This window comes from Musca autumnalis, unplaced genomic scaffold (genome assembly GCF_047663935.1).
Source record: "Musca autumnalis isolate F117 unplaced genomic scaffold, ASM4766393v1 scaffold_4, whole genome shotgun sequence".
In the NCBI taxonomy this organism is placed as follows: Eukaryota; Metazoa; Arthropoda; class Insecta; order Diptera; family Muscidae; genus Musca; species Musca autumnalis.
The window spans coordinates 249,077,727-249,221,905 of NW_027411977.1; the positions used below are offsets into that span (position 1 = coordinate 249,077,727).

Genomic DNA, 144,179 nt, shown 5'->3' on the forward strand with positions numbered 1-144,179 from the left:
TCGTGTACATTGTCCCTTAACTAGTCAGTTTTCAAGGCCGTTTTAAAACATTAATCTACAAATGCGTAAAAAATATGTTAAAATTAAATTATATTTTTAATACCTATTTTGTGCATCAAGTGAATATTTTTTCACGTTTTATTTGATATAAATTTTGCAAATTTATGCAATATATTTACTACAGATAATTTTTATGTGAAATATAATTTATAGTTTATTTTTATGACATGATCAAGAGGAGAATATAAACCACAGATATCGCCATTATCATTCGTCAATGATATGCAGATATTGCGGATTGAAAAGAACAATATAACATATTATTCCCAGAATCAATACTATTTAGTTCTTAACCATAGAAAACAATCCTTGCTCAACAATTCAAAACACGATCATTTTAATATGACAGTCTGATATAGAAATTAAATGTTTTTATCGTTAACATTGAAATAACAACAATTAACAGCATTAAAAATGAAAAAAATAACAAAACAACGCATTCGTTGAGCTATCAAAAAGTGTCAATTATGAAACGTGTCTGTCCGCCAAACATTTTTTTTCTCGAAAAAAATGTTCTATCGATTGGACAATAATAATGATACAAACAACCATGGATGAACATGGAATATGATGGGGTACTCGGTATTTTTTTCTATTCTATGAAATAGAAGCCATTCAATTTTACTAAAGGCCATTTCGGTCTTCCAGACTCATTCATACGCACTTGGGCACGTTTGAATTCATATTTTGAACGGTTTGGAGCTCAACGTCATTAATATGTACAGCTTGATGACAAATAGCCAATGTGGGTGGGGGCGGATAGTTAGCTGGACAACAACAAATAAACCAAAATAATTCTGTAAAAAGCACAAAGTCATATTCATAGTTACTTGAACTCAAAATCTAAATTAAAATATAGAATTTTTAGTTATGCCAAAACGAAAGCCTAAACCAAGAACGTAATTATTTTAATAATATATAAGAAGCTTCTAGGCCTAATGAAGTCATTATTACCAAATAAGTTGTTACAGAGCAAAGACTAAAGCACCAAGGAGAAACAAACAGAAGCCATGGTGTCCAATAATTATCTAAGAATTTTAATGGCAATTGCCTTAGTAATTTCTGGCGAAGCTTTGAGTTTAAGGAAATCGTCGAGAGTTGGCAGCAATAGGAAGTTGTTGAGATTGGAAAAGGCACCCTACCCAGCAGCTGGTTTCAAACCGGACATACCCTTTGAACTACCCACTGAAGTTGAAACAACCACCCAAGTTAATTTAGTTGAAACAACAACACTGTCCTTTGTTGAAGTTGATGTAACAACTGAACAAGAGTCGTCGTTCTTGCCCTCAACCTATTTGCCTCCACAACAGCCACAAGATGTGTATGGTCCTCCCGAACAGCCACAAGATGTCTATGGTCCTCCCGAACAGCCACAAGATGTCTATGGACCTCCCCAACAGCCACAAGATGTCTATGGACCACCTAAAGAGGACAACCCAAACCCTGCAACTGAATCGAACATAGCAAATAGCTCTCCCGAAGTTGAACAGCTGGATGAACAAGAACTTGAAACATTGCCTCAACCCGAACCAAGGACAAGAAGTGGTCGTTTATCCTTTGGTCGCAAATTGAAAAAGCCCATAAAATAACTAAAAGCATACAATTTGTTAGGGATTATAGTTAGATCTTTGTTGAATTTTTGTTAATAAAAAATATACAATGTGAATGGACACACATACAAACACACTCACACAACCACATGAATGTGCAAATATTTGGATGTACATATTTGAATTATTCTATGGCTAAACAAAACAATTTGGTTTTTATGGTTAACAAAATATTTATTACACTTAAGCTTCATTCCAGCAACGCCTCTTCCACCAATGAAAACAGCAACAAAAACAATAACAATTTCGAAAAATCTAACAACAGCAACAATAACAAGTTCCAATGCACCCATATAGCCGCATACAGATGTACATATGGATGTATGGAGACCATATTTTGTTTTGGTTTTGGTCAACACTTGATTCCATCTGCGAATCTATGGGAGAAATATGTTCCGCACATAACTGCATTTATGTGTATAAACATATATACACATGTGTATGTATGTATGTACTTAGATGATACACATACATACAATTCGTATATTCATTGGTAGACATATAGAAAATAGAGGATACAATGCACCAGCAGCTTTTTTCCAAACATACACACAAACGTTCACAGCTACGGAGGAGTACATGGAGCCTAGAGAAAATTACGTTTGTCGTTACACAAATAGAGATGCTAACATCTACGAAAACCTCAGATAATGTATGGAATTTTCAAAAATAGAGCGAGCAGATGGTCTTCTTATAGAAGCCCACAAGGTCTTCAGGAAGACCACAAAGACTTCTTATAGAGCACCACAAGGTCTTCTTATAGAAGATCACAAGGTCTGCTAATAAAGGAGAGAACTACAAGGTATTTTTATAGAAGACCACAACGTACAATGGTGACACTCCTTAAGAACCGCGAAAAATGGATAAACAAAGTTGAGTTTCGAAAAATTTGGAATGTTTAAAAGCGATGGGAATCTTTAAACTCTTAAAATGATGACATGAATTTTCTGATTTTTATCAGTGAGCTCATCCACTTTGCAACGTCTTGTTGTAGAAGACGACAAGGTCTTCTAATAGAGGACCATAAGTTCTTCTATTACACTATCACAAAGTCTTGTAGAAAATCTCAAAATCTTCTTATAGAGGGCAACAGAGTCTTCTTATAGAGAACCACATGATTTTCTTATATAGAGGAAAATAAGGTCTTGTAATAGAGGACCACAAGTTCTTCTTATAGAGGACCACAATATCTTCTTTTATAAGACCACAACTCTTCTTTTAGAAAATTACAAAATCTTTTAAAGAAGACCACAAGGTCTTCTTATGGAAGACCACAGGATCTTCTTATAGAAGACCAACAGGACTACTTATAGAATACCACAAAGTATTCTTATAGAGGACGACAAGGTCTTCTTATAGAAGGTCACAAGGTCTTTATATAGAGAACCGCAAAGTCTTCTTATAGCGAACCACAAAGTTTACTAATAAAGGTTTTCTTGTAGAAGACCACAAGGTCTTCTTATAGAGGAAAATAAGGTCTTCTAATAAAGGACCACAAGTTCTTCTTATAGAGGACCACAAGGTCTTCTTATGGAAGACCACAACGTCTTCTGGAAGACCACAAAGAGCACGGAGCACAAGGTCTTTTTATAGAGGACTACAAGTTCTTCTCATAGAATACCACAACAGATCGTAGAAGACCAACAGATCTACTTGGAGAAGGCTACAAAGTCTTCTTAGAGAAGATGACAAGATTTTCTTATAGAGGACAACAGCAGCTTCTTATAGTAGAGGACAATATAGTCCTCTAATAGAGGACCAAAATGTTTTCTTATAGAGGACCACAAAGTCTTCTTATAGAGGATCACAATGTCTTCTTATAGATCTTCTTATGTCAAGGTCTTCTTGTAGAAGATCACAAAATCTTCTTATAGAAGACCATAAGGTCTTGGTGTAGAAAATCACAAAATGTTCTTATAGAAGACCTCAAGGTCTTCTTTTAGAAAACCCCAAAGTCTTCTCATAGGAAACAACAAGAATACTACAAAGTCTTCTTATAGAAAACCACAATGTATTTTTACAGAAGACCACAAGGTGTATTTAAGGGCATATGTAATAACTAAAAATAGTTAGTCAGAATGGAATCATTGGGAACGGATCGGAAACAGTGTTAACGATGACTTTTTATACCCTCAGCATTTATGCTAATGAGGGTATATACACTTTCATACGGGCCAAATGTGCCTCATAGAAATAATGGTTTTAGACCCCAAGTATGTTTGGACGAAATGTGTTTCAGACAATTTGGAGTTGATTTAGCAATGTCCGTCAGTCTGTCTGTCTAACTGGCTGGAGCGCACGATAATTCTCGAACGGATCTACCGATTCGGTACAAAATTTGGCTTTCGTAATATTTTGTCTAAACTTCGGAAAATTTGTGCGCACGATAACTCTTGAAAGAAGTAACCGATATGGTCCATACTTTGCACATCGTGAAATTTCTACCAGACAAGATGAGGTTCCAATATGGACTCAATCGGCCCACTCCTTCGGAAAAGTTCAGTTTAGGACCTGCTCTCGAATCGCTTTGATTTTTCTTGCAGCAACTTGTATTCACTGCCCCCCATACGACGGTATAAATTTCATCAGGGGCAAGTCCATACTTCCTGAGAAAAAAAATGAAAGGTACAAAAAAACCCCTACGACACCGTGTGTAGTGGTTGGAGCCCAAGGTTCTAATAATATTATCCAATAGGAAAACTATAAGCCAAAAATTTGTTACAGCGGAATATCATCATTATTGCGTGAAATTTTCACGAAAATACCGAAGAACTCAAAAATTTTTTCTCCAACTTTTCCTATAAAACCATAAAAAAATAAAATTAGTATAACATGATTTTTATTTTTTTGGTCATATTTTCTATGTATTTTTGCAAATAACACGAATACTATAGCTCCAAACTTCACCACTAAGGTTTCATTTTATTCCTCACAATGTCTGGATGCTGCTATAATTTTTTTATATATTTTTCGTAAGTATGAGCGCTATTGTTTCAAAAATATGTTTGTAAATACGTGAAATTGTTTAACAAATTTGATTTTTCGCGAATCCATTGAGACTTTGCGATTATTTTTTGCATCATCGCAAAGGTTACGAATTCAGTTAACGATAATAGGATATAACAGCTAACTATATTAAGCCGCGAATTATTTAGAATTTTTTCTAATTTTCATAATTAAAACGGTCATATCTTTTGCGCGCAACGATCAAAGTTAGTAACGAAAACAGATTTGGAAAGCAGATTTTTTTCTTAATCTATGTACCAAAAATCATTGATGTAGTATCAAAAATTTTTTTTGATTTTTTTGAAATGGAAAAGACAATTTTAGACATTTTTCCTGATATCTATGTAGGCAAAGCCGGCTGATACTTTTTTACTTGTTTAGATGTAATGGTATTTAATTACATGAAATAGTTTTATAACCCATAAGTTATTTTAATAAAGATCATTCGGGCTAAATAAATGTAAGGTTTTTTTTTGCAATTTTTTGGTTAAAATAGGGGTTAAGTATGGAAATCCATAAAGTTCCGCTTCGAATTTTCTTTTAATTTCTATGTATCTTGTCTAGAATAACGTCTTACATTTTACCTGCAACTTCTTGCGACTTTCGGTTGTATAGCATTTTTTTGGAAATACTCGTATGTCAATTCGGAAAGGATGCTTTTTTTAAGTTTGGTACAAATAAAACTACGATTATGGAAAATTTTTGATAAATAAGATCAGATATCACTTTTAATTGATCACAGCATAATAGATAAGAAAATACAAAATTAAAAATTCCGTCCTTCTGTTCCCACGAAATGAGTGGAAGTAGGGAAATTAATGCAGTGTTGCGTCTCCAAATAAAGTGTTAATAACAAAGTTTTATTACTAAAAAAATGCAGAATGGGGTGATTTTGAACTGTAGCTATGCTCTCCACCACAAATTATATATATTCAAATCAGATTTAAGCCATTTCGGTTGGATTATATGGGTAAAACTTTAAAAATACCGAAAATTGGGCGGTACCGTCCTATGGGGGCTATATCAAAAAGTGGACCTATACCGACAATTCTCTGTCAGAATATTTTATACCACCAACAAAGGCTAAATGCCAAATTTCAGCCATTTCATTTCGATAATGCTGCAAAATCATCAAAATTACCAAAATCGGGAGGTACTGTTCTATGGGAGTTATACCAAAAAAAAAAAATATATATATATATATATATAATACAAATTGACCAACTATATAAATAAATAAATGAAGTAAAAATATCAATCTAAAGCTATTCTTATCATAATTATGGATATACATACAATAAAACATCGACTTTTATTTTTTGCACGCTAGATCCGCATTTTTCCACTGTGCTCATTTCAACCACAACCGGTGTTCATACACTATCTTCAACGGATGTGGTCACATTGACAACGTATGGTGTCATTTTTATCAGAGCAGAAGTAGCTACCATCATTATAGTAGTTAGGACCATGCCAAAACCATAGGTGTTAGGTCTCGTATGTCAGATATATATTCACTGGACAATAGCCGTAGACTATCCCCGCATTTTCACATACGATATCAGGAACCTATGCCTTATCCGATATCAGGAACCTATGCCAAGCGAAAAACAGAGAGGAATGGAGATCTTTTCTTAGTTCGGTCTATGGAACAAATGTTCTGTAATGGGCCAACTAAGTAAGTAAGTAGTATGCCTTATCCTGATGACGTTATTTTAGTTTATAGTACTAAAATACGTACTTTTTCAAAGTCAGATCTGGGTTATCAATATTTTCACTATATATATTCACCATAGATATTTCGAAAACAGTTTGGATCGAGCACACATAATCTTCTGAAAGAATTTATTATGAAAAAACATCAATAAAATATATTTTGTGACCGCAGATAACGAAAATGTGAATAAAAACGGTAGAATATGGTCCTAAATTATATATAAAAAGCGAAAGCTTCTGGAGATGTTAAATATTATAGCTAAAATTTTCTTTTGTTCAGAGACTCATAATGAAATTTGATTTGGAACATTTCTTCTTTTGACAACACCCCAATAAGTGAGGTATTTTAGGAGATTATGGCTCAGTATGGAATAAATTTTAATTAAGAGTCTAAAAGTGTAACAAATAATTTCTACCTATAATATCTAATTTTGTAACGTCCTTTTCTTAACAAAGTATTTTACTCAGATATCTAGTTTGTTCTAGGACTTACAATGAAATTTTGAGTAGAATATTTTTTCTTTTAACACCTTTCGTCTAGAACTAAATTTCATGTTACTTTCATGCATCAACTCGAAAAAAGAACAAAACAAATCTATTCAAAAAATATTTGGGTGTTTTGTTTGCAAACTTGATGTATATATTTTCTTGATATATATTGCAAATACATATTCCATTTATTCGGCGACATATATTGAAATTTGATGGAGAATATTTTTGTCTTTGGCGTCTTTTATCTAGAATGAAGTTTTGTGGGACAAACCTTAATAAACTCAGATAAAGTACATCATTAACCCTAAAACGTGATTTTACTTTTAGCAGATTCCTGGCGTTTAGGTACGATTTAATGTTTTGGTGTTTTCGGGGACCTATAGTAAAATTTTATGACAAATAATTTCTGATCTGATACGATCACATTTTAAAGGAGTTTTTAAACTTGTTGGCTTTGTATTGTTGGACTGCAAAATAATACTTGTTGTGTATTTATTTCAGCTATAGTCCATATTTTGTTTCTTCAAAATTTGAAGAAACAAAATGTTTAACAGTGGATAATGAAATTGATTACTACGAGCGGAGGCAGAGAATACTATAGTTTCGGAAGCAGCCAAACTTCCTCATCAGTTCTCTTAACCGCTGACTTCATTATCCACTGTTAAACATTTTGTTTCTTCAAATTTTGAAGAAACAAAATATGGACTATAGCTGAAATAAATACACAACAAGTATTATTTTGCAGTCCAACAATACAAAGCCAACAACAATAACAGGCAATCAGCATGGCCTTACTTGTTGACTACGCATAAAGCAAAAACAACATTTTGTTGTGATCTCTGCTTACTGCAAACAACACTACTTATGCTTGTCTTCTTTGCGATGCAAAGACAGCATAAAAAACAGTAGTGGGTATATGATTTTGATTATTCTGACTCAATTGTGCGGTCAACAGATTTAGGAGGATACAGAAAATTTCTCGTTCTGTTTAATTTTCTGGTCACTCTTATTGACCTGTTTATCGACACCGAGTCAGCGGTTAAGAGAACTGATGAGGAAGTTTGGCTGCTTCCGAAACTATAGTATTCTCTGCCTCCGCTCGTAGTAATCAATTTCATTATCCACTGTTAAACATTTTGTTTCTTCAAATTTTGAAGAAACAAAATATGGACTATAGCTGAAATAAATACACAACAGGAGTTTTTAAACGTTTTTGAAAAAAGAGACCAAAAAGACCCCTTTAGCGACTCACATGAGGGTTAATTTTTTTCATAGAAAAATAGCCCGCATTGTTGTCAGTAATATTGCGAAAGACACTTTAACCTAAAATGCAAGGATTCCAAGGAATCTGATGTCGAATATTTCAAAACCTGTAGAAATGGGCGGAACTTGCCACGCCTATTTAGGTTACTTCCCAACGTAAACTTTCAAAACGCCGATACACGTGTCTTCTTTTTTTCGATCCTCTTTCATAATCTGGCCGAATTATATTGTAATTATTTTTTGTGTTGTACAGTGTTATAATCCCACTAAAACATATGGAGTTCGGATCATCCGTTTTCCAGCTACTGTGGGCACCGCTTTCAAAAAAGATCATTTCGAGAAAACCGTGTTTAAATCTTCGATGTTACATACAAATAACAATGAATTTTTCTTTTCTAACACTCATATCTCAAATTATGTCCGATCGACTCAACATTTTTTGCAACATATTCTATTCTTCCTGTTCTTTAAAATAAGCCAATAAAAGAATTTTAGATTTTGTAAAATCGTCATTTGCCTAAGAAGCAATGTGGTTAATTCAATTAAATGTAAGTCATCGTATAAATAAATAGCTATTGACATCTCTATAGAAAAGCAACAGAGCTCCTTTAAACAACAACAACAGCAAGAAACAAAACATTCTGTGGTTTCCAAATAAAATTCTAAATAAACTAGAAAATAAATGATACTCGAAAACAACAAGACAAACATGTCGACCAAAACCCAGCCGACAAACCACCAATACCAACACCATCAACGGACTGTGTTACCACAAAACACCGACCGATGGTTCAGAGGGGGTATTCTTTTCGAGTAATAACGCGTCGTACGTGTGCTGAGGTACATGTATGTGTGAGTGTGTGTGGCTCGAGTGTAGGTAGAATGAATGGCATTTTTGATTTGAAAGCGCCTAAAAGCGAGCATCATATTGTTTGGCATTTTATTGCAACAAACGGTAAATAATTAATTGTCAATGTGCACAGTGTGGTAAAAAAATAATATTTTAATATTTTACCTCCTAAATACAAAAATGTATGTTTATATGGAAAATGTTGAAAATTCTTTCATTTCCATTTCCAAGAAATTTACATCAACGATTTTTGGTACATAGTTTAAGAAAAAATTCCCCAGTATAAATCCGCTCGAGAGAAAATTTTTGGTTGTTGCGGATAAAAGTTATCGCGGTTTTAATTCTGCTTTTAAGAAAAAATTATTATAAAATTATTTTGACGAGCACAAGGTAATTTGAAATTTTTTCAAAACAAAACAAAAAAAAATTAATTTGAACTTCACGGGGAGTCACATGATACCAAAATTACAATGATCGGAATAACAAAATAGATTTTAATCTGAACTTCACGGAGAATCGAAAAATCTCAAAATTACAATGATAGGAATAATAGTTAGGATGTTATAGCCAAAATAACCACATATTTGGGTAACAAAAAACTCCCACGAATATTGGCTGATTTTGCTATAACTACATTCACATAGAAGGTTTCCCATTAAGGACAGTTATTGGGTGTTGAGATTTAGCATCACACACTATTTTTGGGGATAAAATGAATGTAGCTCTCTTATCCATGAAGTTTTTTAATCTCTGTTTCCGCAAAAACGAAGATGTGATATTTTCAAAAATAACACTGTGCAACAAAATTCAATTTTTTCAAAATGATAGGAAAAACCGATTACATTATGAAAGTAGAGCTAAAAATATGAGACACGTGTATCGGCGTTTTTAAACTTTACGTCGGAAAGTAACCAAAAAAGACGGGGCAAGTTCCGCCATTTTTAAATTTTTCGAAATATTCGAGTTTAGATATCTTGGAATCCTTGCGTTTCAGGTATATAGTGTCTTTGGCAACTTTACTTAGGAGGGTGTGGGAAATATTTTTGTTAACAATTTTAACCCTCATGCGGTTCATTAAAAGGGTCTTTTTTCTCATTTTTTCGAAAATCTTTCAAAAACTCATTAAAAATGTGATCGTATCAGATCCGAATATTCTACAAAATTGTTCGCCATAAAATTTTACTATAGGTCTCAGAATACACCAAATCTGTAACTCTTGTCTAATCGCCAGGAATCTCTAAAGATTAAAAACACGTTTTAGGGTTAAAGTCGGACTTCATCTGAGTTTATTCAAAATTGTCTCACAAAACATAATTTTAGAGAGATGATGTCAGAGACAAAATATTCTTCGTCAAATTTCACTATAGGCCACCAAAGAAATGAAATGTCTATTTACCTTCTATAGCATGAAAATATCAGTATCAATTTTGCTGAAAAAACATGAAAATATTTCACAATTTTTTTTGATGAAAATTTTTTCCTTCTTTTTTCATGTTGATACATGGAAGTAATATAAAACTTGGTTATAGGTGAAAAGTGTCGAAGGATGAAAAATTCTACACATAATTTCACTATGAGTTTTAAAATAAACCATAAATCTATGGTTTATCTATTTATTTATTTATATTAGGATGAAATTATATGTTTTAATTTTAGACTGTTAATTTTACATAATTCCATACTGGATCAAAATCTATCAAAATCCTTTACTTTTTGGGAATATTGTTAAAGAAAGAAGAGTTCCAAATGAAATTTCATTATGAGTCTCTGAATAAAAGAAATCTGTAACCATAATATATAACATTCTTAGCAGAACTTGTTTTTGATATATAGGTTTTAGGGCCATATTTTCCAATGTTCATACAGATTGTCGTTGTGATTGAAATGGTTTTTCGTTATACATTCATAAAGAAGATGTTGTGCGTTCAATTTAAACAGCTTTAAAAACATTTTTGGTGAATATATATTTGAAAAATATAAAAAAACCCAGATTTAATTTATTTTTAATACTTTCAACTTAAATTCATTTTTTTAAGGAAATTATGTACATATATTTATGGTTTATTTTGAAACTCATAGTGAAATTTTGTGTAGAATTTTTCATCCTTTGACACTTTTCACCTATAACCAAGTTTTATATTACTTCCATGTATCAACTAGAAAAAAGAAGGGAACTTTTTTCATCAAAAAAAATTGGGAAATATTTTCATGTTTTTTCAGCAAAATTGATACTGATATTTTCATGCTATAAAATGTAAATAGACATTTCATTTCTTTGGTGACCCATAGTGAAATTTGATGAAGAATGTTTTTGTCTCTGACATCATCTCTCTAAAATTATGTTTTGTGAGACAATTTTGAATAAACTCAGATGAAGTTCGACTTTAACCCTAAAACGTGTTTTTAATCTTTAGAGATTCCTGGCGATTAGACAAGAGTTACAGATTTGGTGTATTCTGAGACCTATAGTAAAATTTTATGGCGAACAATTTTGTAGAATATTCGGATTTGATACTATCACATTTTTAATGAGTTTTTGAAAGATTTTCGAAAAAAGGACAAAACATACCCCTTTGATAAACCGCATGAGGGTTAAAATTTTTAACAAAAATATTTCCCACGCCCTCCTTAGTAAGGTTGCCAAAGACACTATATACCTGAAATGCAAGTATTCCAAGATATCTAAACTCGAATATTTCGAAAAATTTAAAAATGGGCGGAACTTGCCCCGCCTATTTTAGTTACATTCCGACGTAAACTTTAAAAACGCCGATACACGTGTCTCATATTTTTAGCTCTACTTTCATAACATACTCGATTTTCCTTTTCAGTTTTTTTGTTGTCGCACAGTGTAATTTTAGATGATTTTTCTACTTTTGAATTTCTCTTATCCCGCTTTTTGTAGATGGATTTTCACGAGTAATGATTTATTAGATCCGAAACGTAAATATCAAAAATTTGCAATAAAGTACGAGGAATCGAATGAAAATTGTAAAAATTAGGCCCAAAAATATGGGTTTTAGAAAAATTTTGAAATTTTTATTGGCTTATTTATGAGTATACTTAGCAAAAAAAAAATGCGGTAAAAAGTAAAAAGAAAGGAAAGAAATTGACTGAAGTTGTGCCATTGTGTTTGTATGAAACATAGAAACTTTAAACGCGTTTTATCAAATATCAATAGAAAGAAAATTAATGAACCTAGATCAAAATTTTGCCTTTAAATAAGGAATTTTTGACCGATTTATTGTCGAAAAAACATAACCTTTATCATTGATAGATATTTTGTTATTCTACAGAGTTATCACAAAAATCCAATTTGGTCACAGTGTGGTGCAACCAATAGGAAATATAGCACGACTTGTGAAGGTATTGACAGTGAAAGAATAATGTCAGTTTTAAATTTCGAAAATAGTTAGTTTTACATTTGATCTTAATGTTTTATACAATTTTTATTTATATAACTGATGAGAACATGTGGCGAGGTTCCAAACCATAGTTTTCCCTGTCTTACCCCTTGGCAAACAATGTCAAATTTTCTCCACTAATACATTCGTTGTTTTAAAATATTAAAACAACAACTATGGGATTAAGCCAGACAATTTTGAAAAACAAAAAATAAATTAATTAATTAATTAATTAAAATATTAAAAATTCATATAATCAGTGGTTGTTTACCGAATACCAATATACATAGATTGCAAATATCACTGTGCGACAACAAAAAAATGACACGGAAAATCGAGTAGATTATGAAAGTAGAGCTAAAAATATGAGACACGTGTATCGGCGTTTTTAAAGTTTACGGCGGAAAGTAACCAAAATAGGCGGGGCAAGTTCCGCCCATTTTTAATTTCTTCGAAATATTCTAATTAAGATATCTTGGAACCCTTGCATTTTAGGTATATAGTGTCTTTGGCAACTTTACTCAGTAGGGTGTGGGGAATATTTTTGATAAAAATTTTAACCCTCATGCGGTTCTTCAAAGGGGTCTTTTTGTCCTTTTTTTTGAAAATGTTTCACAAACTCCTTAAAAATTTGATCGTATCAAATATTCTACAAAATTGTTCGCCATAAAATTTTACTATAGGTCTCAGAATACACCAAATCTGCAACTCTTGTCTAATCGCCAGGAATCTTTAAAATTGAAAAACACGTTTTAGGGTTCAAGTCGGACTTCATCTGAGTTTAGTCAAAATTGTCCCACAAAACATAATTTTAGAGAGATGATGTCAGAGACAAAAATATTCTTCATCAAATTTCACTATGGGTCCCCAAAGAAATGAAATGTCTATTTACATTTTATAGCATGAAAATATCAGTATCAATTTTGCTGAAAATACATGAAAATATTTCCCAATTTTTTTGATGAAAATTTTTTCCTTCTTTATTCGATTGGATACATGGAAGTAATATAAATCTTAGTTATAGGTGAAAAGTGTCAAAGGATGAAATATTCTACAGAATATTTCACTATGAGTTTCAAAATAAACCATACATCTGTGTATACTATTTCCTTAAAAAATTAGATTACAAATTTATATATATTAGGATGAAATTTTGGACTGTTAATTTTACATAATTCCATACTGGATCAAAATCTAGCAAAATCTTTTACTTTTTGGGAATATTGTTAAAGAAAGAAATGTTCCAAAAGAAATGTCATTGTGAGTCTCTGAATAAAAGAAATCTGTAACCATAGCATATAACATTCTTAGCAGCACTTGTTTTTGATATATATGTTTTAGGGCCATATTTCCCAATTTTCATACAGATTGTCGTTGTGATTGGATACTGTAAATATCATAATGATGGTTTTTCGTTGTGAATTCATACAGAAGATGTTGTACGTTCCATTCATAATGTTTTTGAAATATTTGTGGTGCATATACATATATTTGGAATATAAAAAACCCACATTGGACCTGCCCAAATTGCGTATTTTTAGTACTTTCAACTTAAATTCCGTAGTTTGGATGCACAATTTGGTGTGGTCCAAAAAAACAAGGATGGGACTAACTCCTACTTTGGTGGCATTTACGGAATAAACCTTAAAAATTGTCATAAATGACTATATCGTAAATGGGCTCGTTATGGTCATTCATGATACGGCTATTTATGTCAAATGCTGCTGTTAATTCCGTAAATGCCACCAAAGTAGGAGTTAGCCCCACCATTGTAGTTTTTTGGGCCACACCAAATTGTGCATGTGTGAGCCCATATGACACATATATTTTCACTTGACCATAGCCGTAGACCTCTAATGTATTTTCAGTTACAATATAAGCAACCAATGGCTTATCCAAACTACGGAATTTAAGTTGAAAGTACTAAAAATACGCAATTTGGGCAGGTCCAATGTGGGTTTTTTATATTCCAAATATATGTATATGCACCACAAATATTTCAAAAGCATTATGAATGGAACGTACAACATCTTCTGTATGAATTCACAACGAAAAACCATCAATATGATATTTACAGTATCCAATCACAACGTCAATCTGGTTAAAAATTGTAAAATACGGCCCTAAACCCTACACCAAAAACAAGTGCTGCTTAGAATGTTATATGTTATGGTTACAGATTTCTTTTATACAGAGACTCATAATGAAATTTGTTTTTGAACATTTCTTCCTTTAACAATACTCCCAAAAAGTAAAGGATTTTGCTAGATTTTGATCCAGTATGGAATTATGTAAAATTAACAGTCCAAAATTAAAACATATAATTTCATCCTAATATATAAATTTGTAATCTAATTTTTTAAGGAAATAGTATACATAGATATATGGTTTATTTTGAAACTCATAGTGAAATATTGTGTAGAATTGTTCATCTTTTGACACTTTTCACCTATAACCAAGTTTTATATTACTTCCATGTATCAACTCGAAAAAGAAGGAAAAATTTTTCATCAAAAAAATTGGGAAATATTTTCATGTTTTTTCAGCAAAATTGATACTGATATTTTCATGATATAAAATGTAAATAGACATTTCATTTCTTTGGTGACCCATAGTGAAATTTGATGAAGAATGTTTTTGTCTCTGACATCATCTCTCTAAAATTATGTTTTGTGGCACAATTTTGAATAAACTCAGATGAAGTCCGACTTTAACCCTAAAACGTGTTATTCATTTTTAGAGATTCCTGGCGATTAGACAAGAGTTACAGATTTGGTGTATTCTGAGACCTATAGTAAAATTTTATGGCGAACAATTTTGTAGAATTTTCGGATTTGACACGATCACATTTTTAATGAGTTTTTGAAAGATTTTCGAAAAAAGTACAAAAAGGACCCCTTTGATGAACCGTATGAGGGTTAACATTTTTAACAATAATATTTCCCACACCCTCCTTAGTAAAGTTGCCAAAGACACTATATACCTGAAATGCAAGGATTCCAAGATATCTAAACTCGAATATTTCGAAAAATTTTAAAATGGGCGGAACTTGCCCCTCCTATTTTGGTTACTTTCCGACGTAAACTTTAAAAACGCCGATGCACGTGTCTCATATTTTTAGCTCTACTTTCATAATCTACTCGATTTTCCTTGTCTTTTTTTTTTTTTTTTTTTTTCGCACAGTGTAATTTTAGGTGATTTTTCTACTTTTGAATTTCTCTTATCCCGCTTTTTGTAGATGGATTTTCACGAGTAATGATTTATTAGATCCAAAACGTAAATATCAAAAATTTGCAATAAAGTACGAGGAATCGAATGACAATTGTAAAAATTAGGCCCAAAAATATGGTTTTTAGAAAAATTTTGAAATTTTTATTGGCTTATTTATGAGTATACTTAGCAAAAAAATGCGGTAAAAAGTTCAAGTCAATTGAAATTGTGTCATTGTGTTTGTATGAAACATAGAAACTTTAAACGCGTTTTATCAAATAGCAGAAAATTAATAGGAAGAAAATTAATGAACCTAGATCAAAATTTTGCCTTTAAATAAGAATTTTTTGACCGATTTATTGTCGAAAAAACATAACCTTTAACATTGATAGATATTTTGTTATTCTACAGAGTTATCACAAAAATCCAATTTGGTCACACTGTGGTGCATTGATGTGGTGCTACCAATAGGGAATATTGCATGACTTGTGAAGTTATTAACAGTGAAAGAATAATGTCAGTTTTAAATTTCGAAAATAGTTAGTTTTACATTTGATCTTAATTTTTATATACAATTTTTATTTATATAACTGATGAGAACATGTGGCGAGGTTCCAAACTATAGTTTTCCCTGTCTTACCCCTTGGCAAACAATGTCAAATTTTCTCCACTAATAAATTCGTTGTTTTAAAATATTAAAACAACAACAATGGGTTTAAGACAGACAATTTTGGAAAACAAAAAAAGTAATTAATTAAAATATTAAAAATTCATATAATCAGTGGTTGTTTACCGAATACCAGTATACATAGATTGCAAATATTTATGGTTACGATTCACGTTTGCTGATACAACATTTCAAATTTCTCTTAATAACTTGACAAATGCCGGTATTTTAATTTAATTTTAAAACATGTTTTACAATTTAGTAGGAAACCTATGTTTACATAAATGCATGTGAATTTCCATACACAAACATATGTATGTAAGCACATGAGGGTTTGTATACATACATAATTTCATTTATACGATTTTTATTGTTGACATAAAAATTAACAATTTACAAAAATAATCCCCTTCCCCCGAAAAACAGCAATTTCAATTTAATCTAAAATAAATCAATTTTTTAATAAGAAACACACAACAACCACCCTAATATCCTTAAAACTAGTTATTCGTAATATTGAATAATGAAAAAGTGCAAGTGTTAGTAGTGTTAGTATATTGTATATTTGATCAGACTCTACGACAAAAACTTTCACTATGCTCTCCCGGAAAATGTCCATCAAATTTAATTTTGATCCAGTTTTTCATGAAATTTCATGCCATTTCAGTCTGTGTAATTTTTTTGCCATTTAATTGAATTAAATCTATTGACTTCAATGGCAATATGAAAACAATTACAAATGCACAAAGTAAATTGAATTTAACAATTCACTGCAGTGCATAAATTTCAATACTGTTGTGATTTACAAAATGGTAATTGATTAACATGGCAATGCAATAAACAATATCAGCAACACATTATGGAGGAGTACAATTGTAAATATAACAGGAACAGACGCACACAGACACACCAACTTGGTCAACAATATAAAAATTATAATGTTATTATTGATGAAAGAGATAAATCAATTAAAATTTGTAAATATTCTCGTTTGAATGTGTGTAGCTGTGTGTGTGTTTGTGAAAATGGGATTAAAATTGAAACGACTTGGGCATCTTTGTTGGCAGTGCAAATACATAGTTCCACTCCAACATTTCATTGATCTGGCAACATTGCAGTAGGTTTCCGTTTTATCTGATTCACAACCACAAATTCTATTTCCTAAGAACAGAGGAACAGCGGCATTTGCCTGCTAGCTTCTTGTGGCTGATGCAATAAACAGCAAGAAACCGTCATTTGAGAGAATCCGAATCCAACGTCAAGGTGTGTTAGTGGGTTTGGTTTTTTTCTTTCAACAAAGAGGCAAGCAACCCTTAAAACAAGAGAGATGTTAGGATTGCCAAATGCAATTTATAAACGTTGGGGAATAAAAGGGCAAATTAAAAGAGATAGCTAGATAATTCAGAAGAATTAAAAATTTTAAAAATATTTTAAATTTATTGACACTGCTCCACGAGAAAAAGTTTTGTACTTACTGAAAATCCAAATTCCGCATGACACTCTTATTAAAAATATAACAAAACGTGACGCAATATTAATACTTATATGTCAATATGGTTTCAAATCAGATGCAAACAAAAACGACCCCATCCCATAATTCGGCTGCCAGCCTATAAGGACAGTTCGATTGGATAAAGTGGCTGAGAAGTTGTTCAATTGCTTTAGTTTATATAATTTTGTTTCAAATTATGTTTTGTTGAATTGTTTGAATTAATATATTTTACCTGAAAATTAATTAACTAATTTTTTATACCCTCAGCCTTTAGGCTAGAAAGGGTATATACACTTTCATACGGGCAAAATGTGCCTCATCGAAATAATGGTTTTAGACCCCAAGTATGTTTGTACGAAATGTGTTTCAGACAATTTGGAGTTGATTTAGCCATGTCCGTCCGTCTGTCTGTCTGGCTGGCTGGTGCGCACGATAACTATCGAACGGATAAACCGATTTGGTCCAAAAGTTGGCTATCGCAGTATTTTGTCCAAACTTAGTTAAAGTTCGAAGATGGGTTATATCGGTCCACTCCTTCCGGTACCTCTCCCACAAAAGTTCCAAAATGTTCGGAAAATTTGTGGGCATGATAACTCTTGAAGGGAGTAACCGATTTCATCCATACTTTGCACATCGTGAAATTTCTACCAGACTTAGATGAGGTTCCAATATAGACTCAATCAGCCCACTCCTTCGGGTACCTCCCACATAAAAATTTCGGATAAGTTCAGTTTAGGACCTGCTCTCGAATTGCTTTGATTTTTGTTGCAACAACTTGTATTCACTTCCCCCCATACGACGGTACAAGTTTCATCAGGGGCAAGTCCATACTTCCTGAGAAAATGGCCGGAAAGGTGCAAAAAGTCCCTATGGCACCTTGTGTAGTGGTTGGAGCGCAAGATAACTCTCGAACGGATCTTTCGATTCGGTCCAAAATTTGGCCTTCGTCATATTTTATCAAAACATAGTTTAAATTCGACGATGGGCTATATCGGTCCATTCCTTTAGGTACCTCCCCCACAAAACTTCAAAAATGTTCGAAATTTTGCGCACGATAACTCTTGAAGGCAGTGACCGATGTAATCTATACTTTGCACATCCTAAAGTATCTACCAGATATAGATCATGTTCGAATATGGCCTATATTTGTCTACTCCTTCGGGTACCTCTCACACAAAATTTCCGATAAGTTCACTTTAAGACCCGCTCTCGAATCATTTTGATTTTTGTTAAAGCGATTTGCATTCGCTACCTCCATTACGACGGTAACAGTTTTTTCGGGGGCAGGTCCATATTTCTTGGGAAAACAGGTGTAAAAACCCCTATGTGGCGGTCGGAGAGCACGATAACTCTCTAACTGTTCAACCGATTTGGTCCAACATTTGGTCTTCGTCATATTATATCCAAACTTAGTTTCATGGGCAATACCGGTCCACAACTTTCGGTACATCTCCCCAATATTTAAAAAATGTCACTAAAATGCTAGGACGATATCACTTGAATGTGGCAACCAATTCTGTCCAAACTTTGGATCTCCTAATATTTTATCAAAATTTAGTTCAACTTCTAAAATGGACCGTATCGGTCCTCCCTAAGGGTACCTACCCTACAAAAGTTCAACATTTATGTCTTAGTGCAGTTAATTCCTAATTCACATTTTTATCGGCAAGTTCAAATGTCCAAAAAGGGCAAAAAATTCTGAAGAGACCTTAAATACATTCGATCTGTCCGGAGGTGAAAGTTTCGCTTCACATTGGCTGAGGGTATATCAAGCTTTTTGTAGAAAATTAACTTATGTTGAAACTGAGGTATGGGGTATTGTAACTCGCGATCAGTTTTACTATACCATAACTTTTGACCGCATTTCGGTAAAATAAACTGTTTTAGCCCGATTCACCGAGGGATTTCTTAAAATAATAATTTGAGCGGAAGCTGTGGTCGTACTAATGTAAAAAAATCGGAAAAAAACGTTGAATTAAACGAGTTTTATTATGTTATTTTCCAATTAGTGGTTTTACAACACAATGTAGAGCTTAATGCTCAACGGAGAAGTTAAAGAGTACACTTCGGAGTTGAAGTTTCTAATGTATGATTATTTAATATAACCACTGTATCTACCTCAAACGGATGCTGACATTTTGAAACCTGAAAAATTGGGTTTTTTGAATTTTTGCTCTAATTGGGACGCGCAGCTGGATTTCCTTAAAAGCTTATTATTTGATTGTAGTACTCGCGATTTCGCATTTTTGAATGTATAACATGAGGGTGTAGCCCTCACAGGATCACAGTAATCTGCGCCCAAACACGAAATTTTTGTGCGTAAATTTTTCTCAAAAACCTATTTTTTTGGTTTAAAATTTACAAACGTCATTCGATTTCCGTGGAAACCCGCGTAAATTTAGTTTTTTTACGTTCTGAATCTAACAAGCCACGACGCGTAAAAATCCACCCACTAGATCGGCGGATATGATACACCTCAAATTTCGAAAATTTGCAAAAAATTATATTGAAAATATCGCATATTAAAACGCGTTTTGGATGTGTCAGTTCTACTTAAATAAATAGACCGATACGCGTGTTTAAACTGTGCAAAAACAGATATTTAAAATCTCTCGTAAATCCAGAGATATACTAGATTTTTTCTAAAAATTGAGTGCGATGCTACATCCACGGTTCTTGATGAATCGCATTGAAACGGCATAGAATGATGTATTTTTTAATGGTGATTATTGAAATCGGATGCGCATAAAATGTAAATGAACTTCGCGGAAATTATGACCATTTTACAGTATTTTGCATCCTAATATGCAGCAGATGCTACATCGTGGCTGCCAAATAGAATTTGACAAACTGTACATCAAATAAGAGGGATTGATTCGCTGTGTTGGAAAATCGGATGCGCATCATGTCATTTTCATAATTACGCGGTTTATATGCGTCTCAAATGTTATAATATTCAATATAACATTATTTTAACGTTATGCCACAATTGGAATTCCTTGTGATTTAATATAAGGTTCTAATAATATTATCCAATAGGAAAACTATAAGCGAAAAATTTATTACAACGGAATATCATCATTATTGCGTGAAATTTTCACGAAAATGCCGAAGAACTCAAAAATTTTTTTTCCAACTTTTCCTATAAAACCATAAAAAAATAAAATTAGAGTAATATGATTTTAATTTTTTCCTAATACTTTCTTCGTATTTTTGCAAATAACATGAATACTATAGCTCCAACCTTCACAACTTAGGTTTCATTTTATTCCTCAAAATGTCTGGATGCTGTTATAATTTTTTTTATATATTTTTCGTAAGTACGAGCGCTATTGTTTCAAAAATATGTTTGTAAATACGTGAAATTATTTAACAAATTTGATTTTTCGCGAATCCATTGAGACTTTGCGATTATTTTTTGCATCATCGCAAAGGTTACGAATTCAGTTAACGATAATAGGATATAACAGCTAACTATATTAAGCCGCGATTTTTTTAGAATTTTTTCTAATTATCATAATTAAAACGGTCATATCTTTTGCGCGCAACGATCAAAGTTAGTAACGAAAACAGATTTGGAATGCTGATTTTTTTCTTAATCTATGTACAAAAAATCATTGATGTAGCATCAAAAAATTTTTTTGAATTTTTTGAAATGGAAAAGACAATTTTAGACATTTTTCCTGATATATCTGTCAGCAAAGCCGACTGACACTTTTTTACTTGTTATTTTCAATGTTAACTGGTAAAATTTTTTTGTTATTTGGCTGATGATCCAAATCCCCGAACAACATCGAAATAGTTAGTTTATTGACTCGACTATAGGGATAACATTTGATCCAACGTTTTTTAAATGATGTCCTGAAGATAGAAATTTGGCTTTTATATCTTCGTTTGGTGTTGTGTAATCAGTACCTTTATTATCAACATCACTGACATCTGATATAAAAATAAATTGAGGTCTAAGAGTTAAGGTTAGTGCTTCTTCAACGTGATTGGATTCAAGAGCAGCACATTAATTTAACGATACATCATCATGAAATCTTCTCGATTAAAAAATCGTTGGTGACATTGCATTTTTTCGTTTGTTAGTGACATTCTACCAATCGGCGCCATCAGATGCATCATCTTATCAGATGCATTTACATTGCTAGAGCTATGCAGTGGCTTGCACTTTGCACAATTGAATTTGCACACCAAATTGCATATGCATTAATAGCACCCAATGGTGATTGTTTCTTATGACACTTTTGATCTCACTCTATATTCGTAATATTGAATGATGAAATATTGCATGTGTTGGCGTATTGTATTTTTAAGGGCTAAATAACAAATTTTCACTATGCTTGCCATTTAATTTAGATAAATCTAATAACTTTAATGGGAATATGAAAACCATAATAAGATTGGACACTTCATTGTTATTATGCGATATTGTGAGATAAGGTGATGCTTTTTTGTAAACGTTTTAACGTATCCAATGAACAGTGAGTTTTTTATAGATTTGGTCCTTGAACTCATAATTTTCATTTTAAATACAATTATGTATACAGTGATTTGTATTAGCCTGTTTCTATCTTCCTATGGCTTAAAAATAAAATTAAACTGGATATTAGGTTTATGACTTTTCGATATTATTTCTCAAAAATGATTTCCAGTGGCAGGGATGAATGAAATTTTGCCTATTTATCAGTAAAATAACGTTTATTCCATTGACATATAAAAAAGTTCACGCAAAAATCGATTAGAAAAAAATATCTTTTTTGAAAAAAATTTATGAAATGAAAAAAATATTTTTTTATTGCTATTGTGTTTATTCCTGCTAAAATCCATATTTCAAATATTTGAATAACAACAAAACGTTTTAGAGTGGATATGAAATTGACTAGTTGCGGGCGGAGGTAGGGAAGACTATAGTTTCAGTTGTCACCAAAAAAACTTCATCAGTTCTCTTTGCCACCGACTCTGCATCGATAACCACCTGTTTTGTTGTTATTCAAATATTTGAATACAACAAAATATGGGTTTTAGCTGAAATAAACACACCACGGTGTGCCCTAAGCAAATTTAAATGGAAGGAGCTTACACCTGCGAAGTTTTTGCGGATTCTGAAACTGCAATGTTCATACGAGGGCAGTTCGGAGACTTCTTAGCCTAGCACAAAAAGCGCGGTATAAAAAAAAGTTAAGTGTTTTGGAAACTTCCATCGCTGTTATGAACACATGTTAAATTTTGTTTCGATCTGGCAACTCCTTCATATAGAAACAGGTGTTCAAAAAAGACGCATCCGCAATTTTTTTACAATGGAAAAATTAGAAATGCGTGCTGTCATTAAATATTTACATAAAAAAGGTTTATCGGGACAAGAAATTCATAATGATATGGTGAATGTGTTAGGTGAAAGTGCTCCTTCATATACAACAGTAAAAAATTGGGTTGCTGAATTTAAACGTGGTCGTACAAGCATTGAAGATGAACCACGTAGTGGACGTCCAAAAACAGCAACAACAACAGAAATTGTAGCCAAAGTGCATGATATGGTATTAAATGATCGACGAATATAAGTGCGTGAAATTTCTAATTTTATTGGCATCTCAAATTATCGAGTCCATTTAAGTTTGCATGAAGAACTACAGATGCAAAAGCTTTCTGCAAGATGGGTGCCGCATTTGTTAACAGTCGATCAAAAACGCATAAGAATGAACATTTCTCAAGCTTGTTTGGATCGTTTTAAGCGAAATAAAATGGATTTTAAGCGTCGTTTCATAACTGTTGATGAGACATGGATCCACCACTATACTCCAGAGACAAAAGAACAATCCAAACAATGGACTGAAGCTGGAGGAAGTGCCCCAAAGAAGGCAAAAACAATTCAATCGGCTGGTAATGTTATGGCAACGGTTTTTTGGGGCTTCAAAGGTATTTTATTGATTGACTATCTGCAAAAGGGTAAAACAATAAATTCAGAGTACTATTGCAACCTTTTGGATCAATTAAATATACAAATTCGAGAAAAATGTCCTGGCTTACTACACAAAAAAAATAATTTTTCATCAAGACAACGCACCAGCCCACAAGAGTGTTTTAACTATGGCTAAAATCAACGAATTAAAGTACGAGTTGCTTGACCACCCACCTTATTCTCCTGATTTAGCTCCCAGTGACATTTACTTGTTCCAAAATCTAAAAAAAATCATTGCTGGCACGCGTTTTACCTCAAATGAAGATGCAATTACAGTTGTAAACCGCTATTTTGAAGACCTTCGGGAAAACTATTTTAATCAAGGGATATAATTGCTAGAAAAGCGTTGGACTAAGTGTATTGAAGTTTCAGGAGATTATATTGAAAAATAAAAATATTTTTGAAAAACTAACTATTCTCTTTCATTAATAGGCTCAGAAGTTTCCGAACCGCCCTCGTAGATGAGAAAAATCAAAAAACTAAAAAAATCGCCGGAGGGCGTTTTAAATAAATCACACTTTTAGGGGTTTTTTAGGTTTTCACGATTTTGCTTGCAACTGTATCTCGAACAGATTTGAGAAGAGGAAGTTTTTCCCAATCTATGTACCAAAAATCTTTCATGTAGCTTAATTTTTTTTTAAATTATTTTATGGAAAACTAAAAAATTTTGATATTTCCTCATATACACTTTCAAACGGACAAAATGTGCCTCATCGAAATAATGGTTTTAGACCTCAAGTATGTTTGGACGAAATGTGTTTCAGACAATTTGGAGTCGATTGAGCAATGTCCGTCCGTCTGTCTGTCTGGCTGGAGCGCACGATAACTCTCGAACGGATCAACCGATTCGGTTCAAAATTTGGCTTTCGTAATATTTTGTCCAAATTTAGTTTAAGTTCGAAGATGGGTTATATCGGCCCACCCCTTGCGGTACCTCCCCCACAAAAGTTCGAAAATGTTTGGAAAATTTGTACGCACGATAACTTTTGGTCCATACTTTGCAAAACATGAAATGTCTACCAGACTAAGATGAGGTTCCAATATGGACTCTATCGGTCCACTCCTTCGAGTACCTCCCACACAAAATTTCGGAAAAGTTCAGTTTAGGACCTGCTATCGAATCGCTTTGATTTTTGTTGTAGCAACTTGTATCCACTGCCCCCCATACGACGGTACAAGTTGTATCAGGGGCAAGTCCATACTTCCTGAGAAAATGACCCGAAAGCTCTAAAAATCCTACGGCACCATGTGTGGTGGCTAGGGTGCACGATAACTTTCGAATGAATTAACCCATTCGGTCCAAAATTTAGCCACCATAATATTTTATCCAAACTTAGTTTAAGTTCGAAGATGGTTTATATCGAACTTCGCTTCGACGGTGCAAGTTTTTTAATGGCTAGTCCGTATTTCCTGAGAAAATTTCCCGAAAACTTTAAAAACCAATTTACAATGGCAAAATGGTGTCGAAATGCATTTCTGACTACGCCCCTGCTTTGCAGATCTGATTACATCTAATATTAAGAAAAAGTCTCCAATCCAAAAAGAGAAATAAATCACTCTGCACTCTTTCCAATATAATTGAACCGTTATTAATTTATTTTCAAATTCTTCCATTCACAAGTAAAATTATTATAATTTGTGTTAGGAATAATGTCAACACATCAGTTGTCTGCTGTGAGTCGATCAGTGCGAACGTGAAGTGTTTTTAAGTAAACAAGTTTAGTAATTTAATAAGTGTAGTTGTCCTCAAAAAGCACAGGTACGCGATATTAATTATTATACATTATTAAAATTGTAGTTATAATTATTAATAAGCTAGATAATATAAATACAATATATTTTTATAACCAATAATATTAGAAGTCTCTGTTAAAAGTAGGTTTTGTTTTAGTTTTTAATTCGTTGGTTTTCAATAATAGCATAAATCAAAAACTGCAAATTTTCAAAAACATGCAAACATAATTTATTATCATGTTACAATATCTGCTAAAATTGTAAATACCAATTATTAATTATACCCTCAGCCTTTAGGCTAGAAAGGAAACTTTCATGCGGGCAAAATGTGCCTCATCGAAATAATGGTTTTAGACCCCAAGTATGTTTGGACAAAATGTGTTTCAGACAATTTGGAGTTGTCTGGCTGGCTGGTGCGCACGATAACTCTCGCACGGATGAACCGATTCGGTTCAAATTTTGGCTTTCGTAATATTTTGTCCAAACTTAGTTTAAGTTCGAAGATGAGCTATATCGGTCCACTCCTTCCGGTACCTTCCCCACAAAAGTTCCAAAATGTTCGGAAAATTAGACTTAGATGAGGTTCCAATATGGACTCAATCGGCCCACTCCTTCGGGTCCCTCCCACACAAAATTTCGGATAAGTTCAGTTTAGGACCTGCTCTCGAATCGCATTGATTTTTGTTGCAACAACTTGTATTAACTTCCCCCCACACGACGGTACAAGTTTCATCAGGGGCAAGTCCATACTTCTTGAGAAAATGTCCGGAAAGTTGCAAAAAGTCCCTATGACAACTTGTGTAGTGGTTAGAGCGCAAGATAACTCTCGAACGGATCTGTTGATTCGGTCCAAAATTTGGCCTTCGTAATATTTTATCAAAACATAGTTTAAATTCGAAGATGGGCTATATCGGTCCACTCCATCAGGTACCTCCCCCACAAAACATCAAAAATGTTCGGAAAATTTTTGCGCACGATAACTCTTGAAAGGAGTGACCGATGTAATCCATACTTTGCACATCCTAATATATCTACCAGATAAAGATCAGGTTCGAATATGGACTATATTTGTCCACTCCTTCGGGTACCCCCCACACAAAATGTTGGATAAGTTCACTTTAAGACCTGCTCTCGAATCACTTTGATTTTTGTTGAAGCGATTTGCATTCGCTACCTCCATTACGACGGTAAACTTTTTTCAGGGGCAAGTCCATATTTCTTGGAAAAACAGCCCGAAAGGTGTAAAAAACCCCTATGGCACCATATGTAGTGGCTGGAGACACACTTCCTTAATGGTCAATCCATTCCTTTAAGTATCTTCTCCGCAAGATCAAAAGTTATCTTTAATCCTAATCAACATTTTTGTCGGTTCATACATCTAAAATTTTTAAAACCACCTAAATACATACGTTTTTGGGAAAAACTTTTTTCAATATTCACAGGCTGATACTTTTTTACTTGTTTTGAAAACAATTACATTTTTTTTTTATTTGAAAATTTTGCCTTTTTTTATATTTTTTTAGGCGAAGATCATTTTTTTAGTATTAATTTTTAATGAATTTTTCATTGGAATCGAGCTTGATGATCAATGAATAATGCAAGTGAAAAAGGAAGCCGACGACGATTCCAATGAGAAATTCATTAAAAATTAATACTAAAAAAATGATCTTCGCCTAAAAAAAATAAAAAAAGGCAAAATTTTCAAATAAAAATAAAATCAGCTGAGCCAGGCTGGGGTTTGAACCCACGTCCTTGAAAAACACAAGAAAAAGTGTTGTCACGGCGTGTTAGCGTTCAGAGCCAAACTCATTACTTTCAAAGGCAGCGTTAAGCGTTTGTCATGAAAGCACAACTAAATGGGAAAATCCCCATTGTTGTTGTAAAAAACAAAACAAAATGCATTTGAAAGAAGAAAAGTTCGAGGAAATCGAAGCCGCTCCACATCCGATATGTCTGAGGAGACTTTACCAAAGTCGAAACATGCATGTCACATAGTGGTGGGTGTGTGGGTTCGAATCGTCGTCGGCTTCCTTTTTCACTTGCATTATTCATTGATCATCAAGCTCGATTCCAATGAGAAATTCATTAAAAATTACATTTTTTTTGATAAAAATTATGTCATTGAAAAGAGCGTTTACGACAATCTTATGATTCTCAGAATTAAAGAAAATTAGTGAGAAACAAATGGTATGTCAGTTAAGTTATCTCATGTGGCTCTAAAGCAGTGTTCACCAGCGCAGCGTTGTCAGTATTGGGGATTTTTCCCCAAATTGGGGAATTTTTATTTGAAATGGGGAAAAAAAATTCGACTTGGGGAATTGGGAAAATGTTGAGGAAATCTGAAAAATATTTGGGGATTTTTGGGGAATTTCTTTTTTGACTAATTACTTCAAATTATCTGTTTTTTAATTTCATTACGTGAATGGTAGTAGCGCACGCGTTACAGATTTGAAGTGTTATTATGCGGTTCGACGTCTGACAGCGTACTAGAACAGTGGGTTGAATTGAAATAACATGTTCCATCATTTCTACTGCTGAAGGGGACTTAACGACAGAAATGATTTCTTGATTGATGGGCAATGATGAAATTAAACTTTATTTAACATTCGTGGCTCCAATTATAAAAGAGATAAATATGCTTAAGCCCGTTATTATATCCTTTTTGTAGTTAAATGTTGGCCGATATCGGACAGATAATCCGTTTTTTATTCCTATAAGTTTGCTTTAATAGTAAGTGTCAGATAAATTAAAAGGAACTTTTGTTCCTTTTAAAATTTAAAGTACGCCCAAAAACAAGAAAAATTTGAGAGCAGATTCAAATAAAGCAATCCGATTTGAGTAAATTTGATGTATACAGGCTGTTTTGCTTGAAATGAAATGGAAGATGTAATAACAAATCCCTGGTAATTCGAACTTCATTCCTTATTTTTCTTAAAGTATGGTATAACAAAAAGGGATTTTAAAGAAAAGATGTAAGAACGGGCCTTAATCTAAGTTTTCCAACCGATGCACTCTGCTAATATGCATTTTTCCCTGTACACTCTAATATTGAAACCATTTACATAAAAAATTAAGAAGATATTGAAAAATAGTGGAATCGATCGAAAACGACTCGGCATATTTACCATGAGGAGCCTAGGCTTTAATTTTGACTTGAACTTTTATTGAGTAAACAATTATTAAAGTTAAAAAGACCAGTACCGAATATCTTCTAACAACTCCATTTGTTGTAGAAGTTTTGACCCACCTAAAAAATGTTACAACTCTTTCATTATACTAATTTATATAAATCCAATGAGACTAATGATTCTGAATCACTTGAAAGTGAAGTTTTCAATATCGTTAATTTTATTCATATATAAAAGTGTATAGAGTACTTTACAAGTTTAATGATATGAATTTCATTAGTAAAATAAAACTACTTTTGATTTTTTGTAACTATTTTTTAAAAAAATTTTGGGGATTTTTTTGAGGAAATTCAATAAAATCTGGGGAATTTTGGGGAAAAATTTTGGACAAGTTGGGGAAAAGAATCTAAAAAATACTGGCAACGCTGCACCAGCGAGCCCTTACTGAGAGGAAGTGAGCATACATTACTGTGTGTTTTACATTGAAAGTTACGCTCACTTGTTCTCAGTAAGGGCTCGCTGGTGAACACTGCTCTAAAGTTTATTTTCAATTATATATCTGCTTACAGTGACTTCAAAAAATTGCCCATAATTCTGATAAATTTAAGTTTTAAAATGATTTAGTGCGTGAGGTTTTTTTCTGCGAATCACGCTTTGATACAGGAATATGAGGTTGTAAAAAAGTCATAACCCTACTGCATATGTGTTTTGGTCAATATTTACAATTTGTATGCCTTTGCAGTTGTAAATGCATACATTTATTTATCCCAACTTGGTGAAATAATAATATTTATTTAAACTGTGTAAATATGTATCGGCTGAATCAATACAATGGAGATATCTGTTGACTTTGCAAATAGTTATCTTCAAAAATTGTATTGATTTGGAAAAGGTTGACGTAAGTTTCCATTTCAATTCGTAAGACGCCGGATTTTCCTACTGATGTCATATGTCTGATGCAATAAACTGGCAAGAAACTGTAATTTCAGAGAATTAAGCGCCAAGATGTATGTCAGTAGGTTTGGTTTTTTTCTTTTAAAGGAAATACAGAGACAAACAACCCTTACAACAAGAGAGATGTTAGGATTGCCAAATGCAATCCATAAATTTTTAATTGTTCCACAAACATCCTAGACGGTATTCATGTCAATGAATGCAGCCTGATTCATATTTGATCAATGATATGGGACTTACTTTTTTACATATTGATGAATAAATAGATAGCAAATTAAAGGAGAAAGACAAGAATTAAAAATACAGTAATTTCTGGTTACCTGCATTATTCATAGCTGCATTTTGGCGTTACCTGACCAAAAATCTGTTTATAGGCAACTATTCCCTAGATTCCGTTCAAGCTATTATGTTTTAGTGCACATTCAATAGGTGAATTTTCGGCATAGCTGCATCAAAATTTTGGTGATTTTACTTCAATTTGGTTGTGAAATTTACATATATCTGCACAAGAAAAAATTTAAAAATTTGTTGCGAACTCAAAACAAGGGTAAAATTCAAACACTCTGATTTTGTACTTATAAGAAATGTGCAAAACAAATACAACACAAGAAAAGATAATGAATTGTAAAAAATTGTAACGTTTTCTCTCCCGAACTTGAAATGTCTCTCACTTTATTATTTCAACATTGCTTATAGCTGCACATCATATGCACGTAAGTAATATTGAAGATATCGGCCTTGTTGGGCAGGTAAGCGAATTTAAGCTTCCTGCATTTTGGGGATAGCTGCACAAGAAGTCGTGCAATTTTTGATTGTGCAGGTAAGCAAAAAATACTGTAACTTACAATTCATTTATTCACTTAACCTGAGTTTGTAATCCGTTGCCCCTTTTTATTGAACAATATTCTGGTTTGTTTCGTTTTCTTTCTGTTTTATTTCATATTTGAAGTACTTATATGCAATGAACGGAAACAAACAAAACGATTCGCGTACCAATCACACAAAGCCACAAACTTTTCAGCTTCTCTGAATCGTTTCATTCTCACAACAAAAACAGAAGCACAAACTTTTCAATGTAAAAAGATGGAAACCGTACGATTGCTGAAATGTAACTTCGGCTATGCTTTGCCGAGTTGTTTCATTCACTACCGAAACGACAAGTATTTTTGCGAAACGTTTGCCGTGCGTATTGTCAATACCACACTCAGACACACACACACACGCATGTGATTGCTTAACAACCCTATAAGTTAGCATCAGCATACCACAGTGAATTTTATCAACCACAAAACGTTTTTGATTTATTCACATGTGTTTAGTACTATTCCGTTTTCTATCTGCTCTTGTGGAGTTGAGTACTTTTCGCTTTTCGTTTTGTTCGCACTCACGAATGTAAACAAAACTAAACAGAGAGCTCGGCCAACGTGGGGTATGTTTCGTTTTGTATTGTTCCTATGGAAAATACGAAACGAAACGATTGGAAATGTTATTTAAAGTATTTTTACGTACGCTGCTTATATGTTAGGTATTTCATGATACCTAATATGTACATTAGGGATATAACCAAAAAAAAATACCACGCCAGTACCATGTGCGGAATATTGTCCTTATAACAAAAACGCGTGTTTTAGTTCGATTCGCCCTTTTGCCCTTTTGATATTTTTTCAATTAAAAAATTGAATTTGCTTTGTTTGAATAAATATTTATAGAAAACAAATAATATTCTCTAAGGCAAAGTCATTAAAAACAGTCTGTAACTTTCTCCAATTCATTTCAAATTACCACATATTCTCCTGGCCGATAGGTACCATAAATACAAACATCAAAGAGCACTAGCGATAAAAGCTATCGGCTGATATTTGACAATAATTTGCGATTTCAATAGGCTTTTGTTTGAATTTTTGTTCTTGGCCAACAATTCTAGAATTGATTTATTATATTCAGGTTTTATTTTGAGCTGTCTCAAAAGTTTTCTCTCCATTCGTTATATTGGGTTAAGGCAATGTTCCTGAAATTCTCCAATTTGTCGCATTTTAAATGGGAGAGTTACAACAGGTACATTAAAAAAAATACTTTTATACCTACTGTATATCCAAATTCCGAAACATACATATCTAACAGGAGGTTTTAAATTCATCTGCAACTCTCTAGGGAACTCAAAATTTGATTGGACAATATCGCTGAGACCTTCAAATAATCCGAAGTTACAATAATATCGAACCAAAAATTTGCGAGTCACATGTGCCGAATAACCGATTACAAAATAATGTAAATAAGATTCCATCTCACTACGTGGGTTAACTTTTATACCTTACACCACGGTTCCTTTTAGGGATATACATATGAGGATTTCTGGGTGAAATCGGACACTTTTTCAAACTGAGGTTTTTGATTTACTTTATTTTTTGCTGTGGTGATGCTGCTCAGCAAAACATTTCAGTGTATTTCCAGATTTTTTTTTAATAACGGCTCTTGTGGTAATCCCCCTTGGAAAAGTCGAATTCTGTAAAAACTATATAAATGAAACTACTCATAACTTCTTTAATATTGGTCCAATTTGTTTTATCAGCTATAAAAAAAATCTAGAAAAAATATTTGCACAGTGGGCTTGGATGCAATTTTCGCGATTTAATATTTAAAATCAATTTTTAACAAAGACTAACCCCTTCGATTTTCTTGATTTTTTTGCATTAAACTACGATCAATTACAAAAATGTTAAGTTCTATTTGGTAGAGAGATTCAAATGAATACAATTTTTCTTATTTTTTTTTTTTTAAATTTGTCAATAAAGTGTTTCCTTTATAACAGTGTGAAACATTTGTTACTTTACCAGAAAAAAAATACAAAATTACATTTTTTACATTTTTTAACATGTGAATTTATCTTTAACATCTTAAAACCTGCGTCACTTTTTTGAAAATGGTTTAGCAATTATTGTACCAACATTAGTGTGTATTACTGAATGACGTTTTTTTTTTTTTTTTTGTCCGCGATAGTTTTAGCCACTTGATATATCAAATTCAAATCTTTTCGTATTTAATTAATGATTTGAGAAAATCTCACTTTAATAATTGGTACATTATTTGGCTCGGATGCCCATTTATATAAATCCCAAACCGTGATTATTTGATTATCAATTTATTTAGTTTATTGTCCGGCTGGTACACTTATTGCTAATCCATTTTCAAAATCGAAAAAATGACGCAGTTTTTAATATGTTTAAGATAAATTGCTAAATAAAACAATAAAACAAATGTTTAAAATATGTAATTTTGTGTACTTCTTTTTTGTAAAGTAGCAAATGTTTCACGCAGGTATAAAGGAAAAATTTTATTGACAAATTATTAAGACAAAATAGTAATCATTCGTATCCCACAAATAGGACTTAAATATTTGGTAATTGATCGTAGTTTAATACAAAAAAAATTCAAGCACATCGAATCATTGTTAAAAATTGATTTTAAATATTAAATCGCGAAAATTGCATCCAAGCCCACTGTGCAAATTTTTTTTTTATTTTTTTATTAAGTACCTTAAAAAACAAATTGGACCAATATTAAAGAAGTTATCAGTATTTCATTTATATAGTTTTTACAGAATTCGACTTTTCCAAGTAGGATTCAATCATTGTTAAAAATGAATTTTAGATATTAAATCACGAAAATTGCATCCAAGCCCACTGTGCAATTTTTTTCTATTTTTTATTAAATAGCTGATAAAAAGATTTTTTCAAATTCGACTTTTCCAAGTATGATTCAATCATTGTTAAAAATCTATTTTAAATATTAAATCACGAAAATTGCATCCAAGCCCACTGTGCAATTTTTTTCTATTTTTTATTAAATAGCTGATAAAAAGGTTTTTTCAAATTCGACCAATATTAAAGAAGTTATGAGTATTTCTTTGCATATTGTTTTTACAGAATTCGACTTTTTCAAAGCGCGATATCTCTGGAGCTGTTGGTCAAAAAAAATCTGAAAATATAATGAAATGTTTTGCTGATGAGCAGCATCACCACAGCAAAAAATAACGGAAAACATCATTTTGAAAAAGTGTCCGATTTCACTCAGAAATCGCCATATGTACATACATGGAATCAATTTCTGAGTCGATTTATGCATGTCCGTCTGTCCGTTCGCAATGTACAGCTCGAATTTATTTTTCAATTCGGGTGGAAATTTGGAAAGTTCATTTTTTGCCATAGGAAGAACGTTATTGCTTTTGGTGAGTATCGGTTCAGATTTGGATATAGCTCCCACATATATATTTTCGGTCGATTTAATGTAATTTATGCACCCAACACGCTATGTATGTCGAATTTCAATGAAATTTGGAATATGTGACCGAATTTAGTCTAGAAATAAATACATTTTCGTCTAAACGATGTATTGAACGCACCGAAGACGCTATATCTGTAAAATTGTGATGAGTGTAAGGTATCATATCGGCCTCGACCGACTTGGATCTTTTCCTCACTGGTTATTTGTACATTCAATCATGTCCTAGACAAGCCGGTCAATATTTTTTTTTTTGCAAAAAAAAAAAAAACACGACATTTTCACCACAAATATTTGTAATTTTTCATTAATTGATACCAACAAATGTTCGTTTTCTTAGTTCAAAAACATTACTTTGAACAAATAAAAGCGAAACCGTTTCTATAAAAATATTTTCCCCCAAAATCTTATATTAACACGATTTCTTCCACAAATGGCTGAGAATGCACAAAACACGGCAACTCTGTTTATACTCTTCTACCCCATACTCTTCTTGCAAGCAAGGCATTTTTTCGATACCAAGTCGTTTTTGGCTCTCTTCTTTGAAATCTCCCATTGCGGTAGGCAGGTCGCAGCTGTTTGAGGCAAAAACGAAAAACGTGTATCTGCCAGAACTTATAAATACTCACTCAACAGTTTTGTACAAACCAAACGAATGTAAAGACCTTAAACCCTAAAGGCAACAGCATTTACCGGTTAGAATGCCGCGTGTTTCCTAAAACAACAATACCAAAGAAAACCTTTTACTTACCTACCTACCTACTAATGTTTAAGACAATAAATAGATTTAATTGTTTTTGTGTAATTTTTCTACATCATTAAAATACGGATAAAATACTACCAGTTATTCATAGTTGATTGTATTGAAGTAAAGTCGAATCATCATGGAAGAGTTCCTGGAGAATATTGGGTAAGTTTTATTTTTCATTGATAAAATGAAGAAATTTCACCATTTGCATTATCTATTTCCATTATCTTATGGCCTGAAAAGTTGGCTTTTATCGTGAAATAATGCCAATGCCACAATTTCATGTTCAAAAGTAAAAATAACTCATCGTCTTGCTTTGCTTCGTGTAATACAGTGAGCGTCGCTGAAAATGTGTAATCTGAACTAAAAAAATGTAAAACTATCGCTTCAAAACACTTTGGATGTAGTAGTATTGTTTGGACTTGAATTGAATTTTTGTTGGAATATTTGTTTATATAAAATTAAACATGATCAGAAAAGTGCAAAAAATGTGGTTCTAAGCATGATTTTTTCTCTCTATCGACACAACGACTGTAACGACTACACTGTTAAGGATAATTCTGGCTTATATAGAAAATTCCATATAGCATTAATATAACTGGAAATTTTGGCCAAACTCTGCGCAAAATGATTTTTTGAATGGTCAAAATATCTCAACTCTTTGCGAAGCAATTAACATTTACATTTTTAGATAATTTTCAATGACACTCACTGTATGTTTTTTGCTGCTTTTTTGTACAAACAAGCAAACTGCACAACAGCAACAACACCACACACTACATTCCGCAGATACTATTTTCATCTATTAGTTTTCACAGTAACGCAGAGCACAGCTAACAAGAAAACCCACACTAATGCACGTCATTTGTTTAATTTTAGATCGCGTGTACATTTTAATTTATTTTTATTGATTTCTTTTTGTTTGGTTTTGTTACATATATTTGAGCGCATTCTTCTTTCTCTACGTCACTTGGAAAGAAATCGGATGTAATGGCATTATTGGCGCCTCCGCCGCTGTCACTGCACTCACAAGTGATTTACTCTCAAAAGAGAAATAATCAACTGTGAAATATGACTCTGGTCAAGAGAATTGTCAGCATTATTTGAATTGATGGAATGCAATTTGAGATCTATTTGTTTTTGTGTTTTGACACTTAGCTATATATGGTCGGTTACATGGAAGAGAACTATTGAAAATAAACTATTTTGACATTTTACATTAGAAATTGCATTCGTTAGTTGTTGGAATCTATCTTCAATTTAAAATTGAATGGTAAACACGACGTAGTTGTTGGTGACATCTTAGCACAAACTGTCTTTTTTCTCGTTTCAATTTAGAAAAATGCATTCCGTTCAGAACGGTGTGGAAATTCCATGATTAAATGATGAAATAAAAACAGTAAAGACAGTTTTAAGTGGAAGCCGGCAAATCTAATAAATATCTTTTTCCAAACTTGAATTACATATCAGGTGATCCTAAATCAATTCGCGGCTATCAAGTATTGGCAAAACGCCGGTCAGTACCAATAGTCGGCCACTTTTAGATTCAAACTTCAATAACTAACTAAAAATAACAATTAAGAGAAGCACCCTTTCTTTCCGAAACGGTCGATAGTAGCACCCATTCTTTCAGAAAGGGTATATAGAAGCACCCTTTCTTTGAAAAGGCGTCTACAGAATCACCCTTTTTTGAAAAATGGTGTACAGAAGCACCCTTTCTTTGAAAAATGGTGTACAGAAGCACCCTTTCTTTGAAAAATGGTGTACAGAAGCACCCTTTCTTTGAAAAATGGTGTACAGAAGCACCCTTTCTTTGAAAAATGGTGTACAGAAGCACCCTTTCTTTCAAAAGGGTCTACAGAAGCACCCTTTCTTCAAAAAAGGGTCTACAGAAGCACCCTTTCTTTGAAAAAGGGTCTACAGAAGCACCCTTTCTTTGAGAAAGGTTCTATTGAAGCACCCTTTCATTGAGAAAGGTTCTGTAGAAGCACCCTTTTATTGAGAAAGGTTCTGCAGAAGCACCCTTTTATATAAAAAGGATCTACTGAAGCACCCTATCTTTGATAAAGGTCTATCGAAGCATCCTTTTTTGAGAAATGGTCTATCAAAGTACCCTTTCTTTGAGGAAGGGTCTATCAAAGTCGCCTTTCTTTCAGAAGGTTCTATCGAAGCACCATTTCATTGAGAAAGGGTCTAAAGATGCACCCTTTCTTTGAGAAAGGTTCTATAGAAGCCCCCTTTCATTGAGAAAGGGTCTTTAGAAGCAACTTGTATTCCAGAAAGGGTCTATAGAAGCACCCTGTCTTTTAGAAAGGGCCTATAGAAGCACCCTGTCTTTCAAAAAGGATCTATAGAAACAGCATTTCTTTCATAAAGGGTCGATAGTAGCACCCATTCTTTCAGAGAGGGTATGTAGATGAACCTTTCTTTGAAAAAGGGTCTTAATTTGAGAAAGGTTCTGTAGAAGCACCCATATAAAAAGATCTACCGAAGCACCATTTCTTTGATAAAGGTCAATCGAAGCATCCTTGTTTTGAGAAAAGGTCTATCAAAGTCCCCTTTCTTTGAGAAAGGGTCTATCAAAGTCCCCTTTCTTTCAGAAAGGTTATATCGAAACACCATTTCATTGAGAATGGGTCTATAGGTGCACCCTTTCTTTGAGAAAGGGTCTATCAAAGTCCCCTTTCTTTGAGAAAGGGTCTATCAAAGTCCCCTTTCTTTGAGAAAGGGTCTATCAAAGTCCCATTTCTATCAGAAAGGTTATATGGAAACACCATTTCATTGAGAAAGGGTCTATAGATGCACCCTTTCTTTGAGAAAGGGTCTATAGATGCACCCTTTCTTTGAGAAAGGGTCTATAGATGCACCCTTTCTTTGAGAAAGGGTCTATAGATGCACCCTTTCTTTGAGAAAGGGTCTATAGATTCACCCTTTCTTTGAGAAAGGGTCTATCAAAGTCCCCTTTCTTTCAGAAAGGTTATATCGAAACACCATTTCATTGAGAAAAGGTCTATAGATGCACCCTTTCTTTGAGAAAGGGACTATCAAAGTCCCCTTTCTTTCAGAAAGGTTATATCGAAACACTATTTCATTGAGAAAGGGTCTATAGATGCACCTTTTCTTTGAGAAAGGGTCTATAGATGCACATTTTCTTTGAGAAAGGGTCTATAGATGCACATTTTCTTTGAGAAAGGGTCTATAGATGCACATTTTCTTTGAGAAAGGGTCTATAGATGCACCTTTTCTTAGAGAAAGTGTCTATAGATGCACCCTTTCTTTGAGAAAGTGTCTATAGATGCACCCTTTCTTTGATAAAGGGTCTATAGTTGCACCCTTTCTTTGAGAAAGGTTCTATAGAAGCACCCTTTCATATAGAAAGGTTCTATAGAAGCACCCTTTCATATAGAAAGGTTCTATAAAAGCACCCTTTCATAAAAAAGGGTCTTTTGAAGCACCCTTTCATATACAAAGGGTCTATAGAAGCACCCTTTCATATAGAAAGGGTCTATGGAAGCACCCTGTCATATAGAAAGGGTGTAGAGAAGCACCCTGTCATATAGAAAGGGTGTATAGAAGCACCCTGTCATATAGAAAGTGTCTATAGAAGCGCCCTTTCATAAAGAAAGGGTCCATAGAAGCACCCTTTCATATAGAAAGGGTCTATAGAAGCACCCTTTCATGTTTTTTTTTTTTTTTTTTTTTTTTTTTTTGGGCGGGGAAAAAATCATCGAAAGACTCTGGCTACCTGACTTCGCCAGGTGTGCGAGACTTTAACACGCTAAAATAACCCCTTTACTCTGATCCACTATCCCTGCGGTACCGCCGTACAAGCATTTCGTCGCAGGGGGGAATGTTCTAAAGAACACTGTTATTTATTATTCGCCTTCGAATCTCATCTTGTCTACGAAGTTCCAATATGATTGTCCTTACGTACTCGCATACATATTCCCAAATTTTCGGGAGAAATCAACATTATTTCTATTACGTTTTCTACACGCACTTCGCTATTAACTTTCTGCTCTAAGTTTGCCCTCTCTACATTGAATCGAGGACACAAAAAGAATACATGGTATGGGTCTTCTACATGTACTATACAGCAAGGACAATTAGGGGAGCAGTCAAGGCCAAAACGATGTAAGTAGGACCTGAAGCAACCATGTCCGGAGAGGAATTGGGTAAGATAAAAATTTAAATATCCATGTCGTCTATTTGACCAAGTGTCCACATTTCGTATCAGCGAGTACGTCCATCTACCTTTTGTAGCTGCTGACCATCTATTTTGCCATTCGACAATGCTTCGTCTTCTTGCGTCCTCGGGCTCATTTCCGGATTCCTGTGAGTTCCTTGAATTGAATATGGATTCAGATTCTCTGGCTAGGATATCGATGGGTATCATGGCAGCGATAACACAGGCTGCATCATCGGACACTGTCCTATATGCACAGCATACACGAAGCGCTGCAAGTCTATATACTGACCCAATCTTTGCATAGTAAGTAGCGTACTTCAAGGATTGAGCCCATATTGGTGCTGCGTAGAGAATAATATTTTTGATAACTCCTGCTAGAATTTTTCTCTTTAAGTATCTTGGCCCCCTTGTGTTTGGCATAACACGGCACAACGCTTTACAAGTGTTTCCGGCTTTTTCCTTTATGTAGTCTAAATGGTCTTTAAAAGACAGACGATTGTCTATGATAACACCGAGATATTTCAGGCTTTCCGCTGTTGTTATTGTGCAATCTCCAATTTGAATATTTATTCTTTCCACCACTCTACGACTTGTAATTAAGACTGCTTCCGTTTTTTGGTCGGCTAATGTCAGGCCTTGTGAGAACAGCCATGATCTAACCAACTGTATGCTGGCCTCTGTTACTGTTCGTGTTTCTTCGGTTGTTTTTGCAACAATGACAAGCGCGATGTCATCCGCAAACCCAATAATATTAGCTTTCTCTGGAAGTTTTAACCGTAAAACACCATCATACATCACGTTCCATAGAAGCGGTCCAAGAACGGATCCTTGTGGTACTCCTCCTGTTATTTGGTATTCCTTTGTACCTTCTTCAGTCTCATATATCAGGATTCTGTTGCGGAAGTAGTCCTGAATTCTAGCAACAAGATATGCCGGGACATTTAACCGTCGCAGAGCCTTTAAAATATTCTCCCAATTAGCTGTGTTGAAGGCATTTTTAACATCTAGTGTTACGACCATACAATATTCTTTCGTCCCTTTTTTCCAGCTTTGACCATGTATTGCTGCCTTTGCAATGTCGATTACCGTTTTTGCTGCATCAATGGTAGATCTCTTCTTTCTGAAGCCAAATTGGCATTCGGATAAGCCTTCTGCACGTTCGATGCACTCTTCCAATCTATCGCGGATAATGCTCTCTCTCTGCATCGCACAGTGGGCGATATGAGGAGGGGTTTCCCAGAGGCTTGCCATTTTTAGGCAGTAGCACTAACCTTTGCCTTTTCCATATTGATGGAAAAGATCCAAATTCCAAGCATTTGTTGAATAATTTAAGTAACTGTCCACCACAGCACTTCACAATCTCTTTTAGGACATAATTTGGAATTCCATCTAGGCCTGGCGCTTTGGAATCATCGAATTTCGAGACGGCAAGATTTATCTCCGCTGATGTGACATGGGGGTAAACAAATTGTCCACCGGGATCGTATGTTGCCCATGTTGCTACCTTTTGATTAGGAAAGAGGTGATTCACAGTATTACTTAGCGTTTTAGCGTCTGTTGGTGCACCTGAGCTAAAGCACTTCAGTTTTTTAGTCACAATCTTGTAGGCTAATCCAAACGGCTGGTTTTCTATATCATCACAAATTTTTAAGAAACACGCTCTTTTGCTTCTTTGTATGGCTTTTTTGAGAGCTTTCTTCTTCATCTTGAGAATCTGTCTACAAGCTTCATTATCATCTCTATCTCGTGTTCTTACAACGCGTCTTCTAGCACGAAGACACTCCTTGCGTAATTCAGCGATTTCAGCGTTCCACCAATATACTGGGGCTTTGCCTACTCCTCGTTTTCTCTTTTTCATGGATGCGTTGCATGCCTGTGTTGTCTGTAGTATTAGCTTTTTAGCCATGTTTTCCGGAGTTCCCTGCAGTTCTGTGCCTTCCATACATATGGCGAATATTTCTTTATCTAGTGAGTCTCTCTTCCAGCCAGTTACTTCTGGTGTTCGAACCGTTGATGTTACTGTTGCAACCTCGTTATACTTAATGATTATGGCGCTATGATCACTATAAGTGAACATGTCACTGATTTGCCAATTAAACCGGTCATAAATGTTTGTACTGGCAAAGGCGATATCGATTATAGAACTTCCACCATTTCGATTGAATGTTGGATTGCTGCCCGTGTTTAAAAGTTCCACGTCTAGTTGTGCCAATGATTCTAATAATATTCGACCCCTTTCGTTTGTTCTTGGGCAGCCCCATTCTGTCGCCCAAGCATTGAAGTCACCCGCTATCAAAATTGGACTTCTGGATGAAGCATCATTTACCAGATTGGTAATAATGTGTTTGTACTCCTCAATATCATATCTTGGCGGTAGGTAACAGCTGTATACTGTTAAACCAGCGACAGTAGCTCGAACAAACCCGAGTTCAGAATTCAAGACATTCTGCATTGGTTGGTTTATGGACCACAACGTGGATGTGCCAGATGTATCACAATACCAGTTTGATGAACTAATGTTCCGATAGGGCTCGCTGATAATTGCTAGATCCACCTCTAGTTCTCGAACTGTCTGTTTTAACAGATCTTGAGCAGCCTCGCAATGATTTAGATTTAATTGTATCACTTTCATATTGATCCTCTAAGTTGGCGTAGAGCTTCCTTATATCTCGGACACACAGTCGACCCAGTGACGTGGCTACGATTTACCAGTGGATCCTTGCACAGCATACACATGGGAGGATTTTTACAAGCAGCAACCCTGTGACCCGCTTCTCCACAACAAATGCAGCGACCTGAATTGTCATTCGGGTTTTTACATCTAGCTGCCGTATGTCCAAAGTCTAGACATTTATAGCACCTTGTTGGTATTAACTTTTCACGAACTCGACAGTCCGCCCATCCAATCCGTACTATTCTTTTCTGCAAAAGAATATTAGCAAACGGCGAACTTAGGAAAACAGTAGCCGTTTGTGTACCTCTGTAGGCTTTTCTTAAAGATTTTATTGCACTTGGTTGCAATTCTTTAAACTCGTCCGAAATGTCGATAATAGCTTGAATTATATCCTCTTTAGTAGACACGCCATCTATATCTTTAATTTCCAGTTGTACTTCCTGGGTTAAAGCACGTACTTCGGCGGCTGGCCCTAGCACGTTTTCAATTTCCTTCCTAAATTCACTTGTGTTCTCGTGTGCCGGTTTGTTTAGCTCCAACAATAATTCACCCTTTTCTGTCTTCCTAATTGTTTTTACATTTTTACCTAGGACAGCCAGCTTTGCTTCACCTTTCACTTTTCTCAGAATATCTGTATATGAGGAGTCACCACATGTTTTGATTATTAAAGCATCTGGTTTATTGGGTTTCCTTCTCCTTTTAGACCTTGGTGGAACCTTCGTCCAAACCTTCGTCTTGTGTTCGTTATCGGATCTCCCCGCAGATTCATTGTTCACCTCTTCCGCCGTGTTTACAGTTTGTTGCTGTGTTGTATTGGACACGGTTTCTTTCTTCTTCTTTGTGCTATTTTCTTTAGGGCTTTGAGTTTTGGGACCTCTTTTCAACGCAGGCGTTTTTGGGGTTCCTTGTTGTTGAGGTTTTAGCCATACTTCTGTTTGAGTCTCCTTATTTTCTAGCAGACCCATTTGACGTATCCCGGCTTCTTTATTAAAGTCGTCAGCCACTTTTAAGTACATTGCCTGTATCTCACGCATCATTGATTGTATATCTTTGTGGATATTGTTTTTAGACTTAACAAATTCATCCAACTGTGATATCTTTTTTCCCAGCCTCCTTAGATTTTCACTTCCAGGATTTTTATTTTTGGGTTCTTCCTCACCTAGATTGTTCCCAGATACCGCCTTTACAATCACCGAACTTCTTCCATGTGGCGAATCTGCACTTCCCATATTTTCTACTCGTAGGCCCGAGCATCTTCCCAGTGGGGTTTCTTCAACTCCTATATTTGTTCTCTTGTTTTCTGTGTTTTCTTCATTCATTTTTAGGTTTCGTGGTCCCAACTCAAAGCCGCTATCTCCGCTCGCAAAATGTGCAGTCACGTTAAGATCCCATGGGTCCCTATTTCTAGGTCCATGCGAGGGTTGACGAGAGATCCTTATGAGATCTCCCGTTCAGAGCCAGATCCGTGTTAATCGGGAATGTGCATCCGAACCTACACTGCCAACTTAATGGTACGAGCATTGAACGTACTTTGAGATTTGCCAAGTTTTAACGGGACGGAGGCAGCTGTGGCATTAGCCTGAAAGCCATTTCTGTAAGGTTCCACCCCGACATACTCAGGTTCCAGAATACCACAGCCGTCAGCCCAGGGTTCATCAATTCCAAATCGTAGTCCAGTAATGCCATAATCAAGATCGTGCTGGCTTGATCTTGATGCCTTTCGGCAGGATTTCACTTTCTTCCATGTATAGGGTTTGACTGGGGATAACCACGGAGTCGTCACCTCCTTTCCTAACCTCTCTTGAGGCGTTCCCTTATGGCGGAATACATAATTGTGGGCGGCATTCACTCGCCCCGACACAGGGTTTCTCAGAGCACTTGCACCATTTTAGTACGCTCTCCACACCTGCCAAAACTAGGGTCCGCGGGGTCGTTACTCCCGTTATCCTCTCCTGAGGATACCCTTGCGGGTAGCACCCTTTCATATAGAAAGGGTCTACAGAAGCACCTTCTCATTGAGTAAAGGTCTATAGGAGCACTTTTTAATTGAGAAAGGGTCTATAGAAGCAACCTGTCTTTCAGAATGGGTCTATAGAAGCACCCTGTCTTTCAGAATGGGTCTATAGAAGCACCCTGTTTTCCAGAAAGGGTCTATAGAAGCACCCTGTCTTTCATAAAGGGCCTATAGAAGCACCCTGTATTTCAGAAAGGGTCAATAGAAGCAGCATTTCTTTCAGAAAGTGTCGATAGTAGCACCCATTCTTTCAGAAAGGGTATGTAGAAGCATCCTTTCATATAAATGGAATTTTAAGAAATGGTCCATCAAAGTTCCCTTTCTTTGATAATGGGTCTATCTTTCAGAAAGGATCAATAGAAGAACCTTTTCATTGAGAAAGGGTCTGTAGAAGCACCCTCTCTTTTAGAAAGGGTCAATAGAAGAACCTTTTCATTGAGAAAGGGTCTGTAGAAGCACCCTCTCTTTCAGAAAGGGTCAATAGAAGAACCTTTTCATTGAGAAAGGGTCAATAGAAGAACCTTTTCATTGAGAAAGGGTCAATAGAAGAACCTTTTCATTGAGAAAGGGTCTATAGAAGCACCCTCTCTTTCAGAAAGGGTCTATAGAAGCACCCTCTCTTTCAAAAAGGGTCAATAGAAGAACCTTTTCATTGAGAAAGGGTCTATAGAAGCACCCTCTCTTTCAGAAAGGGTCTTTAGAAGCACCCTCTCTTTCAGAAAGGGTCTATAGAACCACCCTCTCTTTCAGAAAGGGTCTTTAGAAGCACCCTATCTTTCAGAAATGGTCTATAGAAGCACCCTCTCTTTCAGAAAGGGTCTATAGAAGCACCCTCTCTTTCAGAAAGGGTCTTTAGAAGCACCCTCTCTTTCAGAAAGGGTCTATAGAAGCACCCTCTCTTTCTAAAATAACCCCCCCCCCTTTACTCTGATCCACTATCCCTGCTGTACCGCCGTACAAGCATTTCGTCGCAGGGGGGAATGTTCTAAAGAACACTGCCATTTATTATTCGCCTTCGAATCTCATCTTGTCTACGAAGTTCCAATATGATTGTCCTTACGTACTCGCAAACATATTCCCAATTTTCGGGAGACATCAACATTATTTCTATCACGTTTTCTACACGAAGTTCGCTATTAACTTTCTGCTCTAAGTTTGCCCTCTCTACACTGAATCGAGGACACAAAAAGAATACATGGCATGGGTCTTCTACATGTTCTATACAGCAAGGACAATTTCTTTCAGAAAGGGTCTTTAGAAGCACCCTCTCTTTCAGAAATGGTCTATAGAAGCACCCTCTCTTTCAGAAAATGTCTATAGAAGCACCCTCTCTTTCAGAAAGGGTCTATAGAAGCACCCTCTCTTTCAGAAAGGGTCTTTAGAAGCACCCTCTCTTTCAGAAATGGTCTATAGAAGCACCCTCTCTTTCATAAAGGGTCTATAGAAGCACCCTCTCTTTCAGAAAGAGTCTATAGAAGCACCTCTTCATTGAGAAAGGGTCTATAGAAGCACCCTTTCATATAGAAACGGTGTATAGAAGCACCCCTTCTTTGAGAAAGGGTCTGTCGAAGCACCCTTTCTTTGAGAAAGGGTCTTTAGAAGCACTCTTTCTTTGAGAAAGGGTCTATCGATGCACCCTTTCTTTGGGAAAATGGAATAACAATGTTAATATATACTTCACCTCATGGTGATGGGCATAATGATCATATTTTCTTATGTTTAAAAACTCCAGTCATATCTGTGTTGTATGCATAAAGTTTGGTAACTTCCCAGTAAACCAACATCCGAAAAAGCATCCGAGTTCGAAGCGAATTCGGTCCGAAAGTCGGAAGAAACATCCGAGTTGACGTGTTCTCTGACCGAAATTCGGATGAAAATCGGAAGTTTTTGCAAACTTTCGGACCGAATTCGGTACGAATTCTGATGAACTATCGTATAAATTTCTGATTTATTAATCGACGTTCGAACAGATATCGGTCCGAATTCGGAAATAAAATCTTATGAAATTCGGAAGTTTTGGACAACTTTCGGACCGAATTCTTTCCGAAGTCTGATGAACAATCATATGAATTTCAGATTTATTTACCAGCATTCGAACAGAATTGGTTTTTATTATTTAAAAATGCTAAAACAACACAATTAAATCATGAAAAATTAAAATCCTTGCATTTAAATGTTTGTTCATCTACTATAAACATATTAAAGGTTTTAATATCATGTTATAGTAAGTTTACATTTACGAAATCCACTCGATTTCAACTGTCCATTCCATTGCTTAAAAATCAAATGAAATCCAATGGATTTCAGATGAGTTTTCATTTGACGTATACGCAAAGGAATTGACAGTTGAAATCGCGTGGATTTCGTAAACCAAGCATTAGGCTGTTAAATGTTGGTGCGTTTGCTGGGTTGGTAGTCTATTTAAAAAATATCCCCTCTCTGGTGATGCAATTTTTTAAAAATTTTAATACTGACCCCTACGAGTTTAAATTATGATCTATTAAACATTTTAAAAAATTGCATCACCACGGCTTATTGTCAATTTTTGTAATTCAATGATCCGACAAAGTATTATATATCGCATAATGTGAAAAGTTTTAAATTTCAAGAAGTTACCGTTAGTGGTCTTCCATTTCAAACACACTGTAAGCGAAAGCTTTCACACACAACCCTAAACAAACCAGCGGCTTTACTCACCACAGTAAAGCTTAGCTTTAACTTTTCCTCTCAGTTTGCCATGGTGAGTGGGTAAATGCGTTTCAATGATTTTTAAATTGAATTGGTATTTAAGTAAATTTTCACAAGTCTTTCAGTTCAGTACTTTCTCAGAACGATCGTGGATATCAAACATTGTCAAAATAGAACAAAAAAATAAAGAGGTATAAAACGGTTTTCGGTGCGGCTTCGTATTCTGAATTTCATTATTGTGAAAAAATGCTTAGCTAACAGAATTAATCATTTTCAAAACTAGCTGCCAAAACTGATAATAAATGGAGCAAAAAATATGTGTTATTGATATTTGTGCGTCAGAACCAACAAAACAAAAGTAATCCCCCGCATGGGTGTATTTTTAAACGCGTTTTCATTTCGCCTATTAACAGCAAAGTGTCAATTAATTGCAATTTTCTTTAAAGATTATTCTACGAAGCTGTAAAGTAATAATTAAAGACTATCGGAAAAAGAGAATGATAAACTAAATCTTGTGATCGTACCATGCAGAGCCTTTAGACACACTTTGCGGCTTAGGGCAGTGTTTCACTTTTTAGCCAACTAATAAAAATCATCTGAATGATATAAATTACGTGCTAATATGCGATTTCGGTGGTTAAGCTGGTGAAACCGCAACAAAATATTCTGTTTTTGGTCGTCGTAACGAGTTTCGAATAACATTTCACAACACGTTTCATTTAATTTTTTATTTATTTTAGGATGCCTTTTCCCGGTTTCAGAAGCATCTATGAGACCCTAACTCGCAAGAAACCCATCGAAGATTCCACCGAATCGAAATTGGCCAAAGTTTTATCGGCTTTTGATCTCACCACGTTGGGTATTGGTTCAACCTTGGGTGTTGGTGTCTATGTATTGGCCGGTCAGGTTTCAAAGATTTACGCTGGTCCTGCTGTGATCTTCAGTTTCCTTATTGCCGCCATCGCCTCCATTTTTGCTGGTCTTTGTTATGCTGAATTTGGTGCACGTGTACCCAGGGCTGGATCGGCTTATGTTTACAGTTATGTTACAATTGGAGAGTTCGTTGCATTCATAATTGGCTGGAATTTGATATTGGAATATGCCATAGGTATGTATGAAGGAGCCAAACCAAACAAATGGCTGGGTAATTGTCTTTGATGTCCGAATGAACAGTGTTTGAAATGGAGCGAAAGACGACAGACAGTCAGATTAAATTACTGGTGCCTTTACAAATGATCAGCATTTAATTGAGTTGATTGATTTATATTCGTTTGCCTACATTCACAAACACAGACACTGTTCTAATTGATCGATCATTAAACAAGGCTATGTTTGACAATTATGCTGAACATTGTACAAATACGATACGATATCATGAATGCCAAAATTTGTGGAATTTAATGGCTCTTTATTTGTTTTCAGGTTCCGCCAGTGTGGTAAAGGGCTTAAGCTCATATTTGGATAACCTATGCGATCACGCTATGGAGAAATTCTTGGGAACCCACTTGCCCATGAATGTCGAGGGTCTAAATCATTATCCGGATATTTTTGCATTTGGTGTTACCATAATATTCGCTTGGGCAATTGCAATTGGAGCTAAGGAATCGACCAGGCTTAATACAGCTTTCACACTATTGAATCTCAGTGTGGTACTGTTTGTTATTGTGGCCGGTTTGTTCAAAGGTAAGTTAATAGTCGATAACGAAGAAAATTTAATTTTAGTTGGGCGCCAGAAGTTAAACCTTTTATTACATTTTTATAACTCTATTATGGTTGCATATGAAAACCGCAATGCAGTACTCCCACACAACACTTTGTGTTAAGCAATAGTACAGTTTTTTAATCTGATCATCTATGAATATGTAATCGAAGGCAACACGACTTTAAAGGCCCCGGTACATGATTTTCTACCTTAAGACTAAAAAGCAAAGGACATCCTAGTTCTAAATTGGCTCGGCCACTTTTTTGTTTTTTTTTATCAAACATGACTTAAACGAGAATAACATACTTCTTATGTACCGAGGCCTCATAACATTTTGTTAAGTCAAAGATCGCCTTGCTATTTTTTATGACAACTAAATTTGTGGACTTTTTTATGAACTAATGTCACATACAATTAGTAAGTCCCAATTTACATTAGGCGAGTTTACTTGCGGCAATTTTCATTTTATACGAGAGAGAGGTGAGGCATATGGTAACCCTTTGCCTCTCAGCACCCTCTCTCACCTACAAACTGACAATTGCCGCAAGTAAACTCGCCTAATGTAAATTGGGACTAAATTATTCGAAAGTCTACTGGATTGTCTCTATCATAAGCATGCTCATTCTCTCATATATATTCCACAATAAAATAATTTAACTTAATTATTCGTTATTTTCTTTTAGTTTCCACCAAAAACTGGGCGATACCCAAAGAAGATGTCCCCGCTGGATATGGTGAAGGTGGGTTTGCTCCCTACGGATTTGCTGGCATCATAAGAGGTGCTGCAATTTGCTTTTATGGCTTCATTGGTTTCGATTGTATCGCCACTGCCGGTGAAGAGGCTAAAAATCCCAAGAAATCCATTCCTTTTGCTGTCATCACCTCCTTGGCCATGGTGTTTTTGGCCTATTTTGGTATTTCCACAGTTCTAACAATGATGCTGCCCTACTATGAACAGGACGAAAGTGCTCCCTTGGTACATGTCTTCAGCACTTACGGTTGGACAGCTGCCAAATATATTGTATCGTTGGGCGCCATTTGTGCTATGTGTACAAGTTTAATGGGTTCAATGTTCCCACTGCCGCGCATTGTGTACGCCATGGCCACGGATGGTTTGTTATTTAAATTTATGGCTGAAATCAGTTCCAAACACAAGACTCCACTGAACAGTACTCTGCTGACGGGATTCTTAACCGGTGCCTTTGCTGCCATTTTCAATTTGAAACAATTAATGAATATGATGTCGATTGGCACGTTCTTGGCCTATTCCATGGTTGCTGCTTGTGTTTTGATTTTACGCTATCAAGGCGACGATCGCCGGGACAGTCGTCACATGAGCAATGGCCGGGTTTTAGTGGATCAAAATGATACAAATTGTGGATTTTTGAAAATGCTCTTCAACAGTTCCAAATCAATTGTGCCCACTAAGAAAACATCCCGGATTGTCACTGTTATGATTTCTTTGTATGGTAAGAGCGGATTTAACATTTGTTTAACAAAGGAATTGATTCACAAAATACTTATCTTTCTTTTCAGTTCTCCAATGCATTGTATTGACCCAAGTACTACTGCCCTTCGAAGAGGATTTCGTCAATGTGACTACCGTTGACATTGCCAAACTATGTCTGAGTCTAATTTTCTTGATTCTTACATTATTTATTATTTCTCGCCAACCTGTATCTTCCGCCTCATTGGCCTTCAAAGTCCCCTTTGTACCATGGGTGCCTGGTTTCTCCTTGCTAATCAACATCTATCTTATGATCAAACTGGACATAATGACATGGGTACGCTTTAGCATTTGGATTGCCATTGGCTTGATAATCTTCTTTTGCTACAGTGTACGCAATAGCCGAATGCGTCATCGGGAATTGAAATGTTTGGCAGATTCCGAATCCAGAGACCGAAGTGAAATAAATTCAGTATCATCACTTCATGATGAACGTTTTAGCACACAAGTGCCGTTAATGGTTATGCATACAACAAGTTAATTAGAAGCTGTATTTTTGAGAATATTTAGGAGTACAACAATGGCTACAATTCTTTTCATTCCTATAATATCTCACATACATATATATCGTATATTCTTCTCATTTGACTTTTAAGAAATGTCAAAACTTTGTTTTGTACTTAACCTACAAGGAATTGAATATTTTTAAAGAATATTATTTTGATAAGGAAGTGAATATTTTTACAAATTTTGTTGTTAAAGGACAAAATTAGTTGGTAATTAAATATACATGATTTTTATGATTTAAAATAAGCTTAATAATAAAAATACTATTTTTATTTATAAATTTAAAAAAATGTCACAAATTATTTATGTAAGAGTTTTTTGCTAAATAGCGTAAGCATGCCCTTTGATGGGGTATCTTATTTGGGTCTAAAGTTGTGATTTGTGGCATATTTCCCTTAAAAAGGCTCTTATGTAAATATGGTGTTAGTCTATTAATTCAAAAGTTGAAGGTTAGTAACCAAAGCATTAAAAAGTTGTATCAATGTATTGTATACCAATGTAATGTATCTACTCTCCGAATTTTTATTTTTGAAAAATATTACGTAGTTTTGTGGCAAATGGCCGTATACGAAACCCTGTTTTTATTAAAGCGTTTTGCGGTGCGGTTCATATTTTTGTGAGATTATTTAAAACATAAATAACAACTCCTATGAGTCTATTTATTTTTAAAAAAATTTTTGAGTTTTACGGAAATGGTGGACCGAAAAATGTTCTATTTTTTGGCTTAAAAACTAACGTTTTTTGGTTATAAAACAGGCAAACAAATAAAACAAAACAAATAAAATAAAAGTGAGCGATGAAGGACTAGATTTTGATGTCCTTGATAAGCCCACAAAAATATATGAAAATCGGTTCATTAGTATTCGAGCCAACTGTTCTAAAAACCGCAAAAAACGCGATGTCGCTAATTTAAAAAAAAAAAATCGCCACACGAGAAATCGCCTTCATTTTTTTAAATCACGCTAAGGTCGCAATATTGATCGGATCGTCAAGAAATTTTGGTGGTTAATGGTCGAATAATTTTGGTGATGGTCGAATAATATTCAGGGGTCGGAAAAAAACTTATTTGGAGGAAAGGTCAAAGTTTTATTCACGTACGAATATCTCCGTTTCTAGTAGTCAAATTCCAAAAGGAACAGCCGTCAATGGTTGAGGAAAATATCACCTTTATTATGATGCAAAATAGGTTGGCGTACATCCGACTCCCCATTTTTATACCCTCAGCATTTATGCTAACGAGGGTATATACACTTTCATACGGGCAAAATGTGCCTCATCGAAATGGTTTACGACCCCAAGTATGTTTGGACGAAATGTGTTTCAGACAATTTTGATTTGATTTAGCCATGTCCGTCCGTCTGTCTGGCTGGCTGGAGCGCATGATAACTCTCGAACGGATCAACCGATTCGGTCCAAAAGTTGGCTCTCGTAATATTCTGTCCAAGTTTAGTTTAAGTTCGAAGATGGGTTATATCGGTCCACTCCTTCCGGTACCTCCCCCACAAAAGTTCGGAAATTTTGTGCGCACGATAACTCTTGACGAAAGTAACCGATTTGGTCCATATTATGCACATCGTGAAATTCCTACCAGACTTAGATGAGGTTCCAATATGGACCCAATCGGTCCACTCCTTCGGGTACCTCCCACATAAAATTTCGGAAAAGTTCAGTTTAGGACCTGCTCTCGAATCGCTTTGATTTTTGTTTTAGCAACTTGTAATCACTACCCCCATACGACGGTGTAAGTTTCATCAGGGGCAAGTCCATACCTCCCGAGAAAGTAGCCTTAAAGTTGCAAAAAACCCCTATGACAACGTGTGTAGTGGTTGGAGCACAATACAACTCTCGAACGTATCTGTCTATTTGGTCCAAAATGTGATCTTCCTAATATTTTGGGCAAACTTAGTTTAAGTTCGAAGATAAGCCATATCGGTCCACTCTTTCAGGTACCTCCCCCACAAAAGTTCAAAAATGTTCGGACAAATTGTGCGCACGATAACTCTTGATGGGAGTGACCGATTTGGTGCATACTTTACACATCCTTATATATCTACCAGATATAGATTAGATTCGAATATGGTCCACTCCTTCGGGTACCTCCCACACAAAATTTTGGATAAATTCACTTTAAGACCTGCTCTCTAATCACTTTGATTTTTGTTTAAGAAACTTTCCTTCGCTGCCTCAATTACGGCAGTAAAAGTTTTTTCAGGGGCAAGCCCATACTTCTTGAGAAAACAGCTCGAAAACTGTAAAAACCTCCTATGGCATCACATGTAGGGGTGCGTTCGTCCACACTTTGTATGTCGTAATATTTCTTCGAATATTAGATGAAATTCGAAGGTGGTGCTTATAAGTCCACCCTTTCCGATACCTCCCCCACAAAAATTCGAAAATATTCGCTAAAATGGTACGCGCGATTTCTCATGGACGTGCCAACCGATTTGATCCAAACTTTTGATCTCTAAATATTGTCGAAACATAGTTTATGTTCAAATTTGGGCCCTATCTGTCCAATCCTTGTGGTACCGCCCACACATATGTTCAACATTTTTGTGTGGTTCGAGGATCCTTTGGAAATTTTTACCAAATATTTTCCTAGTGGCCCTCTTTAAGCGATATTATGTTTTTCGTAGGCTAGTGTGATAAAAAAGCCCTATCTATCGATATCCCCGCAAATTTTTGAGCTTCAATCCTATCCATACTTGTGTCCGTTCATATGCCCGAAATTTTGAAAACCCCCTAAATACTTACGTTGTTTTTGGGAAAAAAGTATTTTAATCCACACAGACTGAGGGTATATCTATGTCGGCAAAGCCGACTGATACTTTTTTACTTATTTTATTTGAATTGAATGGATGCGATTAAGCAATAAAGGCATTCTGAGCTTCAAAATGTTGGTGTAGGGTATCACATGGTCGGCCCCGTCCCGACTATAGTTTTTGTTCACTTGTTTTAAAGTATATTATTTCATGGCCCATCCGTTCCATAAACGTGGATTTTTTTAAGAATATTTTTCATGGCCCATCCGTTCCATAAACGTGGATTTTTAAAGAATATTTTTCATGGTCCATCCGTTCCATAAACGTGGATTTTTAAAGAATATTTTTCATGGTCCATCCGTTCCATAAACGTGGATTTTTAAAGAATATTTTTCATGGTCCATACGTTCCATAAACGTGGATTTTTAAAGAATATTTTTCATGGTCCATCCGTTCCATAAACGTGGATTTTTAAAGAATATTTTTCATGGTCCATCCGTTCCATAAACGTGGATTTTTAAAAAAATATTTTTCATTTCCCATCCGTTCCATAAACGTGGATTTTTAAAAAAATATTTTTCATTTCCCATTCGTTCCATAAACGTGGATTTTTAAATAAATATTTTTCATTTCCCATCCGTTCCATAAACGTGGATATTTTTATTTCCTGGCCCATCAATTCCATAAACGTGGATTTTTTAAAAAACATTTTTCATGGCCCCCATCCGTTCCATAAACGTGGATTTTTTAAAAAACATTTTTCATGGCCCCCATCCGTTCAATAAACGTGGATTTTTTAAAGAATATTTTTCATGGCCCATCCGTTCCAAAAACGTGGATTTTTTAAAGAATATTTTTCATGGCCCATCCGTTCCAAAAACTTGGATTTTTTAAAGAATATTTTTCATAGCCCATCCGTTCCAAAAACGTGGATTTTTTAAAGAATATTTTTCATGGCCCATCCGTTCCAAAAACTTGGATTTTTTAAAGAATGTTTTTCATGGCCCATCCGTTCCAAAAACTTGGATTTTTTAAAGAATATTTTTCATGGCCCATCCGTTCCAAAAACTTGGATTTTTTAAAGAATATTTTTCATGGCCCATCCGTTCCAAAAACGTGGATTTTTTAAAGATAAAAATCGTTTAGAAATCGAATGTCAATTTTAGACTTAAAGAATCGTTTTTGTCGATTACTGTAGTAGTATGGATCGAGGTATCGGATTACTACTATTACCCTAACTAAATTGCGTCATAAGAATAATACGCCCAAAAAGGTTGAAGACCATCGCCATGGCTTCAATGTGCGAACCTTTTTATATTATCCGTTCCATAAACGTGGATTTTTTAAAGAATATTTTTCATGGCCCATCCGTTCCATAAACATGGATTTTTTAAAGAATATTTTTCATGGTCCATCCTTTCCATAAACGTGGATTTTTTAGGAATATTTTTCATGGTCCATCCTTTCCATAAACGTGGATTTTTTTAGAAATATTTTTCATGGCCCATCCGTTCCATAAACGTGCAAAGATAAAAATCGTTTTGAAATCGAATGTAAATTTTAGACTTAAAGAATCGTTTTGTCGATTACTGTAGTAGTATGGATCGAGGTATCGGATTACAACTATTGCCATAACTAAATTGCGTCATAATAATGATGCACCCAAAAAGGTTGAAGACCATCGTCATGACTTCAATGTACGAACACGAGATTTCTTCTCAAAAAATACATGTATATCTAAGCAAATTTATTAATGTACTGTTTTACTGAGATGATTCGAATACAAATTCCTTCGAACTACTACCAAATTGAAAAATATTTGTTTCATCCCAGCGAGCATTTGGAAGACTGTTTTTCCAAAAATCACATTGAGGAGTCTTTTTAGAGTCCTATTGGTGATCAAAAATTGATTAAGTCGCTTGTATGATCAGAAAGGGACTCGAAAGTGACTCACTGTAATGATTAAAAAGTGATCAATTTAAAATACAACAACAAATGTGTAGCAATCACAAATGAATCATTGAGGTGTTTAAAATATGACCATTTTTTGTTATGTATGGTCACATTTTGATCATCTGGAAGATTGAAAATGCTTAATCAAAAAAGGGTCATGCAGGTGTTTAAAAAGTGATAATAATTCTGATTAAAACTGAAAACTTTGGAGTAAATGTCAAAGAGTTTGATTTTTGTTCATTTATAAAAGTTTCGTGAAGGAGTGAACATAATTTTATTTTAAAGTGAAATATAAAAATAAAAAATATATATTCAACAAGATTCAAGATTTATTCTACAATCTTCACAAAAAGGGTAAGCAAATATATTTACTTTTTTATTTGCTTATAAAATAATGTCAGCTAAACAAATAAGAACGGATAAAGCCCAAATAAAAAGATTGGCAAAAAAAGAGGCCGAAAATTTAATTTCGCCAAAAATATTCAAATTGGATAAATTTGCAGATAATATTGAAGATGGGAGTGAAAGTGATGCAAATGAATTTAATTTATGTGAAGGACTAGCAAAGTGGGCAATTCAATTCCAAGTGAGCTTTGTTGCAATCAATGCATTGTTGTTATTATTGCTCAAGTGCAATATTAAAGTTCCAAAAGACGCTAGGACTCTTTTAAAAACACCTTGTTCGGTAATTGAGAGAAAGGTTGGTGAAGGCACATATATTCACTATGGATTAAAAGATGCATTAACAGATTTCTTGATAAGAAATGATTGGAAGTTGTTGGATATTGTTCTAGACTTTGGCATTGACGGTCTGCCATTATTTAAAAGCAGCTCAAAACAAGTTTGGCCTATTTTAGGAAGTGTTGTGGGATCAAGCTACGTATTTATTATAGGTGTATTTGAAGGCTTTTCAAAACCTTATTGTGCAAATGATTTTTTAAAAGAGTTTGTTACAGAACTTAGTACTCTGATGAATGATGGTTTGGTTTTTGGCGATAAGTTTTTTTAATATTAAAGTTCGCTGTTTTGTTATGGATGCACCAGCAAAGTCCTTTGTTTTGGGAACTAAAGGACATAGTGGCTACTATTGTTGTACTCGCTGTACCCAGAAAGGGGAAAGTGTTAAGCACCGTCTTATTTTCTCGACCGAAAAAGAGCATACCATAAGAACTAACGATACCTTCCGAAATCGTTTTCAGCCAAAACATCATTTGAAGCAGTCGATTTCACCATTAAAAAAACTAAATATAGATGTTGTTGCACAGTGTTCACTAGACTATATGCACGTTGTATGCTTAGGCGTAATGAGAACATTATTAAATGCCTGGGTAAAGATAAAACGTGAAGACTATTCTTTAGTGCAATGAAAATGTGAAACAATTTCGAAGGAGCTATGTTCTAACTCAAATAATATCACAATGGAATTTCAGAGAAAGCCACGAAGCTTAAAATACCTTGATAGATGGAAGGCCACTGAGCTTAGACAATTTCTGATTTACACAGGCCCTTTCATTTTAAAAAATGTTTTAAGCCCAGAAAGATATAACAATTTTCTAAAATTATCGTTGGCTATAAGAATTCTTTTAGATGACAATGATTGCAAGCGAAACAACAACTGTGCTGAAGAGCTATTAAAATCATTCGTGAATGAAATTCCATCATTGTACGAGTCGAGCTTTCTAACGTACAGTTTCCACGCCTTATTGCATATACATCAAGATGCAAAACTTTACGGCAGTTTAGATGAAATAAGCGCTTTTAAGTTTGAGAACTACTTGCAAACAATAAAACGTAAGGTAAGAAAGGGGCAAAATGTTGCAGCTCAAATTTACAAAAGACAGGTTGAAACCAGTACTTACATGGAAAAGGGAAAAGAAATAGGCAACCATTTGTGGGAAAGGTAAAAAACGGAAAAATTTTGAATCTAAATGTTAACGGTATAACGTTTTCAATAAGAGAACCTGACAACTTTCGCCTCATTCAGGATACAATTATTAAAATTGAGGATATTAGAAAAGAGGAAAACGTAATATATATTTTGGGCAAAGAAATAAAAAATCTAAGGTCTCTTTTTTTGCATCCAATCGATTCAAAAAAATTTTATATATATTGGTCGGCTGACATTACTTTAGATAAGGAAATTAAATTCAACATTAATGATATTAATAAAAAAATTATATGTTTGCGTAGTTCTTTAGACAACAGGTACGTTTTTACACCACAAATCAACAATGTCACAAAATAACCTTTTTACCCCAGAAGAGTTTCAATATTCACCATCAAATAACATCACAACTTGTAAGTAAACACTGATCATTTGATCAATAATATTGTTTATCTTTACTAAAAACATTTTATTTACAGTGCAAAATTTGTATGCAGCGCAAGCCAATACAAGAATTTTAAATTTACTAATGCAAGTGCGCAGTGAGATGTCTTCATTAAAATCTGAGGTTGTGGATCTAAAAAAAGAAATGAAGGAAATGAAGGAGAACTCTAAGCGTCAAATTATGAAATTAACAGAAGAAGTTGTTGTCGTTAAATTAGAAGCACGAAAATACCATGGCTCAGAAATAATAGGAGTCGAACTTAATGACACCCACAAATTTCCATTCAACGAAATTAACGACTTAAATGCGTTCGATACTTTGGCGCAGGAGGACGAAAAAGTACTCAAACAATTTGTAAGTATAGAAAATGGCGACGTTTAGGAACTAACTTAACTAATTAATCAATTAACTTAAAATATGCATACCAATTTCCTATTTTCAGAAAGAGTTTATTGCAAAAACCGGCGGTGGTGGACTAGCACAATTTCTTCGAGCTGCAGTTCGCAAAGTATTTACTGATGATTTAGCCACATTATACAGCTGGAAGGGTACCAACTGCAAGCCTAGCGCAGAAAAGTGCTTTCTAATAACGACAATTAAAAGTAAGTTCATATTTATGGCACAAATATAAATTGTTACTAAAAAGGATCATAAATATTTGGTTTCAGGTATTTGCTATCTTAAATATAAGAGTAATGACAAGGAAATGAACGTCATTCTTCAAAAACATTTTGTGCACGCAAAAGATAGAGTCATGAAGAGAAAACGAAACGAATAAGACTTATTATCCCCTTATTATTAGGTTATCTTAGTATTATTATAATTATAATCTTTTTTACTTTTATTATTAAACCTTTAATCCTTTGATCTAGTCAATTACACATCTCAATTTCCATGAAATGAATTATAATTTAAAGTACAAGTTATGTCATTATTCTATTTCAAAACGAACATGAATTGTTTTTATTTCGAAAAAAAATCATGTAAACATAATAGTTTGTTTTTTTTATAATACATGTCCATAGGGACACCCGTATGTTTACAAATCTCATACGTGATGTATAAAATCCTAATCAAGCACACATTACTGATAAATGACTCAAATTCTAGACATAAATGAGTTAAAAGAGACTCGTAAATGAATATATAAATGAGTGATATATGAAAATAAGTAGACTCATAAATGACTCCCCAAAGACTCATAAACGATTATAAACAATACAAAAAAAGGCTCGAAAAAGAGTCCCAAATTAATCAACAAATCACCAATAAATGCTTGAAATACGACTCGAAAAAGACTTTATATTCCATCAGAAAATGAACAAAAATGACTCGAAACTAATGCAGAGGAAGACTCATTTGTGATTTGCTTAGACGAGTCGCCTGAGGTTATGTTTTTCTACCGACAAAGGAGTCATTTATGATCAGAAAATGAGCTCATTTTCCAGCTTTTTAATCGTGCAGTCGGAACAAAAGAGACTCGAATTTGATTAAAATTTTCAAAAAATGCTGGCTGCGATTTTTGTGACTTATTGATACATAAATATGTGTTGTAGACATTTGCTCTGTTCCAGAAAATGCAGTAGTCTACTGTTTTTTGAAATTTTGAAAAAAATTTCCAATATAAATTTGTCAAAAAGTTCAAAAATAATAGTTTGTTGCAGGTTCTGGAACAGAGCAATTGAGAACTGACTTCATGACTATAATCTATATTGCATACTTTTAGGCTGGTTGTAGGCTTTGAAAGTAGTTGTTAATATATGCTAATATTAATATTATTATATAGCATACTTTCAGGATGTATATAATTATAGTATCAAGTCTTTAACTAAATGATATATTTTATTTTCATTTAAAAGATACTAGAATCCCATTCATAAATATAAAACCAATTTGAATATTTAATAAAATGTATAATATTTCAAATTTGTGTATTTAATATTCCAATTGGCTTTGTATTTATGAATGGCATTCTAATATTTTATAAGTTTTCACTGAATCTCTTGCTAGTCAACAATCAGGTTTAAAGTGATAAGAGTTTAATGTAGCATGGATATCTAATCTTGGCGAATCGTTCGTTGTTGACTGTTATTGCTATCACTGGGAGATAAACTATGTCGAATGGCAAAAGTGATTTCAAAATACTAAGTACACCTTTTTATTGTTATAAAATTATAAAAAAACGTCTAACGCCCTATTTGTGTAGAAAATATTCGTTTTAAACGAATTTTCGTATTTTGCGGATCAATTTACTTGCTTTAGCGCAAATATAGATCGCTGATTTTTAAATGAGACATTCTTAGCTATGTATGGAAGGTGTCTAAGATGGATATGTCATCTAACGGCTATGCCAACTAAAGGCTGACTCATCAATGCCTATCTAAAATATTACAAATATAAACGAAGGAACACAAATTAATAAAAAAAAACAGGGAGTAAGAATAAATATAATAAGTGGAGTAAAATAATTTTGAGAAATTGTCTCTTTTCCTTTTTACAATACAGGACAATAGGACGTCATTCCACTTAAAATTACCTCCTAAAATCTTAATAGTCAATTTCATTATAAAAAATGTTATTTCACCTAACAAAAGCAAGCAGTGAGCAAAAGTACTCTTTTATGGGATTCTCACATTCCAAATAGGATAATAATACAAATTTCATTTCAAATCTTATAAGAAACCATTTGAAACTCGGATATTCTAATTTAAGAGGGTGTGTGATTTCAGATTTCCAATTTATTCTGAGACATTTTAAAATACTTAGGATAATATCCTAATAGGAGTCTCATTCTGTTCCAGTTATTTCTCTTCAAACTCGCCCTTGACATTGGATACAACATTAACTAAATTTATTTAACCTCTACTGGCCATTAAATTAAAAATACAGCAACCCCAGCCAGACGTTAATCATAACTTCTGTTTTATATTCCAAAAGCGTTCAACAAGTGACGTGCGAATTGCATTATTTTTTTGCAAGCCAATTTTTAAAATTCCCTACACACAAAAATACACTTTTCGGCATATGTATGTATGCATAAATGTAAATGCATTTTATTGATTGCCCGATTAAAAAAAAGCGCTACAACAATATTTTAAAATAATTGCCCGAATTATTTGAGGAGTATCATCAACCGATCAGGTATGCGAGTACGTTGTTTTAACTAGAATGAATGTCGGTCCGTGTGTTTGTGTGTTTATCTGTTCATTTGTTTGTTGACACTTGTTTTTCTTTGTACTTCGTTATTATTGTTATTATTTTAACCAGTGTTGTTGTTATTGCTACTTTTTATTTAGGCATTTCTCGATCCAGAGCACAGCCAGCAATCGTCGTCGTTTGCGGCTGGCTATCTTGCCAGGTACTTGATGCCGGCAGCAACAATTACTAAATTAGTCTTATTTTTGAATTCAAAACAATTGGACCGACGTTGAATGAGATCGCGTTAGTTCAAGTCCCACTCCGTTTATACCTCAACGCGCGTACCTGGGTGATTTTGTTGTTTCTGCTCTCGAAGCGATAACGTAAAACAAAAGTTTTAGTATTTCTGAGTCGAAAAACGAAAAAAAAACAATACGAGAGAGTTTACGGTGGATGCGTGTGAGATAGGTACCTCTCGTAATGATTTGTTTACATAGCCGTTTTAGACACGATCGTATTTGAAAAAAAAAAGAATACAACAACAATGCCGTGTATTATGACACAGCCTGTCCGCATCCTTATCAGTAGCAGCAATATCATTGTCATCTAAATTTGGATGTTTGAAATCCAAAAAAAATTTCAGCCACAAAAATAAAATGAATTTTTTTAATAAAATAAAGTGAAAAAGCAACAACAACATATAACAGAAATTAATCAATATTCTATTATTGATTGCATGTTTAAAACTGAAAGTGACCGATCATTAACAATTCAAGCGTATCAAAAAAAATAACCACCATGATATAAATATATTTATTAATGACGTAGTTGAATATGTATGTATGCATACAAGTGTGTGGGCATCCCGTGCCTTTAAGTATAATTTCAAATTAATATTGCATTTTAATTTGTAAGAAATTGGCAAATATGCAACAGATGAGTGTTGTGTATCGAGTAATTTACATAGACAGTGGCCTACACTGCAGACCATTATTTTAGGTACAGTTTTCAGAAATATTTTATTGAATTCTTCCACCCTAACTTCTTAAATTCACCAACTGATTGTGGTTTATAGCCAATACGGTTGGAAATTCCATTAAGAACGTAAAGAACCCTTTATGAACATTAAATACCAATTATGAACTCCAAAATTTAAGCTACATACATGAAATTTGTGCTTTCGAAATACCTAATATCAGTCGATTCCTTTATTGACAATTTCTGTGAGAATTTTGTTATACTGAAAAATAAGACAATCCAATCACAATCAATTTGATTTAAACGCGTCTAATTCCTCAAAAATTCCTAAAATCGGTCGACCTAAAAAATATTTTAAAATTTTTCTATAAGGGATGTGGGTTAATATAACACCCGATTTGAGATAATTTCAGGATTCTAATTACATTTTTTCCAATCGATATACAGTCGAACTTCTCTATAACGCAGCTGCTGGATACATAGGATTGCTACGTTGTAGAGAAAATTCATTATAAAGTGACTGTTTTATGTGGGAATTCTAATTTTTGTTTGTAAACAGATTCGTTATTGAGCACGGTGCTCTTGAACCAACTTTAAATGGAAGGTGCTTACCTGGGAAGTTTCTGCGGAGTCTGAAATTGCAATGTTCATAGATGAGAAAAATAAAAAAACAAAAGAAAATCGCCGGAACGCTTTTTGAATAAATCGCGGCCAAAGATCACATTTTAGGGGTTTTTTAGGTTTTCACGATTTTAGGAAACCGCAAACCCTATCAACATGGAACTAAAAAAGGTTGTAGCATTGAAATTTCTCTACAACATTGTTCTTTACGATATTTTCGAAGGTTTTACCATTTATGAGATATAGAAGTTCAAATTGGCACAATTTACTGACGGTATTGTCTCTTTATAAAACAATGTCATATACTGTGCACCTTAACTACATTTTAAATAAAAACCGCTTACACCTGAAAAGTTTTTGCGGATTCTGAAACAGCAATGTTCATAGATGTGAAAAATCCAAAAACAAGAAAAAATCGCTGAAGGGATTTTTAAATAAATCGCGGTCAAAGTCCACATTTTTAGGTTTATTTTAGGTTTTCTCGATTTTGCTTGGAAATGGGGCTAAAGAAAATGTTGTGGATTGACCCTTATGATTTGTTTCTTACTTACTTACTTAGCTGGCCCATTACAGAACATTTGTTCCATAGACCGAACTAAGAAAAGATCTCCAATTCTCTCTGTTTCGTGCTTCGCTTTTTGGAATACCGCGCCTTGTCATATCATCATCGACTTGTCTGCGCCATCTATTCTTTGGCCTGCCAATTCTGCGTGCACCGCCATGTGGCTCGAATTTATACGCCTTTTTAGCGGGTTCATCATCGCTCATTCTTAAGATTGGCCTAGCCAACGCAATCGCATCTCGATACGTTTAACTATATTGATGTCGTTGTATAGCTGATATAGCTCGTGGTTCATACGACGTCGATATTCACCGTCAACGCAAATCGTCCCGTAGATCTTTCGAAGAATTTCCCTCTCAAATACACCAAGCACTACCCATGCTTTGGAGCCATACATTAGCACGGGTAGTATCAGTGTTTTGTAAAGCGTCATTATTGTTTGACGAGATGTGGCTTTGTTTTTAAATTGCTTACTTAAACCATAGTAACATCTGTTGGCCAATACAATTCTTCTTCTTATTTCACAACTGATGTTGTTTGTAGTGTTTATGGCAGTGCCGAGGTAGACGAAGTCTTTAACTACCTCAAAATTATAGGTACCTCTTTTGCGCGTCGACACCATCAATTTGGTCTTTTCGCCGTTTACCGCCAGACCCACATTCGCAGATTCTGCTTCTACCTTCCTAAAGGTATCAGTTATTTCCTTTGCTGATCGTCCCATGATGTCTATGCCATCAGCATAAGCATCTCGTATTACCTTTTCCAGCAAAATGTTGAATAGGTCACACGAAAGGCTGTCTCCTTGTCTGGAACCTCTTTTGGTACTGAATTGTTCGGAGAGGTTCTTTCCAATTTTAACTGAGGACCTAGTATCAGTTAAAGTCATCTTACAAAACCGGATGAGCTTTGCGGGGATACCAAATTCAGACATTGTATGGAATACCTTTGATCGGAGGGGACTGTCGAATGCTGCCTTATAATCGACAAAAAGGTGATATGTGTCGATCTGCATCTCTTGGGTCTTCCCCAGGATTTGCCGCAGGGTAAATATATGGTCAATGGTGGACTAGCCAGGTCTAAAGCCACATTGGTATGGTCCAATTATTTCGTTGACCACAATATCTTATACGCAATAAGGAGACGACTTATGCCCCTATGGTTGGAGCAGACAGTCTTATCTCCTTTCTTGTGGACGGGACACAGGATGCTCAGGTTCCAATCGTCGGGTACGCGTTCTTCCTGCCAGATGGAGCTAACTAGCTGACGCATACACCTTATCAGCGTGTCGCCCCCGGTTTTAAACAGCTCGGCTGGTAGGCCATCGGCTCCTGCTGCCTTATTATTCTTCAGCCGGTTTATTCCTGTCTTTACCTCATCTTGGCCGGGTGGTATACATTCAATACCATCTTCTGGGATTGGATCTGTGGTATCTTCGTCGACTTCGCTACAATTGGATACAAACAGTTTGGAAAAATTTTCCTTATCCATATCCTGAGCACGCTATCTGTATCTGTTACCAGATTACCTTGCTGGTCTCTACAGGAGGATGTGCATGTACCAAAGGCATCAGTTTGATGCTTCACTCTTTGGTAGAATTTTCGGACTTCATTCTGGCTCCTGTACATCTCGATTTTTTCACACTCCCGCTTTTCCATTTCTCTCTTTATCTTGCGTAAAAGACGTTTCTCTTCTCTCCTTTTCTCCCGATATCTCTCTCGTGCGCTGCGCGTGGCTACGGATTGTAAAGTAGCCCTATATGCCGCATTTTTCTCTTCGGTAGCAGCACGACACTCCTGGTAATACCATGAATTCCTTTGTGGAGGTCTCTGGAATCCAAGTATGGATTTTGCGGCTGTTTGCATGGAGTGGGTAATATTTTGCCATTGTGTTGTTATGTTATCGGGACAAGGTGTGCTCGCATTAAGCAATTGGGCTAGTTGAGTGGAATATGCTGTGGCTATCTGTTGTGTTTGCAGCCTATCGATGTCCAACTTCCGCGTTGTGTCTGTTCGTGCTTTATTTGCAACGTTTAGACGGGTACGTACCTTTGCTGCAACAAGGTAGTGGGCCGAATCTGTGTTTGCTCCTCGGAACGATCATACATCCAACACGCTCGATGAATGTCTTCCATCTATCACAACATGATCAATTTGATTACTTGTTCTTTGATCTGGAGACAGCCAGGTGCCCTTATGAATATCGAGATGATTAAATCTGGTACTGCTAACTACCATGTTTTTTGCAGCTGCAAAGCTTATCAGCCTCATACCATTGTCAGATGTTTCACTGTGGAGGCTGAATTTCCCGACGGTTGGGCCAAAGATATTGTCCTTTCCAATTTTGGCATTAAAATCGCCTAGAATGATTTTAATGTCATGGGCAGGGCAACGGTCATATGTTTCTTCTAAGCGCTCGTAAAATATATCTTTGGTCTGTTCGTCCTTTTCTTCAGTGGGAGCATGAGCGCAAATAAAGCTGATGTTGAAGAATTCAGCTTTTATTCGAATTGCAGCAAGTCTCTCATTCACTGGGGTGAAGCTTGATACCAGATGTTTTAGTCTCCGACTAACTACGAATCCGCAACCAAACTCATTCTTTACGTCATTGCAGCTATAATACAGAGCGTCACCTTTAGGTGTTGTTGTGACGCCTTTCCCATTCCATCGTATTTCCTGTATGACAGTAATGTCGGCCTTGTACTTTTCAAGTACGTCTGCCAATGCGGAGACTGCACCTTCTCTATAAAGAGTGCGAACATTCCAGGTGCAGATTCGCAGATCATGGTCCTTAAAACGTTTGCGGGGTTCATCAACTTTAGAGGGGTTTGTTTTTTTTCTTTCGTTTTTTCATAGTAGGCTGTTTTTTCTAGGGGGAGGGCGCGCGGCACATGTTAGCTCACTACCTTTAACGGGTGTTAAAGGCAGTTCCCCAGGTGACACCACGGGGAGGTCAGTGTCCACTTGACATGAAAGAGGGACCATGATAAATCCTGGGCTTTGCCATGTTAAAACTGGTCAGGACCGTTTCTTGGTATCTTCCATCCCTTACGTCACCCTAGGTTTTTTGTGATTGTTCCTAGGTTTTCATTTTTGAGATATAGAAGTTCAGGTCCACATTTTTAGTTTTTTTTTTTTGTTAGGTTTTTTTGGGAAATTGCATTCATGACATTGTTTTGTAAGGAGACGATACAGTCAGTGAATTGTCCAAATTTGAACTTCTCTATATATCAAAAATGGTAAAACCAACGAAAATATTATAAATCACAAACTTGTTGAGAATTTTCGCTGCAACATTATTTTCTTTAGTTCCATTTTGATACGACTTGCGGTTTCCAAGTAAAATTGTTAAAACCTAAGAACACACTAAATATGTGAACTTTGACCGCAATTGATTAAAAAAACGCTCCGGCGATTTTTTAGGTTTTTTTTATTTTTCTCATCTATGAATATTGTAGTTTCAGAATCCTCAAAATCTTCCCAGGTGTAAGCACCCTCCATTTAAAGCTGGTTCAAGAGCACCGTGAGAGGTGTCCGTTTTAGATAAATTCGACTGAACCGATGGCTTGGTATTTCGGATTCTTAAAGGGCGGGAATATTTGTTATTTGTTATTTGTTTTGTTATTAAGGGCAATCATGAATATTTCCCTCGGAATATTTCCGCACGGAAAATAATTTAAAATGGTAAAATTCTTTAAAAATCAATATTTTAAAACGTAGAAAACGACTTGAATCGCCTAATTTTGAAACATTGTCGCCTAATCGACAAAAAAGTATTTCCTATTTGGACATAAATACCGAAATAAAATATTCATGAATATTTCCTTCGGAATTTTTCCGAACGGAAATTAATTTAAAAAGGTGAAATTCTTTAAAAATCAATATATTAAAACATGGAAACATCAATATATTAAAACACCTAATTACGGAATATTCTCGCCTAATCGACAAAAATATTCCCTTTTTTAACTTAAATACGGAAATAAAAATTTGTGAAATTGGGAAAAGGGAACAAATTCCGCACGGAATTTTTATTCATGATTGTCCTGATTGTAAAATTGGAAAAAGGGAACAAATTCCGCACGGAATTTTTAATTCATGATTGCCCTGATTATTTCGATATATGTTTGTACTTATCGAAATGATCCTCGGTGTAACTTGTTGTAGTTAAATATTTTAACAGCAGTTAAAACATCAAAACAGCAGCCAAATAAGAATATTTGCAATAAGAGAATGAATAAAACAGAATCGATTGTCAATGGAAGACAATTCACTTTCTCACAATTGATTTTGAATACGGCAGTTACAAATTACCTCTCTCTCTCTTCCAACACGTATAGATAGTTGTGAGAGTCGTTAGTATAAAACAGCGATGCTCGCCCTCTTACACAAAAGTGGAAACAAACCACACGTATTCTCTCTTTATTTTTGATTTGTCATTGTTTAGCAATGGAAAGAGTGTCTTACCACTACTAATACACCAACTTTTCTGAGCATCAATGGTATAAAATCTCTGTTATGTTCTTTTACTATAGTATCACTGTAGTGGTGTAACTGTCTCGATTGTATATTGCTGTTGTTATTGTTGTTGTTGTATTCTTATCAGTATCATTGAGATACATTTATTGTCTTTTAAATGATGTTGAGTTCTTCTCGTCGCCGTCGTCGTCGTCATATCTTTTTACAATTACTTTATACGGGTGTGCGTGTGTCATATCGCGTTGTTTTTGTTATTGTTCTGTTGAGTATGACATTTTTGCAAATATTTCTTCCTTTTTCATTTTTTTGCCTGCACTTCATTTCACTTGGCTGTATGGCTGGCTTGTACTTAGAAGAAAATGATGAATCGTATAATGTCGATCATTTTAAACGCTCTGTGAACGTTGAGCTAAGCGGTTAAGGGGTCCATCACAAAATAGGCAATTTGTCGGTGTTACAACGTGTGAAAAAAAAAATTAAATGGAATGAAAATAAAAGTGAAATAAATTCCAATACAAAAAGTGCTAAAATTTATATATTTTTGTTACCATAAAAATATTAAAAAAAAAAAATAATCAATTCTACCACCCACCACCTTTGGGAAAATCTTTACCATCATTAAGGTGAGTCAACCTCAAAACATAACAAGAATTTTGTTTACATTTGATTGCTGTGTAATTTCCTCTTTAATTTTCTTTAAATAACAACAAAAAAACATCTTATCTTTATTGCTTATAAATGGGTAATGGTTTCAGTTTTGGCTTTTTTATTTTCGCATAACAAATTAAGGTGAATTCGATTTAGGAGCAGTAAACTGTTTCATAATTAAATATGTTTATTGTCACATGTTCACCCCAATATTGTGACTGATGACTTTATTTTCACTTTCAATATAAAAAAATGGTTCTAAGACGATTAAGTCGCTCTATTTATAGGACAAATAGAAAATAACGCAGAGCGGTCAAATCTTATCGTAAATAAATATGTAATTACAAATTAATTTTGTAATTGTATTATAAGAACATACATAAATATTAGATACACTTTTTGTTGATTTTTCTTATTAGGTGTACAATTCTCATGTGAAAAAAATTGTCATTTGTTGAAAAAAAAAACAAAGATTAAAATGTATGTAGGTTATTATGTCAAAATGTTTGAGAAAAGTTTATATTAGCATTTCAATTCACCACCAACACACTCTAATAGCGCTACCAGCTTGCATCCGACTTCCCAGTTTCACCTCAACTCAGCTTACTTAGGTGCCCCTCACATCTAAAATTGTGAATGGTCTTTATCACATTGAACGTTGAAGATAGAACCCTTTATGTTCTCATATTTATTATACCAGCCGCCATAAGTCGGAGACCGTAAAAAGTATATTTATATTCTTGATCAGCATAAAAGTCAATATAACGATGTCCGTCTCCGTGTTGAAATCAAGATATGGCTCGACATTTCTATTGAAATGTTTAATAGAATGTTTGGTATTGAAAATGGGATATTTAGGTCTACATTTTTGTGTAGCTCAAAAAGAACGGAGCCCACCAATTTTTGGTACTTTTAAGGTACATTCGAAAATCGGGTATTTAGTTTTCGTTGGGGGTATTTTTAAGGTTTTAGCCACGTCATTCAAAAGAAATGGACATATGCCGACAATTCTCTGCAGTAATGTTTTATACTCGTAATGGAGACTAAATACCCCGTTTGCACTTAACGGGATTTAACGTCAAACGTCAAATAAATTCTCATAACAAGTAAGAACGGCGTTAAGTTCGGCCGGGCCGAACTTGTTATACCCTCCACCACAAGTTGTTTTGAAGTAAAATGGAATAATTAGTTTCCATTCGTGTATGAAGAAGACTTAATACTAAATTTCAGCAATTTCGGTAAAACAATGTGGTGCCTCATTCTATGGGTGCTTTTTTAAAACTTCGATCTATACCGACAAATTTCTGACGGAAAGTTTTTAGGCTCAAAGAAGACTAAATACCAAATTTCCTATATTTCGGTAAGATAATATGGCTAAAACTTAAAAAATACCGAAAATCAAGAAGTACGCTTCTATGGGGATATAGGAAGACGTGGACCTATACTGATAATACTCTTCTGGAATATTTTATAACTCTTGGAAGACGAAATATCGAATTTCAGCCATTTCGGTTGGATATTGACGTCACAATCTTCAGTATTACGAAAATCGGTAGGTACCGTTCTATGGGAGCTATATCGAAACGTGGACCTATACCGACGAATTTTAGTCATGTGCAATATGAATGCGCGGACTTGTACAGACATATTTCTGGCGAACAGTTTTATATCACATTGAAGACTAAATACCAAATTTCAGCCATTTTGGTGGAATATTGAAGGCACAACCTTCAAAATACGAAAAATCGGGAGGTACCTTTCCATGGGGGCTATATGAAGGCGTGGACCTATGCCGACAAATTTAAAGGGGAAGTTTCAGTACCCCCAACGAAGTCTAAATACCGAATTTCAGCCATTTCGGTGGAATATTGAGGCCACAACGTTCAAGATACCGAAAATCGGGAGGTACCGTTCTATGGGGGCTATATGAAGGCATGGACCGATACCGACAAAATTCTGGGGGAAAGTTTTATACCCCTAAAGAAGACTACGTACCAAATTTTAGCCATTTTGGTAGGATAATGAAGCTAAAACCTTAAAAATACCGAAAATCGGGAGAAAATCTTTAAAATTGCGAGCTGTATCTTGATTTCAACAGACAGACGGACGGACGGACGGACGGACATGGTCAAATCGACATAGAATTTTATGCTGATCAATAATATATATATACTTTTTAGGGTCTCCGACGAATATTTCGATGTGTTACAAACGGAATGACAAATTTAATTATACCCTCCATATGGTGAAGGGGATAAAAAAGCTAACCCGGAAAAAAGCTCTAATACAAACCCAGTTATATATACTATTGAGTCTCCGTTAGGTGTATAAAACATTACTGTATAGAATTGTCGGTATATGTGGTTTGACGGAGATACTGGGGCTATATGAACCCCAGCATCTCCCGATTTTGGGAATTCTAATGTTTTAGTCTTCTTTAAGGGATTTAAATGTTGCTAGAAACATTTTCTAACCGAAATGGCTGAAATCTGGTCTAAAAATATATTTCACGATGGAGGGTATAAAAAGTGAAGCCCGGGTGAACTTAACGCAGTTTGACTTGTTTGGTATTTGTATTGAATTCAACAACGAAAATTTTCAGAAAGAGACTGTAAATATCAAGTTAGACGATGCGCCTTAACTTATTTTTCAATGGAAGGTGCTTACACCTGGAAAGTTTTTGCAGATTCTGAAACTGGAATGTTCATAGGTGAAAAAAATATCGCCGGAGTGATTTTCAAATAAATCGCGATTTAAGTTCACATTTTTAGGGGTTCTTCCTATGTAAATGGCCGTAAAGAAAATGTTGTAGCTGTGAAAATTCTCCACAACATTGACCTTTATGATATTTTCGTAGGCTTTATCGTTTTTGAGATATAGAAGTTCAAATTGAGACAATGCACTGAATGTAAAACAATGTCATTACTTCAATTTCCCAAATTAAACTTATATATCTTGAAAATGGTACAACCTAGGAAAAAATAAATCATCCAATCTTGTAGAGAATTTTCACAGCTTAACATTTTCGTTAGTCTCATTTTGATATGATTGCGGTTTTCAAGCAAAATCTTGAAGACTTAAGAAAAAAACCTAAAAATTTGAACTGAACCTGTATATCTCAAAAATGGTAAAACCTACCTCAGTCTTGTAGAGAATTTTCACAGCTACAACATTTTCTTTAGACGCATTTCGATACTACTTGCGGTTTCCAAGCAAAATCGTGAAAACCTAAAATTGTGAATTTTGATCGCGATTTATATAAAAATCCGATACAGTCAGTACATTGCACTATAGGTAATTTGCCCTGTTTTTGAGACAAAAATTAATAACAGCGGAATTAAAGGATTTTTTAACTTTTTAAATTATTTATGTGTAAAATTGGGATAAAACAAAGATTTTTACAGATAAATTCGGATATAAGGAACAACGGTTATAAGCAACTACGTATATAACGAACAAAGCTATTTTTTCCAATGCCATTTTCATTAGTTTTCTTATGCACAACAAACTGATGAAAACGATCACGGTAGTAAGTAACACAAATTTTGTCCCCGCGAGTAGATTTTCCAACGAATTGTTACTACAGTTTTGTATATTTTTTGAATATACGTTAATAAAGACGAGTTTAGTACTCTTTTAAACCGTATTAATGATTAATATGTAATAGAGAGATAAAATAAAGCTCAGTACTGCCGTACCGTTTATAGAAAACCACGGATATACCGAACAATTTGTCGCCATTACTTATTTTACTTGCAATGAAATTGTATACAACTATATTTTTTACACTTATTATTTATTTCCTCAAACCAAACTTCCACAATTTTAAGACTTTTTATTGAGAAGTAACCTAATAAAATCTCATAAATATCAAAAAACGGTCAAAATCGGGGTTTGAAACCTAGTAATACCAATGCAGAAGACTTTCAGTAATGTGTTATAGGTGGCAAAATCACGGCCAAACACGGCCAATTTAGTATAAGTCTATATGAAGTGAGTTGAAGAAAAATAAAATATTTATTTCTGACTTTTTGTGTTTTTTGGTCGCTACCCAAAATGTTTAAGCTATATTATATATGAAATAAATTCCTCTCGCAATTGCCAATCTATTCCATTTTACATATATTTATATTTGGTTTATTTTTCCGCGGTTTTAAGTACATTGAAATATGCCTTACAATATATATTCTTTTAGTTCTTCTTCGAAATTCTCACTTTGACTGCGATTTAATTCGCGATAATGACGCTATTTTGAAAAATGTCATTCATATTAATAAATTTTGACATGTTCTTTTTTCAATGCCAACTAAAAAATTATTATTATTAAAAGTTGCAAAATCGACTTTTTGCCTCAAAAACAGGGCAAATTACCTATAGTGCATTGTCTCAATTTGAACTTCTATATCTCAGAAACGGTAAAATCTACGAAAATATCATACAGGCCACTCTTGTGGTGAATTTTCACAGCTACAACATTTTCTTTGGGCCCATTTACATAGGACTAGCGGTTTCCAAGCAAAATCGTGAAAACCTAAAGAATGTGAAAGAAATGTGAACTTAAATCGCGATTTATTTGAAAATCCCTCCGGCGATTTTTTTTTTGTTTCTTGATATTTCTCATCTATGAGCATTGTAATTTCAGAAACTGCAAAATCTTCCCAGGTGTAAGCACCTTCCATTTAAATTTGGTTAAGGCACACCGTGAATTGTTTATATGCTTTACTTCGAAAGTTTTTAAACAATCTTTTGTTAAACCTCATTTGAAGAAGAAACGTGGAAATATAATGTCTAACAAGACCAATAATGTACCTTTTGTACCCTTTAGTACAGCTAACTCACACTCCATCAGTGTCCCTCAGTCCAAATTTCAGAATTCTAGCTCCTTCTAGTACCAATTTCCGAAAACCTCCGTGCCAAGAGTGACCCGTAAATTTCAAGCTTCAGCCGTTTCTGGCCGCTGATGAATCAGTCATGGAATAATATTTTTGTTCTTTTATGTACATACGTATACACAGTGTGCAAAGTTCATATTCGTACATCCCTAAATATGAATAATCGTTATAAGGTCTATATTTTATATGCAAATATGAAATAATTGATGGGAATTACTATAAAGAACAAGTATGTAAAAATAAAAGAATAAATTTTAAATTTATTCAGTCATTTAGTTATAGATGGCGCATGTGTGGTTGGCAAAGTTCGTATTAGTACACCTAGATTCGTCGCAACATTGGGCGTCCGTGGGACTAAGTTTTGTTGCATTTGCAAAAGCTAGCAACATTTTTTTTTGTATGAGAACACGAAAATTGTTGCAGATGGACTGCTGTTAGCTATTTTCGTCAAAAATGTTTGGCCGACTTTTTATTCATACAAATTTTTTAATAAAATTGTCGTTATTTCTACATTTTTCCACAGCACAGACATTCCAAAAAAAGAAAAGGATAAAAATTAATGTATTTTTGGTCAAAAAGTCCTTAAATACCACAAATATACAGTGCTTCTAGGTGTACGAATACGAACATTGCCACCCACACAGACGCCATCTATACCTAAATGACGGAATTAAATCAAAATTTGTTCTTTTATTTTTAAATCTTTCTACGTAATAGTAATTTCCATCAACTGTTTCTTATTTGCATATAAAATATGTAATTTATAACGATTTGAATTTTGCATACTGTATGTAGATATTGCGATCTCCATTGTGATTTTATGACAGCTCCAAGGATATCCATAAATCGATTTGAATCAAGATATATGTAGGTACCAAAAGTGATATAAATCAAACAAATATTTTAAGATGTTGCAAATATTGCAATGTCTGTATTTTATATTTCTTAATATTTATTTAATTTTTTTCTTGTTCTTTCTAATTCAATCTTATCTGTCTAAGATTTTTGCCATATTACTGGAATGGGGGAACACAGTTTTTTGACAATTTGCTTTTTATCCCCATTTAAAATAAGTTGTTTATTTTTGTTGTTGGCATAGTAAACATAACCTAGACATAAATTTCTTATCTTCATTGAGAATTTTTAAGAAGTTTTTTTGCTGTATCTGTATGAAATATTTAAAAACTTCGTGAAGATATCCAAAGATTAAAATATTAAAGTAAAAGGCCTTGGATAATAAATGTTGAATTGTTACCTTACGTATATGCTCAGACTTATGTTTAATAGGGCTATATTATAAAGCAATTTAGCCATATCTGTCTGTCTCTCTTTTTCTGAGTGAGTTACCGTTTTGGACCTTTTGAGTAATGCAGTTTAATCTCAGTTTCGTTGTTTATAAATAAAAGAACAACAACAAACCTAAGATTAAACCTTTACTTTAATAATAAATGAGTAATACACTTCTCAACAAAACTGCCAAAGTGAATCTAAAAATAGACACAAACAGCACGGTGGACCATAGGTTGTTGTTGATTTTCGACAAACTATCAACATTTTTATGTTGATTCTCTGCAATACTGTGACGCATAACAGTGGAAAGTAGCAATGTACTTGGCTTGCATATCGGCAAAGTTTTAAATTTGTCGAAATGCTATTTTGGAAAGAATATACTTTCTTATCTTACAGCGACCATTTCAAAAATAAGTATGTCAGTAATGTAGCAAAATCCCAAACATAAGAATAGTGTGTGCGTGTAAACTGTGGCATAAAAGTTAAGGAAACCCAATATGGTTATGGGTATATTAAGTTTGTTTTTCTGTTTGTAACACATCGAAATAATCATTTGCGACCATATAAAGTATATATGTATGTATTCTTGATCAGTAAAAAATTCTAAGACGATCTAGATATGTCCGTCTGTCCGTCTGTTGTAATTACCCTAGTGTTCGCAATAATTGAGCTAGAGCGCTATATTTTTGCACCCGAGTGTCCTTTTCCCATAGGCAGGTCAAGTTCCAAGATGGGCTGTATCGGACCACTTTTTGGTATAGCCCCATATAACGGAACCTCCCGTTTTTCTGTATTTTGGGTATTTTAGCTAAATTTTTGACCAAACTATCTGCAATTTCACGTTTGAGGTTCCAGTGATCACAAAATATCTTTACTAAACACCGTCAACATAGGTCCATGTTTTAGTATAGCCCCATATAACGGTACCTCCCGAGTTTTGGTATTTTAAAGATTTTAGCTAAAATATTTTGAAGATTTTAGCTAAAATTTGAGAGTTGAGGTTCCTAGTAATCACAAAACATCTCCACCTGAAACTGTCAACATACATAGGTCCATGTTTTGGTACAGCCCCCATATAACGGTACATCCTGATTTTTGGATTTTAGCTACAACTGTTCACCGAACTACCTGTAATTTCACTTTTGGGGTTCCCAGTGGTCACAAAATAACTCCACTAAAAAACGTCAACATAGGTCCATGTTTTGGTATAGCCCCCATATAACGGTACCTCCAGATTTCTGGTATTTTGAGGATTTTAGATAAAATTTTTTACCGAACTTCCTGTAATTTGACAGTTGAGGTTCCTAGTAATCACAAAATATCTCCACCGAAAACTGTCAACATAGGTCCATGTTTTGTTATAGCCCCATATAACGGTATCTCCCGATTTTCAGTATTTTGTGGATTTTAGCTATATTGTATTACCGAACTACCTAATTTCACGTTTGGGGTTCCCAGTGCTAACAAAATATCTTCACCTAAAACTGTCAACATAGGTCCATGTTTTGGCCCCCATAGCCCCCATATAACGGTACCTCCAGATTTTTGGTATTTTGAGGATTTTAGCTAAAATTTTTCAACGAACTACCTGTAATTTGACAGTTGAGGTTCCTAGTGATAACGATATCACCTTCAAAAACTGTGAACAGAGGTCTACGTTTTGGTCAATGTCAATATAGGTCCATGTTTTGGTATAACCCCCATGTAACGGTTCCTCCCAATTCTCGGTTTTTAGTTACAAATTTCGACCGCACTAATTGTAAGTCGACATTTGTCACGCAACATCTCCACCGAAAACTGTCAGCATAGGTCCATGTTTCTGTATAGACACCCCCCCCCCCCCCTTTTTAAATTGTCAACGTAGGTCCATGGTTTGGTATAGTCCCCATATAACGGCGCCTCCCCATTTGACCCAACTACATGGTTTGGTAGAGCCCCCATACAACGGTATCTCCCCATTTTCGGTTTTTTGGATTTTAGCCTCAATTTTTGATCAAAGTATCTGCAATTCGACATTTGAGTTTCCCAGTGGTCACAAAACTTCTCCACCAAAAACATAGGTCCATACTTTGATTTAGCCCCATATAAGGTTCCCGACCGATTGAATACATTTTTTATGATTTTTTACCTTATTTAGTTATAAGTGGTCACGGAATATCTCCTCCTAAAATTGTGGACAGGAAAGAAAATAATTATTCCGTTTTACTTCAGAATATTTTATGGTGGAGTGTATGAAAAGTTCGGCCCGGCCAACTTAGCACGTTTTTACTTGTTTTTTCAATACATCTGTGTTGTAAAAAAAACTGAGAGAACTTTCCGAAATAAAGGTTAAATGTATACGGGGAACAGATCGCAAACTGTTTTCAATGATTAATGTTTGAAATTTGTGGGAAAGAAGTGAACCTATAAAGTCCATCTTCGAATCTGCTGTATGTACGACTTGCCAAATGTATTGTATAAACTACTTCTGAAATAACATGAAGTAAGCATTTTACAGATTCACGATATTCTGAGGAATTGTGGAGCACAGAATTTAGAAGATATCTTGTAAAGGTAACGTGTAAAGCTATTGACCAAAATTTCAGAATTATGTAAAATTTTATATTTTTTATAGATTTTGATTTGTTTGACAAATGAGTTCTACTACTCTAGGGCTAAGATAAGTTCGACCGGGCCCAACTTTCTATACCCTCCACCATGAAATACTCTGATCTAATATGAAATAATTTTCCGCCCAAATTGGCTCTTGGAATTTCTAGAGGTCAACAAACTTCTCACCAAAAATGGTGGAGATAGGTCATTTTGGTATATGTAGGTCCCATAAAACGGTGCCTCCCGATTTAAAGTATTTTGAGGATTTTAGTGACATTTTCTGATGGAATTAGCTGAACTTGGACATTTGAGGTTCCCAATAACAGAAAACAAAAAATGCTAAGACAGGTCCACATTTGGGTATAGCCGCCATATAATGGTACCTCCCCATTCAAGTTGTTTTGAGGCTTTTAGCTACATTTCTAGACCAACTTAGCTGAAATTCGACATCTAATGACCAACAAACTTCTCCACTAAAAATTACCAAGATAGGTTCACGTTTTGGTATAGCCCCCAATTTAACGGTACCTGCTGATTTAAGCTACTTTGGGGATTTTACTTTTTTTTTTGACTGAACTAGCTATAATTTGACAATTGATGTTCTCAGTGGTCCCGAAACTTCTCCACCGAAAATCGTTAATATACATAGGTCCATGTTATGGAATATCCCCCATAAAACGGTGCTGCCCGATTTTCGGTATATTGAGGATTTTAAGTACAATTTTTAACCGAACTATCTGTAATTTGATACTTAAGGTTTCCAACGGTCACAAACTTCTCCACCAAACATCGTCCACATAGGTAAATTTTTTGGTATAGCCCCTATAGAACCTCGCAATTTTCGGCATTTTGAGGATTTTAGCTACAACTTTTAACCGAACTAGCTGTAATTTGATATTTGAAGATCTCAGAGGTCCCGAAACTCCTCCACCAATAATCGTTCACATTGGTCTATCCCCCATATAAAGGTACCAACAGAATGAAGAAAATTTAGATTTTTATTAATTTTCTCGTTTAGAGTTAAGCTTGATGATCAAAAAATGTTCCAAGTGAAAAAAGAAAGCCAAGGACTCGAACCCACACAGTCACCAAATTACGTGACCTGGTTTCGCTGTTAGTTGAGCAGCTCTTCAGACGTATCGACTGTGGGATGGCTTCTCTGTCCTAGAACTTTTGGTTTTTCAAATGCAAATGTGTTTTAATACAACCACGGATATTTGGCCGTTGACTTGTATTTCTTCATGATAAACGCCTTTTTTGCGCTGCCTTTGAAGTCATGAGTTTGGCTTTGATATTTTAGATATTTTTTTGTCTTATCTGGGCATTTGAGGTATCCGTGGAAACAGTTTTTGCACGTAAGAAGAAACTAATTATTCAATTTTAGTTCTAAATGTTTTATTGTGGGGATAAAAAAAAATACGGCACGGCCGAACTTAATGTTTTTTATTTGTTATTTATTTACGAATTACATGCAATTAGACCGAAAGCGAGGATAAAAACTTCAAAATACCTGAAATCGAAAACTTCAAAATATATATAGGTTTCGATAAGGCCGTAAAATCCAAACGAAATCTTTGAAAATGTTTATAGTACCTCTGTTTGTGCTGCACAGTGTAATGGGTCGAAATCTATAAAAACCCATTGGTCCAATTTGCACTGTCTAGTGAGCTTCATAAGAATAACTATATCCAGTTCAAACTCTCATCAAGATCTAGAGCTTCCCCCACAAAAGTTAAAACATTTTCGATTTTAATTAAAGGGATTTTCAAGGTTCGTCTTAAAATTTTTACCGCGAGGTCCTGATATACAACGACATAATTTTCATTGGAAAGTCCACCTTTTGTAATAATCACCCGTAAGTTGTGCCTACGACAACAAAGACCATTTGGATAATAAATTCTATTTTAATTTGTAATCGTTTTTATAAGATAAATTACGGCTGAGGATTTTGTACTTGTTTATTTACTTATTGCCAATGTATAAACGTATTAAAGCTTATTAATATCGATCCGCTTTGGCAAACTTTAATCAGATTTATATGCCTTAAACTCAGACAAGTCATTCAACCTAGCCTACTTGTTGCGAATCAATCCACCTTCTTGGCAACACAACATAACAGCTGGACAAAAAACGTAGCATGTTATTGTTGATGTTATGCTCCAAATTTCCCTGTCTGTAGAAGCTTAAAATAGAATATTTTATTCCTTTCAAAAGAGAGATAACCCGCCAACTGTACATAAAGGTTCAATGTGCATCGAGAAACATTAATGTATGCGCCACTTGAATTGTATTTTGCCGTTAACTCTGATATACTGTCTGTCTGTCTGCCTGTGTCTTTGTTATGATTTTTGTCCTAACAATAAATCGGGGGGCTTCTAATTCTACATTGTAACTAGAACGCTGTGTCTGAAAATAATTTAGTTTTACGATTGATTGTCTTTATAAACGACGTAGATTTTTTATTGGCATTTTGTGACCGATCGAAAATGCAGATTGTAGGCGGCATTGAGAACTGAGCAGTGATTTGCATTGCAGTCAGCAGTCGGTAGTAGCAGTTGCAGCGTTCTTGGTCCATAAACCGGTTTCAATTAGTTACGGAAGGATTTTTCTGTTGAAAAGATAAGATGGTGATGGTGTCCATGGACTGTAAATTGTATAAATAAATTGTATGCCCTCGGTATTGCTAGAACAAACTAGAATTAATATTTCTAGTGAAGGAAGTAAAAGAACTGTTATTTAAATTGACTTAGAGTTTAGGTAAAATTTTTAAATTACAATTTTCACTATTTGAATCTTAAATTATCTTATGGAAGATCCACTCGACTGAAACACCTAAAAAGTTTTATGAAGATTGGAAAGATTGTGTGCCTGCAATATACAGGGTAACGTGGGGCAGCTTTGTCATTGGCGTGTTTTAGCCAGCGGCGATTTGTTACCCGCCCCGCGTTACCCCACAAATATTGTAATTTTTAATGACTTTTGGCCCCTTTAACCGGTCCTTTTAGATCATACGATAATAGCTGTTAAGTAACCCAACGGAATTTGCCTTTCTTTAGATTTGTTTCAGCTTTACCAAAAAAGTAATGCGATTTTTAACCTCTATAAAAAATGTATATAGAATTTTTTATTTATTTGTGTATATTGTTGTTGTTGTTTTTTAAACAAATTGCTCAACGTTTAACTGTGAACAATCCCAAGCGTAGTATCAATTAAAAACTGACAAATTATTCAGCCACAGGGCAATCTCTTTTTGGTTTTGTTTTTATAGACATTTTAATGTAATTCCCATTTTAAAATACACCCATTCGAGTAAATATGTTTCCAAAACATCCCTGAAGAGAAAAGGCAGATTTCTGATTCATATTCGCTCAATGATATGGGATCTACTTTTCATCGCCGAATTCGAACGGCATGCCTAACTACACTCCCCTTTACAGAAGTTTTTCATGGCTGAAATACTCAGGAAATGTAAGCCAACATTATACTGAACAGATTTACCACCGCAGGGATTCAACCGCAGACCTTCTATTTTTTGTTTTTCAAAGTAGTCTGCCTTAATCCCATTGTTATTTGTTGTTGTTTTCTTATTAAAATTTACACAATTTTCATTCCTTTTCTTTTTCAGTTCTATTTCTAAATTCGAAAGAACACGACAATGGTCCAACAGCCTTCATATTGGAAAGTCTTGACGCGTCGGAAACCTCTGTCCCAGGAAAGTGCTGAGAGCGATAGCAAACTCAATCGTGTCTTGGGTTTATTTGATCTCACTGCCTTGGGTGTGGGCTCCACACTGGGTGCTGGTGTCTATGTACTTGCTGGACAAATTGCCAAAGATCAAGCAGGTCCCTCAGTAATACTTTCATTTGCAATAGCCGCTTTGGCGTCACTTTTAGCAGGTAATTAATACAAAACGATTTAATCCCATAAAAATAGTTGTATGTGGTTTTATCGGCAGATCAACTCATTTACGTGAGCGCTCAATTTCATTGTCTGATGATTTTTTCATTTTCTCCCCTCTCTCATTTTCCCTTCGCTAGGTGTCTGCTATGCTGAATTTGGCGCCCGTGTACCCAAAGCTGGCTCAGCTTATGTCTACAGCTATGTATGCATTGGAGAATTTGCTGCATTTGTCATTGGTTGGAATTTGATATTGGAATATATGATTGGCACAGCAGCAGTGTGTCGCGGCATCAGTTTGTATCTGGACACATTAATCAATGACACGTTAAAAACCACCTTTGCCGAAATATCACCAATGAATGCCTCGTTTTTGGGCAGTTATTTTGATTTCTTTGCCTTTGGTTTGGTAGTGGTATTTGGAGGTAGGTCTTCTAAACTTTATAAAATGTCCATTTCTGGTTAACTTTTTTGTTTTATTTTAACAGTTGCTCTGGCTTTTGGTGTGGAAACTTCTGCACTTGCCAATAATTTTTGCACGTGCCTCAATATATTCATTTTGTTATTTGTCATTGTTGCTGGAGCTATAAAATGTGAGTATTGAAAATTACAACCATGTCTGGAGAGATTAGTGGACATTATGAAACCTGATGATACCTGACTCTCAAATGTATCGACGAGTCCAAATTTAATATACAGCCACAAGCGGCTTTTTTCATCGTCAAAATATCAGCGGGTTCTTTCGACCCAGATTGGTCGGAAACCATAGTGTTTCGGCCAGCAGCATAAAACCTATGCTTCTACGTAGGTTTCCTGCTGCTACAACAACAACAACCGCCAAACAAAATATGTGAAAATGAATTTTTTGAGCTTGACATCCGAAAAAAGCTTGGCATTTTAATTTTTGTTTTAATTTCTCCTTATGTTCCGCATTCTCTCATGTTCCGCATTCTTTGAAAAAGGAGTATACATTAAATCAGTATTTATCTTTACCTTCCCTTCTCCGAAAACTCTGCCTTTAGAAATTGCAGTGCGTGCCCACACCTTCCCTCATTCTAATAATAAATTGAAATTTCTTTTTTAGCAAGCTGGTCAAACTGGACCATCGACCCAAGCACCACAAATACCACAAATTTACCCGAAGGCACCGATCTTGGCCTAGGAGGTTTCTTTCCCTTTGGCTTCACTGGCACCCTAAAAGGGGCTGCAACCTGTTTCTTTGGTTTTGTGGGATTTGATTGCATTGCTACGACCGGCGAAGAGGTACGCAATCCACGTAAAAATATTCCCCGCTCCTTAATGCTCTCATTGCTGGTGATATTCCTATGTTACTTTGGCGTTTCAACGGTCCTTACACTTATGGTTCCCTATTATCTGCAAGATGCCAATGCTCCTTTACCCAGTGCCTTTAAAGAAGTTGGTTGGAGTTTTGCCATGTGGATTGTTTCGGTGGGCGGCTTAGTTGGTCTGTTGGCTAGTTTATTTGGAGCCCTGTTTCCACTGCCACGTGTAATGTATTCCATGGCCCAGGATGGTTTGTTGTTTCGCTTTTTGGGACGCATACATCCACGTTATCGGGTGCCTGTAATTGGTTCCATCTTTGCAGCAATAATAACCGGTGAGCATACATTTTCATCCATTTTATATCTAATTTTTATCATCTATTCATCCTTCTTCTATTTCCGTTCAGCTTTGATTGCCGGCTTATTTGATTTGGCCCAATTGGTAAATCTTCTGTCAATTGGTACCCTCTTGGCATACAGTGTGGTGGCCATATCCATTACCATTTTGCGTTACATGGACAATTCCGAGACCTTTGGTAATCATGAAACCATTGCAGAAAATGGCCACGCCAATGGTAATGCTAATCACAGCCATGCCAATGGTAATGGTCACAGTGTTTCGGAACATTCTCTGCTAACATCCAAAGGCGAACGAGCCACGTTTAAGACAGTATTATTGCAGTTGTTTAACTGCCGCCGAGTTAATATACCCAACGAGCTTACCACACGAATTGTAGGCACCCTTATTACCCTATTTTGTAAGTAGTTGACAGTTGATTTATAAAGTTTATATCCAAAACCAACAAAATTTACCCTCACTATATTCTAGGTCTGCTATCCATGGGCATTGGCCTGGTATTTATGCAGGCATATGATGCCTTGATCAATAACCAACTCTGGGTTTTGGTATTGCTGATCGTTTTGCTGCTACTCACCCTGTTGGTGCTTATTGCCATATGTTTACAGCCTCGAGAGGCCTATGTCCGGGTATTCAGGGTACCTCTAGTGCCCTTGGTGCCAGCCATTAGTATTTTCATCAACATCTATTTAATGCTACAGCTGGATACTATGACTTGGATAAGATTTGGAGTATGGATGGCCATTGGTAAGTGGTTGAAACATGGAGGCATTTTCATTCCATTTAATCATCCTTTCACTACGATTGGCTTAGCTAATGCATGTGACACACTCATCACCAAACTAATCCCACTTGAAACACACACACCCCCTCTCGCTCCCTATCTTTTGGTATCTCGTAGTCTACTAATCTGGTTAACATTATTGTCACACTAGGTATTCCTATGTTTATTGCATGTTGGTGCATGTATGATATAAAAAATCCAGCCAAGAGACATCCTGAGCGCATAGAATTTGAGAAATTGCTTAAAGCGAGTCGGGATGGTCCAGGCATTTCCGGCAATTTCAAAGCCGTGTCCAATGTCTCAACAGCCACCACGATAGTAATGCAGCAAAATGAACGTTCCGTCAAGAGTTTAGATGAAATAATGGACATGAATGAGGTTAGCGATGATCTGATGGTCATCAAGCAGCCCAATGGTCAAATAAACTATGTGGAAGATACTAAAAGTGATAAGTCACATTGCTCAGGCCAGGTTTGCAAAGATCCAGATGAAGCCACAAATTCAGTGTCACTGTCTAAACTGGATACCACCACAGAAGAGGAGAAATCGGTTATAGCCATGTTGGATGATGTCCTGCAAACTGAGGATGATGGTCTATATGATGCACCCTTCTATGATCGTAAGATTAGCGTCGACTCGGAAATGGTGCCCAGTGTCATTAGAAGTACAACAGTAGCCACGGTACACAGCAGCAGCAGTGATGGTTCTGAAATAGCAGAGGGCGCCGAAGAGAACATTACACCATCTAGTGTAGATTCGGGTATTCAAGAAAACTATCAGGAGAAACAGAAAGTTGCAATGGAATTGGTGGAGGAAATTCTGAATAGTCCTCGTTTGTGGATGGCCTTGGAGAAACACCATGAGGAGCAGAAACAAAAGCAACTGGCCAGTGATATTCCTCAGGAACCAACGACAACAAATGCTACCGATCCTAACACCATCTATCCCGATAATCGTGCCCAATCTGTAGAGTCCTTATTATCCTTAACGTCAATTGAAGATCCTCTACATTCGGAAAAATTTCGCAATAAACTAAGCCAACTAATAATGAAACCACCTGAGCCGATATCTCTAAAAGATCCCACCTCCACACCAAATGACGATGAAACGACAACTGTACGACCCAAGCTCAAACATTCCAAAAGCGAAGCTGATGTTAGAAAATTAGTTTTAAAAGCCATTGAAGGCTGCGACATCCACATAGACAGTGAACCTAAATTAGGTGCAGCAACAACAACGAATTCACAAACCATTCCCAAGCCTCCCAAATTCGATCCAGTGCTTTACAAAACCATTAACACTCTAAGCAACCGGCCCAGAGAACGTCCCAGCCTGGACAAGTTATTAAAACAGGATGAACAATCTAAGCCCAAAATATTGGTGGAGTTGAGTGAACCCCAAGTTACTAACGAAGAACTTCCTTTTAAACAAAAGCTCGAGGCCATATTAAAACGTGGACCATCTCACAAAACCCAAACCCAACCTGATGTAGAACTTAGAAGACCCAAATCTGAAGAACCCCCAGTTGCAGAAGAACAGGCACTGCAGATTCCGAGGGAAAACTTGACTAAATCACAAAGCAATCTCAACAACTTATCGGCCAGCATGATCAATGAAACTCGTAGAACTTTAAGATCAGTTAAACCAAAACAAACCACCGAATTATAACATTAACCCGGCTTTCAAAATTTTGCAAAACTAACCACTGCAACACAAATACCACCTAACCTAAAATGTAAACAAAAAAAGAACTAAAATGCATGAAGCCGTTGGCATGGTTACAAAACAACAAAAACAAACAACACAAACCAAACTAGTCCTTAATTCCTTAATGTCTCAAACCGTTTCTTATTTATTTCTCCCTTTCTAATCCTCCTATGTCGATCCACAGGTCTGGCCATTTACTTCTTTTACGGTCTACCCAATAGCTACAGAGACCTCAGAAGGCAATGTCGTGGTTGGCAAAAATTAAAATACAGTGAATATTTCTAACCATAGCAAGCTGCCACGCAAAAGCATCCGTAAACATCTGGTGAGGCTTATTAATTCTCTTCATTTCATTCTATGGGAAGATTCTGTTTTATATGGCAAAAATTGAAATTGAAACCTGCATCATCATAAATCTTAATTTGGGATTATTATTTAGAAATAAGTTATAGTTTTAGAAATAAAAAAATATTTTAAATATTGTTATAAGAATAAGTTTAAAACAATAATAATAGCAACAACAACAAAATATTGCAAAGCTTTGTTTTTTGGTCTGAATAAATGAAGATATGTGTCATATTTTATGTGAAACATTTTATTTATTTTATTTTTAACATGTGGTACTGGGCGCCTTTGCTTGACCAATTTGTTAGAGTCTTAAGATATGTATTCATGTTGTTAGGGGTTGTCTACGGGGGTCCATTTGTGGTAATAATGGATTCATTACTGCAACCACTTAATTCACTTTATAAGGTATTTACTCTTTCTGAGATGGAACAGTTGGGCTCCAGAATTACGTCAATTGTTGGCACTTGGGTACCAGGTTCGGTGCTACTCAGGGGTAGATTGTTAGACAATTGATGTTTTCTTTTTTTCCATTTGCAACGTATTGAATAATCATTTCCACCCTATAAAGTATATATGGCGAAAAACAAAAATTTTTTACAATCGATGAATCCGAGTTTCACCCTTTCAGAATTCGCGAACTGTTAACATATTCTAAATAGTATGATATACATTCTTTAAACTGAAGTGTTTTAGGAGGAATCCCATAAGGCCGACCATTAAAATTAATTTACGTGGAAGCTGTGTTGGCATCAATGTAGAAAAATAGGTAAAAATGGGTTGAAGCCAACAAGTTTTTTTATGCTCCCTTCCGATTTTAGGCTTAACCTTACATTTTATAGACATATGCCCACAAAAAGACTCAAAGAATACTTCATGGGCAATATGATACTAGTGTATTATTTTTCGATATATCCACTGCATCCACCTAAAATTGATGCTGACATTTTGAAGCCGGAATTTCGGGGTTTTTTGAATTGTTTTAATAATTCGGACGCGCAACAAGATAATATTCAAAACTCACATTAGGATTATAAAACTCTTGATTCTACGTCGTTTAATGCATATCTCATGAGTGTGCTCCTTACAGCATCCTAGTAATTGGAGTCTAAAGGCCAATATTTGATGCGTGATTTTTTTTAAAAAACCTATTTTTTGCGTTTAAAATTTACAAGTGCCATTCAATTTCCTTTGTACCCCGCGTGAATTTAGTTTTTTTACGCGACGGATCTAATGAGACCTTCCGCGATCGAATCACTCCACTAAAACCGCGGATATAGATACCCTGAAAATAGGAAAAGCAGCAAAAAATTATTTCGACAAATCCGCGTACTAAACCGCGATTTTCTTGAAATTTTTTACGTAAATGGAATCCTTTATACGCGATTATAATATTTGCGAAAACGCGTGTGATAAATTACATAGATTCGCGTGTAATATGGTTTTTTCACCAAAAATAGAATGTGGAGGCACATCCGCGGTTCTTGAAGAATCTAATTAAAATTGGTATATTTGGACGTATTTTTGATAGGCGCTGACGAAACCGGATGCGCATCAAAATCGTATGCACATTGCGCGACTTTTACCAACTTTAAGGTTTTTTGCAGTGTATGATGCAACTGGTAGCACACAATGGCCCCAGAGTGAAACATCGAAATATGCATAAATTTTGACAGAGATTGATTCGCTGTATCCAAAAACGGATGCGCATCAACCGACTTTAACTAATTCGCGAATAACAGGCTTTTTAATTATAATATTAATTGAATGATTGTAATTTCAATATTACTCTTAATTTCCTACCCTTATAAGTTATCACAGTAATCAGTTAAACTCTCGCGATGGTAAACCATATTTTTTGATGAAGTTTTAACTGTATACATTCATTATTCTATGGGATTTTAGCAAAATAGTTGGAGAACTCCCAAATATTTTTTTCTAATTTTTAGAATCAAACCAAAAAAATATTTGCAACAATATTTTCCAACAATAAGTTTTTCTCTTTTGTTGTTGCTATAATATGCAACTTTTGTGCCCAATCTCTATAAATTTGGTATCATATTTTTCTACGCATTGTCTAGATTCCGCATATATTCTTTAATTTATTTTTTGAGGGTTTGTACGGATTCTGGGACAGGATAATTTGGATTTACTTCAAATTGTTTTTATTATTTCTTGACTTTCCGCGAAAATAATAATAAATTTAATAACTATTTAAACATCTACGAATAGATATGGACTGCTGTTAACGATTTATGCATACATTTTCTCATAACAACAAAAAAGATGTTTTTAAATATTTTTTCTTTATATGAGAATAAAAACCGCTATAACTTTTGCGCGCATTGGCCAATTTCGTGAACGCGAGCAGATTTGAAACCGGATTTTTTCCTTTACCTCTGTACCAAAAATCGTAGATGTGCTCGTAAAAAAAATTTTTAATTTTTTTCAAATGGAATTGTAAAGGAATTTTGTTATTCGCCATATGTATATTCATAATCAGGATACGATTCTGAGTCAATCTAGTCATGCTCGTCTTTCCGTTGTAATTACTCTTACGCCCACAACAATTGAACTAGAACGCAATATTTTTTCACTCGGGTGTCTATTCTCCATAGGCATAAGTCAAGTTCGAAGATGGACTATATCGGCCGACGTTTTGGTATAGCCCCCATATAACGGTACCTCCCGATTTTCATTATTTTGAGGGTTTTAGGCAAATTTTTTGACTGAACTACCCGTAATTTGAAATTTGAGGGTCCCTGCATTCGCGAAACTTCTCCACTGGAAATTGTTAATATAGGTAATTGATTTGGTATAACCCTCATACAGCGGTAAATCCCGGCTTTCGGTATTTTGAGGAGTTTAGTTACATTTTTGAACGAACTAACTGTTATTTCACAGTGGTCACAAAACTTCTCCATCAAAAATAGTGAACGTACGTCCATGTTTCGATATAGCCCCCATAACAATACCTTCCGATTTTCGTGTTTTGAAGGTTTTAGCAACATTTTCTTATTGAATTACCTATAATTTGACATGTAAGGTTCCCTACAGTCATGAAACTTTTCCACAAAAAAGTTTCAACATACATAGGTCCATATTTTAGAATAGCCTCCATATAACGCACCTCCAGATTTTCGGTATTTTAGCTACAATTATACCCTCAGGATTTATGCTAACGAAGGTATATCAGGAATATTGTCAATTATTTCATATTCCATTTCAGAAAAAAAGGATAAATTTTTTTCGCGCTACATCAACGATTTTTGATACGTAGGTTAAGAAAAAGATTCCCAGTACGAATCTGGTCGCGAGCCAATTTTTGGTTGTTGCGGACAAAAGTTATGGCGCTTTTATTTCGCTTTTTAAGAAAGAAAATATTATAAAAACGCTAATTATTTTAATAAGCACAATTGTTACAAAAAAGTTCTCTCGAAGTGACTTTAGCGAGTAGATTGCATAATACCTGCAAAATGTTACACAGAATTCGCGGAATGTACATAAACTTGATAAATTATTGAATATAAGTCTACTTTTTTTCAAAATTAAGGCCCATTTAGTGGTCATATAATTACATAAAAAAATGTTGTGGATCCAAACTTCACGTCGAATCAAATGAGACTGCAATCATACAGATTGGTGTTAAGTTTGGATGTTACAGCCAAAATAAGCACATATTTTGGTCAAAAAATAATTTTTTGCTTGAAAAAATATTTTTTTCACATGCATTATGTAGTAGAAAATTTGTAAAAATTTATAGGAATACTTCCTTCATTTTGCTTAAATCTCCCAACAAAATAGACGGATTTTGTTTTATTGACATTCATATTAAAGCTTTCCCGTTAGGGAAGCTAATTGGGTTGATGAGGATATATGTCAAAGCTTCTGAAATGGAAATAGAGGTCAAATAACCCATTTTTATTTATATGCATTTTAAAATACGTGTAAATCGCGTAATTATCAAAATCATTTTGTCCGCATGTGATTTTCGTGTACAGCAAGACCATATCTGTTAATTTGTATATATTTTTCGAAATTTAATTTGCAGGCTAAGATGTAGCATCAGCTGCATCTTAGCATTAAAATACCTATAAAATATCGCTAATTTGCGCAAAGTGCATACAATTTTTGTCCGCATCCGATTTCAATGTCCACCATGAAAATCTACATCGATATATATCTATTCCAAGGCGATCAATTAAGAACCGTGGATGTAGCATCACACACTATTTTTTGGGATAAAATGAATGTAGCTCCCTTATCAGTGAAGTTTTCAAAACTCTGTTTCCGCTAAAACGAAGATGCTGCACTAGTTTTTTCATTGCAGTGAAAACGAACCGCAGAAAACGCGATAAAATACGCGATATTTCCAAAAACAATTTTAGGTGATTTTTCTACTTTGGACTTTCTTGTAACTCGCGTTTTAGTGAATGTATTTTCACGGAGAATGATTTATTAGATCCGGAACGTAAAAAACTAAAATGTGCAATCAAGTACGAAGAAATCGAATGACAATTGTAAAAATTAGGCCCGAAAAATATGTTTTTTACAAAAAAGTTCGCACAAAATTTCCGCATTTGGATATACATTTCTATGAAGCTGTGCAGACTACATTCACATTAGTCGTATCAAATAACTCAGAATCGCATGTACTACAATCCTATATATGATTTTTTGAAAAACCTGTTTGCGGAATGAAATTAGAAGAATATTTCAAAAAACACTGTAAATCTGGCTTCAAAATGTCAGCATCATTTAATGGTAGAAGCAGTTCAAATTTTGAAAAGTAATACATTAGTGAGATGAGAGAAGTGTGTAAACCACACAAATCGAGAGAAAACAAAAAAAAGACATGGTGGCTTCAACCCATTTTTGCCCATTTTTTAACATAAATATAGCCACAGCTTCCACACAAATTATCTTTTAAGGCCAATATTTTTTGCCGCGTCCAACAACATTTCATGTTATCCAAAAATATTTAATTTGTATAATATAGAACCACAAGTCGCGTATTCTAAAAGGGTAAACCTTGGCTTCAGCTATGTTAAATTTTCAAAAATATTGGTGATATACACTTTCATACAAGCAAAATGTGCCTCATCGCAATAATGGTTTGAGACCCCAAGTATGTTTGGGCGAAATCCGTCTCAGGCAATTTGGAGATGATTTAGCCATGTCCGTCCAGCCAGACAGATAGACAGACATCTGTCTGGCTGGAGCGCACGATAACTCTCGAACGGATCAACCGATTCGGTCCAAAATTTGGCTTTCGTAATATTTGAGCCAAACTTAGTTTAGGTTCGAAAAGGGATTATATCGGTCCACTCCTTTCGGTACCTCCCCTACAACAGTTCGAAAATATTCGGAAACTTTGTGCGCATGATAACTCTTGAAGGGAGTAACCGATTTGGACCATACATTTTACATCATGAAATTTCTACCAGACATAGATGAGGTTGCAACATGGACTCAATCGGTCCACTCCTTCGGCTACCTCCCATACAAAATTTCAGAAAAGTTCAGTTTAGTACCTGCTCTCGAATAGCTTTGTTTTTTTTTTTTTTTTTTTTTTTTTTTGTAACAATTTGTATTCAGGTGCAAGTTCATACTTCCTTAGAAAATGCAAAAAAAAAACCCTATGACACGGTTTGTAGTGGTTGGGGCGCAAGATAAATCTTGAACAGATCTGTCGATTCGGTCCAAAATTTGGTCTTCGTAATATTTTGTCCAAACAAAGTTTAAGTTCGAAGATAAGCCATGTCGGTCCACCCCGTCAGGTACCTCCCCCACAAAAGCTCAAAAATGTTCGGACAAATTGTGCACACGATAACTGAAGGGAGTGACCGATTTGGTCTATACTTTACACATCCTAATATATATACCAGATATAGATCAGGTTTGAATATGGACTAGATTTTTCCACTCCGTCGGGTATCTCCCACACAAAATTTCGGATAAGTTCACTTTAAGACCTGCTCTCGAATCACTTTCATTTTTGTTGAAGCAACTCGCATTCGCTGCCTCAATTACGACAGCAAAAGTTTTTTCATTGTCAAGTCCATACTTCTTGAGAAAACAGCCCGAAAGGTGTAAAAAATCCCTATGACACCATATGTAATGGCTGGAGAGCACGTTAACTCACGAACTGATCAACCGATTTGGTCCACAATTTGACCTTCCTCATATTTTGTCCAAACTTTGTTTCAGTTCAAGATGGGCAATGCTGCTCCGAAACTTCCGGTACTGCACCCTAAACTTTGGATCTCCTAAAGTTTGTCCAAATTAAGATTAACTTCTAAAATGGCCCATATCGGTCCTCTCCTTAGGGTACCTCCCCCACAAAAGTTCAACATTTGTGTCTAACTGCAGTTTAGGGTTTGTTCGAAGATCGTTTGGAAATGTACACCGATGTTGTTCGTTGTGGACCTCTTTAAAGTGATATTATGTTTTCCGTGAACAAGCCCATGCTTCCTGGCATACTGATCCAAAGTTCAAAAATGTTCGGAAAAATAGTGCGCACGACAACTCTTGAAGTAAGTGACCGAAATGGTCCATACTTTCCATATCCTAATATATATACCAGATATAGATCAGATTCGAATATGCACAATATTCGTCCACTCCTTCGGCTATTTCCCACACAAAATTTCGAATAAGTTCACTTTAAGACCTGCTCTCGAATGACTTTTATTTTTGTTGATGCAACTTTCATTCGCAGCCTCAATTTCGACGGTAAAAGTTTTTTTCAGGGACAAGACAATACTTCTCGAGAAAACAGCCCGAAAGGAGTAAAAACCCCCTTGTGGCACCATATGTAGTGGCTGGAGAGCACGATAACTCTCGAACTGATCAACCGATTTGGTCCAAATTTTTGCATTCGTCATATTTTGTCCAAACTTTATTTCAGTTTGAAGATGGGCAATACCGGTCAAATCTTCCGGTATACCGATATACCGGTATACCGATGCTGTTCGTTGTGGTCCTCTTAACAGCGATATTATGTTTTCCGTCCAAAAGTTATACGACTGAAATGACTAGTGGGCGCGATATCTATCTAAAAGATATGACTCCCAAAATAAGATCCACATCCATAATGGACTATGTCGGTCCATTCCTGCTCCGCAAAACTTTTGATCTTAAATCCTAATCTACATTTTTGTCGGCAAGTTCAAAAGTCCAAAAGGGCTACAACATTCGGAAAAGATCCTAACTACATTCGATCAGTCCGTAGATGAAAGTTTCAACTCACATAGGCTGAGTGAGATATACACTGTCGGCAACGTCGACTGATACTTTTTGCCTTGTTTGATATTTGAGGTTCCCAGTGGTCATTTTTAGATACATTTTTGACCTAATTTAGTCATTTGGGGTATACGTGGTTGAAAAACTTCTCCGCTCAAAATTGTGGCCAGGAAAGGGAACTAAGTTTTTCCATTTTAGTTCAGTATATTTAATGGGAGTATAAAAAGTTTGGCCTGGCCGAACCTAACAATGTTTTTCTGGTTTTAATACAGAAGCGAAGTGTGTGGGCATCACAATGAGTGAGAGGATAAATTCCGTCATTCACTTTGATCGGCTTTAAGAGATTGGAGTCCAAGTAAGGGTTTCGCAAGATACTGTTGTGCCAGCTAATTTTTATGTTGGTTTGTGTGTTGTTTGCTGTGCCTCTTCTTTATCAGGAACACCGGCAAATGAGTAATTTTTAGCCAGGAAAGGAGAGTTTGAAATCTATAGGTGGCAATCTAGATGGAACTAGAGTTTTCACAGTAAGCTTGTTGTTGTTTTGTGTGGGATTGTACAGACTTAGGCGCATATATTGCTACAGAGTGTTACCAGTCCCTTGGTCACGTAGAACTGAAACTGGAAGTAACTTGTTCGCGAAATCTGACCAGAGGTCATTTTTCTGGCACCGTAAATGGTGTGGGACATTTGGGAATCTGACATGCTTTACAGATGTTTACTTTTAAACTTAATCCGTTGCCTTTCGCCAGATTGAGAGCGGAAGCGGGCCTCACAGTGAGAATGCTACTTCCATGTAAACGTGGTGACTAGGCTGTTCACTGATCGTGCATAATTTCTACCTGTATTGTGTAGAACAGAAATTGATAGTACCGCGGGTGTTTTTTTATCTAGCCTGACCATGGAGAGCCACCTATTGATTCCACTACGGTGGTTGTTGTTGCTTGGACCGAAATTCTGGGTAGATCTTCGGCTCGATGTAGAGTTGCATAACCAACGGCGTTATTTGACCCATGGATCAGCGGAAATATAAGGCAGTCATTAGTTCCCTGTCAAGAGGGAAATGAAGCAAATAGAGTGGATCTTCGAATTTGTACCTGCGGAATAGAATTGTAGGCTCTGTTGAGAGATATGTGTTCTGCGTAATTCCAATGGTGCTCTGTCCACCGTCAAGGCGAAAATCATGTCAGTCACACGTTTTCGAATTCAGATTTTCCATGTGTTGTTTTATGTATAAAATACCCAGCATGATGCTAAAAAAAGGCTTGAAGATTTTTTAGTGAAAAGCTTGGAGGAGATCTTTCTATTTCTACTACGAATTTTTGATCTGTCTGCTCATAATTCTCTTTCGTATTTCTTAGATTTATTGATTGCAGGTTTAACCTGTATTTTGCTTTATTTCCTCGTTAGTCTTACGGAATTTTATAATGTGGTTTCTGTGGTAATTTTTAGATAAACAGCTACAATTTACGTTTCCACAGTTTCAGTTTCAGGAGCGGAATATGTGTCTGTTATCCGTATTGCGTGTAGCTTTTAGAGGACCGATTTCTTAACTCTATTAGGTAGAACTTCTTTTAAGGATGTGGAGTGTTAGACGTCCGGAGGATAACTTCTTCCGTCTGTCATATCGTGACTAATATTACCCGGTATTGCTCAATACTATATTTTGTTGTAGCTTGGAAGCCAATAAGCCTTTTTTTCATTATCGGGTGTAACAGGGACGTAGTAAGAAAAGCACCTCGACACCATTTCCGGATGTCCAACGGCCAAAATTTGATGTTTTGTGAGTAAATTATACAAAATATGTCTAAAAATACGATTTCGGGGGGACCAGGTTCCCCGGGCCTCCCCACTGGCTACATCGGTGGGGTGTAAACTCCTATGCGTGGTTTGGTGGGTCCAACCCTTGCCCACCCTTCAAAAACTTTACAACAATAATCCATATACATATTTTACAAATAAACAGTAATATATTTTCTTAATTTCGGCTACTTAACTAGAATTTCATTTAAAAATAAAAACTAAAAAACTAACTAAAACAAGTTTATACTCAGACAGAGAAAATTCAAAGAGAAAGAGAGGCTGACTACTTGCTTTTCCTCTCTTCCATTTGCAAATTAACTGAATAAAAAGATTGCATCTAAAGGCTTGAAACTTATTAAAATACTAATTTTAAATTATTTTTATTTCTACAACTAAAAGAATTATAACGCAGGTTCTTCTTCTTCTATTGTTGAAGGGCACTTTGGGGAGGAGTTAAGGGCGTCCATGTATTGCCCGCAGCAGCAGCGACAGCAGTATTTTGTACAGGTGCTGTTACAGCGACGGCGTTGGCGGTGGCATGGGGATCGGCTGAGGGGGCTCTAAGATGGCCATTGGCATTTGTCGATGACAAGGTTTCCAATTTTACCGAATTCTCAACAACGACATGGGGTGCAGTAGCAGCAGCAGTATCCGTTTTAAGGCTATTGCATTCCAAGGTCAAAACTGTAGTGGGTTCTTCGGATGTTCTGTACAACGAATTATGGCTGCCATTGTCCATGGTTTTGGTAACTTCTACTGGTTCCAAGGCGGTTGGGACATAAGTGCTGCATGGTTGGTGAATGAAAAGAATAATCATTGATAACTAAACTACATTTTATTAGAAAATTGCTAATTAAAAAAAAAAAAAAAAAAAAAAAACAAAAGTATGGAGGAAGAGAGAGAGACAGACAGATGGAAAAAATAGAATTGATTAACTTACCCAATTTCTGAAACCAAAGGAATGTATTCGGTTTGATAGGCATAGGCGGCTGGATTTTGATAGAGACCATAGTCGGCTGCAGTACCATTATGCCATGATGTCGTGGGGTAGGATAGGGCACTGGGTCCATTCAAAACATTCGAGTACAGTTGATGTGAAGAAGGTGATGTGGGTGTTGGGTGATACACTTGATGGGCAGGGGCGGCATATGATTGAGTGGTGGGGGAAACACTTTGATACATATCGGCTGTGTGGCTGACCGTTGGCTGGCCCATATTATATTGATGTGTGTGGCTGTGAGGAGTCAAGTGGTGGATGGTATAACCAGGAGAGGGAGTGGTATAGGTGGGAGAACCATTGTTTGTGGGCGAGGGAGAGTTGTGGGAAGCTGTGAAAAGTAAATGGAAATTATTATATTTTTCATATTTATTTTGTTAATTTATTGTTATACTTACACATGGCCCTGGCTGTGTTAACGGGCATGGGTCCAGGCACTGCTGGCGAACTCCAATAGTTGGCATTTGTTTGCCATGTTGTGGGATAGGAAAATACTGTGGCACTTGAGGTGGGTTCTACCGGCATAAAACCCGATTGCGAATAGGAACTAGTGAAACAGCCACTTGATGTGGGTGTTGAGCCGAGTTGGGTGTTACTCGATTGCAAGCTTGTTGGCGTCTGGGGAGCTGATGGTGGCTGGGGTGGTGATGCATTTCCGGTACTACCATTGCTACCCGACCCCGAGACAATACGTGGCCTACTATAAGGTGTAGATCTGTTTGAGGAATTGCTACGGCTACTCAAAGCACGACCATAGCGATCACAATTGCCTGACACCAAGGAGGATTCCGCCAATGTGTTGTGATTAACTGGAGCACTGGTGTAGTGGCTGGGAGGTGGTATTAACCAACCATAGTGGGCATCATGAGAATACAAAGTATCGGGGCGCTCCTTTGGGAAAGAATTGTGTTTTTATTAGTTGCTGTTCTTTTTGGGGGTTTAAAGAAAAGAAAAAGAAAAGATGGGGTGGGGTGGGGGTTGTACTCACCTTGGCATCCAAGAAGGCCTTTGCAAAGGGGTTGTATTTAATTTTCAAAGAGGTCACCTCCTCATTTTGATAGGCCGTAACAGCAATAAATTGTGTTTCAGGAAAGGGATAGGTGACCACATGACGTTGTTCCGAACCCACACGTACCAAATGTACCCGCGGCTCATATTTATGCAATGAGTTTAACATTATCTGGCCATTGCCATTGGTTTTGTTTGTTAGCTTAACTTTGGCAAAACTAATGGGCTCCTTCATCCAATGGGCACCGAAATTTGGCGATTCAGGATGTACATATATGGGATTGGAGGGTGGGACTTCTGCTTTACCACCAGGTACCTTGAAAAACAGAGAGAATTTTCAAATAAAAATTGTTGTTTAAAGACAATCTTAATGAGGGAAACTTACCCATTCTCCATTGACATACTTCCAGCGATGTGTATCGACTTGTACAAATTCCAAGAGTACGGTATACATGGCTGCTGGATCTAAACCAGAGGCACTGATCTTCACCACCGGAAACATCCGCCTGTAATTCAAACAAACACATACACACACGTTTAATTAAAATTTGTGTTGTTCAAGTTTTCCATAGAAACATGACTGCATCAATTAACACTTTTTCTATTCGTATATTTTTAAGCTTAGAAAAAATGATTTCAAACTTTGATGGTTTGTTTTCTTATTCTTATTTTTTTCTTTTTTTTTTTTTGTGGGGAAAACGTTAGAATCTCATTACTAATATTATTGAAAACAAGAACCTTCAAAAGTAATTTGCAAAAGAAAAAAATCACTTTTTTCTTTTGATGTAAACATTTAGCACCTCCAAGTGCAAATACAGTGGATTTTTTGGAATAATGTAGGAATAATTTTTAAGCAAAAATAAAAGTATTTAAAATTTTAAGGGAGTTATTAACAATTCCCTCGAACTTACCTTCCATTCTTTGTAACAATCATTTCATTGGTGAGATTTTGAAAACGCAGCCACAGCTCTCTATCGTCTAGGGAAACATGTAAATTTCTCTCCAAGCCATTGGGACTGCTGCGACTGCCCAACGAGTTGTGACTGCCGTTGTTGACCATGCCATCTGGGGCATGTAAATGCTGTGGTGAATGTGTGCCATTGCTATGAGGATCCACAGCGGATAAAATGTGTGAAGTTGACATGTCTTCTAAAAAAAAACAAAAATTCCAAGAAAAATAATTATACTTTCAGTTAATAAGAGGAATTTCTAAACAAAACAAAAGACTCAAGACACAAACACAAACTGGCTTTAACCAACTCCCACTGGACAAGAATTTAGAAAACAAGCTGGCAATCAATCGAACATAAATATTTCTTCTGTTTTAATTTTTCGGCTTTAGCATCTTCCTTCCCGTTCCCTTCTTTTCCATTGTCGTAGAAGTTTATTAGCAGGTGTTGTAAAAGCGTTCATAATTTTATTAATTTACAATGGCAATGCAAATAGCTTATAAAGATTTGTTTTTTTTTTCGAAAAAATGCTTTTTAAACCATTAGATTCGTAAGAGGCGCGAAGACGACGACGGCAACAATGGTCAAAGACCAAAAACACCGCCATGTCTAAAGCAATGATACAATAAAAGTCTCTGTATTGCTTAAATAGCGGCCAAGATGTAAGAATTTTTGTTTTCCTAAGCCCGAAAAACAAAAACTCTGATGACTGTCTGTCCGGTAAAGTGGTGTTGATGGTGATAGGACGACTGTCTAAATTACTCATGTCGGCATTTTTATATTGCACATTTTAGCCACGCTCACGTGAATAGTTCACCGGACAGACGGACGGACAGACAAACAGAATAAGCGGTCAATGCGTCATAACTGTTTGAAGAGTTACCCAAAACAAAACAAAAACTTGCATCTTCACTTCAGTGGTGATAGGCCATAAAAGCCAGGGAACCCTTCTGTTTTATGATATCCACAAAAACCAGAATGTTTCGGAATGTTTGTAAGAAAGTGTCGAAAAAAACAAAAAAAATATTTTGAAGTATCCAAAATAATGTGACGTCTTTATAAGTAACACACAAACACAGGCAACCAAGCTAGTTGATTGAATTGATAGCTAGAATTGAGATCTATTGATTTGAAATGCATTACAACTCAATTGTTTTTTCTAGTTGCCATCATAAATCCCCCAGTATGGCTTAATTGCTAAAATGACAGATTTATTAAAGAAATGGAAAGATTCTTGGGATCAACTCTCAATCAACAGAAAGAAAAGAAGAAAATTCTTTAGAATTGTTTTTAAACAAAGATTTGTTAAATTAATTTATTGGACCTTGGACCGACCAAAAGAAAAAGGTATTACATTTATGACGATCCACACAGCAGACAGCAGTTACTGAAGGAGACAAATTCAATGATTAATAAAAGCTACCGATAGCAAAATGATGGGGAGAGAAAAGAAAATACAACACCCTAATTTCTTTGGTGTTTCTAAGCCATAAATCATCAACAACTCTTCCTTGAACTATGATTTGAACACGACAGAAGCGGAAAAAATTTCGAAACTCTATCATTAAGTGTGCTATATAGGTATGTGTTTGTTGTTGTTGCTGTCTCGCTTTTTAATTTTTGTAGTTTTTATTTATTTATTTGCCATTGATTAAACTTTGCTCGTCTTATTTTTTTCTGTTTGTCTAAATCGTGACTTCAATATTTACTTAAGTCAAACGCGTTTTTTTTTTTCAAATATATAATGAACGTGTGCATGTAAAAATAGAGATTTATATAAGCTCATATATGTATGTATATGTACATAAATGTTTGTATAAAAACGTGTATATATTTATAGAAAAGCCAAAAAAACACATTTTAAATAGAATCTTAAAGGAGAAGTCTTTTAGAAAAAAATATAAAGTCATTCTGGTGTAAATGCAGAATATTCCGTAAGAAGTAATGATCCTCAAAAACTAAGGAAAATGTAGTGGAAACGATGAATCCATAGCAATCAAATATTGGAAAATACTTTTAAAAATGTGCCAAAAAGGGGCGAGGAAAGATTTCTTTCATATAAAAAATTAACTCTGATTCTGTTTTTGCCTGGCGAATATGGTATCACATATGGAGGGCCTTTTAAATGATTAGTGTACTCAGCCAATATCTTGGAAACCTGTTCAAAATTTTTTTCCTAACCATTGGCTGAAAACCAAGAGAAAATAGACGTTTGAAAGCCTAAATCTAAAACCTTGTTGTAGTACCTCTACAAATAGAGTTTTGTATAACAAAACTGCGGCCCAATGAACCGAGAGCTAATTGGGAAACCAATAGCTTAAGATTTCGATAAAATAAAATTACAGGAACCCAAAGCGAAAAATGTGGACCAAAGACTACTATTGTCACGATTTATGTGTGCTAATACAAGAGATCTGTTAACGTATTTATTTTTTTATATATGGAATTCGTGTCTAAAAACGACAAAAGAAATATCAATTTTAGTTTTTTCTAAATTGTCCATTTTTTGTTATTGTGAATCATTTCACGTTCAAAATAGAGTTGTTGTTGTGTCAGTTACGTGACCTGGTAAATAGATCTTGATATTAACACATCCTACACCATATTTTTTCATTTGATCCAAAAACCTTATATATGAAATTTTATGGCGATCGTTTAACGTTAACCCGCACCCACCGAACCATCTTTGTATTCATAGTAAGGGGACATACCACAAAAATTCTCCAATTATGAAAAAACGTTACCAGTTCATTCTTGTGACTAAAGAACGAATCCTACACAAATTCGTGAAAATCGGATGCTATTTTGCTATAGCTATATAAGACCCAAAATCGGCCAAATATGCTTGAAAAGCTGAAATACTTCTGATGTGAATTGTTACTAATTTGCAAGGGCGAACTTTGTCTTTGCGCAAAATATACACAACAGGAGATAGATTTGGCTTCAAATTTATTTCGAAAAAGAGTTTGGGATATGGACAGCCTTATGGTGCTGTTGGAAATTTTTGAAACTTGACAATGACTTGGGCGCCAATTTTATTGTGTTCTTATGGTAAATGTATGAAGGGAAATTTGGATTCAGATTTTTAAATGAGTTAATAAAATTTGTCAGAAGGCTGTCATTTAAATAAATACGAACTTTTTCATGAATAAATCCGACCTTATATATATGGTAAATGTATGCTTTGCAAATCTTTCGTATTTTGACAGATATTTCCCCATGAAAAATTTGTGAAGTCTTTTAATTTTTTACAAATTGTGTAGTAAAGTTTGTAGCCCAAGTATTGGGGTTTGAAAGTATAGCTTTGAAAAATGTTACCTCAAATATTTTAGGTCTTAAGCCATATATTGTTTTTTTATATATATATATATATATATATGTGTTAATTTCTTCACAAAAAAGATCATATTAATTCTTTGTTTAATAGATTTTTAATATTTAATTCTCACTAAAATATGTGTCTTAAGTCTCTCGTTCTGATAGTGACCAAAGGGTTCATCAAAAGTTTGCCTTTAAGTCACTTCATTTCATTTAATTCTTATATTTATTTTATATTTATTAATGAAACCTCTTCTGCATGAATCTCTCATACTTAGTTCTCACTAAAAGTTTGGATCCTAAATCTTTTGTTTTGGCAGTGATCGAAAAGGTTTTCATTAAAAGCCAAATGATAATTCCCTTCGCCGGGATGAAATCATGATATTGGTAGCGATCAGTAAATTTTGCAGGCTGTCAGTGCGTTTTGTAAACATTACTCTCAAAGGTAATGATGAAGTTAAGCCAATGGGGGAATACTCCAGACTTAAGCAATCGTTTTCATTAAAAGTTTGTCGTTGCAGTCTTTTATAATTCTCACTAAAATTTGTGTCTTAAGTCTTTCGTTTTGACATTGAGCAAAGGGTTCATAAAAAGTTTGCCTTTAAGGCACTTAATTTCATTTAATTTTTAAATTTATGAATGAAACATCTTCTACATGAAAAATTACATAAATTTCTTGTTTCATAGATCGCTCATACTTAGTTCTCACTGAAAGTTTGGGTCCTAAATCTTTTGTTTTGACAGTGATGAATAAGGTTTTTATTAACAGTTTGTCGTTTAAGTCTTTTGTTTTCATGCGAAGGATCTTGTTAAAGAAAAAAGTTTGTGTCTTAACTCTTTTGTTTTTTGGTTTGAAACGTTTATAGTAATTTTTTGAGAAAATAAATAAAGTTAGAGTCTCAACTCTTTTCTCATTTCAGTCTTGTATTTTCATGCGAAGGATCTTATAAAAGAAAAAAAGTTTGTATCTTAACTCTTTTGTTTTGGCAGTGATCAAAAAGCTTTTCATTAACTGTTTGTCGTTTAAGTCTTTTGTCTTCATGCGAAGGATCTTATTAAAGAAAAAAGTTTGTGCCTTAACTCTTTTGTTTTGAAACGTTTATAGTATTTTTTTGAGAAAATAAATAAAGTTAGTGCCTCATCTCCTTTCTCGTTTCCGTCTTTTATTTTCATGTGAAGGATCTTATAAAAGCAAAAAGTTTGTGTCTTAACTCTTTTGTTTTGAGTCTTTTACAGTAATCTTTTGTGAAAATTATAAATTAAATATTTTTTATTCTTAATATAACAAATTTTATATTAATTTTTAAAATAAACAACTTACGCATGATGTATTTAAGGTTAGCTGTATTCCAAATGTAGGTGTTGGTTTTTAAAGTAATTTAAAATTTGTTTGATTTTTTTCACAAAAGGCCTCACAAATATTTTAGAAAAAATATTTTTAACACAACAATTCTAATTTTTGGATTTTCTTTAAAACATATTTTTCAATATAAGGTGTCACAAGTTGTTGGAATTATTTTTAATTATTTTTATACACGTTTTCTTTTTATTGTGGCAATTGTTTTGTTTTGATTTTTTTTTTTTTTTTGCACTTTGCTTATTATTTTTTATTTTCACTTGTTGTGTTCTTTTTTATTTTGGGTGAACTTCTTCTTATTTTCCTGCTATAATAAACGTTTAACACTTGCGTGTCAAATATATCACGCGCCACATTAAATTATCAGCAAATGAAACAACGCGGGAAACGGAACGGACACACAAACGCCTCTGCAAGTGAACGTGTGGTTGGTTGGTTATGCGTGTGAATTGTCCGATTGTCAACTGTGTGTGGGGTGGTGATAAAATCAATTATAATAAAACACTGCAGATTAACAACTGCTTGATTGGATGCCGATTTGATTTAACAAGAACAAAAACAACATTTATTGAGAATCTCCCCCAGCCTTTTTATTTTTTGTATCGTTATGATAATTAGGTATTTTTCACTTCACTTTTTTGCGTTAAATTATTAAATTACTGTTAATTTTATGTTGTTTTTGTGTTAATAGCGGTTTACGGTTGTTAACGCACTTTATGATGTCTGGCGGCGCTTGATGAATGCCGATGGCTGGCTTGCGGCTGCTTGCTGATTTGAGCTGTACTAAAATTTTGTACAAACTGTAATTAATTAGTATCCATTTGTCAAATAATAGCACTGTGTCCTATTGTAGAGAGGGGGTTGATTGGGTGGCTAGAATTCACTTTATGTTGTTTTTATACGATATTTTTAGATTTGCAAATTTATTTTTAGATTTCAGTACATTTCTTTGAAATATTTTAACACTTTGTTTTACTATTTTGTGTGTGGAACTGTAAACAAAAAACAATTGATTATTAATAAATGCTGCTTAGTTTTGCTCCTCCAAAAATATGAAACTTACATTTTTTGTGAAATTTATGATTTCTGAAGTTTTGTTAAATAAATATTTTATTTATTTAATATTAATCTTCAATCTAGATTTTTGTGATTTTTTTTGGTTATTTTTTCGCTTTGTCAAATAGCGCGTTCACACCCGTTTGCGTACTCCGAAGCTAATGATCGGTGTTAATTTGTTCAGCCATCACAAAAGTTGTCGTTTTTCCTCATCATCTCCTCAAAACATCATTCACAAACCCAATGCCCACTTGTTGCTGTTGTCTTCTTTAGCCTTTCTACACCTTTTTGTTGTTTGGCCAACTCTTTCTCTACTCTTTCAACTCATTGATCTTTATGGGCAACAGGTATCGATGTCTCTCTTCTACACAAGCTCCGCCTTATATTCAATTTCATTGCTCCGCTTAGTTATCGCAGGTAAGAGACCATATTTGTTGTATTGTCTAGCCAGCCAGCCAGTTCAGCTTAAATGTGTCCATTTTAACTTAGTTTTGTTTTAGTCATTGCACGTTTGCGTACTGACGGTATTTGGATAGCCTGGCAACAACAGGTAGAGTGAATGGATGAATTCTCTATCGAATGGAATACATTGAGAAAAAACATAGAGTAATGAGAAAAGAAAACGGGGTGTAATATTGTCAATGAAATAAAATATCCAGTAGCAACTACCAGGATTAAAGTAAGGTCTAAAACGTGCCACTAAGTATCTGAATAAAGGGATTATCTGCTTAATCCTTAAAATCCCAATATACCTTTAAGTGAAATTAAATAATTATGAAGAGATGGACACTCACTACAGAATGGGACAGAAAATATCATTTCAAATTAGACCTTGCCAATTTTTGAATAACACCACTTAGAAAGATGTTTTCGTTGAGTAAAATACACAGAAATATGAGAGGAGGGATATAATATTGTTAGTTATCAAATATTATATTAGCCAAAAGGATTTTTGCAATTCAGTGTCTAAATAAGGGGGTTAATCAAATAAACATTTCATTTATAGGTATATGTGGAATTTAAAATGTTTTTCACGAGAGACAAATACCAAATGTCGATGGTTATGTGGATCGAAAAGTCCACAAAAAACAGATTAATATAAACCTATAGACTTGATTTGAACTTATATTTTTACTTTTTAAAACAATTCATCGTATTGTGATTATTGTCAAATGTCAAAGTTTGGAAACTTTCGAATTGGTTTGTGTCCAGAATAACAATAGCCTTGTAATTCTAACGATGAGCGACTGTTGTCTGCTTGGTCAAAAACATTACGGTGATAATGACTGTCTATGTCATTTGATCGCCTACCCAGCTACTGTTTAAAAGAAATTCCCTATGAATGGATCTGCTAATAGAGTAATTCACCAGACATGTCTTCAAATTTACCATTTTTACAGATGCAAAACCTCCCGAGTGAACATTCAATAAAAATGGAAGTTCTCCTTAAAGGGTGTTCTTTAAAACAATACTTCCTAACGGAACGTTGAAATGGAATCTTCAGTAGCTAAAAGACCTTATATAGAGAAAGCTCTCTTAACGAGAAATTCAATATATATAGAAACTGTGGTAGAGGGATCTTATTTTGATAGTAGTCTTTCCAGAGATGAACCCTGTCTATAAATAAAGACCTTCGAAGTGGATCCTCTATAGAAATTGACATCTTATTTCGATAGAAGAGCTTCCAAAGAGGTCTTCAGTAGATAGAAGACCTTCCAGAGAATTCTTCTGTAAATGAAGACGTCCGAATCAGGTCGTCTATAGATAGATGTTTTGCTATTAATGTCAACTTTAGACATGATACCTCCTAATAGCCTTATCTAATGATAGAAGATGTCTTAACAGGGTATTTTATGGATATAAATCCTCCTAACGATGAATTCTTTATACAATTTAATTGTCTTTTGGTAGAAGATTTTCCAAAGGGTTATTTTGTAGATAAAATAACTTCCAGGTCATCCATCAATTAAGACTTCTGAACCTGACTATAGGTTATCCTAATATAATATTGGGTAGAAGTTCCTCTAATGTGATCTCTGGGACAGTATAAAGGGTTTTCTATAGATAGCTTTGATAGAAAGGCCTTTGTATAAAGATACAAAATCTCCTAACGTAGTCACATATAGACAGCATACCTGCTAATGTAATGTCTATGCCTAACGGGTCTTCCATAGATGAAACAACTCCTGATGAGTCTTCCATAAATAAAAGTCGACCAACGAGGTCGTCTAGAATACGTCCTTACGGGATGTTCTATATGTAAAATAGCTCCTAAGGACTTCTTCAGGCTTTATATATGTAAAGTCTTATAACGAGATCTTCTTTCTATATATAATTTTTGGTATTGGAAATTGGCTATATAGGTTTGAAAAAGCCCCGATAAAATAGTACCTTCCTACTTTGGTCATATAAAAAAAATTTGCTACACTATCCATCGAAATGGATAACTTTTGGCTTAAGCATTCTCTAAGGGTGGAAAAACACCTTGCCGAAAATTATCTACCAGGGCTGCACAAAAACTACCTACCATTTGATTTTTTTACAGTTTTTAGACTATACATTAGGCCGGGGCGATTTGAAAACCTTAATGGGCCCTTCGCGTTTCTTATTCCTGGGATGGAACTGAGCAAAAAAGACTACTCCCGATTTTGACTTTAAGTTCGAACACAAGGACAACAATTGTAGCCAAGACAGTAGTTAAGAACTCTCTAATACATCGCAAAAGCATTGGAACGCTCCTTCAGGCAGTTTTGGCCTTGAAAAGGTGCAAACTTTTCGAAAAATTTCGATAAATGGCACTGTGCTACAAAAGTTGACCAGAAAAATATTAAAAGGTTCTGATGCAAAATTATATAGTGTTGGGATCCATGGACAAAGACAATGCCTTTATACCCTAGACAGACGGCAACGTTAAATTGCATTAAGATGGGCATTTAATTTTAAACTGACAGACGACAGTTTCTGCACTTACAAAACAGCTGTTTGCTGGTACACAACTGTTTTGTTGTTATTTGCAATGCAAATTGTGTCTCAGAGCATGCTGTCTCTCCTACATGAGTATGGGTTCTCTTTTACGGCATTGCCATATTGAAATACCTAAATTCAGTTTAAATTCCATTTGATTTTGTGCATTAAGAATGTGGATAATGCACGAATTAATTAGAATTAAGGCAGTTAATGCAAATTTGCAGTTAATGCAAATTACCGCTGGCGTCTGTCTAGGGTATTAGTTTGTTTGTATCACTTCGTTTTATTTTTTATAACGGTAAAAGTAGTGAAAATCTGGGTTTCTTACATTTTCAAATTTAAGCGGACATATCTTCTTTTTTCACAACGGATTTCTATTGATCCTTCTTCCTTTTAAAGGGGTGAATAATATCTTTCGAACAAGTTATTATTTTTTAAATCGGTTAACAAATGGCTAAGTTCTAGTGGATTAAGTCTGAAAACCCCCACAAAAAACTATAACTTAATTTTTCATAATTTTCGAAAATATAATGTTTTTTTTTTTTTGTTTTGTTCGATATTTATTTTGAAAATTGTGAGAAATTCAGTTTTAGTTGTTTTCTGGGGTTTTTCAGACTTAAACTATAGTTAGCCATTTGTTAACCGATTTAAAAAATAATAACTTGTTTGAAAGATATTATTCACCCCTTTAAAAGGTCTAGTAGACTTTTTTGCTCAGTTCAATCCTAGGAATAAGAAACGCGAAGGGCCCATTAAGGTTTTTTCCCTTCCATACAAATCACCCCGGCCTACTATACATACTCAGGACAGTTTGTCATACGACCATGCGTTTTGTTGTTTACAGTGACTTGAAAAAATCATAATGCAAAAAATGGAATTTACTTGGGAACATTTTCGTCCGATCATTTTTCACAATTTTCGACGTGGATAGTCACGGCAAGATTGCATCGATCAAATTAAATCTTTGTATGTTTATAAAGGGCCATCCTATAGCACCATGAAAAACTGACATAATGAATTTAATCGTGGCCGACACCCGCTAAAAAACGAAGGTTGTGAGGGTCGTCCAAAAATGGGCGTTGTGCAGAACAAAATTAAGCCGTCCCTGAAGGGATAATGCTAGATCGCCAAGTTATATGCCGTGAGATAGAGGCATTCTTGGGCATTTCTTCCACTAACTAACATTTGATATTGCATGGACACATGGCCGCAAAAATGCATAATTCTCGTTAGATCCAGAAAAATTCGATACCTGGTATAAAGTATGCTGGAGACTACTTAAGAAAACAGTAAAACTATTTTTGATGGTAAATATTCGCATTTTCATTGTTAGGCCAGATAGTTATCGTTCAGCCCTTGTATTTAGTCCCACATCATGGCGAGGCCCCATAGTTTAACACCATACCATTTTTTTTTATTTTGAAGGTTTTGACCACCATCAAAATAGCTGACAGTTAGTCTTAAGGCTTCGTATGAGTTAGGAACAACCCTTACAGAAAATTATCCCCTTAAGTCTATAATTTTTATTCCCTCGACCATATGGAGGGTATAATTAAATTTGTCATTCCGTTTGTAACACATCGAAATAATCGTCGGAGACCCTATAAAGTATATATATTATTGATCAGCATAAAATGCTATGTCGATTTGACCATGTCCGTCTGTCTGTTGAAATCAAGATACAGCTCGCAATTTTAAAGATAGAGAGTCAAAATTTGGTACAGAAGTTTTTATTACTTGCAGGATGGTTGGTATTGAAAATGGGATATATCGGTCCACGTTTTGATATAGCCCCATAGAACGGTACCACCCGATTTTCGGTATTTTTAAGGTTTTAGCTTCATTATCCTACCAAAATGGCTGAAATTTGGTACGTAGTCTTCTTTAGGGGTATACAATTTCCCCCCAGAATTTTGTTGGTATCGGTCCACACCTTCATGTAGCCCCCATAGAACGGTACCTCCCGATTTCGGTATTTTTAAGGTTTTAGCTTCATTATCCTACCAAAATGGCTGAAATTTGGTACGTAGTCTTCTTTAGGGGTATAAAACTTTCCCCCAGAATTTTGTCGGTATCGGTCCACACCTTCATATAGCTCCCATAAAACGGTACCTCCCGATTTTCGGTATTTTGAAGGTTTTAGCTTCATTATCACAACGAAATGGCTAAAATTTGGTACTTAGTCTACGTTGGTGGTATAAAACTTTCCCCCAGAACTTTGTCGGTATCGGTCCATGCCTTCATACAGCCCCCATAGAACGGTACCTCCCGATTTTCGGTATTTTGAACGTTGTGGCCTCAATATTCCAACGAAATGGCTGAAATTTGGTATTTAGACTTCGTTGGGGGTACTCAAACTTCCCCTTTAAATTTGTCGGTATAGGTGCACGCCTTCATACAGCCCCCATGGAAAGGTACCTCCCGATTTTTCGTATTTTGAAGGTTGTGTCTTCAATATTCCACCAAAATGGCTGAAATTTGGTATATAGTCTTCAATGTGATATAAAACTGTTCGCCAGAAATATGTCTTTACAGCTCCACGCTTTCATATTGCCCCATTTCTGATATAGCCCCCATAGAACGGTACCTCCGGATTTTCGTAATACTGAAGATTGTGACGTCAATATCCAACCGTCTTCCAAAAGTTATAAAATATTCCAGAAGAGTATTATCAGTATAGGTACACGTCTTCCTATATCCCCATAGAAGCTTACTTTTTGATCTTCGGTATTTTTTTAGTTTTAGCAACATTCTCTTACCGAAATATAGAAAATTTGGTATTTAGTCTTCTTTGAGCCTAAAAACTTTTCGTCAGAAATTTGTCGGTATAGATCGACGTTTTGAAATAGCCCCCATAGAATGGTGCCTCACATTGTTTTACCGAAATTGCTGAAATTTAGTATTAAGTCTTCTTCATACACGAAAGGAAACTAATTATTCCATTTTACTTCAATACAACTTGTAGTGGAGGGTATAACAAGTTCGGCCCGGCCGAACTTAACGCCGTTCTTACTTGTTATTTTTAGCTTTTACCAACATTTTCCTATCAAAAAAACTCCTTACAGATTTATTCTATATAGATTCCCGTTTTTTAAGGCCCCATAGCGGTGGCAGCTAATATTGTACTCGTGGAGGCGTATTGACGTTTTAAGTTGTTATAATTACCTTAGAGCGATAGGATCTAGTCTAATGGAGGTATTGAGTATTGATGCTATTAAACTAAAGGTAAGTTATGTGGTCATTCATCCATACTAACACTAATTTAGAGCTTGATTAGGCTTAACTGGCTTTAGTGTATGTAGTTTTAGCAACTTGATCTGATTTATATAACAACCCTAGTTACACATTTGCGTTGGTAATATAAGCTTGTGCCTTAATTCTTTTGTTTTCTTTGTCCATTATTTTCTAGAACAATTTCTATGACTTCCTTCTCTATATATCACACCAAATCTTACATTTTTATACATTTATTTCTCTCAGTGTTCGTACTGACGACATTACTTACTATCGTCATTGTGTATTGGAATAGCAGCTTCAAAAAACGAACCGTTTTCTTGCTGGCTGTGATTTGTTTTTGTTTGTTAAACTATTTGAACTGAGCAACGAAGCAATGGGAACAACAACAACAACACACACAGTACACTTACCAACGTCTATGGCTAACAACGATGATGGCCATAGTTGTTATTGTTGTTTTCTTCTGTAAAATGAATATTATCTTCTGATGATGTAGTTTTGGCTGCGCTTCAATGGTGAACTTTGACGATATCCATCGGAACATCATTAGGCTCCATCCAATATTGTTTACCAGCTACTTATTTTGCTGCATTTTCATTGTCATTGTAATAAAACAGGTAGTTCTGAATGATCTAACTTTTTTAACAGAAATTATTATTGTAACATAGAAGCAAACAAATGTGTTAAATTAGTGGTTTCAATGTCCAATAGGGTAAGTTTTGCCCTGAAAATATTCGAATAAAATCATCGTAAAAAGGAATCTGCAAAAATAATTGAACAGTCATATAAACTTAGCTATGGCTGTAGCGTCTTTAAAACAAAAGTTCTTACTATCATGGAAGCAATCCCAAAACAGCGGGTTTTTCGTATCGGATTGACCCGAAATCATAGTGTTTCGGCCAGCGGCTGCCAACCGAGAATCAAATCTATGCTTCTTTGTAGGTTTATATGCTGCTACAACAACAATTATCAGGAAAGCAGAAGAGCTAGTTAGAGGTCTTGAGGCCAGTCTCACAGAATCGCTAATTTACTCAAAAAGTAATACATCTCAAAAAACCCAGTTTCGTGAAAAACAGCTTTTAAGTTGGCGATAGAAATTTGACTTCCCAACATAAAAACATTGCTTTTGCTTCAAAACAAATTTGACAAACACACTCAAATTTGGTAGTTTTTCTTACGCATTCATTTTCTTATCGACATACATAAACAGGCCCTTAAACTGAATTTCTCATAATTTTCAAAATTAATATTGAACAAAACAAAAAACATTTAAAGTACAATGTAATTGTATTGATATGAATCAACCACTATAACTTAGCCATGTATTAGCCGATTTGAACAAATAATAGCTTATTCGAAATATATTATTCACTCCTTTAAAAGGAAAAAGGATCAATAGAAATCCGTTGTAAAAAAGAAGATATGCCCGTTTAAGTTTGAAAATGTAAGAAACCCAGATTTTCACTACTTTTTCCGTTATAAAATAATAAAACGAAGTAACCCAATCGAACCAAAGGTATTTTCGTTGTCAATGGATCCCAACAGGATAGAATTTTATAACAGAACGCTTCAACGATATTTTCCGAAAAATGTGCACTTTCCCAAGGCCAAAACTGCCTGAAGGAGATTTCCAACACTTTTGCGATGTACCAGAGAGTTCTTAATTATTTTGGTCTTTGTGTTGGATCGCAAATCTCAATGGTTTGGCTGTTATATGCCAAAATATCCAAAAAACGTCAATAAAAAAACTTCAAGTCAAAATCGGGAGGCTCGATTTTCATCTTAGACATATGGTCCAGTAGACTTTTTTTGCTCAGTTCAATCCCAGGAATCAGAAATGCGAAGGGCCCATTTAGGTTTTTTTTCCTTCCACAAAAAACGCCCCGGCCTATTCTTCATGCAATATCGGACTTAGGGCATTTCTAATTCGTCCAAAACTTAACAGATTTTCAACCAGGTCGTGTTCATCTTCGTCATCATCAACTTTGGTTATTGAATATGAACCCTGTTTGCTTTGATTTCCATTATTTTTTGTTGTTTCATTTTTTCAAGCCAGAACTATTGCTGTTGTTGTTACTGTTGCTATTGGTTTTGGGGGTTTTAAGCTTTGAAGCATTTAGTCAATGGCAACGTATCCACGAATCAAATGATGTGCAAATGAGTTAAATCAACAAAAAATAACATACAGAAAATAAAGAACAACAACATACGTATGTACGTGTGTAAGTGTGTTTGTTGGCATTACGAAAAAAGAAAAAAAAAACAAAACAAAATATATTTCATTTATTTGGCTTTTCAAAGATCAGTATTCGAAATGAAATCCCGTCCTAGGCCCCAGTAATGGATGTATGGACAGACAAACTGTTCAACGAAGCGGTAGATAAATAACAACAAAATAAATATGGATACGCTTATGGGGCCCCAAAACGTAAGTGAATGTTGGTAAAGAAAAAAACAACTTGAATTGTATCGAACCGAAACGAACAAAAACGGCATTACTTAAGTTAAAGCATACATTATTAATACAATGCTTTGAGAATATTTTACTGGTCCTCCTAAGCAAAAGACAAAAAATTCCGGGCGGCTATTGAACTCGGCTCCTCTCGTCCATTCATTCCACATGCCACTTAGTTTCTACATTCACTCGCTCGCTCACCCGCTTACTCGCTAATCCCTAATTAATCACTATTGTGCAGGTCAAAAAAGAAACGCGCTTAACTAAAACAAGGCCATTCATACTAATTTTAGTCCTTGAATAAAATTGGGCTAGTTTAAAGTAAGGGCCTGCTACAACAACAATTTTGCTACCTGGTTGCGCACAGTACTAAGTATTGTGTTTATGTTTATGACCCCGGCCCTTTGTTTGAGTTTGAGCACACGTTTGCTCTAATTTGGGAAAATTTGCTTTTGTCTACTAACCTTAATCCCTTTAGTACCCATCCGTTGTGTCGTTGTGCAGCGCGTTTAGTACCAGCAGCCTTACTAAATAAGTAGCTGTTGCTAACCCTTTTGTTTTCACTCTCACATTCATTTAGTATTTCTTAGATTTCTGCTGAACCCTTTTGTCTTTGGCTGCCCTAAATACTTACCACACCATAGATTTCCACATAATCAGGCCAGCTTAACGGTTTTATGGTCGAGTTTAAGCGTAAATCCGCGCCCTAATTAGTCTGAGGTTGTAAACTAATAAATGCGGTGCTCTACTATTCTATTTTGTTGCAATTCCATTGTACTAAACTCTAAATATTTGTGCTAAATCGCCGGTACAGTAAGTAAATATAATTAGATTAAATACTATCCATCCGTCTGTCTGCCTACAAGCCTGAGCAAAAACAATTTTAATGAAACTGAGGTTTTTGGATTTTTGTTCCCTTTCAAGCAAAATTTTCATATCAATTTTCTTTCTTATTTGGAAAATCCCCAAACAGCCTTCAAGATGTTCATTGCATGGCAAGGACATGATGTTCGCTCGCTTTTTTTTATGAGACGGTAGTAGGATTTTCATGGCGGGAGGGGAAATAAACGATGTGAAATATAAGTGAGGGTTTATTGCAAATAAAAAAATTATCACCGTTTTGGAGGCGTTTATTTTTTAACACATTTTGCCTTGCGTGGGTAGTTTAATGATTTTACAATTTGATTGTTTTGAAGAACTTTGCAGCGGAAAGATATAGAAACTCTTCCCAATGCAGTCTTAGAGCTGGGGGAATGATTTCAAGAAGAAAAAAATTGATATGGAAGTTTGGTCATTGGCCCAGAAGGGACAAGGAAGACTTCTCTCATATCAATGAATGCACCGTCGAAGATATGGGACCTAACTTTTATCGCCGAGTCCGAACGGAGTGTCATAAGACACTCTTTGCATCGTTGAAAATGTGATGTGTCTGGCATGGGAATCAAACTGAGGCATTTGATGTGCAAGGTAAATGTGCACAACAATGATAACGCAGCTTCTTATATCAATGCGATAAAAATTAAATAGGGCTACAATCTTTGATATAAGAAGAGCGTATTATTATCTGTACAGAGAGAGAGACGTCGGAAAAATAGTTTCTTTCATAGGGTATCAATACTCAAACGAATATAGTTTTAGAAGTTAATATTTAAATATACCACTCTTTGTTAAAAATATACTCTACATGTCACAGAGTTTTCAATAGACGGTAGGTTGTCCTACCAATGTCTAGAATACTTTGCGAGAAGTGATTATTTTTTTTTTTCATTCAATTTCAATTTTAAAAAATTATTTCGTTTCGAAAATAAAATATTAAAAATATTCAAATATTTTTATCTAATTTTTCAATATGTTTACTATCGAATCCCATATTTTGTGAATCTATAATGTTAAAAATTGGAGTTTGTTGACGATATATCCTAAAATCTTAATTGGAATCGATGAAGTTTCGACACCATCCAAAACCTAAATTTCCCTGACTATAAAAAAATATTATTTAATTACAAATTTTCTGTATAAAATCCGATTTTCTGGATATGATATTTAAGGTTAATAACACCTCAAGAAAACGTGTGCACAAATTATCTACACCCTGATTTCAATCACACAAATAGGGCTAATCCCATAATCAATATTTTACTTACCGCATCTTTTGATGTATTCCGAAAATGCCATAACTTCAACCGTTATCGCTTGAAATAAAAACAAACTCTACCCTACACTTGATCACAATTTATCCAAGGATCAACTAGCCTGATTGACAAATCCTTGTCCACAGTGGTAATGCGAAGGAAACAAAAATCAAAACAAACAAATTGTCAAAACCCCAGAAAATCTTTCTGCAAAAAAAAAAACACACAAAAATAGGAGCAAGAAGCATTGTAAATCAATGTTATCTCTGACTTGTGGTGTTCCAAATTTATTTGTTTTCTGTTTTGTTCGATCGATATTTTGTTGCTTGGAATTGTGTCTGCTCTGTTTTTAGTTGTTTTTACGTTTTGTTTTTCCCTTTTTTCAGAGTATTTTTCTTAAGAAAACTCCGCCTTTGGTTATTTAAAAATAGTCGATAATAATTTGTACGATACCCTTTGGTCATGCGGGGGTATGCTGGGCCCGTAGCCATGTAATCGTAGCACAGCTCTATGTGTGTTCTATGTGTATTTTGTACTGTGTTTGTGTACATAGAGTGCGCGTGTTTGTAAACATAATTTAGTTTTGTGTGTGTTTGCCTTTCAAAAACCTTTTCTTTCGAACATCAACTTGGTCTTGGACTCGATTGTTGCTTGCTTTGGGAATCCATTACGATGGATGCTCGCTCTGTTTAAAATGGATGGCAAAACATAATGGCAGCAATGAAAAAACAAACCTTCAGAAAATAAAAATAAAGAAGTATGGTGATTTTCCAACAGATATTGGACAAAGCGAACCTGCAGTGATCAATGAGAATCTAATCTTTTCATATCAGTTACCGGACAGTGCAAAATTGTCATTTTAAATTATTAATTTTGATGTCAAATAAATAAAAGATAATGTTAATAAACTTAAATGTTTGCTTGGGAAACCATAACAAGAAAACAAAGCTTGTCGCTCAAATTGGGATATTTTGGCCTTCCATTTTCCGAGCCGAGCCAATCAGAAAATCTGATAAACCTCGCCAACCGGCGGTGATTTTTGTTGATACGTTCTCAAACCTAGTAATCAATTAGAGACGATTGAGATACATCCGGATACAGAAGCTTTTTTTAGAGAATTGAGAGAAAAATTATTGGAATAGTCGGCAGAATGTAAATAAGGTTTTTGTCAGATGATTGATGGTGCCACCATGGTGTAATGGTAAGCACACCCGCCTTGTACTCTGTATATCCGGGTTCGATTGTCAAGCTAGGCAAAATCACATTTTCAACGGTGGCAAATCACTTCTCAGCGTTATTTTGGCGACATTTACTGAGTATTTCATCCATGTAAAACTTCTATACAAATGGTTTTGTAAGACACGCCGTTCGGACTCGGTTATAAAAAGTAGGTCCCATATCGTTGAGCTAATATGTATCAGATCCCAACAAAAAACCAATTTCGATTTGCGTGTGGATTTCGTCTTCGGGTATTTTTGGTGACGATATGTATGTATGTATGTCAGATGAAAAAGTAGAAAAGAAACAAAAATTTTAGGTATGTTAGCCAGAAAATTCGTCAAAAACCATTGAACCAATCAACATAGATTTAGAAAATCGACGGGGTCCAGTTGTTGCTGTAACAACATATGATATGTTTGTATGTTCGTTTTCCTGTTTAATCTTGCTCTGGCTGTATCTTTAGGTTTACGAATGTGACTGATTTAATGAGTTGGAGCCACAAAGCTACTGGAGTTTGTTGAGCAAGTGTGCTGTGTCATACAGACCGTAACGGAATGCTGGGAAGATGTTTTGTACGGAGTTATCAATCATTCCCCTATAGGAATTTAAACGGCTGCAACATCCCGAACGTGCTTGAAACAGAACTACTTTGAATTAATTCTCTTTCGAGTTGAGCTATTTTGTCCTAAGAGGTACATTGAAAATTTAGGAATCCACCGAAGCCCCACACATTCAACCACTATGCTACGTTTCACGGGTGGTTAGACCGATCATCAGGCATATTGGATGGTTTGGTTTGTCGTTGCAGCTGACGTTCTTCAGCTGCAATGTACTCCGAGGACTGCATACACATCATAATTGTCGATCTGTGACTACATCTGTGTGAATTCTATTTAAACCTGCTTGATAGGCTTGCTGACCTAGGCGTACACTCTTGTAACATTGAACCTCTCTGTCTCTAAATCATGAAGATCGCTCCTGACATGCCATGTGGCGAATCCTATCCAACATACGGTGATTAGAATGACTCTCACGGTAAGTACCAAACAAGTACTGCAACGAGAGCATGTCATAGTGTTGCTGGAAGAATCTTCGTTTCCTCATGCAGATGATCCACTGATGACATGAGGAAGGAACCTTTTGCATTTTTTCAGGGCGGCGGGAGGCGTACTAAGAGATTTCAATAATATGGAATCCTGGGATAGTTAGTAATCGGAATTCCGTTACCACCGAACAGAATATGTTCATGTGGGGAATAGAGTGGCCGTAGAGTTACTGGAGGATATTTGCATATTGTCGCACGGAAAAAGGTTCTTCAGCTGCAATGTACTCCGAGGACTGCATACACATCATAATTGTCGATCTGTGACTACATCTGTGTGAATTCTATTTAAACCTGCTTGATAGGCTTGCTGACCTAGGCGTACACTCTTGTAACATTGAACCTCTCTGTCTCTAAATCATGAAGATCGCTCCTGACATGCCATGTGGCGAATCCTATCCAACATACGGTGATTAGAATGACTCTCACGGTAAGTACCAAACAAGTACTGCAACGAGAGCATGTCATAGTGTTGCTGGAAGAATCTTCGTTTCCTCATGCAGATGATCCACTGATGACATGAGGAAGGAACCTTTTGCATTTTTTCAGGGCGGCGGGAGGCGTACTAAGAGATTTCAATAATATGGAATCCTGGGATAGTTAGTAATCGGAATTCCGTTACCACCAAACAGAATATGTTCATGTGGGGAATAGAGTGGCCGTAGAGTTACTGGAGGATATTTGCATATTGTCGCACGGAAAAAGGTGGTCAAATAGGAGAACGGGTTTTCACAAATGACATATGTAACGATCCTCACGTCGTATGGAGAGAGTGGAATAAGGAAAGGTAGAAGTTAAATAGTTCCGGATATATCACCCCACCTTGGAGAACTTCGACAGGGCTTCGACTTCTTGTTTCTGAATTACACGTACGACTGGCGCCCACGCATATAAGTGATTATCCAATGTTTTAAACTTGGCCAGAGATAGGCTGCTCATAATATGTGTAAAGATGGCGTAGGCGCTGATTGCGGAAACCATGTTGATGAGCTGCAACTGCGAAATCGGTCTATACGATTCACCTTTACATCCTTGCCTGACTTCAGTAGCGAGACCAGTCTGCCCATTATCCAGATTTCGGGCACGATGTGGGTGTCTATCGACAGGTTGAGAATTTTCGTGGATACTCAACTTCCGGTTTATCCAGCACTTTCAGCATTACCGTCTGGACCCAACGCTTTGGATGAATTTGTAAATTTTGTTGGTTCTTGTTTTTCTCCCCATCACTCCCGAGCACCTCTTTGGGTCAGTCGGCGTAACATTGCCAAAAGTTAATGATAGGACTTCTTTCCATGGTTCAATAGTGGCTGAACCCTTCCCCACAATTCACTAATTCCGGCTCTATTGTTGCAACTCTTCACATTATCTTGTTTCGCTTGTGCTCACCGACCATCCTACTAATTACAGTGTCAGCTCCCTAACTCTGGGTTAACTAAGATTGGTTCGACGTAGCTCATCACGATCAGTTGCTAGTTCCGCCGCTTCTACTAGGAAATTTTGTCTCACTTCGTTTCACATCCTTTCTGTTAAGCGATTATCAGAAGGGTTGGGCAGTTCTCTGAAGTGGTGATTAGTGAACTCTCTGGGCAAATAAGAATTCCCCTGATTGATGAAAGTGCGGCGTTCAGAGGTGATGGAGTCGGGTGGTTAGCTGATGGAGACGATTATAGGGATATGATCTGACCCAAGAGAAACGACGAGTTGTCCAGTGACACAATGGTTATGTCTGGCTAACTATGGCACTCTTCACTAATTCTGGTAGGGGTGTCAATATTGACATGCAAAACGTATGGCTATAAACATACAACTCATGAGGAACATTAAAGTCACCCAAGACCAGTCTGTTATGACCTGAAAAAAGCAATTCTATCTCGACAGTTCCACACCAAACTGTTACCCCACACATTTCATATACGGTTAATTAGAGCCAGCCTCCGGCCTTACCACAACTCATGAGGAACATTTAAGTCTCCTAAGACCAGTCCGTTATGACCTTAATAAGCGGACTATAATTCGGCGTAGAGTTGTGTAGTTCCGGAACGAACTAGTTCCAAGGAACTATTCCGGACAAGGAACTATTGGAACTATATCCGGTTCGTGCATTTATATAGTTCCTTTAGTTCATATAGTTCCAACCCTGCCTATAATTCATTTCATTTGTATAATTTATTTTCTTAATTTAATTCCACACTTACTTCAATCTTTCACGTTTTCCTTCATCACTCATTCCTTCATCATTCTTAAATAAACGTAAATCACATCCACCAGAGATGAAAACGAAAAGAAAGAGAAAGATTCGTTCAACTATTTCAACTCTCGGAACTATTTGGAACGAAGGAAATAAAAATGACGACAAAAGAGAATGATTCGTTGAACTATATCGGTCCCGGAACTATTTGGAACGAAGGAAATAGAAAGAAAGGTGATAGATTCATTGAACTGTATCGCTCTCGGAACTATTTGGAACCAAGGAACTTTTGGGAAAAGGAACTAGAAATATCGATCCGCTCCAGGAACTAGATTGCCCAACTCTAATTCGGCGGGATGTACACTTTAGCAACTCTACCTCAACAGTTCCACACCTCACAGCTACCCCCATACATTCCATGTATGGTTAATTAGAGCCAGGCTCAAGCGAGAAGGAACTGTGTTGAACAAACTGAAGCAACAGGAAAACTAGTCCCCCCACCCCGACTTCTGATGCGATCCTTACTCATAAATAGACAGCGGAATCCTATGCAAATGCATATATGGTTAGGATGGTCGTAGAGAAAATCTGATTAGACAGAAACTCGTTTTATTACAAAATAAAACGAATTAGGCCCAGAAATTTTTGCATATCGTACATATACATATTTGCATAAAATGAGCATATGCAAAAATATATGCAAGGATTTGTGGTCTAAATATCCCACCGAAATGGCTGAAATTTGGTATTAAGCCTCAGTTAGGGGTATGAAACTTCACACTTGAAATTTGTCCGCATAGGTCCCCATAGAACGGTACCTCCCAATTTCCTATATTTTGACGGATGTGGCCTCAACATCACACTGAAATGGCTGACATTTTGTTTTAAGTCTTCGCTGGGAGTATAAAACCTTCCACCTGAAATTTGTCAGTATAGGTCCACGTCTTCATAGAACGGCACCTCCCGATGTTGGGTATTTTGAAGGTTGTGGCCTCAAGATCCCACCGAAATGACTGAAATATGGCATTTTGTCTTCGTTGGGGGTATACAACTTTCCACCTGAAATTTGTCGGTACAGGCCCACGTCTTCATATAGGCCCCATAAAAGGGTACCTACCGATTTCTGGTATTTTATTTGGCATTTTGTCTTCGTTGGGGGTATACAACTTTCCACCTGAAATTTGTCGGTACAGGCCCACGTCTTCATATAGACCCCATAAAAGGGTACCTCCCGATTTCTGGTATTTTGAAGATTGTGGTCTCAATATCCCGTCGAAATCGCTGAAAATTGGTATTAAGTCTTCCTTGGTGGTAAAAAACGTTCCACCTAAAATTTTTCGGTTTAGGTTCAGGCCTTCATATAGCCCCCATAGAACGATACCTCCCGATTTTCGGTATTTTGAAGGTTGTGGCCTCAGTATCCCGCCGAAATGGCTGACAGTTGGTATTAAGTCTTCCTTGGGGGTAAAAAACGTTCCACCTAAAATTTGTCGGCTTAGGTTCAGGCCTTCATATAGCCCCCATACCTCCCGATTTTCGGTATTTTGAAAGTTGTGGCCAGAGCTCCGAATACTCGTTCGAATTCGCTCGAATTCCACTCGCGAGCGAAACTCTTCTCGACTTCCAGCATGTTGAGGGGGAAACTTGCCCCCTCCCCAACACCAAACAAAAACTTGTCCCACCCCAAAATAAACTTGTCTCACAACCACCAAAAATATTGCACCCAAAAAAAAAGAAATTACCACCTTCCCCCAAATTTTCACTCGCGAATGAATCGGAGCTCTGGTTGTGGCTGTGGTTATACATTTCTCTATTTTATTGACTTGTCTGAAGAGAATTTTGAACAGAAACATTTTACACACAAACATTTTTGTACCTATTATTGAAATCTGTTGCATAAGTAAATATGTAAAATGCATACATTTTGCATATGCATTTTGGAATTAAATTGTAATGCCTACTCCACCACAACTTCAAAAACTTTACCCGTTTTCGGCAGGCTATTACAAAGTTACTTGACGTTCACATCTTTCTATATAGGTAATGTTTCCCACTTATTGGGTGTCAAAAACCCAAAAAAGTCAGAACCATACCTGCATATGGGATACTTGCCCATACAACGGGACTATCTGCTACATTATCAGTGGAGTAAAAGTTCTTTTGTGATATTTACGTTGCAGAATTCAGATATCGCACATGTTCACCAAAAGGGTAGTAACTCAAAAATTTTTAAAATTTTACTTTTTATTAAAAAACGATACATAATGATCAACTCCAACTACTGTAAAAATCTCCCATTATTTTGACTACTCATTCATCAAAAAATACCATTATGCCGCTCTACATGTCTTCAGAGTTACTAGTAATGTATCAACCGTTTTCTGTCTCTATTGAAAAATAAGAAATTTTGAATTACTACCCTTTTGTTGAAAAGGTGCGATATATACATATATGTATGTCCCTATGTATACAGCATTTACAATATTTTTTAATTCCGAAATAAAAATGCATTAAATTTCAAGTGGGGTTTTTCTGATAACATAATAATGAATTTATTTAAGTTTTGTTGTTTTTATTTTTATTATGTGGAAATAATTTGTTGTTAATTAACTTTTTTGTAATGTTTAATTTTAGTTATAATGGTTGTTTGGTTTGTTAAATATTTGTTGTTTCATTTTTTTGTTATGGAATCCTGTTCAACATGTCTGTTTGTTTCTTTTGTTTTTCTTTTGGTTTACAATTTCGGCTGAAGGTACATGATGCAACAATGGTTTCAAATATAATTTAAAAACGAAACAGATTCTAGTATTTATAATAATCATAATGATGATGATGCTGATGACAATAATGATACTTAATACTTGTAACTGTTAATTAAAATATATAGTCCTTTTTTTATAAATAACATTGTACTAAATTTGTTTTGTTTTTGGTTTCTTGTAAATAATTTTTAAATTGCAGCTTAAATAGGAAATTCGAAATTATTTTAGCATTTCGTAATTTTGTAGCTATCGCCTAGTTTTCTTTTCTTGTTTGGTTTTGTTTTGTGATTTTTTTTTCAATTTGGCTTTGGCAATAAAGAAACAAATCTGAATGCTGGTCTTTCTATTTATGGTTTATGATATGGTTGTTTGGTTTCGGATTACTGTGGCAATGCTGCTCTATATATGTATGTATGTTTGTTGCTTTTATTTTCTCAGAGTTATAGTTGTTGGTTTTGTTAATTTATATGTATATAGTTTCAGTTTAGATATGATTTTAACGTTTTAACATCCTAGAATAAGTTTTGTTAGTTTTTTTCTTTTATTATTCTCTTAATATTTTCAATATAGGCTAAAAATTATATATATTTGTTTAATATATAATTAATAGTTGTTCTTTGTTTATTATATTTTTTGGTTTTTGTTTTTGTATTAAATTTGAAATAACAACATCGAGATTATTTGAAAAAGGTGTTAGATTTTGTAGATTACAAAAAATTAGGTGCCAAATTAAAGGAAACATTTGAAATACAAAGAAATATAATAAAATTTATTGAATCAAAAAAATCAATATAAAGTTATGTTATTTATTTATTTTTATTAAATTTTCTTGTTGTTTCTTAGATATGTTTTTAATTACTTTTTTTATTAATTTAAATATTATTTATTTATGTTTTGTATTTAGTTTTAACAATATGGAAGACATTTGCAATTCATTTTTCTATAATTAGTTACTTTTTTCTGATTAAATTTGTTTTGTTTGTTACATTTCTTTGTTAGATTTTCATATATATGTATATATAAATGTTTAAAACAAATTTAAAAAAATAAATAAATCCAATAAATAATTAAAATTAAATAATCTTTACACACACACTTCCCGATTTTTGTAAATTTTTTTTCTCATTTAGTTGCTTTGTTTAATACTCAGGTTTCGCTTTCTGTTTTGTTGCGGGGAGTTTTAGCATTTACTCCATGGTGCCGTATTGTACCTTTTTTATTTTGAAATATCTGAAAATATCAAAAAAAATATTTATACACATCTCTAAGAAAATACAAGATTTTTCAACTTACCTCCAACCACCATAACCCGAGATGGTCAATAAAACTGCTATCGCCAATGCTGTGCCCACTGCCAGGGGTGCCGTTTCATCCCTATACGAACCGGTGGCACTGCAATGGAATGGTGGTCCCCATTTACCACTCTCCTTAAACATGAAACTCTGCATATGCAAATCACGCAAATACAGTCGTGCAATATGACCCGATTGATCACCCGAATCCAAGGGTGCATACATTACCACAGTTTGTTCTTTATCGCAGACATAGGATTTGCCAACGGGTGTTGGGAAATACATGGGCGTATGTGAGGGTGAGGTTAGCTTAACATCTAATCCTGGACGATCTGGATGTTCGAATAATGAATTCGACGAGGAGTATGTCAGCTCAAAGAGATTGATGTACCAGCCTTCACCGCCAGATGACTGTGGATAAACATAATTAAGATAATATAAAAATAATAAAAACATTTTTGATTTGACTATTTTGAAAAACAAAAGACCAAATAATGAACTAATTGCGTTAGCTGCCCAATTTCATCTTTCTTGTGTAGAACAAATATGCAATTTTATGTCAAATTTATTTAAGAAAACTGCATTTTTCAATGTGTAGGTAAGCGAAAACTACTGTATTGATTATTACATTAAATCCTTAATCCCAATTTACATCTAACAGGTCTTAAAAAAACTTGCTTCATTTAAGTTGTCAGTTCCATTGAAATCTCTCAAATAAATGACGTAGTTGCCCTAAATACTGGTTTTATGTGCAAATGTAAATTAGGTTTTAGCTTTTTATCCACCGCTAAAAATGCTATATTGTGTTATTAATGTTTCGAACCCACAACCTCAGGTAAGCAAAATGGCCCCATATAAGTGACTGCCTCCGTAGTACTCAATTCACAATACCCAAAATTAGAACTAATAACTATTTCCCATATCCTTAAAGGATAACGGGGGAATTCTCTCATATCGCAGATATATTTAGCTCAATGATATGGAACTACTTTTTTCGCCGTATCCGAACGACGTGTTTGACGACACAAAGTTTTACTTGGTTAAAAATACTCAGCAAGTGAAAAATGTTTTTGATGTTTTCTAGCCTCTGCACACAGGTCGAAATCACTGATCTAGCGGCGCAAAAGTAAAAAATTCGAACTATAAAAGTGCGATTTGGGGCCTGGAGAAGATAGCAACAAATTTTCAAAATTATTATTTTTCTTGTGTTTATTACACTGAGTGTAATTTTTTGAGTCATGTTTTATTAACCATATTCTGACTCCACAGTGTGATAGAAGACCAAAAAATAGAAGACACGTGTCTCGCCGTTTTTACCTATCTCATCAACTTCAGCGGTTATAGGCCTCCAAAGGTTTGAAGCTTTGATGTAAAAAGGGGTTATTTTTCAAAACTATATCTTCCAAACCGTTAGGAATTTTGAATTTATCTCAGAGGCGAAGTTGTAGATCTTGTCTTAAGGAACAAAAATTGTGAACACATATAATCCATTTAACTTCATCTGCAAGGTCAAAATCGCCAAGGTCAAATTTCTTTTAAAATTTTTCCTCGGGTTTTGGTCTGCAGCTATCAAACCGATCAAATTTGACGCAAACAACCAACTACAAAAATGTGCCTCAGATCCCAATAAACATTTTTCTAGAAGATACGATCTCTGTATAGACGGTTCTTAAAGGTCAAAATAACTAAGCAAATGGGGGTTTTATCCTGTTTTCTCTGGTTTTGGTCCACAGGTACTAAACCGTTCAATATTCAAGAAAACAACCAACTGCAATAATGTAGCAAAGACATCAATGAACAACTTTCTGGAACATGCGAAATGTCTATGAACGGTTCTTAAAGGTGAAAATAGCAAAAAAATTTTGAAAATATTCAATTTTTACACTTTTTTCTCCAATTCTGGTCCAAAGATACCCAACCGCCCAAAAATTAAGGATACCGTCAAATACAAAAATGTACCTAAGATTTCAGTAAACAATTTTCTAGAACATATGAAGATTCTAGGAACGATTCTTCAGGCTCAAAATTCGATTATTTTAGATCATTCTTTCCTGTTAAGGTCCGTAAATACCAAACCTTTCAAATTTACTTGAGTTTTTAACAGTTTATTATTTCCAAACCTGTAGGCATATTCTGTAACTTTTATCGATTGAAAAGTTATTAAAATTTCTTTTGTTTTTGTAACAACTACAAAACAAACAAATGAAATTGTTGTAAAATAAACAATGAGTACAGTTGTTAAAAAGTTACAGAATAGGGGAATGTTAAAAATAATTTAATTGTTCTTGAATTTCAGCCGTGAGAATCATTCCTAGAATCCTCATATGTTCTAGAAAGTTGTTTACTGAAATCTTAGCTACATTTTTGTAGTTATACCGTCAACTATTTTTTTGGGCGGTTTAGTATCTTTGGACCAGCATCGGAGAAAGAAGTGTAAAAATTGAATATTTTCAAATGTTTTTTGCTATTTTCACCTTTTAGAACCGTTCATAAACATTTCGCATGTTCCAGAAAGTTGTTCATTGTTGTCTTTGCTACATTATTGCAGTTGGTTGTTTTCTTGAATATTGAACGGTTTAGTACCTGTGGACCAAAACCAGAGAAAACAGGATAAAACCCCCATTTGCTTAGTTATTTTGACCTTTAAGAACCGTCTATACAGAGTTCATATCTTCTAGAAAGATGTTTATTGGGATCTGTGGTACATTTTTGTAGTTAGTTGTTTGCTTCAAATTTGATCGGTTTGATAGATGCAGACCAAAACCCGAGAAAAAATTTAAATGAAATTTGACCTTGGCGATTTTGACCATGCATATGAAGTTTGATGGATTATATGTGTTCACAATTTTTGTTACTTAAGACAAGATCTACAACTTTGCCTCTGAGATAAATTCAAAATTCCCAACGGTTTGGAAGATATGGTCTTAAAAAATTTTCCCCTTTTACATCATAGCCTCAAACCTTTGGAGGCATACAACCGCGAAAGTTGATGAAATAGAGAAAAACGGCGAGACACGTGTCTTCTATTTTTTGGTCTTCTATCACGCTGCGGTGTCAGAATATGGTTAATAATTTTCGTGTTGCACAGTGTTAGTGTAATATACTTTTGTTAAATGGGTGCCACCGTGGTGCAATGGTATGCACAGCCGCCTTGCACACTAAAGGTCGTGGGATCGATTCCCCGGCCAGGCAACATCAAAAATTTCAACGGTGGCAATTACGAATTATCAATTTTTGGCTGCAACTAGCCGAAACCCTCGCTGATAAATGCATGGACAATGTAGCTTAAATCCTGAAAATACCAAAAAATCGGGCGGTACAGTCATATGGGGGCTATATCAAAACGTTGACCTATGTTCACAATTTTTGGCGGAGAAGATGTTTAACCAACGAGAACCTCCAATTCCAAAATTCAGCTTATTTGGTCTGAAAATGTGGACAAAATTCTCAAAATACCAAATATTAGTAGGTACCGTTATATGGGGCAATATAAAAAACGTAGACCTATGTCCACAATTTTTGGTGGAGAATGTTTGTGTCCACTGGGAACTCCAAATACCAAATTACACCTAATTTGGGCGGAAAATGTAGCTTAAGTCCCCCAAAATACTGAAAGTCGGGAGATACCTGAAAATAAGCATTTACCCAACACGGTGTGCCTTAACCATATTTAAATGGAAGGAGCTTACACCTGGGAAGTTTCTGCGGGATCTGAAACTACAATGTTCATAGATGAGGAAAATAAAAAAACTAAAAAAAAATCGGCGGAGGGATTTTTAAATAAATTGCTTGAAACCCACAAGTCCTATGGAAATGGGACTAAAGAAAACCTTGTAGCAGTGAAAATTTTCTACAAAATTGACCTTTATGATATTTTCGTAGGTTTTACCGTTTTTGAGATATAGAAGTTTAAATTGGGACAGTGCACTGACTGTATCGTCTCCTTATAAAACAATATCACGCACGTGCGCCATAACTAACTTTAAATAAAAATGGCTTACACCTAGGATTTTTTTTACGGATTCTAAAAAACAGATATGTTTGTAGATGACAAAAATCCAAAAACAAGAAAAAATCGCTGGAGGGATTTTTAAATAAATCGCGGTCAAAGTTCACATTTTTAGGGTTTTCTTTGGTTTTTCTGTAAGGTTTTCACGATTTTGCTTGGGAACGGCAAGTGGGACCAAAGAAAATCTTATAGCTGTGAAAATTCTCTACAAGACTGCCTTTTGTAATTTTTTCCTAGGTTGTACCAGTTTTGAGATATACAAATTTAAGTTGGGAAATTGTAGTCATGGCATTGTTTTGTAAGGAGGCGATACAGTCAGTACATTGTCCCAATTTGTACTTCTATATCTCAAAAACGGCAAAACCTACGGAAATATTATAAAGGTAAATTTTGTAGACAATTTTCACTGCTACAACGCTTTCTTTAGTCCCATTTCCATAGGACTTGCAGTTTTCAAGCAAAATCGTGAACCCAAAAAGTGTGTATTTTGACCGCGATTTATTTAAAAATTAAAAACCCCTCCGCCGATTTTTTCAGTTTTTTGATTTTTCTCATCTATGAACAATGCAGTTTCAGAATCCGCAGAAACTTTCCAGGTGTAAACTCCTTCCATTTAAATTTGGTTAAGGCGCACCGTGCCAAAAGTGGAAAAGTTTAATCACAACTAGAAACGTTAAGCTCCAAATTACAACTGTTTTGGAAGGAAAGGGTGGCTTAAATCCTAAAAATACCGAATATCAGGAGGTACCGTTATGTGGGGGCTATACCAAAATATTAGCCGATGTTGTTCATATTTAGTCTATTCTTACCCACGGATTTCGACAACTACATCATCGAAACCGCTCCTAAACTTATTTCTTTGACATTTTTAAAGAAGCTAAATTATCCGCACTGTAGTGGAATTCTGTAACTTTTTGAGTTATCGACAAAAATCGGCAACATTAAAACGCAAAATTATGAATGAAAAGTATCAATAAAAGTTGACAGCACTATTGCTATCGGTAGGATATAGCAACAGATTTATTTTGGTTGTTAACTTACCGAACATTTTCGTTAATTACCGAAATTATAAGCATTTTAATTTTACCGATATTTGTCGGTAACTCGAAAAATGAGTTACAGAATTCCACTACTGGTGTCGAATACTTGAACGATTACTCCTCCCTTAGAGGAAGTTGAAGGTCGTCAGCATGGACTCAGTAGAATAGACAGAGTGAGAGAGCGAGTTTTTAGCAACCACTTGCCTATTGAAACCCATAGAATTGTCTTGCTTTCCATCCTATTCGAGTTTTTCGAAACGCTAAGAAAACTGGAATTAATTTTCCAAACCCAGTAAATAATATGACATGTGCAGACCAATGCTCAAAAATAGCATCAGATCTCGCGCTAAACAAGACAAATATCTACGATCAAAAAACAGCAACATTTTTGCTGGCTTCTGATTGGCTCATTGGTTGATTTTGACATTTTTCCGTTACCGTACTTCTTAAACATATGTGTATGTTAGATCGTTTTACTTTTAAGTAATCACTGCAACGGAGCTCTTGTTGACTAGTATCCAAGCTGAGATTTTTTCCCAACAACTGATAGATCCCACACATCATTCTAAAACTTTTCGAAATTTAGTCCAAATGTACATTAAGCAAATTTCCTAAATTTCCTTGTGGCAGTTTTCAGTTTGATAAGGAAAGAGGTGAGGTATGTCGGTGACAATTATCTCTCAACACCCTCTCTTACCAAAAAACTGGCAATTGCCGCAAAAAATTACCTAGCAAACGCCATCCATACTCAATGCACCGGCATGATTATACTTTTATATGATATTAAAAATACATATAATTTAAACATATGACTTCGTTCTCTCTCATTAAAATCTTGACCTTTTTTCAATATGAAAGTCCGCTGGGAAATGCCAAAGTTATTTTGGGTTAAAAATAATATTTTGAAAGCGCCGCACAATCCACTACCACAAGTTCATTGGGCTAATGGCCATATATTATAACGGTCAACACCTCTCTTTTTTTATTATTATACCTACATTACAACCCCAACCCACCTTCTTCATTCATATATGTAATGACACAATTTTAATCACCACGCCACATAAATATATACATATGTATGTATGTATGTAGTACTTTTGTGCAACAGTCCCCCCAACATCATCGTCTCACTTACCTTTTTGAACGTCATCGATAGTTTAAAGCCTTTGAACTCTAACGTTAACAGCTCCATATTTGATTCCACACATTCGCCATTCAGCACTGGATTATCGGGCAGATACAAATCAGCTTCGACATCTTCATTGAGCTTGTTGCGATACTTAATGCTGATAAGGCCATCAACACTTATTAGAATGCAGGTAATGCCATTGGTGGCATTAAAACGATAAATGGAAGTGGTGGCATCGTGATTCATAGATGAAGTCTGGCCAAGGAATTAAATAAAATGCTGCTTATATAAGATAAACCAGAACATGAATGACAATTACTTACGGCTGGCGATTTCGTGGTATATTTGGTAACCCTGGGCATTTTGGTTGAAAGTGAATTTAATTGTAGACCTTGACAATATGTAACTGAAATCAAGAAGAAAACATAAGATGAACAGAAATTATTTTTGCCTATTAACAATCATCATTGTCATCATAATTAACATTATCTGTCATACAAGTCAAGCAAGCAAAACAAATCCATGCCATAGTCAAGCGATAAGCAACGAAACACGTTCGTTGTTCCATAGAGCTATTTTTGGGCCCTAAATCCTTAAATGTCGATTGTCCATTTTTATCCTGTCTAAAATATTAATAATGTGACCAAATAGAAAATCAATAATTCTACACGTTGTATACAAGGCGAACCAACATCCAGCACCTCGCACGAACTCCTGTCCCACTTTCATCCCCCTAGAGTCACTTTCTATTTCTTGTTTTTGGGAATTTTATTACGTTTAGCACCACCACCACCCGCCCACCTTGACGACATCATTACCCCATTTGGCTTTTTGGTAAAATCGAGTCAAGAAAAAAAAAAAAAAACGAAATACTCCATGACGTTTTAAGGAAGGGGGTTCCAAAAGCAAAATGTGGGTGGTGGTGGGAAAGTCGAACACCAGATGCAACACTTTACTTACCCATTAACGAGAAAAGTATACTCGTTATTATTAGAAAATCATAGCGCACTGAATTCCAGTTGGTTTTGCTTAAAAATTTCAATAGATCAGTCATCTTTGTGTCTTAAATTTGCAACACAAATCACAGGCCAATTAAAATACTTCTTTTTTCAGTAATTTTTATACGTTTTTCTTTCAATGTTTCTCCTCTGTATGTGAAAAATGAAATTTTTTTTACTAAAATCACAAACGACCACACTCTCAACACTCCCGTTTCTTTCCTTTCTGTTTGCTTTAATGAAAAAATACGAAAACCGTTCCCAATTCTTCGAGTGGCGAGTCCTGCGTACAAATGATGAATGAAATTGTTTGTATAAAATTGACATTAGATGATGAACAATGAAGGAATGTGTAAGAGCAAAACTTCTTCCCGTTTGTTGCATAAGAAATGCGCAGGTCACAACTCGAATGAAACGGAAATGAAATCAAAATGAAATGTTGCCACATATAAAAATGTTTTGCTGAATATCCTTAAAATGAAATCTACTCTGAAAACAAGCACCAATTTAATATTATTATTAGTGGAAATGAGGCTTATATGCATTTGGAAGGCACCCCCTTTTCAGCATAGGACTTTATAGTTATTTCAGTTAGTTAATTCAGTCCTTTCTAAATTGTTATATTTCATCGATTACTGATTTTATTCATATTATACATATTTCATACATAGTAACGTGAAAACTAAACATGGTCAAAACAAATTTAAATTAACCCAGATAAATGCACTGGTCGTTTAAACGCCACAAAAAATGGTTGCAAAAATTTACGTAAAACTCTGGTTTATTCGAATATTTTTGTAGGGTTTTTGGCATTTTGTTATAGTATTGTCTGTTATCTGTAAGTTCACGCTGATAACGCTTTATTTGACCTACGCATTTCCACGCAAGTGGCCAAAATCCCAAGCTATTCAAAAAAATCGATCTTTTTGTAATTTTCGACTTTTGATGAAAAATTTAAATATGCGATAAAAATTTAATCAAAAATGTTAGAATCATATAAATTCAGGGATTTGTAAGGAATATAGTAAGAGTATTTTCTCAATCAAAAGCCAAGGGATTGGCATGTAAGGATACACCTATATTACCCTCCAAAATTTTTGGAACTTTTAAAAGAAGGTCCGATTGCAGGAAAACTATACGTTTTAGAGAAAAAAGTTATTTTTTAAAAAATGCTTAAAAAATCTCAAAAATATAATTTTCATACAAATTTTTAAGTTTTCTCGCAAAAAAATTCTCGACGCTAAGTGGGTTAAAATATACTTATTTGCTGCTAGTTCATTTGTAGGTATATTCTAAATAGAACAGTTAATATAAACTTTTTTTGGAATTTGGGAAGATTTTAGATTTTTATAAACTTTGTTCCTTTACATTTTTAATGTTAAAAATGGTAAAAGAGAAAAGAAGTAAAGGAACGAAAAAATGGTAAATCTGGTAGCAATGTCAAAAAGAAACATACAAATTCAATTTTCTTCTTTTATTTCACAGTATTTAATTTTGTTTTGTCAGCATTCGCCTTTCTCATTTTTTCGTCATTGTCAAATAATCGTCAAAAATATAAAAAAAAACAGTTCTGCCATTTTTTACCTGAAGAAATTCGTCTGGTAGCCTGTGGTAGAAGAGAAAGGTATTTTGCTCCCTCACAATCTCTTAAAAATGGCTTCCAGTTTTTGTGGTTAAGGAACGATTTGCAGGTTAAAAATGTTAACAAATGGTCAAAATGGTAACCTCAGGTAAGTAAAGGAACATAACTATATTTTGTGTTCAATATTAGGTGTGTTCGTTTACTCAATAATTTGTACAAGTCCAGTAACTTCTTGTAAACGACTAAGGTATTTTGCATTGTACTGTAGAGTAAACGAACACACATATTGTCTTTGTCCGTATGTATGTATGTACTTTCAAATCGTTGAAGCCCAACGCCATCTACCAAAGTATAGTAACAATGAAATATATCTTTATCATTTCATAAGAATTCATACTGGTAATGCTGTATATTTATTTCATGAACACCAGAGGTCGCCATGATACACTTTGAAGTGAATTCATCAGAGAGCATTCAAACAGATTGTGAATGTCCCCTTTTGATTGTGAATGTCCCATATGACCATTGTGAATGTCTCGATGTCAAAGATGTCAGCCGTTTGCGTTTTCCTATGTTCCCTCATTCTCTCATTCGTACATTTGAGTCAGTCGGCCATTATGATTCGTCCTCATTCGTCAACAAAAGCCTATATCGACAATTTTGCTTTGTTTTTATGTTTCATCATTGTTTCCCTTTTATGCTCTTTATTTGAATATTTTGGAACGTTTTGTAAATTGTTTACATTATTTGTTTTAACCGTCGTTTCGTTCGTTTAGCAAGTTGTTTTGTTTAATTGTTGTTTTGTTTGTTTTAAGTTTTCCTTCTTGTAAATAGTGATAGATTTAGCTGCTTGGATGTGATAAGATTGAATTGAATTAAACTCACCCCAATATTCTCATTATAGAAAGCCATAATTAAAAATCTTTAACAATAATTGTAATAATAGGCCACAAACAAAAGGACAACTTTCAAGAGAGCAGATACATTTTCTTCTAGAAAAAGTGTCTGTTCTTGAAGGGCAAAAACAGTCCCTTCAAGAAAAGGTACATTCTCTTGAAGAAATTAACAAATGTCTTCAAGACAGAGTACTTGTACTTAAAGAAGAAAATACCTGTCTTCAAGAAAAAGTTGACAACCTTAATGCATGTGGCATATTCCCTGGCGAAAAGGCTAGTAAAAGCAGCATAGCATTTTCTAAAACCATTTGCGACTGCTCTTCTCCACCATACAACGAGGATGAAGTCTGGATTTTGCAACACACCTTCCTCTTCTTTTCACAGAGTTTTTATAAATACATGATAAGTGTATTAGAATATGCCCTACCCAGTCCCAGTTGTATTTTTAGCAGTCAACCTTTAGTAGTAGGTTTTGATAACCACGTTATGGGAGTATTGCGCACACAATTTCTGAAAATGACTACAGAGCAACGTCAGTGCGCTTTACAGTTTGACCAACTTAGAGTAACGGATTCGGACGATAATAATGTCGCTACACTAGCATTAGGGCTGCAAATAATAGGCTTGCGTAGTGAATGGAAATTACTTGTAGGATTCGTTCTTACAAAGGAATATACACAGTCTTACATAAGTATACGTACGCCCCATAAATCTCGGGTTTTAGAAAAAGTAATGATATTTATGAAATTCCAAGTACACAGGTTTATTTCGTCTCACTAATAAACAATATTTAATACAACAAAAGTATATTCCATAATATAAATAACGGTAAATTTTACAAAAACCAAAAAATGATACTTACAAAAGTATACATACGCCCCAAGGAAATATGAGTATTATCGTACAATTTATGGAATTAGCAGCAAAATTTATACATTTTATTGTTTTGGCGAATGTGTCTGGGTGTCCGAGATATATTTTAGAGAAAAAATAATAATTTTTGGGGGTTAAGTGCTGCTATTTAATGCCAAACTTCTTGTATAGCTCGTTAAAGCGGACCCTTGCTGATTTCTTTCCGTTTTAGGTATTTGAGTATACAAAAGCCACAATATTAGTGTCAGATTATACAGTCAACCAAAAAGTCTACATACACCCTATAAATCTCGGGTTTTAAGGGTAAGGGATCATTTTTATGAAAATCCAAGTACATAGTTTTATCTCATATCCCTAATAAACAATATTACATACAACAAAAATATATTCCATAATACGAATAACGGTAAATTCTATAAAAACAAAAAAATTAATAGGGAAAAAGTGTACATACACCCAATGAAATATTAAGATTACCGTAAAATTTATGGAATAAGCAATACAAATTTTACATTTTATTGTTTTATCGAATGTCTCGGGTTGTCTATGATATATTTTAGACAGAATAGGAACATATTTGTGGATTAATTGCCGTTATTTAATGCCAGACTTCGCGTATAGCTCGTTAAGGCGGACCCTTGCAGATTTCTTTGAGTTTTTCAGACTGGTAGTTTATGAAACCCGAGGAAATACAGTGGGACTAATTATTTTGAGAACCTAAAGCGCTTTGAAGTTTTTCTTATGGATAATATATGCTCCTGAGCTTCGATAAATATGTGAATTCCTGAGTTTTTTATAAATTTTAAAGATTTCACAACATTCCAAGGAGCAAATTACATGCAGAAGCCTTCGAATTACCTTGTAATAAGGTCTGGTACAATCCTCGAGCATGCCTTGAATCAGCAATGTAAAAGTATCCGACATTTGTTGCGCTTCAAGTGACCCTAACGGTCATAATACGAGGGCATACTAGTTAACAGTGTAAATTTCATACAAATTGCATGCATTCTTTGGTGGTGCTTTTATTTTGATGCTTTGGAAACTTTAGGAGCGGGTTTGGAGAATAATGTTGTACATTTCTGATTGAGTTAAGGTCCAAAAATGTTTTACAAAGTAATCACAAGGTTCTTGCTTGTAATTTGACCCTTGGAATTCTGTGAAAACTATAAAATTTATAAAAAAAAACTCAGGGATTCGCATATTTAGCGAAGCTCAGGAGCATAAATGATCCAAAAGAACAACTTCAAAGTGCTCTAGGATCTCAAAATAATTAGTCCCACTGTATTTCCTGGGGTTTCATAAACTATCAGACTGAAAAACTCAAAGAAATCTGCAAGGGTCCGCCTTAACGAGCTATACGCGAAGTCTGACCTTAAATAACGTCAATTAAAGCACAAATATGTTCCTATTTTGTCAAAAATATATCATAGACAACCAGAGACATTCGATAAAGCAATAAAATGTAAGATTTGTATTGCTTATTCCATAAATTTTACGGTAATCTTAATATTTCATTGGGTGTATGTACACTTTTTCTCTATTAATTTTTTAATGTTTATAGAATTTACCGTTATTTGTATTATGGAATATATTTTTGTTGTATGTAATATTGTTCATTAGGGATATGAAATAGATCTATGTACTTGGATTTTCATAAAAATGTTTCCTTACCCTTAAAACTCGAGATTTATAGGGTGTATGTAGACTTTTTTGGTTGACTGTAGATTTTGAGATCCTAGAAAGCTTTTTAGTTGACCTTGTGCATAACACACCTTCCTGGGTGTCGATAAATTCAATTTTTTCCTGGGATATCTCAGGAAGTTAATAGATTCCTCGGAATTCTTGGCTCAAATTACATACAGAAGACCTTGATTTGTGTTTTAATATGGCGTTATGTAATCCTTGGACACCATTTGAATCGGAAATGTACAATTATCCAATACTTTCCGACCCTATATTGACGGTAATGGATATAATACGAAAACTACGTTGTTCACAGTGTAAATTTCATGCTTTTTGGTAGTGATTATATTTTGATGCTTTGGGAGCAGGTTTTTAACAGAATATTTCACATTTCTGATTCAATTGGTGTCCAAGGATTATATAACACCATATTAAAATACAATTCAAGGTCTTCTGTATGTAATTTGAGCCAAGAATTCCGAGGAAACTATTAACTTCCTGAGATATCCTAGGAAAAATGTGAATTTATCGACACCCAGGAAGGTGTGTTATGCACAAGGTCAACTAATAAGCTTTCTAGGATCTCAAAATCTATAATCTGACACTAATATTGTGTCTTTTGTATACTCAAATACCTAAAACGGAAAGAAATCAGCAAGGGTCCGCTTTAACGAGCTATACAAGAAGTTTGGCATTAAATAACGGCACTTAACACCCAAAAATTATTTTTTTTTTTCTCTAAAATATATCTCGGACTCCCAGACACATTCGCCAAAACAATAAAATGTATAAATTTTGCTGCTAATTCCATAAATTGTACGATAATACTCATATTTCCTTGGGGCGTACACATAGCCCAGAAAGTTTGCGTTCACCTTACTACTTTTCAAAAACGATGCTAAAACTTTAATAAATAGGTAAATGAGATCAGTTTTTCTTTCATAAATACAGTATGCAAAGTTCATATTCGTACAAACTTCAAAAATGAGTAAAATCGTTATTAATTCCATATTTTATATGTAAATATGATACAATTGATGGGGGTTACTATAGCGAAGAAAGATTTAAAAATAACAAAACAAATTTTTAATTTATTCCGTCATTTAGGTATAGATGGCGCCTGTGAGGGTGGCAAAGTTCGTATTCGTACACCTATAAGCACTATATATTTGGAGTTTTTAAGGATTTTAAAAGCAAAATACCGCAAATTTCTGTTCCTTTTTTCTTTTGGAATGCCTCTGCTATAGAATTATGCAAAAATAACGGTAATTTTATAAAAATTTTGCATGAATAAAAAGACAGACGAATATTTAAAATACTTAAGAAAAATGTGCTAGATATGATTAACAACTTGCAATTTATTCCCGAATTTTGGACGAAAATAGCTAATAGCAGTCCTTCTGTAATAATATTTGAAGTCTAATATGAAAATAAATGTTGTTCGCGTTTGGAAATGCAAAGGAACGTAAACCGGGTTTAGGTGAAGTAAACACATTTTTGATTTTTACTAGGTAAAAATCGTAAGTTTCGTTTTATATTTGACATAAAGTGTATTGAAGTTTTAGAATACGGTTTCGAAAATAATTTTATGTCGAAAACTGTGACAAATTATGAAGAAAAATGAAACTGTACAAGCCTTCATACTCTCTGCGTACGACTGAAATTCTGCGCTAACTGTGGACGAGGGTTATGGCTGCCAAATTGCAAAAATAATGATTTTTACTTCTTGAAAATTATATTTCTTTACCGAAGGATGCAAAATGAGTACAAAAATGTCAAAAGAATGAAGTAAATTGTCCAGGAAAGAACGTGGGGTAACCTTTTGAAGATAAGCTTTATTTTCGGGGAAATTTTCTTCCTTAAAAATTTATTATTCCTCGTAATTGCCGGTATGTCTTGACATAAAATGATTTTCAAAACCATATTCTAAAACTTCAATACATTTAATGTCAAATATATAACGAAACTTGCGATTTTCACCAAGTAAAAACAAAAAATGTGTTTACTTTTCAAAAGCCCGAATTACGTTTCTTTGCAATTCCAAACGCTGACGACATTTATTTTCATATTGGACCTCGAATATTGTTTCAGAAGGACTGCTGTTAGCTATTTTCGTCCAAAATTCGGGAATAATTTGCAATAGTTAATCATATCTAGCACATTTTTCTTAAGTATTTCAAATATTCGTCTGACTATTTATTCATGCAAAATTTTTAATAAAATTACCGTTGTTTTTACATATTTTTATAGTGGAGGCATTCCAAAAGAAGAAAAGAATAAAAATGTGCGGTATTTTGCTTTGAAAATTCTTAAAAACTCCAAATATATAGTGTTTATAGGTGTACGAATACGAACTTTGCCACCCACACAGGCGCCATCTATACCTAAATGACGGAATAAATTAAAAATTTGTTGTGTTATTCTTAAATCTTTCTTAGTTATGATAGTTCCTATCAACTATTTCATATTTACACATAAAATATGGAATTAATAACGATTTTATTCATTTTTTAGGGGTGTACGAATATGAACTTTGCATACTGTATGTTATTGGCACTCTTTACTACCAGAATAAAAAGAAAAATTCCTGAAAATATATTATTATTACGAAGATAACGGTAAAAAAGTGTTGCAACTGCTAAATTAGAGCCCCAAAAAGTCTGCGTTCACTTTGTATGTTGCAATAATACCGTTAATTTTTTTGATTTTTTTTTGCAGTTTTCTCCCATTTTTAATCAATATTGTCACAACTGGTCATTCTGTGAGGTCGTTTACACACTTAACTTAAAAAAGTAAAGTATTTCAAGAATGGAAAACAATTGCGAAGAAATTGGCATCGATAAAAAGAAAATTCTAGGTAAATAATGGAAAAAGCTATCGAAATATTGGCGAAACTGTAGGTAGAACATATTAGTCTATACATAGAGTGATAATTAACTATAAAAAAATCGGAATTTTGAAGTCAATGCCCAGATCTGGACGGTCAAAGCTCAGTTTTGGACGGTCAAAAATATTATCAGAACGGGAGGAGCGTAACATAACTAATATAGTCCCAGCAAAATGTTCGATACCAAAGATGACATTCAATCATGGGTGCAAGTGATCTAGCATGTCATCTTTTTAGCATCTTCATCGATGAATTTTATATGAGCGTGGACCCCAAAAGATGACGTTCTTTTCTGGATCCTAAGCATGTCATTTTAACCAATGCGTTGACATGTCATTTTAACCAATGCTTTGGCATGTCATTTTCACCAACCCCTTGGCATGAAATTTTCATATTGTTTGGAAAATGGAAATGCTGTATTGAAATATGGTTTTCATGAAAAACAAAACTCTTTATTAATTCAAACGAATTCATGAAATATCTACAATTAATTTATCACTTTAGTTTTTCAAAAGTTTACATCCAAAATTGCAATGTAATCACCACCGCTGCAACGCAAAAGATTACTTCCTCCGTTCTCCGCAACTGATATTCTTTCATCTTACAAAAGATTTTTTCAATTATCTTCCCATCACCAGTTCAGATTTCGACATGGACTCCAAATGCACTCCTTTAAGTATTTTTATTTCGTAAATTACTTTTATTTTACAATTTTGTTATTTTATAACAACATTTTGGTAATTTATACTCTTTTGTTTAGTGACGGAAATATGTAGGGATCTACAACCCGGCTTGCTTTAGGGATCTCTAAGAACAAAATGTAACGAACGGGGAGGAGAGACTTTTTATGGAAAATATCATTTATGCTAAATTAATTTATTTTTAATTGTTTCTTTCCAAAAGTAGTTTCTTCTTTATTTTCAGATTCTTGTTCCTTTTCGTTTCGGACTTTTTTTCAAATTCCAAGAAGCGAGATTTGATTGATTTCATTCTATGTCAGATTTAGAACAGACAAGGGAACTTTTAGAATAGCAATGTGTGCAGTCCGATTCTATTTTTAGCTCATATAATACCAATTGTTTAGAAGTTTTAGTTGTTTGATATGCAGGAAATGTAAGACAACATCACGACGACAGTTCTAACAACATTTTGATCTGTTCCAGAAACTGCAAGAATCTACTTATTTTTACTACGATAACAATTTTTCCTTTATGTTATCTCAAAAAATAGTAAAAATTAATAGATTTTTGCAGTACTGGAACATACCAAAATGAAAATAAACAGGTGTGTAAATAAAAACACAAACATCATCTCTATTGGATCGATGGAATGGGTACAAATGCTGATGAAAAGATCGGATCTTTCACGACTTCCTTTGCATTGGTTCAAATCCTAATGAAAAGATCGGATCTTCCACGACTTCCTTTGAACCAATGCAAAAGATGACATGAAATCACGTCATCGCAAAGAACCCCTTCCGTCAAATTTTGCTGGGGTTAAAACAAACAGTCCGATAATTACTTCAAAAATTGTTGAAAATGTGAAAATGGCATCCAAAAAAAGTATTTGTGCACAAACCGCCAGAAAAATACTGCATAAAGCTGGATATCATGGTATAGTCGCACGGCGAAAGCCGTACGTATCACTAGTGAACAGGCAGAAGCATATTGAATTTGCTAATGAATACATAAACAAGCCTCCAAGTATTCCGGAATCAAGTCATATTTTTGGCCGAAAGCATGTTCTATATGTTTGCAATGAAAGGACTTCAAACTGTTTGGAGAAAGCTCGAACAGCGCTTGAAAAAACAAAATCTTGTTTTACACTGTAAAAACTGGCGAGGGTGCTGTTTTGGTTTGGGGTGTGTAGCAGCTTCTGGAGTGGGCCAATTTGTATTTATTGAATCGACAATGGACAAGTATGGTTACCTAAACATCATGAAGCGCAATTTGAACCAAAATGCAGAAGAACTACGAAATTTTGGTTGCAACAACATAACGTTTCAAAGCATACTGCTGAGACTGTAAGGTTTTGGCTCCTATATAATGCCCAGATCTGGGTTTTGACGTAAAAATTCTGGTTTGTTTATAGTTAATTATCACTCTATGTATGGACTAATATGTTCTACCTACAGTTTCGCCAATATTTCGATAGCTTTTTCCATAATTTATCTAGAATTTTCCTTTTATCGATGCCAATTTCTTTGCCCTTGTTTTCCATTCTTGAAATAACTTACTTTTTTAAGTTAAGTATGCAAGCGACCTCACAGAATGACCAGTTGTGACAATATTGATTAAAAATGGGAGAAAACTTAAAAAAAAAATCAAAAAAACTAACGGTATCATTGCAACATACAAAGTGAACGCAGACTTTTTGGGGCTTTAATTTAGCAGTTGTAACACTTTTCTACCGTTATCTTCGCAATAATAATATATTTTCTGGAATTTTTCTTTTTATTCTGGTACTAAAGAGTGCCAATAACATATTTATGAAAGAAAAACTGATCTCATTTACCTATTTATTAAAGTTTTAGCATCATTTTTGAAAAGTAGTAAGGTGAACGCAGACTTTCTGGGCTATGTGTATGTATACTTTTGTAAGTATCATTTTTTGGTTTTTGTAAAATTTACCGTTACTTACTTTTGTTGTATTAAATATTGTTTATTAGTGAGACGAAATAAACCTGTGTACTTGGAATTTCATAAATATCATTACTTTTTCTAAAAACCGAGATTTATGGGGCGTACGTATACTTATGTAAGACTGTGTAACTCCATGGTACTAGAGTCTATACTTCGGATTTTTTTGCGTTTGCGATAGACACACGGTTCAGTCTAAATTTATAAAGCAATACCAAAACTCTATTGTACCAATATTCCTTTTCCTCCAAATTCTGAAGTTGGTACATGTTGTATGTATGACATTCCCCACATGCTAGTAACTTTAATGAATATTTTTTTTGGAAAAGAATGTTTTTATAATAAAAATGTTGGAAAAACAACGGGTCAATGCATCTCCCGCCTTTATTTCTAAAAATTTTAAATTAGATTCCGTGTTAGAACCTAGCGGTAAATTATGTCTACAATTAAGAAAACCCGTGTTGCGCCCCAGCTAAGGGGTATCAGTTCGAAAGAGATACACTGTGGGCAGAGCGGCTGCACTTTTTAACCAAAATGTGCTTCATGCTCTGTCCATAGTATCATTTCCTGAAAGAGATACAGTAAATCACAGTCAAAAGTATCCACTTCAGTTTCTTTCATTAAAACTGCGATTGCTAAGAATTGGTTAATGATAATGATTTCATTACTTTTTATATTTTTACATTAGTGTTTTAACTTAAATATAATAAAAAAAAATGATTTTGTTCAAGTTAGTTTAGATTTTAATTATGTAGATTTAGACTGTAGCTTAGCAAATAATTCAACAGAAGAAGATAATAGGCCACAAACATAAGGACAACTTTTAAGAGATCAGATAAAGTTTCTTCTAGAAAAAGTGTCTGTTCTTGAAGGGGAAAAACAGTCTCTTCAAGAAAAGGTACATTCTCTTGAAGAAATTAACAAATGTCTTCAAGACAGAGTAGTTGTACTTGAAGAAGAAAATACCTCTCTTCAAGAAAAAGTTGACAACCTTAATGCGTGTGACATATTCCCTTGCGAAAAGGCTAGTAAAGGCAGCATAGCATTTTCTAAAATCATTTGCGATTGCTCTTCTCCACCATACAACGAGGATGAAGTCTGGATTTTGCAACACACCTTCCTCTTTTCAGAGAGTTTTTATAAATACATGATGAGTGTATTAGAATAATCCCTACCCAGTCCCAGTTGTATTTTTAGCAGACAACCTTTAGTAGTAGGTTTTGATAGCCACGTTATGGAAGTATTGCGCACACAATTTCTGAAAATGACTACAGAGCAACGACCAACTTAGAGTAACAGATTCGGACGATATCAATGTCGCAACACTAGCATTAGGGCTGCAAGTAATAGGCTTGTGTAGTAAATGGAAATTACTTGTAGGATTCGTTCTTACAAAGAAATATAACACCATGGTACTAGAGTCTATACTTCGGATTGTTTTCAAAAAAAAATAGAGACCTTGGAGTTGAACGTTATTCTTTGCATTTGCGATAGACACACGGTTCAGTCTAAATTTATGTATAAAGCAATACCAAAACTCTATTGTAGCAATTATTCCTTTTCCTCCAAATTCTGAGGTTGGTACACGCTGTAATTTTTTTGAAAAGAATGTTTTTATAATAAGCATGTTGGGAAAACAAAGGGACGATGCATCTACCGCCTTTATTTCTAAAATTTTTAAATTAGATTCCGTGTTAGAACCTAGCTGTAAATTATGTCCACAATTAAGAAAAACCGTATTGCGCCCCAGCTATTATAAGGGGTATCAGTTCGAAAGAGATCCTTTGGGCAGAGCGGCTGCACTTTTTAACCAAAATGTGCCTCATGCTCTGGTCCGTAGTATCATTTCCTGAAAGAGATAAGTCAAGCTTAGACGCAACGGTAAAATTCATTGCAGGGATGATTCCAATTGTAGGACTTTGTTGTGAAAGTAAAGACAGGTTCGAAACTAGAAATATTTGTTCTAAAGCTATTGATTTTTGCAACATGTGGATTGCGGGGATACCACCCAAAAGCTCCAAATGTCATTATCATCTTTGTCTTCCTTGTTGATGGAGTATCCAGATGTTTTATCTATCATGTGTGTGAAGAGTTCTCTCGAAGGCGATTTTGTTGAGATTCACAAACGTTGTGATGGAAGACCTACTTTTCACGAAGTATGTAATGTTAAAGCAAGATCCGATTATGTTATTACATTAACCGGTTCACTTGACCGAACATTATTATGGGCGGAAAAGAGTTTGAAGTCAATCCAAAATCTGTAGGGAACTAATTTAACCACATGCTATCTTAATATTGGTTGTTTTAATTATTGCTTGCTTTTAATTAGTTACTAAATTTCAATTGCTTGCTTTTTAAATTGTTTGAATGTAGTTGTATACTAACTACGTTAACAACTTTTTCTCGAAAATTGTTTTGTATGTACAGTGAATCACTGTCAAAAGTATCCACTTCAGTTTCTTTCATTAAAACTGCGATTGCTAAGAATTGGTTAATGATAGCGATTTCATTCCTTTTTATATTTTTACATTAGTGTCGTAACTTAAATACAGTGAATCACAGTCAAAAGTATCCATTTCAATGTCTTTCATTAACACTGCGATTGCTAAGAGTAATTAATGATAGCGGTTTCATTCTTTTTTATATTTTTACATTAGGGTCTTAAATATAATAAAATAAAATTAACGAAATTCGTGTAAATTTAGATAAAAAATAAAAATTGTTAAACAACATCGATATCTACCTCACAGTGAAAAGTATCCACTCTAAAAGTTTTATGAAACAAAAAGTATTTCTTAGGGTTTTAGCACCTGGTATGACATCCTTTGTTATCCTTTATAGCTTTTAGCCTTTTTATACCCTCAGCATTTATGCTAACGAGGGTATATACACTTTCATACGCGCAAAATGTGCCTCATCGAAATAATGGTTTTAGACCCCAAGTATGTTTGGACGAAATGTGTTTTAGACAATTTGGAGTCGATTGATCAATGTCCGTCCGTCTGTGTGTCTGGCTGGCTGGAGCGCACGATAACTCTCGAACGGATCAACCGATTCGGTCCAAAATTTGGCTTTCGCAATAGTTCGTCCAAACTTAGTTTAAGTTCGAAGATGGGTTATATCGGTCCACTCCTTCCGGTACCTCGTCCACAAAAGTTTGAAAATGTTCGGAAAATTTGTGCGCCCGATTACTTTTGAAGGGATTAACCGATTTGATCCATACTTTGCGCATCATGAAATTGCTACTAGACTTGGATGGGGTTCCAATATGGACTCAATCGGTTCACTCCTTCGGGTACCTCCCACACAAAATTTCGGATAAGTTCAGTTTAAGGCCTGCTCTCGAATCGCTTTGATTTTTGTTGTAAAAACTTGTATTCACTGCCCCCATACGACGGTACAAGTTTCATAAGGGGCAAGTCCATACTTCCTGAGAAAATAACCTGAAAGTTGCAAAAAATCCCTTTGACACCGTGTGTAATGGGTTGAGCGCAAGATAACTCTCGAACGGATCTGTCGATTTGGTCTTCGTAATATTTTGTCCAAACTTAGTTTAGGTTTGAAGATAAGCTACACAGTCTTACATAAGTATACGTACGCCCCATAAATCTCGGGTTTTAGAAAAAGTAATGATATTTATGAAATTCCAAGTACACAGGTTTATTTCGTCTCACTAATAAACAATATTTAATACAACAAAAGTATATTCCATAATATAAACAACGGTAAATTTTACAAAAACCAAAAAATGATACTTACAAAAGTATACATACGCCCCAAGGAAATATGAGTATTATCGTACAATTTATGGAATTAACAGCAAAATTTATACATTTTATTGTTTTGGAGAATGTGTCTGGGTGTCCGAGATATATTTTACAGAAAAAAAATTAATTTTGGGGTGTTAAATGCCGTTATTTAATGCTAAACTTCTTGTATAGCTCGTTAAAGCGGACCCTTGCCGATTTCTTTCCGTTTTAGGTATTTGAGTACACAAAATCCACAATATTAGTGTCAGATTATTGATTTTGATATCCTAGAAAGCTTTTTAGTTGACCTTGTGAATAACACACCTTCCTGGGTGTCGATAAATTCACATTTTTCCTGGGATATCTCAGGAAGTTAATAGATTCCTCGGAATTTTTGGCTCAAATTACATACAGAAGACCTTGAATTGTGTTTTAATATGGTGTTATATAATCATTGGACACCAATTGTATTAGAAATGTACAATTATCCGATACTTTCCGACCCTATATTGACGGTAATGGTTATAATACGAAAACTACGTTGTTCACAGTGTAAATTTCATGCTTTTTGGTAGTGATTATATTTTGATGCTTTGGGAGCAGGTTTTTAACAGAATATTTCACATTTTCGATTCAATTGGTGTCCAAGGATTATATAACACCATATTAAAACACAATTCAAAGTCTTCTGTATGTAATTTGAGCCAAGAATTCCGAGGAATCTATTAACTTCCTGAGATATCCCAGGAAAAATGTGAATTTATCGACACCCAGGAAGGTGTGTTATGCACAAGGTCAACTAAAAAGCTTTCTAGGATATCAAAATCTATAATCTGACACTAATATTGTGGATTTTGTGTACTCAAATACCTAAAACGGAAAGAAATCGGCAAGGGTCCGCTTTAACCAGCTATACAAGAAGTTTGGCATTAAATAACGGCATTTAACACCCAAAAATTATTTTTTTTCTCTAAAATATATCTCGGACACCCAGACACATTCGCCAAAACAATAAAATGTATAAATTTTGCTGTTAATTCCATAAATTGTACGATAATACTCATATTTCCTTGGGGCGTATGTATACTTTTGTAAGTATCATTTTTTGGTTTTTGTAAAATTTACCGTTATTTA

At 34.9% G+C, this 144,179-nt stretch overlaps 4 protein-coding genes and 1 long non-coding RNA gene across 23 annotated transcripts; 3 read left to right on the forward strand and 2 right to left on the reverse strand.

The window, feature by feature from the left end:
• The first annotated feature begins 25,419 nt into the window (after window positions 1-25,419).
• Window positions 25,420-50,423, forward strand: LOC141400613 (cationic amino acid transporter 2). Of its 3 annotated transcripts, none has more exons than XM_073979900.1 (5): window positions 25,420-25,491; window positions 46,880-47,247; window positions 47,562-47,822; window positions 48,525-49,310; window positions 49,378-50,154. In XM_073979900.1, exons 2-5 carry the CDS (start codon window positions 46,881-46,883, stop codon window positions 49,827-49,829), a joined length of 1,866 nt encoding a protein of 621 aa, XP_073836001.1. In that variant the 5' UTR covers window positions 25,420-25,491; window position 46,880; the 3' UTR covers window positions 49,830-50,154. The 3 variants fall into 3 exon arrangements, with proteins under 3 accessions (XP_073836001.1, XP_073835998.1, XP_073835999.1); XM_073979897.1 differs by lacking the exon at window positions 25,420-25,491 and adding an exon at window positions 34,381-34,736 and having other exon boundaries at window positions 49,378-50,423; XM_073979898.1 differs by lacking the exon at window positions 25,420-25,491 and adding an exon at window positions 46,218-46,330 and having other exon boundaries at window positions 49,378-50,423.
• A 6,735-nt stretch (window positions 50,424-57,158) lies between these two features.
• On the forward strand, window positions 57,159-57,666 carry LOC141402297 (uncharacterized). Its single transcript, XR_012412584.1, has 3 exons — window positions 57,159-57,254; window positions 57,343-57,502; window positions 57,569-57,666. It is a non-coding gene; the product is annotated as an uncharacterized lncRNA (long non-coding RNA).
• Window positions 57,667-60,217: 2,551 nt separating this feature from the next.
• Window positions 60,218-84,709, forward strand: LOC141404309 (cationic amino acid transporter 2). 14 transcript variants are annotated; one of them, XM_073987806.1, is made up of 9 exons: window positions 60,218-60,506; window positions 67,115-67,297; window positions 79,722-79,992; window positions 80,134-80,418; window positions 80,482-80,586; window positions 81,078-81,611; window positions 81,684-82,034; window positions 82,106-82,381; window positions 82,570-84,709. In XM_073987806.1, exons 3-9 carry the CDS (start codon window positions 79,752-79,754, stop codon window positions 84,084-84,086), a joined length of 3,309 nt encoding a protein of 1,102 aa, XP_073843907.1. In that variant the 5' UTR covers window positions 60,218-60,506; window positions 67,115-67,297; window positions 79,722-79,751; the 3' UTR covers window positions 84,087-84,709. The 14 variants fall into 14 exon arrangements, with proteins under 14 accessions (XP_073843907.1, XP_073843903.1, XP_073843911.1 ...); XM_073987802.1 differs by having other exon boundaries at window positions 60,292-60,506; window positions 67,028-67,297; XM_073987810.1 differs by having other exon boundaries at window positions 60,292-60,506; window positions 67,028-67,297; window positions 84,310-84,709.
• An 8,947-nt stretch (window positions 84,710-93,656) lies between these two features.
• Window positions 93,657-102,364, reverse strand: byn (T-domain transcriptional activator brachyenteron). Of its 4 annotated transcripts, XM_073981333.1 has the most exons (8): window positions 102,209-102,364; window positions 101,110-102,137; window positions 96,432-96,669; window positions 95,906-96,026; window positions 95,501-95,836; window positions 94,911-95,403; window positions 94,456-94,843; window positions 93,657-94,300 (listed from the first exon to the last, which is right to left on the reverse strand). In XM_073981333.1, exons 2-8 carry the CDS (start codon window positions 101,111-101,113, stop codon window positions 93,940-93,942), a joined length of 1,941 nt encoding a protein of 646 aa, XP_073837434.1. In that variant the 5' UTR covers window positions 101,114-102,137; window positions 102,209-102,364; the 3' UTR covers window positions 93,657-93,939. The 4 variants fall into 4 exon arrangements, with proteins under 4 accessions (XP_073837434.1, XP_073837436.1, XP_073837435.1 ...); XM_073981335.1 differs by lacking the exon at window positions 102,209-102,364 and having other exon boundaries at window positions 94,911-95,400; window positions 101,110-101,698; XM_073981334.1 differs by lacking the exon at window positions 102,209-102,364 and having other exon boundaries at window positions 96,432-96,666; window positions 101,110-101,176.
• Window positions 102,365-121,147: 18,783 nt separating this feature from the next.
• Window positions 121,148-129,052, reverse strand: LOC141402179 (lysosome-associated membrane glycoprotein 5). Its single transcript, XM_073983000.1, has 5 exons — window positions 128,699-129,052; window positions 128,062-128,144; window positions 127,745-127,993; window positions 121,559-121,968; window positions 121,148-121,495 (listed from the first exon to the last, which is right to left on the reverse strand). The coding sequence occupies exons 1-5, from the start codon at window positions 128,790-128,792 to the stop codon at window positions 121,453-121,455; spliced, it is 879 nt and encodes a 292-aa protein (XP_073839101.1). The 5' UTR covers window positions 128,793-129,052; the 3' UTR covers window positions 121,148-121,452.
• Between the last annotated feature and the right edge of the window lie 15,127 nt (window positions 129,053-144,179).

Coding starts and splice junctions, on each gene's coding strand:
- LOC141400613 (XM_073979897.1), top strand. CDS start 34,711: ATGGAAGAGTTCCTGGAGAATATTGG. Junction 34,737..46,879: donor GAGTTCCTGGAGAATATTGG/GTAAGTTTTATT, acceptor TATTTATTTTAG/GATGCCTTTTCCCGGTTTCA. Junction 49,311..49,377: donor TGTTATGATTTCTTTGTATG/GTAAGAGCGGAT, acceptor CTTTCTTTTCAG/TTCTCCAATGCATTGTATTG.
- LOC141404309 (XM_073987806.1), top strand. CDS start 79,752: ATGGTCCAACAGCCTTCATATTGGAAAGTCTTGACGCGTCGGAAACCT. Junction 81,612..81,683: donor CTTTGCAGCAATAATAACCG/GTGAGCATACAT, acceptor ATTTCCGTTCAG/CTTTGATTGCCGGCTTATTT. Junction 82,035..82,105: donor CACCCTTATTACCCTATTTT/GTAAGTAGTTGA, acceptor ACTATATTCTAG/GTCTGCTATCCATGGGCATT.
- byn (XM_073981333.1), bottom strand. Junction 96,027..96,431: donor ATTGTTACAAAGAATGGAAG/GTAAGTTCGAGG, acceptor TTTGAATTACAG/GCGGATGTTTCCGGTGGTGA. Junction 94,301..94,455: donor CCTTTGGTTTCAGAAATTGG/GTAAGTTAATCA, acceptor CCAACCATGCAG/CACTTATGTCCCAACCGCCT.
- LOC141402179 (XM_073983000.1), bottom strand. CDS start 128,792: ATGACTGATCTATTGAAATTTTTAAGCAAAACCAACTGGAATTCAGTG. Junction 127,994..128,061: donor ATACCACGAAATCGCCAGCC/GTAAGTAATTGT, acceptor TTCCTTGGCCAG/ACTTCATCTATGAATCACGA. Junction 121,969..127,744: donor TATCGATGACGTTCAAAAAG/GTAAGTGAGACG, acceptor GTTTATCCACAG/TCATCTGGCGGTGAAGGCTG.